Below are 144,179 nucleotides of genomic sequence, written 5' to 3'. Positions count from 1 at the left end.
GAGCCCACTGCAGGACTTGATCCCAGAACCCTGGGATCATGACCTGAGCTGATAGCAGATGCCCAACCAACATTAAAGCTTCTGGTCTAAATCTATCATTTGTTCCTATGATCTGGTGTTCATCCTGTGGTCCTGCATGTCCAGCCATGCCCCCCATTTCTAGGAGGAACTAGGAGTAACGTTCAACTTGTCTTTCAGTGGTACTGAACTCTCCATGTGGTCATTCAGTCACCTTTCTAAGATCAAGACCCAAGCACAGAACACATATCTGCCCATCAATATTTTTGCCGAAATTATCCTGTGCATAAAATTGATACTCCTATCTCTAGTTTTCAGGGTTCAATCAGGAAGCAGACCCTCTCTAAGTATTATTAAAATCAAGGATTTGATAGAAGTCTTTATCTAATTATGGAAGAAGCTGGGGAAGTAGGGGTCTGGGGAGGAATCAAGGAGCAGAGAAAACCACTAACCAATTCTCCAGAAGCACTGGCCCGGGTACCTGAATGCTGTGTGCAGGAAAATCTGGGAGGCCAGCAACATGGAGCTGCCAGAGTGGGGCCATGAAGGGGAGTGGGTGGAAAAGTGTGTGTAAAACTAAATCCTCTGCTTCACTCCCTCTTCTGCAGGTCTCCGGCCAAGCTCCTGGTGATAGGCCTGGAGAGGCGATTGGTCAGCAGACATGGGGTAAAACAAATGGATGGGGGGCGGGGGGATGTCAGGGGTGAGAACAAGCAGGAACCCTCTAGTGCCTCTACATCTATCTGCCCCCCTGTGTAGCCACAATGGCTTTCAGAGAGTAATGACTCAGTTCTGCCTTGCAAATAGCAAGCCTATTCCTTTTTTGCCCCACTCTAATCTGGAAACCAAGAAAGGAGGGGATTCTGGAAAACCATTCTTAGAATAACCAAATAGACCCAAAACCAACTTCCAAGACTCTCCACTCTCGTTATATTTACATTTACCAAACATTTGCCCCCTTACCATGATCTTTTCATGTGTCAAGCCTGTCCCTTACCAAGGGTAGACATTTTATTTATTATAAAAATAAATTATTAAAATAAAATAATAATAAATTATTATAAATAATAAAAAATTTATTTTAATAATTTATTTTTATTCCCCAAAGAAGGTTGAGTCTTTCCATAAGGATGTTAAAACCATTTGTCTCTAGTTTCAAACTTCATTTGTGCCATCTTCCTGTCGCCATTCTTTGTGCTTTGCATTTGTCATTTACATTTTCTATTTCTTTTGTTCTTCACCTTTGAGGTCTTTGCTCTTATCTTGTCCAGCACTTTTGTAGGTATGCATTTGCTTTTAATTCTTTTAATGATTGTTTTTCAAGATTTTCAAACATATTCTTAAACACACATCTATAGTCTTAATGAACTCAAGCCAAAACATGGAGGTATAATTGAAAGAGCATTAACTATAAGAGTGATCAGATCTCAGTTTAAACCAGCCCCTGTTGCTGGTAGCTATGGAAAGTCTCCACATCTTCTACTGACTTTGTGGGACTATTTCGTGGAGCAGTAGTAACACAGGAATAGGGCCTCAAATGTTAATATTGCTTCCAGTTTCCAATACCAGCTGTGTGTCAGGCCATGCATACTCGGTGTAATACCTGATTTCATTTCCTCAATATCCCTCCAAAATAGGTATTGCCATTCTTATTAGCTCAGTAAACTGAAAAGGCTCACGTAGGGTAAATGACTTTTTAAGGTTGCATTGCTAGTAAGACTCAGAATAAGATTCAAACTCAATGCTTTCTTACCTCAAATCAATCCTCTTAACCAGTAAAATAGATGTATATATGCTCTTTTGCTAAGTGTTCTAATCTCTGAGTCCTACCAATTTACAAGCCTAGTTTGGGAAAGGAACCATTTTATGTGTATAGTCGACAACTTGCAATTATTATTAGAACTGCCATCTTTTGACTCTCTCCACATGTAAAATGTTCGACATGCTTTCACTTACCTCTCTCTTCCCCTATCTTGCCTCCCACCCACACCAACCCCCACCTACGCTCCCCACCTACACCCCACTACATCCATGTTCACAGCATCCTGGTTACCTCCAACACTAACCCAGTAGAGAGGCCTTGTGTCTTACTAAAGATTTAATCGTTCTTGGGGCACATGGGTGGCTCAGATGGTTAAGCATCTGCTTTGGCTCAGGTCATCATCCCAGGGTCCTGGGGTCCTGGGATGGAGCCCCATGTCAGGCTCCCTGCTCAGTGGGGAGCCAGCTTCTCCCTGTCTCCCCTGCTCATGCTCACTCTTTCTCTAATAACTATATAGTTAAAAAAATAAAAAAAGATTTGATAATTTTGAATTGACTGGCCATGCAAGAAGGAAACGATAGTACTCCTTGCGCCAGTGGGAGCAGGTTTCCGCTGTTCTTAGCAACATGAGCAGAGCCTTAGCCTGCATGAGCAGGCCTCAGACTCTATTCTTCCATATAGACTCATGGTCTTGCAGTTGTGCACATGAGGCCCAGTTCTGAATAAAGTGTGGATGTTTGTCCTAAATGTTGATGGAGGTGTGAATTTTCATCTCCTCCTGGATCTCCAGGGGAATTTTTGAGGAAATTTTAAAGTTCCAACTGGATCAGGATCTTGAGATACTTTGGCAATTAAAAAAAAAAATGGAAAGAAATAAATAAAAATTTTAAAAATTAAAATCTTCTCAGCCAAATCCATTGCATCAAATCTAGGCTCTCTAGCCATAGAACAGAAAAGGTTAAAATTATACGGGTCAGTTTCATAGAATGCTGGTAGTATAATAGCACGAGAAAATGTATTGGCCCCAGCCATACTTAGGTTTGAAGGCCAGCTTCACCAGCTGGTGGAAGGGGTTGGGCGGGGGGAGCTTAGACTCAAGCTCTCTGTACCTCACTTAACTCATCTGTGAAAGGAGAATAGCAATGTTGACCTTGCCAAGTTTCTGAAGATCATGAAATGCTACAAGAACTTAGCAAATATTCAATACATGGTAGTTGCCACGAGGTGATTTCTGTCACTGCTCTCACATGAACTGCTTTCTGGTCGGGGTAACTGTAGTGACTGCCCAGCAAAAGCAAATTTATTTCAAGTCCCATGGCATTGGTCAGCATGAGCTCTCTTAACTGTATACATAGATTATGAACTACTTAGTTGGTTTACACATTTCTGCAGCTGAAGAAAAATATTTACTGGCCAAATTAAATTGAATTAAAACAATCAGATTAAAGGGAGCCCAGAGGCTGCCCCTCAACTCAATAAAGGACACTCTGCCTTGCTCTGAGTAGCAACTCGTGCCAGCGGCTTGACTAATTCAGCAGTAACCTGAGGAGGTGTGACGAGAGCTTCAAAATGGACTGAAACGCTGGAGAGGGAGGGTTTTCTCTTCACACCGTCCTCATGTCACAGCTCTGGAGACAGGCTCACCTCACCGATTCAGACCAACCTAGATAAGGAAGGCAAAGTCTGAAGGAGGGAACGACAGCTGAAACGTCTATGAGGTAGGAGAGTTGAGTTTTCGTTAGAGACGGTGGCATCTTCTAAGTCATTTTTCCATGAAATGATAAACTAGCCCTTTAGGACTCTTGAGCAGAGTTTCTTACAAATGTAACTTTAGATGCCATGACCAGGTGATCAGCCTCCAGGTGGTTGGCCACATGAGCATTTCCAATCCAAGAGCAAAATGTGACAAGGACCACACCCAAGCAGCCTGAAGCCAAGAAAGCAGCAGCCAGATTGTTCACTGTCTTGTTCTTCAGACAGTCCACGTAAAGCTGAATCCTCTTCAGGTGCTGGTTTTTAAACAGAACTTAATGGCCATAAAGAACATTACTAAAACAACATAGGTTGCTTCTATGGATCTTCTAGCACTTTCTAGTCTAAACTATACTGGCTACATTAGTTCATGGCACAGGAAATACTGCCTAACGCAACATTTACTGAACTGTGTTCCAAAGCTCGGTATTTCATGAGATGTTAAGAATTAAGGGTTCTAGAAAAAGAAGGGAAAATCACTTTGTAAAATAAATTTGGGAAATGCAGCATAGTTGGAGACTCACAGTGCATACTCATTTATTAAAGATTCCAAAGTAAAAAAAAAAAAAAGGTTCTAAATTCATGCTATCAGCAGTGATTTGAGAACAGTGTTCACTGAGACATTAGCTCAGGAAATCACCATCTAGTTATTTCCACCCAATAGTGTAAATGTTGTATAATATCCACAGTAGAATAACAGCCCAATGCATAATTTCAGCTACATTCAGGACCACATAATAAAAACAATATACTGCTGCTTTATCATAAGTAAGTTAAAATTTTAGACTATCATAAGTAAGTTGAAATTTTAGACTATCCTGAAAAGGTAATAATTATATCTCACATAGAATTCAGGGCATGTAAAATTTAATTTTCTGCGGGAAAGACCCATAATTCCTCTTACTTCTGTCTCTGGAGTTTTGGCCATGACTCCCAGCATAGTCTTTTCCAATGACTAGGCACCCCCAGGGAAATCTTCTCACAGAGACGTCTGGGTTCAGTGTTTGCTCACGAGTGGGGAACATTGATTTTTATTGGCACTGCAGCTGCTGACAATATTCTCAATGATATGTAGATAAATTGGCTGTTTCTAGTGTTTTCAATATTATTTTTTCCCTTCTTTTCCCAAGGAAATAATTACAATAGGACCCCCCCCCAACCCTAGTCTTATTCTGAATTATAGGTAAAATACCCTGTCCCTGTACAGGAGTATAAAAGTACATTTGAGTTAGGGTCCCAGGCTCTGAGGGAGAGGGTCCTGAGCTAAAGAGAATTCATAGTGGGCTGCTGGTGGGACACATGAGAAGTGGGAGTCCTATCCCTTCTTCTGCTGAAGTATGTATGCCGGCTGGGGAGGGCCAGGGACTTCTGGGAGGCAACTCACTGTGCAACATGGATTCCCAGCATGCACTAGTGATCTGCCTCAGAAAGGCCCAGGCCCAGGGCTCATTTGTAGTTCTGGCCAGCCTGCTGGAGACCAGCTGCTTGCTTTGGCTTATTTCATTACCTCCCCTGCCCACGAAGTTCATGCTGCTTTCTATGGCACTTGAGAACTGCCAGCACCAAAGGGTTTGGTTTCATCTATTTGAACTTGGGTGACACAAATATTTCAGTGGTGAATCAGTCCTGGAAAGGGGAGGTGGGTAAGGTAGGGAGTGTTTGTAGAAGACATTTCATCACCACTAGTCAAACATGTCTCATTGTTGGTTCAGGAGGTGCTGGTATTTTCCTCTTTGAAGGGGATGCTCAGAGAGCCAAGAGCTTCCAGCCTGGAGCTCAGCTCCAGGGAAGGGCACTGGCCATCAGCATGCAGGAAATGCACAGGACTAGTTGCTTTGGAATGCTGACAATCTTAGGGAGATGGTTTTATGTCTTTCCTGGGGGGGAGGGGTGTTGGGAGACCTGCCTAAAGAAAGCCTGAGGCTGTGTTAGGGCTGCAGAGGGGAACCTATTCTTCTGCCTGGCCTCCTTTTAAAGGGTTCCCTAGCTGTGGAACCCCAAAGATGAGGTCAAGAGAGTTGTAATTTCAGAAAACCGGTAGTGCTGATATCAATGGTAAAAACACTTGGTTGGAAGAAGAGCATATGGGATTCTTTGGCTTGGATACATCCTTCGGACCAGAAGTAAGAGTGACGTGAGCCGGACCCAGCAGTGTCCCCAATGAGCACTCGCCCTTTAGGAGAAGAGGAGGCAGCACCATGGTCCTGAGTGCCCTTCCAAGCCCCAGGATCTGGAAGGGACGGTAACAGGGCGCACTCTCCTGGGAGTGTGGTACTGTGAACGGCAAGGGGGTCGGGAGAAGACTGCCTTTAGAAAAACCATAGCTGGGCCATGCCAAGAAACACAAACCAAAAGGAAATATTTTAAGAAAATAAACAAAGCTACTGAGTCAAACATACAAAGCAGAAAAGCGGAACAAAAGATTATTTGAGGCCTGAGGTTTGAGCATTTTGAAGCCACACACATGACGGGCCAACCCAAGAACATGAGGAGCCTAACAGCTGTGTAAGCGCCGAGGCAGCCTGCTCCCATCAGGGGCTCCCGGCCTGCGAGGCTCCACGCAAGCCCGCCGAGCAAGCTGAATGCGCGGGCTTGAGCTCAGTCTTGGCTATGCACGAGAGGCCTCCACTGGTGGGCCACACAAAGAGGGCTGAGAAGATGGATCCCACCAACTGAGTTGCTCCTGTTGTATGAGTCCTCCTGTCCTAAATCTGTCATTCGGAAACCTCAGAGGTTATCAGTGGTACAACTGTGTTGAGCTTTTGTTTTTTAATAAGTTTGGCTATTGGAACTTCCAACTGAGAACCTTGTCACCTCAATATTACACTGCCTTCAGAACCCGAACATTCTGGAACTGAACATGTTGGGCTGAACACAAGGTCTCAAGAATTTACACTGTGAAATAAGATAGAAATTAGACACCCTTTTCAGATTGAAGCATACGTTCTAGCAAATGGAGCAAGGTTCCAGTGTGCAACAGCCTCTGTCAGAGAGAAGTGTCTCAGTGGTACTAATTCTGAGTCCAACTTCATCTTCGAAGTCACAAGGCTTTTCGAATCAATCCCTTCAGTCACTGCAGAATCTCACCAAGATGTGTGATGATACCATGCCTTTGGCTTTTATGACAGGCTCAATGAAGCACATGATGTATGAAAATGCCTCTGAATCTGTTATAAAGCTACTGTCAAGAATACAAATATACCTAATTGCAAATTACTGTTTGTGATTAAAGACCAGAAAATGTGTGTCTCTTGAGGAATGAGTGTATTTCCTTTGTATTTCTATTGATGAAGCTCATCATGTTTTCCTTGTTGCTGTGGCTGCCAGGAAACTTATCTCTAAAGGTCATAACCAGGGGTGGCTGGGTGGTTCAGTGGGTTAAAGCCTCTGCTTTCAGCATGTCATGATCTCAGGGTCCTGGGATAGAGCCCCATGTCAGGCTCTCTACTACACAGAGAACCTGCTTCCTCCTCTCTCTCCCTATCTGCCTCTCTGACTACTTGTGATCTTTGTTTGTCAAATAAATAAATAAAATCTTTTTAAAAAATAGAATAAAATAAAATAAAATCTTAAATGTCATAGCCATAACTCTACAACTTATCATGATCATATATGTATATTTATATAAATATATATAAATATATAAATATTTATATAAATATATTTATATATAAATATATAATTTATATAAATATATATATTTATATAAATATATTAAATATATGAATATATAATTTATATAAATATATAAACATATATTTATAAATATGAATAAATATATATAAATATATACATTACATATATATATACACACACACACATACATACATACATACACACATACACACACATACATACACACACACACACACACACTTCCCTGGAATTAGGACACCAAGATCAGGAGTGTTACTCTAGTTAGTGAAGGAAGAATTATCATAAGTATATAGTTTTGGCCATCTGCAGATACTATTCCGGAAGAAATATTTGGTACCTATTCATTTTCCAGTTTGGGAGAAATAATTTGTTTTGGTGAAGGAGGGGTAATATAATTCATATCATAAAGGGAATATCTTTGCCCTGGTCCTTGTCCCTGGAAGAAATTGGTTGGCAGAGGAGAAAAAGCATAAGTCTCACCATTGTCTAGCTGAGCACATTAATATGTTTTTGAGCAAGAACAGATAGGTCAGACCCTGAATATGTATTCGGGGCAGGGGATGCTGAGTGGGCTCTGCTTGGTAAAGTGGAGGGTATGGTGGAGAGGCTGCTGGAGTGTTGTGATGTAGAGGAAGAGGTCAGGAAAGGAGATAAAAATGTAGCAGCAAGCAGACAGTTCCGCAGAAATGAACAAGGGAATTTTTTAGAATAGGAAATTTGCTTTCCATTGAAGTTATCTAATCATCAAAGCTGTAAGGTAATCTGGTTTATCATTATTTTATTACCAAAAATGATACTTTTTGAAAAATATTGCACCTTTTAATTCATATGTCAGGGAGCGGGGGCTATTGCAGAAGGCAGAGAGGTGAAAAGATTTAGGGAATTTATCAGGGAGAAAGGACTGGAGGGGTCCCCTCTTTGGCTGACTATTAAAAGGATAAAAAAAATTTTTTTTTAAAACAAAGCCAAGCTTAGGTGTGGATAAAGAGAATTCAAAGTAAGCAAGTTTTGGCGTGACAGCTTGTGGCAGAAACCTAAGGCTTGGAAACCTGCAGGCAGGCACTGTACCCCAAGGCACATGGACTGTGGGGGGGGATCAGGGTGATAATGGCCAGGGCTCAGGGAGAGCAGGAGACACCGCTGGTCTACGTTTGTAAGTATTTTCTATTTGAAGTCTCTCAGGGAGGTATCAGTCTAAAATTTTCAAGCTTCCTTCCATCTACGTGGGATGCAGCACAGACATGTGGAAATTGTCTCATCATGCAGGAGAGGGCATGGGGCAGGTGTGCTCAGTGCCCAAGGAGACCCATCAGGTACTCAAAAGAGAGGCTTCTGTAAGCCAAAATGACTTGCACAGGCTCCATGTAGGATATAGGTTAGGGGCAGACCTCAAAGGACAACTATTCTTCTACCCTTATTTATTTACTAGGAAATGGATGAATGCATGAATAGTTAGACGAAACATAAATAGGTACTTTTTATGCATTGAAATAAAGGCTATGACACCATAAGAAATGTAATCTGAAATACTTAAAAAATTGGGCCCAAATGTAGGAACAGAGTAGCATAAATCAGAAGATATTTATGAGTTACTGTCAAGAAAACAAATTACCAGTGTGTTACTATTTTAGAAGTGGTAATATCCACATATACAGAAATCATAAGTACACATCTGATTCTGGATATAATAATCTCTAAGAATCAAAGGGGACTAATTAACTATTCTCACTTAGATTATCCTTAAAAAAGGAATTCAGTTTTAAGATGCTTTCTCACTAGAACTTTGAACTCAAGGAACAAAGACCGCTATGGTTTAGAATTTAGTTAAAACACTTAATATCTAGTGACACGTTTCTCTATTTAAGAAGAGAAATTGAAAAGTCTACATTCCATTATTCTATGTAAACATAGAATAATGTGTTTCAGTGGTATTTTTAATGATCAGTTATGTACTATTTCCAAGAAAACAATGAGGTAGTATAATTTTTTTAAATAAAAGAAGTCCTATAACAGAAAGCAACTACAATGAATGGTGTATGGAGTCTTTAAAAGATGGTGACTTGGGGGTGCTTGGGTGGATCAGTGGGTTAATAAGCCTCTGCCTTCAGCTCAGGTAATGATCTCAGGTTCCTGGGATCGAGCCCCACATCAGGCTTTCTGCTCAGTGGGGAGCCAGCATCCCTCCCTCTCTCTCTGCCTGCTTGTGATCTCTGTCAAATAAATAAATAAATCTTTTTTTTTTAAAAAGATTTTATTTACTTATTTGACAGAGAGAGAAATCACAAGTAGGCAGAGAGACTGGCAGAGAGAGAGGGGGAAGCAGACTCCCTGCTGAGCAGAGAGCCCAATGCGGGGCTCAATCCCAGGACCCTGAGATCATAACCTGAGTTGAAGGCAAGAGGCTTTAACCCACTGAGCCACCCAGGCGCCCCTAAATAAATAAATCTTAAAAAAAAAAAAAGATGGTGCCTTGAGATAATACTTAAAGAGAGAAGATAGATGCCTTTCAAACACTAAGCTCTCCTTTCCATTCAACCTGAATCCATTCAATCTGAAAGCTTTCCAGGTACTCACCCTTTGAGGTCACCTAATTGAATATTTAATGTGCTTATGACATGTTGGAATGTATTACTTTGGTTAGACCATAAATGCCTAAAAAATTTATATAGCTCTTCTCACAAATCTTTACTTACAAGTAATAATCAGGAATGTGGATATAGGGTTGTAGGTCTACATAACACATTCGTATACATTACGTTATATGTGACTCCAAACACTTAGAAACTTAACATTCATATGCCATATTCTAACACTGTGCCTACTTTTTAAAGTGTTTCTCCTGGTATTCTCATTTTACTCTAAGATGATGAAGTAGTAAAGAATCATTCATTCCCAGTTTAAAGTTGAAATGACTAATGAGTTTGATTTGGGCCTTAGAATTATCATTTTAAAAACTTATAAATCATTAATCCCATTTATAGTTGCATGAAAAATAATAAAATACCTGGAATAAGTTTCACCAAAAAGGGGGAAAACGCTTGTACTCTGAAAACTTTAAAACATTAATGAAAAAAATTGAAGATGGAAAACATGGAAAGACATGCCATGCTCATGAGTTGAAAGAACAGATATTGTTAAAATGTCTATATTACCCAAAGCAATCTACAGATTTAGTGCAATCCCTGTCAAAATACCAGCAGCACTTTTCACAGAACTAGAACAAACAATCCTAAAATTTGTATGGGACCACAAAAGACTCCAAATAGTGAAAGCAATCTTGAAAAAGAAAAACAGGTATCACAATCCCAGACTTTGAGTTATATCACAAAGCTGTAGTCATCAAAACAACATGGTACTGGCACAAAAATAGACACATAGATCAATGGAATAGGATACAGAACCCAGAAATAAGCCCATAATTCTATGGTTAATTAATATTCAACAAAGAAAGAAAGGAGATACAGTGGGGAAAAGACTGCCTCTTAAACACACAATGCTGGGAAAACTGGATAGCTATATGAAAGGAATGAAAATGGAGCACTTTCTTGCACCACACACAAAAATAAACTTAAAATGGATTAGAGACTAAATGTGAGACCCAACGCCATAAAAATCCTAGAAGAAAGCACAGGCAGTAATTTCTCTGATATTGGCCATAGTAAAATTTTTCTAGATAGGTCTCCTGAGGCAAGTAAAATAAAATCAAAAACAAACTCTTGGGACTACATCAAAATAAAAAGCATTTGCAGAGAGATGGAAACAATCAACAAAACTAAAGGGTCACCTATTGAATGGGAGAAAATATTTTCAAATGACATCTCTGATACAGAGTACCCAAAATATATAATAAACTGGTACAACTCAACACCCAAAAAACAAACTATCCAATGAAAAATGGGCAGAAGACATAAACGGGCATTTCTGCACAGAAGACATGCAGGTGGCCAACAGACACATGAAAAGATGCTCATCAGGGAAACACAAATCAAAACTACAATGAAGGATCACCTCACACCTGTCAGAATGGCTAAAATCAACAGCACAAGAAACAACAGGTGTTGGTGAGATGTGGAGAAAGGGGAAACTTCTTGTATTGTTGGCAGGATTGCAAACTGGTGTAGCCACTGAGGAAAATAGTGCAGAGTTTCCTCAAAAAGTTAAAAATAGAACTACCCTATGGCCCAGTAATCACACTACTGGGCATTTACCCCAAAATACAAAACAGCAATTCAAAGGGATATGTGTGCCCTTGGGTCTATTGCAGCATTATTTACAATAGCCAGATTATGGAAGCAGCCCAAGTGCCCATCGATAGATGAATGGATAAAGAAGATGTGGTGTAGATATATACAATGGAATATTATTCTGCCATAAAAGAATGAAATCTTGCCATTTGCAAAAACATGGATGGAGTTAGAGTATAATACTAAGTGCAATAAGTCAGTCAGAGAAAGACGAGTACTGTAGGACTCCACTCAGATGTGGAATTTAAGAAACAAAACAAATGAGCAAAGGGAAAAGAGAAAGAGACAGAGAGAGACAAACCAAGAAACAGGCTCTTTAATGCAGAGAACAAACTTAGGGTCACCTGAGGGCAGGTAGGTCAGCGATGGACAAAATAGGTGGAGAGGATTCCTAGTACCCTTATCAGGATGAGCACCTGGCGTGGCATTCCTGAAACTAATATCACACTGAATGTTAACAACACTGGAATTAAAACTGAAAATTTGGGGTGCCTGGGTGGCTCCGTCAGTTAAGCCTCTGCCTTCAGCTCTGATCATGATCCCAGGGTCCTGGGATCAAGCCCTGCATCTGGCTTCTTGCTCAGCAGGGAGCCTGCTCTCTCTTGCTGTCTCTGTCTCTCACTCTCTCAAATAAATAAAATCTTTAAAAAAAAAAAAAAAAACTAAAAATTAATTAAGAAAACATCCCTGCCTATAAATTCATTCATTTCTCCCCTTTGACTTAACAGATCTTATTTTTGCTTTTCAGAAAGTTAAGAAACAAAATAGAACACAGGAAAAGGGATGGAAAAATAAAATAAGAGGAAAATTGAAAGGAAGGCAAACCATAAGAGATGCTGAACCTGAACCCTAGGAAACAAACTGAGGGTTGCTGGAGGGGAGATGCATTGGGGGAAGGGACTATTGGGTGATAGGTATTCAGGAGGACATGTGATGTAATGAGCACTGGTCATTACACGCAACTGATGAATTACTAAACCCTACCTCTGAAACTAATAATAAAAAAAAAGGAAAATTCAGTATTAATGTTGCATTATTTTTCTCCCCTCTTAGTATAAAAAGAAAATCGTTATCAAATCTAAAAGGGGGGCTCCTGGGTGGCTCAATCATTAAGCATCTGCCTTTGGCTCAGGTTATGATCCCTGGATCCCAGGATCTGGGATCCATCCAGCACTACACCGGCCTCCCTGCTCAGCAGGAGTTCTGCTTCTCCCTCTTCCACGCACCCTGCTTATGTTTCCTCTCTAGCTGTGTCTCTATGTCAATAAATAAATAAAATCCTAAAAATAAAAAACCTAAGACGTATATTTGTCGCCCAATTCCAGCAACACAGTAGGCTGACCTAAAGCAGAACCCCATTTTCCACAAATAAAATATTGCAAACAGAAATGTTTTTAAAATATATGAGAGTTCACAAGAAAGAGAAATGCTCAGCTGTCAAATAAAAAGCAAATTGAAAGACAGAAGCTGAAATAATCACATATAAAATCTATGTGAGGCAACTGAAACAGTACTTAGAGGATGTAGACATCTGCACTCCTGTGTGTAGGTCTATGCAAATGTATATATATTTTATCTTTATGCAAATAATACAGATTTGAAACCTATATATGCTAAATGTGCAATTTAAGATAAGCTAAAACATTTGGAAAAGCAAAATAAAATACAGAAAAACAATGATGAAAACATTTAAAACACTAAGTCAAATCCATCCCAAAACTAGTTAAGATAAAAATTAAGGGAATATACCTATAGGTACAATGGAGACTTTTTCCAATCTTTACAGAATATTGTAAATACTTACATGCCATTAAATTTGAAAACTAAGATGCAATAAGTAATTTTATAGAAAAAATAGTAAATTATTGATTCTAATCAGACAAAATAGATAAACTAAATATCTATTAAAGAATTTAAGTTGAGAGTTAAAAAAATCCATCTCACCCCCCATCTTTTCACACCCTTGCCTTCCCACAAACCCAAACATGAACACCATGTGGCTCAGACAGTTTTATAGATGACTTTTACTAAACTCTCCAGCAACACAAACCCCAGTCTTACACAAACTGTTCCAGAGAATAATAAAAGAAGAAATTCTTTCAAACTTGTTTTTATAAGGCTAGGATGACCTTGATTTTCATACATGACAACCAAGAAAGATTATAGACAGGTTTCGCTTAATAACACAGATATGAACATCCTGCACGTAGAATAAATTAATTCTTCCACCCTCTTCATCTCATAATTATCAGAGACCAAGAGGAGATCCTTGAGGTAGATGTAAAACACCTTTTCCCAGTCACACTGTATCATCAGACAAGAATGTGGAACACTTGCTACTCTCCCCCCAAGGACATCAAGTGGCCCCCCTTTCCTAGCACTATGGACATCAAGGACATCAAATAGGCCCCCTTTCCTAGCACTATGACCACACCCCTCCACTCTCAGGCCTTCAACTTCCTCCTCCATGATCAGGAATCAAGAGGGGGCTTACAAGCACTGAAATAGGAATCCAAGTGGAACTAAGTCTGTGCTCCTCCAGATGTTTAGCTTCTTTTAACAGGATCAAAATAGAACTCAGAAGGTTCCATACTTAATGAACTTGGAAGTCACCACTCCACCCTAGCAAGTAAAATGCCCAACAGACTGAAAAACCAAAAATACTTCTTGAATCCACGAAAAGGGGAGGACACAGGGCAAACCACAGCCCCAAAGATTGGAGAGACAGACGGGAAAATGCAGGGAGTCATGGCTTACCAGAATGGAGACTCCTGTGCAGAAACCAGTGCCTGGGTAGGAGCTCCAGGGTATGAACAACAATTGGTGAATTGCAGGAGGCTCCATGTAGACAACTCTGAGAGTTAGGAACTCCAGGGAGAAGGGCCATAGAGGGTGTCACAATTTCACGAGATTTACCTTCAGGAGCTCAACCAGGTTTTCACAGTAAATATCAAAGAAGTCTCTCTGGCTTCCAGCAAGGGAGAGGGGAAAGGAACCATTCTGAATTACACCACATCACGCTAATATCCTGAACAAAGCCTGCGTGGAGGAGAAACGAGTTAACCAGAGCCTAACCTGCTGGGGTTTTATCAGAGCCTAATTGACTTGGGGGAAGGGAAATAGTCAACTCCAGTCAGCTCTAATCTCCCATTTAAGGGTGGGGGGAGGACAACTGAGAAACACTTGTGAAGTTTATAGCCCAGAGGCATGGGCTCACTGAAAGATTGAGATCCAATCATAGGTCTAAGGACCACTTCCCCTCCCCCAACATATTACCACCACATCATTAAAGGCCCATTAACATCAATCAGTTCCTTCTACCCAGTACATCATGTCCAACTATCAAGAAAAAAAATGCATGTCCTATCAAAGGCAAAAGCACAATTTAAAGAGAGAGAGCAAGCATCAGAAGCAGACATGGTAGAAATGTTGGAATTATCAGAACAGAAATTTAAAACAACTGTGATTAATATGTCACGGGCTCTAATGAGTAAAGTAGACAGGACACAAGAAAGCATGGGCAATGTAATGGAAATATGGAAATATGGAAATACGGAAATCCTAAGAATCAAAAAGAAATGCTAGAGATCAAGAATACTCTAAAATGTCTTTGATGGGCTGATTATTAAACTAGACAAGATTGGTGACAGAATCTCTGAACTAGAGGATGTATAAACAGAAATCTCCAACTCTGAAAAGCAAAGAAAACAAAGAATTAAAACACACATACCACGCGCACACACACACACACAAGATGTCCAAGGACTGTGGGACAACTACAAAAGGTGCCATATATACATGATGAGAATACCAGAAAAAAGAAAGAAGAAATATTTGAAACAAAAACAATTAAGAATATCCTCCAAATTATTTTCAGACACCAAACGACATATCCAGGAATCTCAGAGAATGTCAAGAAGGATAAACGCCAAAAAGGGGGGGGGGGCGCAAAACAAAAACAAAAACCCCATACCTAGGCATAACATTTTCAAACTACCAGAAAAAAAAAAAAAAAAGACAGAGGAAAAAGTGCTAGGAGAAGCCAAAGGAAAAAAATACCCTACCTTAGAGGAACAAAGAGAATAACTACACCTGACTTCTCCTCAAAACCAGGCAAGAGGCACAACTGGGTAGCTCAGTCATTTAAGCATCTGACTTTTGGTTTCAGCTCAGGTCATGATCTCAGGGTCATGAAATCAAGCCATGTGTCAGGCTTCCTGCTCAGAGGTGAGTCTATTGGAGTTCTCCCCCCCCCCTCTCCCCACCAAAAATAAATAAATCTTAAAAAATACAAGAAAGAAGAGTGAAGTGTTGAGAGGGGGAAAGAACCCACCAACCTAGAATCCTGTACCCTATGAAATTATCTTTCAGAAGTGAAGGAGAAAAAAAGACTTTCTCAGATAAAAACTGAAGGAATTTGCTGCTTCCAGTAGACTTGCCTTACAAGAAATGTTAAAAGAAGTTCTTAGAAGAAGAAAACAACATAGATAAGACACTTAAACCTACATAAAGGAAGAGAAAAGCATCAAAGAAGGAAAAAATGAAGGTATGATAAAAATTTTTATTTTTCTTTCTCTTAATCAGTCTACCAGAGACAAAAGATATTATTTGTTCCATGTAATAATAGCAACAATGTATTCACTCATATACACTTACACATATACCTTATGTATTTACATATGAACATATATCTATGTATATATATGCATCATATATATACCTCATGTATAAGATGTATATATGTATATATGAATCTTACAGTTATACGTCTCTTATACTTATAGGAATGCTTATATATGTGTGAAATGAATGACAGCCATGATAAAAGGGATAGTGGGAAGGCACTGAGATGATGTTGCTATTTTAAGACACTCACCCATGAACTGGTGAATTGGAGCAATATAGTTTTATTTGAAAGTAGAAGTAGACTTGGATTAGTTGTCAATGTATACTCAAAACTCTAGGGCAACAACTAAATAAATTTTTAAAAATAAAAAGATGTATAACTAATATGCTAAGAAAGGAGAGAAAATGGAAGTGTATAAAATGCTAAGATAAAACCACAATAGGCAAAAAAAAGAATGGAAGACAAAAATAGGAACACAAATCAAGGGCCACAAATAGAAAACAGTAATAAGTACAGTTGATACTAATCTAACTCTATCAGTAATCCCTTTGAATGTCAATGTTCTAAATGCATTAACTGAAAGTCAGAGATTGTCATGGAGGATCAAAACATAAAACCTAACTATATGTTGTCTATAAGAAACCCACTTTAATTATAAAGACATATAAAGATTAAAAGTAAATGGATGGGAGAAAAGATTTACCATGCTAACACAAATCAAGAGAAAGCAGGAGTATGTATAATAATTTCATACAGAGTCTACTTCAAAGCAAGTAAAAAATCAGGACTAAAGAAGAGCATTCATTACATAACAAGAAGGTGTCAATTCTCCAAGATGTAATAATACTTAATATGTAGTACCTAAGAAGAGAGCATAAAACTATAAGGCAAAAATTAATAGCAATGCAAGGAGAAATTACCATTTCTATTTAACATTGTTCTGGAGCTTCTAACAAATACTATGATACATTTTTAAAATACAGATTATTAAAGAAAAAATGTCAATGTTGACCTATATTATGATTGCATTTAAAAAAACCATAGGAAATTAGAACTCATAAGAGTAAATCAAGTTTACTAGTTAAAAGAAAAATATATGTGAATTGATGATAAATTTCTTATCTGTCAGAAACAATCAATTTAGAAATGCAATTAAAAATGTATAGATGTAGGGCGCCTTGGTGGCTCGGTTGGTCAAGTGTGCCACTCTTGATTTCAACTTAGGTCATTATTTCATGGGTCATGGGATCGAGTCCCAAGTCAGGCTCCACACTCAGTGGGGGTCTGCTTGAAGTTTCTCTCCCTCTCCCCTCACCCATGTGCATGCTCTCTCTCTGCCTCTTTCTTTTTTTTTTTTTAATTTTTTTTGGCTTTTTTTTTTTTTCATTTAAATTAATTTATTTATTTTCAGAAAAACAGTATTCATTATTTTTTCACCACACCCAGTGCTCCATGCAATCCATGCCTTCTATAATACCCACCACCTGGTACCCCAACCTCCCACCCCCCTGCCACTTCAAACCCCTCAGATTGTTTTTCAGACTCCATAATCTCTCATGATTCACCTCCCCTTCCAATTTACCCCAACTCCCTTCTCCTCTCTAACACCCCTTGTCCTCCATGATATTTGTTATGCTCCACAAATAAGTGAAACCATATGATAATTGACTCTCTCTGCTTGACTTATTTCACTCAAATAAATAGATATATTTTTTTAAATTATATACATACAGGAGCAACTGGGTAGCTCAGTTGGTTAAGCATCTAACACTTGATATCATCTCAGGGCTTGATCTTATGCTTGTGAGGAAAAGGGAAAAAAGAAATATTATTAATGAACATATAAAATATTAAATATGTGGGCAGATATACAATATTCATTGGTAGGAATACTCCAAACCCAAAATATGTTAATTCTGCCTGTATTAATCTATAAATTCAATGCAATTCTAAAAATAAATTCCAACACATTTTTAATGGAATTAGATAATCCATTATCTAATTACCAAGGAAAGCCAAGACAAATTTGAAGAAAAGTAAGTCAAAACTTGCCCTACTAACATTTCAAACTTTTGAACTTATTTCTTAAAAGTATAAGGTTAGTTTACCAAAGAAACAGAATAGAGAGGGAACTTTGTATATGTGAGAGGCAACAACATATCAATAAGAAAATCAGACTAGGCAATAAATGCTGCTGGGATGAATGCTTATCTGTATGGGAAAAGTATGGAATTGTATGTCTAGCTTATATTTTAACATAAATATCATGTATAGAAATATTTTAAGTGTAAATTTGAAATAACTTTAAATTTAGAAGATAATACAAATAATTTTTTCCTCAAAATAAGAAAATTTCATAAATAAGATAAAAACCTAACCATAAAGGACAAGACTGATTATTTTGTTAGCCCTAAAATTAAACTCAAAATTTCTGTATGCAACATTATCATATTCAGTAAAAATCCAATGTGAATGGTATTCTGAAACTATATATGTGAATTGCACTGTGCTAATGTACATATTGAATAAGGAAACCAAGACGAATTTTAAAAGCAAGCCACAGACCACAGGGTGGGAGAAAATATTTACAAAATACATAACTGGCAAAGAACAGAGTACTGAGAGTATATCGAAACTTTCAGTTTAGAATATAAAGACAATCCATGAGAAAAATGGGAAAATGGATAATGACTTTTCAGAATCACAGAGGAAAAAGAAAAGCATCTAAACACAGATCTTATACTTCACACAAAAAGGGACTCAGATGTGATCCTATACCTAGGTGGAAAAATGCAAAGCTATAAAACTTCTAGAAGAAAATCTTTTAGAATACTTGTGTGCCCTTGGGTTTGAAGAGATAGAACACTAAAAGCACAGTCCATGAGAGAAAGAAAATAGATGAGTCCGATTCCATTAAAATTAAGAAGTTCTGCTCTGCCAAAGACAATTGTTGAGAGACTCAAAAGCCACAAACTGGGGCACCTGCTTGGCTCAGTCAACTAAGCATCTGTCCCTTGGTTTTGGCTCAGGTTGTGATTGCATAGGACATGGGACTGAGTGCTCAGCAGGGAGTCTGCTTGAGATTCTCTCTCCCCCTCTCCCTCTACCCCTTACCCCACTGGCTCAAACTCTCTCTCTAAAATAAATTAATAAATCTTTTTTAAAAAGCCACAAACTGGAAGGAAATATTCACAAAACACATATCTGAAAAAGACTTGTTTCCAAAATATACCATGAACTCATAAAACTTAGCACTTTAAAAAAAAATCAAAACAAAACAAAACAAAACAAAAACCCTCAAACAACCCAAAGAAATTATACCTATAGCAAACAAGCACGTGAAAAGATGCCCAACATCATTTGTTTTCAGGGAAATGCAAATTAAAACAACAAAGAAATAAGTCTACACAACTATTAGGTGGCCACAATGAAAAACAAAACAAAACAAACAAACAAAAATAAAAAAAAAAAACACCTGACAACACTAGTTTCTGGGGAGCATTCAGAGCAGTAAGAGCACTCCTTCATTGCTGGGAGGAATGAACTTGGTAAGCTACTTTGAAAGACAGCTTGACAGTTTCTCACAAAGCTAAGCTTAGTCTTTCCATACAATCCAGTGGGCAAGCTACTAGGTATTTACTGGTTTAAAACTTATGTCCACACAAACATCTGCAAGTGAATATTTATAGCAGCTTTATTCATAGTCACCAAACCTGGGAATAACCAAGATATCCTCGGCACATCTGTGCAGTGGGATGCTACTCGGTGATGAAAGGGAATGAGTGACTAAGAAATGCAAAACCATAGAGGCAATGTTGCTCAGTCTGGAAAGGTGATCTACTGTATGACTCCAATTATACGAGATTTTGGAAAAGACAGAGTTATAAAGATGGATAAACACATCACTGGCTGTCAGGTGTTTGGGAAGGGGAAAACGTTGAAGAGATGAGGCACGAGGGATTTCTTCAGACAGGGAAGCCAATCTGTGACATAATGGTAATAGTGGATGCATGATATTATGCATTTGTCAAGCCCACAGAAGTTTACAGCGCAAATAGTGAGTGCGGATGCGCTTAAATGTACAACATTTAGTGGGTGATAGGGGAGTGGTACTAAGACAGAACGTAGACTGAAAAGAGATGCAACTTGACCTCACTGAATGAAGAGGGGGAAATAAATGGAAATAAATGGCATCTGTGAGACTAAAATAAAAGGAGCTGTACTCCAGCTGACCCAAGCCATGCCTTGTAGGGGGGTAGGGGTTAACAGTTCCGACGCCACCATACATCTATGCTGGAACTGAGCAATCAGGTAAGAATGATAACGGTGGCAACCAGAGTTCTCACTGTTGGAGTGTGAGGCCGAAGAAGGCTGGGATGATCCGCAGAGTAATCGGTACAGCTGGACAGATCCCTGTGAACCCATGTTTCGCTTACAACAGATGTAGGTGAGCACATACACAAACCATGCAATCTGTTTTATTTACTGCATTTGAACCTCAAAACATCTCTATGAAATAGGTAATTTCATCCCACTTTATAGAAAAAAAGAAAGAGAGAGAGAGAGAGAGAGAGAGAAAAGAGAGGAGGGGGAGGGGAAGGAGAGGGGAGGGGAGGGGAGGAGAGGGAACAAGCAAAGAAAAGAGAAGAGGAAAGAAAGAAGAAAGCAAATCGATTCGAGATTCTGTTTTGCCTGGGCCCCCACAGGTCATGTGTCAGGAACCCAGGACTGACTGCAAACCCATGTTCTCAGGCCCTTACTCTACATTGTCTCTCCTGGTTAAAGGAATCCATTAATTCTTGTGGCATAAGGCTGCTTTGCAAACTGGAAACAATTCACATTAAAGTAGACTGTGAATACTTTCCTTTATCTAATTTTCTCCCCTTCTTGGCATATCGGAGAATTAAAGTTCCTAACCCCGCTGCCTCTGGGTGGGGTCTGATGACTAGTTCTTACCAATGCATTATGGACAGAACAGGGTCATGTGCATGTAACTGTTAGTGTGGGGCCATCCAGTTCTCATCCTGCCCCAGGAGATTGTGGGAGTGTGTGTTGATATGGAAGTGCCATAAGATTCAAGTACCCTGTGTTGAGCCAACACATGGAGGACAGCTGCCTTGGAAAGTCTTGCCCTGCAAACTCTGTATGAGAGAGAAGTAAACTTTTCTGTCTTAAACCACTGAGATTTGGGGAACGTTTGTTACCACAGAAAAACCTAGTGTATCCTCAGCTATACAGCATTAGTGTTCACATTTTCATGGTGGTTGGTCTTGATGTAATTGTCCATTAGGACCATCAAACAAAGTAACCTCTCTACGGCCCTTGATGCCTTTCCCACAGACAGGCAAAATAATATTTTCACCATCAAAGCAACAAAAATGAAGATGATGTAGATGTAAAACATAACTCAATGGCATGGATGAGGAATGGATGTATTGTCTGGAGTGCTGAGCAGAGGTCTAAGCATCAGATAAACAGTCTTTTCCCTGGAGTTGATGCTGGAGGCTCTCAGTCTACTTACAAGTAATTATAAAGGCATTCTACTCATGAGCATGAATGGATTACAAACCATTCCATCACTAAGCAAGTTTAAGCAGACTTCTTGATCTCTATCAGGAAGGCCTTCCTCCCTTAACAAGTTCCACATTGCAGACGAACCTTTCTGCCATCTGCTCAAATGGAAACATGTGGCAAGATCCTGCATTTGCACACTTTGCCCTTGGTAAGGAAAGAGAACTTAGAGGATTTTTGTGGAAAACCACCTTCTTGGCACACAATTTGTGGCTAAGTTTTGCCCTTTGTCCCTTGTGTGAAATGATCTATTTTGATATATATGTCACTTTGGATGACTGTATATGAGATCATATTTATATATGCTAATCCCCAGGGTGGTTTCTAGTGGTGATGGGGATGGTGGCAGGATCCCCCTACATGCCAAAGGGCAAATATGCCACACCGAGGACTTTAATTGGGTGATGATATCAATAACTTCTGAGCCACAAAGGGAAATGAGCTTTTAAAGATCCATAGTCTTTCTCCACCAGGGTTGCCCTGCATTGTTACTATCTCCCTCCTTTTTTTTTTCTTCATCAAGCTAATGCTTACTGACCCTTTAAAATTCATCCTTTCCAAGACACTTTCTCTGGCTACCCTGCATGTGTTAGGTGAGCCTTCCCCTTCTGTGTAACCTTTGCTTACCCCTCTCCCAGTCTAACACAAAGAAACTCCAGACATGATGTGGTTGTATATAATGCTAGAGATTTTGCTGGCAAGAGGAAGTTTAATGATATTTCAAATTTGCAGCATCATGTGCATTTTTTTTTCTGTGCATGGGCATCAATTGTCAGATCCAATTTCAAGTAAGAAGTAGAACATCTTGCTATAGGTGACTTAACACCTTCTCCTCCCCTCCGACATAACATAAGTGACCCATTCAGCAGAAGCCAGCAGAAAGTATTCAAACAATTTGGAGAATTCTGAGATTAGAGGGGAGAAAAGGTAGAGCATCACAGCCATTTTACTAAGAAAGAAGGCAGCTTGCATTCTGCAGAGCATACTGGATGAAGTGGAAGACATCCATAGACATGAGTAGGCAACTGGCCGCACGCTCAGAAGCTACACTTCGATGAAGTTCATTGGCAAAAGCTGAGGATTCGGTGTGACTAGTAGTAAGTATCCCAAGATGAGGCAGGAAGAGGACATCCAACAAACACACAGTCCACTGGAACGAGAGCAAACAGCACATACCAAGGATGGTCCAGTTTGGATCATCAGAATCAGCTGAAGCTTTACAATTCAAATGCTCACCCTAGAATCTTAGTCGGGGGGAGGGTGAAGGTATTTTCAAACTCACAAAAAAACAGACACATAAAATATGTCTTGTAATCTGCTGTATATGACTCATGCTTAAAAACTCCTCTTTGGTATTCAAATATTTGTATAGATAAATGAGTAGACGAGATGTTCGCACCTGCTGCAGTCAAGTTTGGGGGGCAAATGTGTGCAAAAGTAGATTAAGCTATCCACCATACAGAATCTTCCCTTCAGGGGGTGGATTTCTGTCCAAGTGTACTACATGATGTAACAGGACTGATCACTTTCCACATAATTATCTGTTCATGGTCCTATTTCCCCAGCAGGCTGAGAGCTTCTTGAGGACAGTATCTTACACGCTTTCTATGGCTCACATGTGTAACACAGTAATTGATGTGTTAACACATTCATTATTACAATTGGCATAACATGAGAGTTATCTTTGGAGAAGGAGGAATTCTTAAAATGCTAAAGGAGCTAATAATAAAAAACTGATAAATTTGTTTATATTAAAATTAAAGTATCTCTTTGTAACAAAACACTTTTTAAAAATGCAAAAAGTTAAGTATAAATTGGAAGAATATATTGACACATGTAACTGATATTCACATAAGCACAAAAAATATAGAACTTCTACCAAAAAAAAAAAAAAATAAGACAAAAGAAATGAATAAGTATCTTACAGAAGAGGAGTCATATGGAACCAATAAATACATGAAAAGACATTTGATTTCGTTAAGGATGAGGAAAATGTACATCAAAATCACAATAAGAAAACATTTTAGAACCAACCATTCAATGACAAAAATCAAGAAGTCAGGTATTTGAGAGAATGTGACAAGGGAGTCCATTTCACATTGCTGATGGAAATATAAACTGCTACGACAAATTTGGAAGACAAGTTATCATTATCTTGTTAGACCTAACATTCAAATCCCTTACTAGCCAGCAGTTCTATTCCTGGGTGTGAGTGTGTGTATGTGTACATAAGCTACTTTTAAATATGTGCTGGAGACATATATAAGAATGTTCATTAACAGCACTGCTTATAAGATTGACAATGGGGGGGCACCTGGGTGGCTCAGTGGGTTAAGCCTCTGCCTTTGGCTCAGGTCATGATCTCAGGGTCCTGGGATCGAGCCCCGCATTGGGCTCTCTGCTCAGCAGGGAGTCTGTTTCCTCTCCCCTCCGTCTCTGTGCCTGCCTCTCTGCCTCCTTGTGACCTCTGTCTGTCAAACAAATGAATAAAATCTTTAAGAAAGAAAAAAAAAAAAGATTGACAATGGGAAGTGTTGCAGAGCTCTTTAACAGTATGATGGATAAATAAAATGTGGTATATTTACACCGCAGAATATTTTACAGCTGTTAAAAAGAATGAACTATATTTATAGGCAATAATATGGATAAATCACAGCAGTATATAACTAAGTGAAAAGTCAATCTCAAAAGTTTACATAGCCCATAAGACATATTTTTATAACTTTGCAACAACAAAAAACAGACTATATGCTTTTTGAGGATGTGTATTAAAAGAACAGGGAGCTGGGAGGTGGTGGGAACACCCAGGTGGGACAGGCAGGAGTGCAGGACCTGGAGGCCCAGCTCAGGGCCCATGGAGCTCTCTTGAGTTTGTTGGCTGCATGTGATGCATTGGATTAGCACAAGCATATGCAAAATGACCAACCTAGGACAGCCTCAAGACTGTTAATTATGAGACTGCTGCCTACGATCACCTGGAGCAAGAGCAGAGCGATGTCATCAGTGTTCCTCCCTGTGTGGACATGGTGTCTCGAATAGCTGATGAGTACATATGGCAAATTCTTGTGAGATCCTGTCTCTCAGGCTTAGCCTACAGAATGGTGATGATGAATTAGCATTGGAAAAAGGCCCCAGTTTAGAAATATGATTGTCAGGATGGAAAAGTTCCCATGAAGCTGCATGGCCGGATGCTTTCCCTGTGATGATTCAGAACTGAGTTTATTGGAGTTGAACTTAATGAAATTACCCCTTACTTAGAAGTGAGGACTGGAAAGCAGATTTTTCTCCATTTAGAAAACAAACACACCAAACCCTGAGATATTAATTTTTCAGATAGTAACATTAATCAGTGCTTAGCCATAGGTTAATCTCCTTTCTCACCTGAGCCACCTCAGGTGTCCCTCTCTATCTCACCTGGCAGGAGAATTCACTGTCACACCTGTCACTGACTCTGAACAGTCGTAGTTGATACTCAAGAGAATTCTACGGAAGATGATGAAATGTTACACCAGACTAAAAATTCCATTAAGACTCAAGAATTATTCTAAAATACCTTTGTATTATTCAGGGATCTCCGGAGAAATAGAAACAATAGGATACATATAAATAAATACATATACTTTGAATTGGTTCATAGAGGATGTGGAAGCTGAGAAGATCCTTGATCTGCTGTCTGCAAAGTAAAGAGCCAGGAAGGACAATGATGGAGTGTTCAGTTTGAGTCTAAAAGCCGAGAACCAGGGGATCCAATGGCATAAGTCCCGAACTAAGGGAATGAGAAGAGACGGATGTTCCAGCTCAAGCAATCAGACAGAGGCAAGTTCTCCTTCCCTCCACCTTTCTTTTCTGTTCCATTCAGGCCCTCAACAGATTGGATGAGGCCCACCCACACTGGGGAGGGCAATCTGCTTTATTTAGCCACTGACTCAAATACTAACCTCATCTGGAAACACTTTCACAGACACACCCAGGAATAGTATGTAGCTAAATATCTGGGCCTCTTGTGATCTACAAGTTGATACACAAAACTAACAATCTCACTCTTTTGATCAATATCTCAATTTTCTGCAGTAAGATAAGAGGATAAAAGTTACTGAAAAATATTTTCCACAAAAGATACTTAATTCTTGTTTGGTTTTGTTTTGTTTTGTTTTGCCTCCTTTCTTTTCCCCACATATGAAATGGCAATAAATTTCTTATATGGAAGATTTTATTCAGCTTGTTACATGTATGGTAAAAATGTACATATATTAAAACAGGTTTTATAACTAGAGACTGTTTTCTAAAATTTCTCCTTGATAATATATTTTTGAATTCTTTCTAATACAGTGTATCATTTTTCCTATAAAGGCAAATGCACATATTTCATATTACATGTGATAGAGCCTGACATCATTACTTCACTTCTCAGTAATTGGTGATCTGATGAAAATGAGAACACTTTAAAGAAATCAGAGCAGTTTGTAACTGGTAGATTTTTGCTTCAATCACCCAAGTAGCTCATTTTCATCAGCAACCAAAATCACTTAGGTCACAATAGCAACACAACCAGGAAGTTCCCCAAAGGTGAATATGAGAAAAAGGGGTTTTAGGAGCTGAAAATTTGACTACTGTTTATTATTTAGTAGGTCACAAAGCCTACTAGGTTTTCAACCAAGTAGATAACAAACATAGAAAACAATCGTAACATGAGCTGGTAGCAACACTTTTCATAGTGAGCACTGTGTAATGTACAGAATTGTCAAATCACTAAGTTGTACACCTGAAACTAGTATAACTTTGTATGTCAACTATACTTCCATAAAAAACAACTGTAGCCAAAAACAAACAAACAAACAAAAACAACAAACAAACAAACAAACGGTTAATAGATTTCCCAAATGCAAGCTATTTCAATCTTTACTAAGAAGTGTTTATCTACTAGTAAGGAACCGATCATTGTTTCCTGATCTGATTACTCATAATAGGCGGCTAACAAGAAGGGCCGTGTTCTGTCTCTCGAAACTGGCATGATTTCACTGTGCAGCACAAAGGGGAAGACAAGTACACATGTAACTCGTTATTAACTGTGTCCTCTTTGAGTAATGTTTGGCCAGTCACCCAAGTTCTAGATGGCAAATGACATAGTTTTCTTATTTGACTGCAAGTTCCTCATGGAAGATGTAGAACTATTTTTAGAGTGTCATAAAATGTGATTTGTGCTATTCCTTGTCAAATGTTAAACTGTAGTATTTAAATAAAAAAACTAGCATGAACACAGTATTAAGGATGACTGTTACCTTAACTAGGGAGAGAAAGTGATGTGGCAGGAGAATCACATGGTTTATTTTTGTCAACATCCTTATTCCAAGCTGGGTGGTCAACACACTGGTAGGAAAAAAAAAAAAAAAATCCAGTTTAATTCCTTAAAGGTATCTCTAAAACCAAACCAAACTCTATAGAATATGAAGTTGGAAAGTAGTAAGACCTATAAATGCTTCCTCAATCTGAAAACACTGCTTTTTATCATACAAAAAGAGCTGTGAAAAGATGTTTTTTTAATTTTCTAATATCCCTCATCATTTCAAGAGCAGAGCAAAACTACTCAAGGAGAAAAAAAAAAAAAAAGTGTTCATTATGAAGGACAAAATAAAGACAAAGCCAATCATCTGATAAGTAGTTCCTGGGGAAAAATCTCAATGGTTTGAACAATATTTCCATTTTATTACTGTAAAGTAAGATAAGCAGAGATTACTCACCAATTTAGGAATGTGTATTTTTTTTCATTGTGAGCCTCATTTTTAGTGCAACCTGTAAGAACTAGCCCACGGATTTTTAGTGTGCTTCTCCTTCCTGCCCAAAGCCTACTTGTATTCAACTATGAATGTTAACTTCACAAACTGCCTTTACCACATAGGAACCTAAAAAATACCAGTCAATGTTCTAACGCTTAATTATGAGCACTATTTGAGTGAGGTTATAGAATGTTTAATTAATAGAACATGTAAGCACATAATATAAATATTAAGTGTGTACTTGAGGTCATCACTATGGTCAAGGGCAGGACAGGCTATATTGCTTTCCTGGTCTTTTTGGTACCCTGTAGGGCCCAAGGAGGTCTCCAGAGAGGTGAGAATGAGACCTCGATTCAGGGCCAGCGACCTAGGTTCTTGGTTTTGCCTGAGAGACAATTCACAGATAGGCCAGGTAGGTGAAAGCCACAGTGTAGTGAGAGCACAAGTACATGCTCAAGACAGGAGTGTGGGCTGACTCTGGGAGGGAAGGCCCCCCCCAGGAGGTCTGCGTCTTGTCTCCTTATGGGGAGGTTAAGGTAAGGTGTGGCATATTCATGGAAGGGGTTGGGGTTTTCTTCTTCTATGAAGAGGCAGCTTTGAGGACTTTGCACGTACTTACTTCTAGTTATCTGGCTCATGCCTCCTAGCATTTTCTGTGCTTATACCCTGAATAGACACAGAATACACTAAATGACCTCTAGTGCCTTTAGTGGAGGGGTCATTCTTGGTCACCTAAGGCTCCTTCCACATGAAAGCTTGGACTTCAAAAGAGGAACCCGGCTTACTTAGTCTTTAGTTAGGTCCCTGAATTTTAGGCTGACCACAGCCTCCCTGGTGGTTAAGGGATACCATCCCATTTTGAGCTCTGTTTCCTCATCCCCATGCTAACCTGCCTATAACATTTTATCCCAAACTCTCTCTGTATGTTATATGCATCTTCCAAGTCCCATACCACTAGCTCTTCTGCCCTACAGCATCTCAGCTGGGATATGAATACCTAACATGGGCAGATAAATGTCTCACTTGTCCCATGCCGAGATCAGAGATACTTTCCCCCAAATGTTGATAAGAAAAATATTTGACCTCCACGGGAAGGAAACATACATTTCTCCTCTGGAGTTCTAGTTTGGAGCCAGAAATCATCTCATAGAAACATTGTGGCTATTTTAAGAATGTCCATGGACACCTATTTGACTCATTGTATTCTTTAAATGTCACTCTAAAATCTATCTTACTGACAGTAAACAAGATCCCTTTTTAAACTGGGGACAGCTTATGTAAATTAACTCAGAAATCAAATTATCAAGAGAATTCTTTCATCATAAAATCGACAATTCTAGGGAAACTTACTAGCAACCTGGATAGTTTGAAAAGCCACAAGTTCTTTAAAAATAAAGAACTGTTGGCAAACATTTGGAAACTATAAAAGGTCAATCAAGCCCCAGCCAAAACCACCTTAATTATCTGATAGTTTTGTTTGTTTGTAGCACATTCCCATTTTCCCTGATGTACTGACCAGGGCACTTCACCCTGTGGGATGTCACACCTGGCTGTGGGAGGGGCGGCGGTGGATGGAAACTTCCTATCTTGGTCTTACAAAAGGTGGCCTAGTAAATAACTCCCCAAGAGACCCATAAAGGTATTTTATAAATGACCTTGTGATTTTATAAATCACAAATATTAGCATTCATAGCTTTTGGGAAGTTACTTTCTTAACATCAAGAATCAAAACTATAATCTTGCTCTTATATGCCCAACTTTGAGAAGACTGGAAACCACTGTTTAACAACTTAGAACTTCAGGAACTTAGGAACTGATATCTTTAGGAAAATAAAAACAAGTCACATGTGTCCTATATGAAATTAAATGGACGCCCCCCCAAAAAAAAGTTAAACTAAGCTATTTCCTTATTCCCTTTTCTTCTCTCTTTGAATGCACAAGGCTCATCTCCAGGTAGTAAAGCAGGATTTGTCAGCAGTGGGCAGGAAAAGCCATCTCTAAGATCGGGTGGGGGGGTAGAGTTTGATGACCAGATGTAGGGATGTAATTTGAGACAGAAGAAGCTGAATTTCAGAGACTAGAATGGCCATTACAAAGAAGCAGCCTAGTGACGGGTGTTTGAGGGCGGCGTATCCAAGTTGTAATGTGCTGGAGTTGTAAATTACCAGAGAATCTTGTAAAATGCAAATCCTGATTTGTGAATTAAGGGTGAAGCCTGAGCTTCTCAGATGACACAAGGCCACTGGTCCTCAGGCCACACTTCAAATGCCAAAGTTATAGGGTATTTGGTTTTTTAATGGTGTCAACTGATATTTTGTGATAATAAATGACAATGCCTAGGAAGAATGGTCATGCCAGATGAAACCAGTGCAGGAAAGGCAGGCGGGTGGAGCTAAGCATGCAGGGGTCCACCCACAGGAGGCCATGGGAGGAACCCAGAGGCCTGGGTCTGGCCTGAGAATGCTCCTGACTTACTACACACAGTGGATAGGTATCCTCTGAGATTGGCTTTCTGAATTCACTCATCCATTCTATTCTCCTACAGCCAAAAGGACAAATAAATTATAGAGTATGATAATGTCTATAACCAGTTATGAATTTATTCAGGAATAATGTCACGTTGCCATACATCCGTTCTGGTATGGTCTGAGTAACTGTGCCCTCCTCTCCCAAATTCATATGCTGAAATCTGAATTCCCAACATGATGATATTAGTAGGTAGGGCCTTTGGGAGGTGATTTGCAGGGTAGCACCCCCACATAAGGATGTGTACTCTCTCTCTTTCTCTCTCTCTCTCTCTATATATATATATGGATTTGTACTCTTATAGATAAGAGGCCTGAGAGCGCCCCCTTGCTCCTTCTGCTATGTGAATGAAAAGAGCATTTTCTAGGAAGGAGGCCCTGACCAGGCACTGAATCTGTGGGTGCCATGATCTTGGACTTCATGGCCTCCAGAACTGTGAGCAGTTAAACGTTCCTCGTTTATAAGCCACACAGGTCATGGTATTTTGTTATAGCAGCTCAAACATACTAAGACACACGTGGGCCCTTTCTGTACTTCCGCAATCATTTTCCCCGCCGCTTCCAGAAATCGCTGAATACAGGACAGCAACTCTTGAACCAAAAATATGTAAGGCGCTTTAAATGACAGTGCAAACGTTAGGCTCCTGATGAGACCTCGTTTGTAGAACACCCATCCTTCCCACTCACACTAATCAATACCTCCTTTCATTCAGGAGGGTGTGTCTTGTTCATGCATCTCTGTTCTGCTTTCTAATATCTCTCAGTTCCCCACTGTGTACACTGAATGTCAAAGGGACTTTCATATCTAGAAATCCCATTTCTACTCCATGGTTATACCTTCTCTCTAGTTACCTTATTACAAAGCCTTGTGGTAAGTGTACCATCTGACATGCTCCCCACCAAAGGTATCAAAGTCATGGAGGCTGGACGGACCCCATCAGTCACTAACAATGCTGATGAGGAAAGCATCTGTCCTTCCTTGTTGACAGTGGCTATCCCATTGTCCCCTTGCCACCCAGACCCTTTCTCACAGAGCCCTCCAAAGTCCGTACTTCTCAGCTCTCAATGACCCCCAACAGGTACGTGGTAACAAATCACAGAGCTACTTTGAAACATAACCTCATGTGAAACATCAAATGTAAGATGGTTCACTCCAGTAACTGGTAAAGAAAATACATTAATCTGGTGGGTCACTCTATCAAATTTCCAAACTCTCCATCCATCGCACCCACCATCCTTCTATAAACACAAATGAGCTTTAGGCACAAGAGCCAGAGGGAAATACAAGGGCATGGGAGGCAGATCCTGTCCTTGAGATACTGACAGTCTCTTAATATAAAGACCATCAGCCCTGTTTTCACCGGAGCATTCATTGACTCAACAGAGCCTCAGGAAGCACCAGTTGTATGCCAAGCACTGTGCCAACTTAGAGGAATAAGGTATGAATAGGAGAGACCTGGGCTCTGCCTTTTCAAACCCCATGGCGTATTCAGCCCAGGAGAAAGCATAGCAGCTAAGGACAAAGCAGGAGACACAGACAGACACTGCCTAGAAGCCAAGAAACTTGAATACAGCTGCAGTCTTTATAAGGAATTCACATACATGGAAACTTCTGAGAGGCCAAGCAGCTCCTAGGGCCCCAAGAAACGCAAGTGGTGTATTCCCTCCCTGCAGAAACCAGGCTGGTGAACTAGGTGCCTGCTGCCTCTTTTGTCTGAAACTGAGGACTATCTACTCCTAGGAGTCCTGGGTGGGGTGCAGGGGGGTGCTTTGCCAGGAGGTAGAAGAATCCAGGGTAAAACAATGAAACATCTTCCATGGATAACATTTTGACTAAATGATGATTTAAGTGTATGAGTGTAATAGAATATAAAATTTACATGAACACTTGAGACCTCACGGGAGACTTCAAAGACATGGCTGTTTGCATCCGCCCACTTCTGCCTCGGCCGTCCCAGCATCTCCACGACGGCGCCACAACACCCTCTCTGTTCTCTGTGGGGAAAGCATATTTTTAGAGAGAGGAAGAAACCCTGCTTGCTGAGAACATGGGAAATGCATCGCGAAAGCTGGTTTGGGTCATTATACAAAAGATTGAGGACCAGACTCGGGATGTCAGGTTTCTCCGATGACAGTGGAAGAAAAGGGGCGGGACTGAGTGTTGGTGAGCCAGCAGGGACTCACGGGAACGGGCAGATGGCCAAGTTTCTGAGTCTCCCTGGTTGTGGGTGGAGATGTGGACCGTCCATGGATCCTTACCTAAAGGCCAACAGTGAACATGACAATGTAACGAAGCCAAATGGCAAGGGGACGGCCAGGATATAGGCACAGCGTGGTGTCCCTGGAGCACGTCCATTGCCAGGGATGTGCACTCCGGGTCCTGCGTGGCGGGGGTGTCCTGAAAAGAATGCCAGAGCCCAAGGAGCTGTGGGAACCAGCAGGAGCTCAGGCTCACTCCCCCTGCGGTGAGGGCACCTGTCGACATGGGTATCAGCCCTGCCTCAGGAGGACATGGCCATCCCTAGTCACGGCTTTCTCTCACTGCCAAGTCCCAGGGCAGGGTGAGGCGGGAGATTCAGCCACCTAGGTCAGACCCAGACGCAGACTGCTCATCTCTGTGTGAAGGCAGAGAAAGCAAGGACAATCAGAAATGATCTATCTTCATGATCTCTGTTAAACATGCGGGTGACAGCCAGGCCAGGTATTGCTTGGCTGGATCCTCTCAAGTAGCGGACAAAGGGACTCCTGTGGAGACCCAGACTATGCCGAGGTCACCCCGGGAATCCTGCCTGACTCCTCCACCTCGCTCCATGCGTCACACCCTAGAGTGGGGCATGATTCTGAGGATGGGGACTCTCCCCATGGGGCCAAGTTTAGATAGTTGTGGACAGAAAGCCTCTGGTGAAGCCCAAGACCAGTGCAACCCAGCAGATAAATCATGTGAGCCACGTGTGTAGTTTTAACCTTTCTAGTAGCCGCAGCAAAACTGTCAAATAAACAGGGGAAATTCAAATAAAGTAATCTGTATACAAACTATAGAGACATTTTATGTTTTCTTTTTCTAAGCCTTTTTTGTGCTCAGTTTTACACACGCAGCACATCTACATTCAGACAAGCCACACTTCTCGGGCGTCAGAGCCGCATGCGTTTAACGACTAAGGCTTTGGACTGCACACTCCCACACGTTGTGCTCTTGAGCCTCGAGCCCCAGCACCACAATAACGCCTCCTGGGCATTCCCGCAATTATGTCAAGATCCAGAGCCAAGACTGGCTCAGAAGTCTGCAAACCTACGCGACTCTTCTTTCCAACACTGTGTGTTCTCACTTCTCTCCTCACTGCCGCAGCTAAACCGTCAGTGGACTCTCCTGAGTCTCCCTTCAGAGCCTTTTACATTATTCTAACTCCCCATGCTGGCTGCCGCCACCCTCCCCAGGCCCCGACGGCCTTCCCCCTGGACTACGGCAGTAACCTCCTAGCTGACGTGCTCGCTTTCAGTCTTCCCTTCCAGCCCTTCCGGCAAAACCTGAACCCCGCACAGCTCCGATTACAATGACGATGCTGCTGAAAATAACGACCCCTTAAATTTTTTCACATTGACCTTCCTTTTTTCGAGAAGGTTCACGTTTATAGAAAAACTGAGTAGAAAGTACAAAGAGTTCTCCCAGATCCTTTCCACATGCTTCCCAGATTCCGCCAATAACATTTTGCAGTTGATGTGGTGCGCTTGTTACAGTTATGAACCAATACTGATACATTATTATTAACTAAAGTTCTCAGTTTACATCAGGGCTCACTTTGTTGTACATTTCCAAGAGTTTTGATAAATGCAAAATGCTCTATCTTGAGCGCTGGTGTTCTGTGTCTTTGTCATCATAAACCTATTCATATTATACCCTAGTTGACTTCCGAAGACCTATAGTGAGTGCCACCTTTCTCATTTCTTATATTTATATGTGGTGTCTTCTCCCTTTTTTTCTTCCTCACCAATCTGACTGGAGGTTGTTGATTTTATCATTCCTCTCAGAGAGGCAGGTTTGGTCTCACAGATTTTCCCTATTGCTTTTCTGATATTAATTATACCGACCTCTGCTCTGATCTTTACTATTTCTTTTGTTCTACTTACTTGTGTTCAGTTTCTTCTTTTTCTAGTTTCTTGGGGTAGGAACTAAGCTTAATCATTTAAGACCACTCTTCTCTTTTGATATAGATACTGAATGCTCTAAGTTCTTCCCCCAATATCACTTACAGAGCCCCTGCAAATTTTAATGTTGCATATTTTGATTCAGTTCCAAATTCTTCCTTTTCTCCTTTTGATTGCTTCTTTGGTTTACAAATTATTTATGGATTTGTTCTTTAATTTCCAAGTGTTCAAAGACTTTTACTGAGGCCTTTCCATTATTGGTTTTTAATTCTACGGTAGAATAATTTAATCTTGCTTTTTATGCCCCAATATGCCATTTCTAAGAAGCACTGTGATTTCTTACTCATGGTTTTATACCTTTTTCCACTTCTCCAGTCCTTAAACTCCTGCCATTCTTCAATGTCCAACTCAGATCCAAAGTCCTCTGTAAAATCTTTCCAAACTCTGTCAGAGGAAGCTTGTAGCTTCTCTTTTGTGCCTGAAAGGCTCTTTCCATGCACCCATCTAAGAGTTCTCATCACATGGGCTGCAATTATGAGTCCGTATTTGTCTTGCGCACTAGACTCTGACGTCCTCAAGTGCAGGACTAGAGTTCTGTGCAGGTTTGTCTCCACACAGCCTGACACAGAGCAGTTTCAGAAAGAGAGGGAGGGAGAGCAAAGAAAGAAAAAGAAAGGAAGGAGGGAGAAGAGAAGAGAGGAGGGGAGCGGAGAGGGGAGGAGGGAAGGAAGAGAGAGAAAGAACTAAAGAAAGAGAGAGAGAGGAAGGAAGGAAAGCAAGAAAGAAAAGGGAGAGAGAAAGCCAGCAAGCTGGGAGGGAGGGAAGCACTCAGTGACAGAGCCACTTAATTTAGGGTCATCCTCCGCTCATCCCTCCCAGGATGACTCAGCTATGAAAACAAAGAAACATGAATATTAAGACAGAAGGGGAATGTGTACATCGGTTTCCTTGTGTGAAAGAACCGGGGACATGAAGCAGGCCCTCTCGGGTACGGCAGGATGCCTGCTTTGTGTCCAGGTCTCCTCGGGGCCTGCAGGGGCTGCCGCTGGTGGTTCCCGGCCAGGCCTGGGCCTTGCCTCCGCAGATGGTTACCAGGCCTGCCTGCGCCAGTGCGGCCGACACAAAGCAGAACCACGCAGGTGGCGCTCCCCACTCCAGCTGTGGGAAACCTCGGGGCTGAACACTGGGAGAGGAGTCTGCACCCTGCTTGGGTGCGAGGGTGCACAGCAGTGTGTGCGGACACGTGGGTGTGGAGGAGACAGGAGGAGGGGCAGGAGGAGACGAATGATCACCAAATCTCCATACACTCCGCAGGAAAGAAGAACCAGTGGCTTCCTTATTCTCATCCCTGCTGCACCCACATCCTACACTTGCTCAGTGACTTGATCGGAAAACATCTCGCCTGCCCTGGACTCACGCTGCGCCTATGAGTCACTAATACGCTCACAGAAATTTGCACTTTGATAGCATTCCACAGCAGAAAAGGAGGCTCCCTCTGTAAAACTACATGCCTTTTAGGAAATTCACTTTCTAAAAAGATCAGGTTACCAGGCTTCCCTGGGAAATGCTGGACACCAGCCAGCACATAGGGCAGGTATATAACTGACTTCCCGGGTCACCTAGTTCACCCCAGACATGCTTCCGGATACCTTAAAAATTACCGAAATCAACAGTTTCTATCATTTGGTATCATGTGCATGTATTATTATTCTAAGTACAGAAGCAGGGGGGATATCTTCTGGCAATCTGAGATTCATCACTCAAAGGCACACCCAGGACAGCCCAGGACTGCAGGGCGATGAACGGCTTGACTGGGAGGGCGGCGGAGGCAGGGGGCAGGGGTGGGCAGTTAGATCTTTGCATGCCTGTCTCTGCAGCCCTGTCCACAGTTTCCATACAAGCCTCCTACCCCCCCCCCCAAACACCTGACCTCTTAGCAATCTGAAGTAAAAACAAAACCCAGGCTCTGCATACTCCCACGTCTTTGACAGCATGTCAGGCATTCAGAGAGCATCTTGCAAAAAGGGCTGCCTGCTTGGTTTTTTCCTCCAGTAAACGGATGGACTCCATTCAGTTCATAACCGGAAAAGCTTTCCACCTTTGAATTCAAAGCTTAGTGGAGAATACAGGTATCCTCTGCTTTTCAAAATGTTGTGATCATGCCACATCACTTTTACAAAAAGACCTACCTTAGCACCTGGTTTTGCTACCTAAAAGAAATCTGAAAAGGATCTGCTTTTATGAAAAAAGGTGAAAAGGGAAAATCTCATTCAGCATTTGCTCTGCGGTGAGGAGAAGGAGAGGCAACGCACACGGAGAAAAGCAGCAGGAAGGCCCCCCAAGCTCCATTCCCAGGAACCCCATGCAGCGTCTCAGCAGCAAGCCACCCTGGCTTCAGACGGCGTCTGTGACCATCTGCCTTTCATCTGGGTTTATTCTGTGCCTTCTTTAGCAATACATATCCTGTGGTATCAAAAACCTTAGAGTGGTTATTTTGGAGGTCTGGAAACACTCAATTTTTTTTTCCATATAAATGAATAGGAATTGCTTCTTTGCTTCACACCATTTCAGCTTATGAACATTTTCAGAGAAACGGTCTACTTTTGGATAGCTGGGGAAACCTATAATTGGATCCATTGTCCTGTGAGAACCTAATAGTTTACCCTGGGTCCTTATTGCTGACAGCAGGTGAAGCACACACTCCAGACTGACCTCAGTACCTAGTGGTCCCTCTCGAAGGAGCTGGTGAGAACCGTTAACTAGTGTGGCTGAAGGCCCGGGTGTGTGCAAATCCTCTTGGGGAGTTCCACAGAGCCAGCCTGAAGCTGTCTGCTCTTTGCTCTGAGCTCAGCATTTACAAACAGAGCATACCTACTGATTGCATGGGGTGTAGCTTTTCTCCAACATACTCTGCAAAGTGACAGCTGTATTTCTGAAGAAGCAACCAGAGACCATATCCGTCACCTGGTATTCTCAGAAGGAATGAAACCTAGGTTTGGAGCAGCTATAACTCAGCCAGCTGGTAGCTGACTTAAACCCCGAGAGGGGGCTGTCAGTAGGCACTGAAACAGCTTACTCTAGGCTCTGAAACACAAGAGAGGTGAGGCTTTCTGAGCTTGACCTTGGCAGACTGACCACCTCAGGTTCCTAACCATGCTCTCAATCTTCTGTCAAATTGTCTGTTCCCAAAGAGAACCTTTTGTTTCCTTCTGCTGATGCTTTTAGTTCTTGACTGTTTTACCAAGAAAATTGATTTGTCATCTAAATCTAAAAATAAATTTAGGGGCACCTGAGTGGCTCAGTTGGCTAAGCGTCTGCCTTTCAGCTCAGGTCATGATTCCAGGGTCTTGGGATCTAGCCAGACAGAAGTCCCTGCTCCACAGGGAGCTGGCTCTCCCTCACCCCATGCGCCTCCCCGAGCTCATGCTCATGTGCATGTGCTCTCTCTCTCTCTCTCTCTTTCTCGCTCTTAAATAAATAAAAATCTTTTTAAAAATAAAAACAATAAAAATAAATTTAAATCCTATTATGTGACATGATTTTCCCTACTGGGGCAGAGATTACCAGCAAGCAGCAATCAGGGCTCTTTGACGAAAAACCCCTTACCAAATGTTTGTGTCATTTACTTACTGGTTCGTTCATCACACATCTCCTGTGTTCCTTCTTTGCACCAGATACCACGCTAGGCAGTGGGGATACAGAGAGGGGAGGAGTCCTGTCTCCAAGGAGTTCATAGTCCAGCAGGGTGAGACGCCTCAGCAAGGAAGCACAGAATCTTGCGGTACGAGGAATGCTGGTCATCCGCAGAGGGTGTCATGGGTTCTAGAAGGGTGGGAGAGCACAGGAAAGATGGTGAAGAGCAGGCGCAGTCACCAACTAAGCTGGACTCATAAGCCCAGCCCTGCCCATCACTAGCTGGGGAGGCATTGGGAAAACAACTTAACCTCTTTGAGCTTTGGCTTTATTATCTGTGAAATCAAAATAAGTACAAGGGACTTTTACAGAAGATGAAATGAGATTCATGTGTATAAACCACTGGGCACGGGTGCCTTGGTGGCTCAGTCAGTTAAGCATCTGCCTTCAGCTCAGGTCACAATCCCAGGGTCCTGGAATCCAGTTCCACATCAGGCTCCCTGCTCAGTGGGGAGCCTGCTTCTCCCTCTGCCTGCTGCTCCCACTGCTTGAGCACGCGTGCTCTCTCTCTCTCTCTTGCTCTCTTTAATAAGTAAATAAAATCGTTATAAAGCACTGGGCACAGTTGCTGGCACCTGGTATGCGTTCAATAACTGTGACCTATCTGTTAATTTTATCATTATTATATTCTGTGGGTCAGCTTCTGACACACTAGCACAAGATCCGTGCCCAAGACAAGACACGGGGAGGCAGACGGCGACTTCCTATCCAGGTTACAAAGAAGACCTATGTTCTGTTTACTGGGAGCTGTCAGCCTGTCTCGATTTGCTATAAAACCCACTTCTTCTCCAGTTGCTGGCTGGGAAATTCTACCCCAAGTTATCAGTTTACGAGGTGTATGGCAGAGGCAAGACTGGGAATGGTCCCGCCACCTTATCTGGTTCTCTGCCTGGGCAGTGCCCCCCTCCCCCACTTCCCTGCTCATTATGCACACTCAGAGTTTAAAGCGGAGAAGACTCCGTTTCCTCTTGTCACTGGCATGACTGTGTCTGTCTCCTGGACAAGCGCCAGTTGTAAATGGCTCCTACTCTCCTCCCATTACTACCGTGGCTGCATATGCCTAGCTAAGACTTTGTTTAAGTATTAAGAAGGACTGTGTCCAGACAGTAAACGCACAGAATGCAGACACATTGCCAAGGAAAAGAGTGTGGCTGATATAAAATACAGTGGTGACTAAATACTCACAGAACTTGTGAAGATTCATTCCATCTTTTTCACCCGCAGATTTATGCAATATAATTAGGTGGGGAGGGAGGTGTGCAATGTTCAGACACAGAACTCGTGAGAGTTTGTATTTATGATGTGTTTATAAACTAACTCAGTATGCAAATTTGCCACCAGCCCTTTCCTTTCGCATATCCTGGCAAGGACAGAGAGAGGGAGAAGGAAGGTTTCCTCGGGCATCTGTGGCGGGCCACCTGGGCTGCTAGCCGTCACTTGCAGGAAGGGTTCTATGAAGCACCCTCCATCATCCCTAGATCCTGAGCCAAAGTACCAGGGCTACAGGGGACAATAATGCCCACTCAAGCACTCATTGAGCCGGCATTAATGCCATCCCCCCTTGCTTGCAAAACCCTGCGTAACATTCCAGGAGAAACACAAAAATGAATAAAATCAATTCTTGTTTCCAGGGAGTTCATGGTCTAAAAGAGGATGCAGGGGTGCCTGAGTGGCTCAGTAAGTTAAGCGTCCGCCTTTAGCTCAGATCATGCTGTCAGGGTTCTGGGATCAAGCCCCATATCGGGCTCCCTGCTCTGCGGGGAGTCTGCTTCTCCCTCTACCCTTCTCCCCATTCATGCTCTCTCTCTCACTCTTTCTCCCAAATAAATAAATAAAATCTTAAAAAAAAAAAAAAAAGAAAGGATGCATATTACTCTAACACCAGACACACACCAGACACAAAAGGAAGAAGAAAGCAGGAGCAAAGATGAGTCAGAGTTATTAAAAGAGCTGAAAGTTTACCATGTAATCTATATTAAATGCACTATCAATGGTTCATTTTCTTAAAGAGCAGATAGAGTATTTATTACATAACCCTGACAATTAGAAACAAATGACAATTTGAATGAAAAGCCGAAGCCAGATATTTTGCCTACAATAAACAAAATGCTTCCTGTGTCAGCTTCTGTCTACATTGCAAGCGTTAAACACACAGTCCTATCCATTAACATGTACATTTAGATTTGGAGATGTATTGAGATATAAGGCCACAATAACTTCCAAATTATTCAGCTATTGGGGTGTCAGAAAACCCACTGCTGTAAAAATCAAACCTCAAAATGTTTCTCTTTTCCTCAGGCTAAGGGCACAACGTGTCTGTAGCACAGCTTAGTTAAAGAAGGGCCTAATATATGAGGAAAATACAGATTTCTAACATACACACACACACACACACACATATGTGTAGACTACCAAAATCCTCAAGTATATCACCAGCTTATCCACACATCAGATCTGATCCTGAAAACTGAAGGACCATCCTGTTGGCAGCCAGAGTCAACAGGAAAAAGGGCTTCGAATGATCCAGAAGTACCGTATTTACTCAAAGCACATACAGCTTACACATCATTCTTCTTCATTCCATTAAACTCAGAGACTTCTGTTAGCAGACATCTGATGCCACACCTTGAAGAAAAAGGAGGAATAGGGTTTAGGGTGGTCACAAAATGACATCTCCTTCCTATATGGACTGTATTTCTGACAGAATTTTTCCTAGTTAGTTGGGATTTTTGAGGTTTGACATTGATGAAGCAGATATAAGACAAATCCACATTGTCTTGTAAGCTAAATCACCATGATGCTTTCTGTGGAACAGAAGTGGCTTTTAAAAGAATATCAAGGAAGGGCACCTGGGTGGCTCAGTGGGTTAAGCGTCTGCCTTCAGCTCAGGTCATGATCTCAGGGTCCTGGGATCGAGCCCCGCATGAGGCTCTCTGCTCAGCGGGGAGCCTGCTTCCTCCTCTTTCTCTGCCTGCCTCTCTGCCTACTTGTGATCTCTCTCTCTCAAATAAATAAATTAAAATCTTAAAAAAAAAAAAAAAAGACTATCAAGGAGAACTGTGAAGGGTACACACTCTTCCTGAAATGAACCTTGTAACCTTGATGTTCCAATTTACTGAAGATGTGACATATTGAAAATATTTGGTATAAAATCAGTGGAGCAGAAAGAAAGTCAAAACACGTTGGTAAATCTAAATTGGCATTAACTGTTAAAAATACCACCAATAAAAATAATGTATTTGGGAGAGTTTAAATGCAAAGCAGATTAAATTTTGAAATGCCCACAAGAAAGAGGTTCAGAAGGAAGGTAAGGATATTGATTAACCTTGGACTCTGTTAACTGAAGTATGAATGGTAAGGAATTTTAGAGTAGCACCAAAAGAACAGCAACAGAATGTATGAAGGGGAATGTCTAAAATATCTAGGGGGAAGAAATAGAAAAAAGAAAATAATCTAGCCAATAAAAGCAAGGAAGGAGGAAAAAGAGAAAAGAAAATACCCTGGAAGTTTGAGAACACAATATTGCTGAAAAATATCATAATAGAAATTTAAATATTTAGAACTGAATTACAAAGAAAGCAATATATACCTACAAATAGCTTCCATAAGAGTTGTTGTAGTCATGGTCATATAACTATTTCTATGGGGCATCTGGCATCTCAAAAGTTCTCAGAAGAAAATGTGAAGTCTTACATATTTATTTTTTTTAGTGTGTTTTTTATTTAAACTTTATTTTTTCAGTGTTCCAAGATTCATGGTTTATGCTTCACACCCAGTGCTCCATGATTGCATGGATTGCAATCCATGCCCTCCTTAACACCCACCACCAGGGTCACCCGACCCCCTATCCCTCTCCCCTTCAAAACCCTCAGTTTGTTTCTCAGAGTCCACAGTCTCTCATTTATGTAGTAGAAAAAAATAAAGATCAAAACTAATTATAAGGGCACCTGGGTGGCTCAGAAGGTTAAACCCTCTGCCTTCAGCTCAGGTCATGATCCCAGGGTCCTAGAATCGAGCCCCGCATGAGGCTCTCTGCTCAGCGGGGAGCCTGCTTCCTCCTCTCTCTCTGCCTGCCTCTCTGCCTACTTGTGATCTCTGTCTGTCAAATAAATAAATAAAATCTAAAAAAAAAAAAAACCTAATTATAACCTTTAGCTTAAAAGGAAAGAAGTAAATCCAGAGATGGTGTTGAAAAGTCAAAAGTAGAGGTAAGAAGAAAACTTATAAAATAAAAAAAAATATTGAGATGATTGATAACTGAAAGAGAACTGAAATAACAGGAAGCAGGAAAGGGATGAAGACGGACAGAAGGAATGATGAGAGAACTTCTGGTAAAGTTAATCTGGGAAAACGAGTAAAAGAAAAGAAGCAGATAGATACAAACAATATGACAAATGTAAATTATGTCATAACCAAACATAAAACTTAAATGACATCATAAAAGTACATTCAGCATAATATTACATCAATAATTTGAAAATATAGTAAAACATTGACTCAAAATACATCAAATCCCAAATTCATGTGTAACTATTAAACAAATGGCATAAACAGTCAAAAACATACAAACCAGGATGCCATATCAAGAAGTTTTATCAAACCTTCAAAAAACAGGTAATTCTTATTTTACTCAAAATTGACAAGAATAAAGAAAACATATGTATCTTATTTCATTTGGCTAGTGTAAACTTAATTTGAAAACAGGATCATTAAAAAAGGTATAGGCAATCTCACTTATGAATATAGATGTGACTCTCCTAAACAAAATACTAACATATCAAAAATAGCAGTACATATTTTTTTAAATACATCATAACTGTAGAATTTATTCTAGACATGCAAGGGTATTTTTTCACATACACACACACACAAACATAATAATGGAATTAACTACACTCACACAGTGAGAAATATGTTTAATAGGGGTATGAAAATGTATGTTGAAATATAACAATCTGCTCATGATCTTTTTCAACAACAGGAAACCCTTACTAGGATCAGAAAGTAGCCAACTTAACTTACTAAAAAAAAAAAAAAATCCATACTAAAGCATGCAGCCTACTTACTGGTAAAATTTTAGAAGTGATCTCATTCAAATCAGGAACAAGACAAACCAATTCACTGTCGTAATCTTTAGTAGCTCACATTACACTGGAGGACCTAGACAGTGAAATAGACAAGAAAAAGTTTAAGGATCAATAGAGAAAAATATTTGAACACGTCACATCTCTATCTGGAAAATACGAGAGGACTGACAAACTATAAAAACTAACTGAAGTCAGCAACATGTGAGTTATCTTCCACTTGTGCTTTCACACCCATCCACACCCTTCCCCACTCTCTCTGTGCTCCGTGGCACTAACTTCTACAAGCTTCAGACAGATCTGGCCAGTGGTGAGAGGGAGAGCAGAGGCAAGGCAGGAGATCTATCGGAGGAAAGTAAAGCCAGGCTACTGTTTCCCCAACCCTGTGTAGCTGCTGCTGGCCAGTGGATCCCCTCCACCAATGTCCTTATTCGTCAGGCAGACCCCCTTTGGGGACCTCCCTATGTCCTGTTCCAGGCATTCTTCCCTCATCTAGCCTTCAGGTAGAGGGCTGAGGATTGAGCCTTACTATTACTAGCCCCAGACTGCTGTATTTAATCCATGGTGATTATCCGTGGTGATGCCCAGCCCACACCCCTGTAAACAGGCCCTTCACTAAACTCTTCTCAAATCAGCCTCTCTGAGTGTTTCATCTGTTTCTAGTTGAGATATTGATTTATACAAGCAAGTGTGTTGAACAGAAGATCAGCAAATGTAAATTAATATTTTTTCCATCTGCTGACAGGAACCAATCAAAATATGATCATTAAAGATTCTAGAAATCAGTCTGGCAAAGAAAATGTGTGAAATATTTACAAAGAAAAAATTTAAAATTCCCTTGAAGGACCTTAAGCCAATCAGGATAAAATGTATGAAAATACAATGTTCATTTTTGGAAAATGCAATCTTGTAAAAATACCAATTATCCACCAAATTAACCTGCATATGAGAGGGGTTCATATTAAAATTACAAGATTTTTATGAGATGGAATCTTTCAAATAACTTCTAAAATACAGAAGGGAATAGGAATATCTAAGAAGAGTCAAACATCTTTGGAGGAGAAAGGAAGACAAGGAGGCAGGTCAAGAGAAGGAGAGGGAAGAATTTCTCCCAACAGAAATCAAGACAAACCTTAGAGCTAGAGAAATTAAAAAAAAAAAAAAAAAAGTGACATATTTGCATAAAAGAAAAGTAACAAGTGAACAAAAGAGAGAGCCCTGAAGCAAACTTGCACATTAACGGTGATTTGCATTAGAGCAAAAATCACATTATAAGTCACTAGGGAAAGACAGTCTCTTTTATGAAAGGTATTAGTATTAGAGGCTATCCGTAAAGGGACAAAAAAAATGACATTGTTTAAATCACACCAAAAAAGAAACCCCCCCCAAAAAAGCAAAAACTTTAAACTGCTAACAAAGTAGACCATTTTCATCATCCATACATAGAAAGACATTTTCAAATACACCAAAAGCAAAACTTGTAAATCAGATCACCTCATTCTACCTTCATGTTAACTCTATAAGCTAAGAGAAATGGTATTATTGTATTTTTTTTTTAACTCCTAAGGAAGTCCTATGTGACTTGCTCTAGGTGACACAGATGAGATTTTACTCCAGGTCTAAATCTCCAGTGCTTTGGGAAAATTATCACTGTTTTCCTTTTTCCTTGTTTTTTTAAGGCCCTGTTAGTTGCTGAACTTTTAAAGTTCACTGATCATTTGTTTGGCTGTTTGATATTGACCTACAGTAGATGGAGACGTGCTTGAAGCAAGACCCATACTTATGTTCCAGTAAGAGTGTCCCAGAAAGGTTGGAGGCAGAAAGGAAGGCAGGATCCTGTGTCTCAGGCAGAGCTGATACAGGTCAAACCTGAATTTTCCTGCCACATCAGAGAAAAGACACATGCCACCAGGACCACCATCCTTCCAGCTTGGATTCTTTCTCTAATTAGGACATCAAGAGGTCCATTGGTAGAGACCTGGATTAAGGGGAGATACCAGAACATAACAGCTTCTTTTCTGTTCTTTTTTTTTTTTTTTTTTTTTTTCTTTCTGAGTTATTATCTCTGAACTGACTCAAAACTCTTCTGGATCCATTGTTACACCATCAACACTTCCAAATTTACTTCCCATCATGTAAGGTAGTACCACCTTGTCTGCCCTAAAACTCTTTAACCTGTTAAGTGTCAGGCTTTCAAGCTCTGGGATGTGGAAATTAGGTTGAACACAGAGCCCGCAGAGGATTAAACCTCCTGATATTTGGGGTGTTAGGAGAAGGGAGTTGGGGTAAATTGGTAGGGGAGGTGAATCATGAGAGACTATGGACTCTGAAAAACAATCTGAGGGGTTTGAAGTGGCAGGGGGTGGGAAGTTGGGGTACCAGTTGGTGGGTATTATAGAGGGCACGGATTGCATGGAGCACTGGGTGTGGTGAAAAAATAATGAATACTGTTTTTCTGAAAATAATTAATTTTAAAAAAAATCCCTCCTGATATTTGACCCTTTCTTCCCACCTGCAGGCCTGGTCTCTTAAGTTCTAGCATGTTCTATACCTAAGAATCCCCCTATCATTCCCTGTACCTTCCTGACTGGGTGGCCTGTTGCCATCTAGAGTTAAACAGGTTAAGCACCTGTTTATGAGGGCTGGGGCAAAACAGGAGTCTCACTCTGCAATTCGGATAGAGCTGGGACTCGTCCCACAGTTACTTTAGCTGGAAAAACTTCATGAAGGAGGGAAGGGTTGGTGGAGATCTTGAACCACGCCGGGCTGAAAGCCCACATTTCAGGCTTTCTGGCAGGTGTGTTTGATTGCTTTGTGCCTACAACCAGGAACTGTGAAACGTGGCTACCAATTGGTTTTCATCCTTTGTTTGGCTGTGTCTAATAATGTCAAAACAGCCTGTCAGTTGAACACAAAGATATTAGCTGGTTCATTGGAGATACTCACTTACCGTTTGACAGGCAGAGCCAGAGGACCTGGGAGTGGGGCCCTCTCGCCTCCCTGGCCTCCCTCCAGCCTCCTGGAGTGTATTTGCTATTGTATGTTATGTGATTGCAAGGTGTGAGAGAGGGAGCTCAATGTGAGCCCCGGTGAGTGAGGAGAGCGGCTTTGCGGCGCTCCGTTATTTGATCAGCACTGTTACTCACAATGAGCCCGACCGCTGCTGAGGGACGCACAATACTTCATGAAATTCAATGTTCTCGAATATGTCTATTGTTGCATGAGGATAATTATTACAGTAATTATTAGATCATTTGCAAGAATAGGAATGTGCCCAATTGTCTTCACCTTTATCTTCAAAGCATTAGACAAACACTGCCGTGATCCCTTAAACACTCCCCCCTTGGCCAGCTCACATCGGTCCATTGCTGCACACGGTAATCTTAGGACATAGCAAGGGAAATAACCCCTTCCTGGCGCTGGGCTCAGGAATGACAATCTTCTGAGATTTGTGGCTGCCCTTTATCTGCAGCAACCTTCCTTCCGGCACTCGGTCGGCAGAATGCCCACTCATACCACTACTGGGTGGTGAGAGGTGCGTGGAACTTGAATCGTCTCCCAGTACATGTTTTGCAAGGAAAAGCAGCTTGCTGAGTGTGTCAGGTTCTGTCTGGAACTCTGAATTATAGAAATGAGGGAGAAAGGAGCCTTCTGGACATGGAACCAGCAGGGAGCTGCAGGAGTAAGAGGTCTCGGGGCATCACGGCAGCCCCACCGGAATGTGAGGAGAACCTTGAGTCATTTTCAACCTCAAGTGCATTTGCTAGGCCAGAGAGACCAGAAGTATATTTCTAGCTAACTTTTAAAGTAATGAAAAGGAGGAAAAAATACCTAACTTCTAGTTTGAATTTTAAAATCTTGATTTCAGTTGGGAATTTTCTCGATAGCTTTCTCTTTACAGACTTTGGAGTTGTAAAATAATTTCATCAGACAGCCCGTAATCACACAGCCCCAGAATATTATGAGGAATGGGTGTCCAATTAGCAGCCAGGTTTTACTTTGTTTTGTCCTGCACATACCACATACCACACGGAAGGCCTTCTTTGTTCAGCTGAGTGACACTTTTCAACTGATAATTGTATTATGTTTGTGCAGAACCCAATTAAATATTTTCCCATTTTGAATTGAAAATCAATAGCTTCCCTTTATATCTCTTCTTTATAAGGAAGCCACATTGCCTCCAAAGGGAAAACACCATTTCTAGGGCTTCCAGTCGTTGTGCTGAATGTGAAGGTCATCGGCTGTGTGTGGCATCACACACCGTGGTGTGCTTCCCTCGGACTGTGATAGCTTGCTGAAAGAAAAGGGTTTTAGCCAGACAAGAATTTGGGGGTGATGAAATCTGGTAAACACATTCTCCACCTTCTCAGGAGACATCAGGGGATTCTCCCCAGCCTCCTAGCCTTTCCCGCAAGACAGCAGGAAGCAGCTCGGCACTGAGTCTTGCCCTTCAGCGCAGTTTCTGAGTCCCTGCAGACAGTGAAAAGGTCCTGGGGCTTGGAGGTGGGAGACCAGAGGACCCGCTCATACTCTGGGACAAGCCCATTCTAGGGCCTTGGACCAGACAGCTCCCTCTTCTGAGTCTCAGATCTCTACTTATAAAAAGACAAGAAGACTTCTGATAGAGATGACATTAAGTGTATGTCTAGTACCCTCTGTCAGCTTTAAAGACACAGCAGTGATAAATTAAGTACAAAAAGAGAAATCCGAAAAGAGAAGAGTTAGGCTCAAAAACTTAAACATCACTATAGATTGAAATAGAACTTAAATGCAAAGCAATGAGGAGAGCTGAAGCCACAGGACTTCTGGGTTGTGATCCAAACCAAAGCAGTGGTGGCCAGTAATCCATGGGGCAAAACAGATTAAAGGTGCTCCACACGAACTGGGAGATTAAAGCTCGGGTCTGCACCTGCAGTAAAGTGCCTTAAGGGCAGCTCTCACCAGGACAAGAGGCCAAAAGAAGCTGTGATTGATTCTGCCTGGAGCTCAGGTTCATAGGACAAGGGGTATAGGAGAGCACAAATACTAGAAATGGAACCGAGCTATCTGCTGGCTGAGTGAGAGCATTTGTCATGTCCACAAAAGTGCCACTAGAATGGAATGTGGAGGTGCCTCAGACACGGAGCTTATGTGTGGTCTCAGTAGAGCTATGAGGCGGCATGGAAACTTCAAACTTTATAGGATAAGAAGGACACATCTAGAGGGCAGAGTAAGCTTTCAAGTTAATCTAAGATGAAAATGTTAAAGGCACAAATTTATCTTATGGTAAGAAAAACAGCCAAATACTAGCAGATTGAAAAGCTGTTCTCTTTATATGAAATTAATTTTATAGAACAGCTTAAGAAAAATTAAAAAATAAAGTTGTGTAGGAATATCAAAGATATAAAGGAACAATTTCTATGGAAACAAACAGGAAAATATGAAACAGAAGTGGGCAGAAACTGAACGAGAACAGGAGGTGGAAAATAGAGTCACTTAGATGAGAAAGACTATACAGACTTGATACAGCAAAAGGAATTGGAAAATAGTGCAAAGGAATTTAACTAGGATATCAGTTAAGAAATATAAAAGCTAACAGAGTTTTTAAATTTTCAAATGTGTATCTTAAATAAAGAGAATAGAAGAGTAAGAAAACAGAAAGACAAAATTTTATAGAACTGGAAGAACACATAAATTTGTCAACTAACATTTTACCTCAATAACTAAAAAAATAAAACATAGTCACATGCAAGTATTATAAAGATTAAGAATAAAGAGAAAAATGATAAAAGCAACCAGAGAAAAAAGACAGACTATCACATTTCAACAGTAGGACCTAGAGCAGACTTAACAACAGAGTGACAGGAGGCAGAAAGTGGTAGGTAAAAGTATTCAAAATGCGCAAGAAGATAGCCAAATATGGAATTTTATATACAAAAGTATATTTTGGAATGGGAACAGAAAGACATGCACATTTACACAAAATAAAAAATAGTTTAACAGTTATAGGCCTTCACTATAAGAATTTTTGAGGCACTACTTCAGCAAGGATTTAGAAAGAAAAAAATACACTCAAACTCAAGTATGACAACTATTACAAAAGACAACTATTAGATTACACACACACACACACAGCAAAAACTGATGAAATTTTGGTATCAGAAAAGCAAAGCAATGAAAACTATCAATGACATAAAATCTGGTTTATTCAAATAATCAGTAAAATTCAAAAATCTCTAGCCAGATTTAACAAGAAAAAAAGATTGCTAATTTCAATAATAAAAGAGAGACATGGCTAGAGAGCTTATGGATTAAAAGGATAATACTATATCAACTATATATGTATATAAACTCTATACATTATATAAAATAGGCAAATTCCTTAAGAAATATCTACTATTAAACTCAGCAAAGAAAAAGTAGCTAACCTAAATATTCCTATATTTATTAAATAAATTAAGTTGTAGTTAAGAAACCTTCCCCGCAACCACCCCCCCACACACACACCAACACACACACATGCAAATACCATAGACCCAGTTGGTTTCAATGGTGAATTCTATCAAATGTTTAAGGGTGAAATGCCAGTATTACACAAACTGTTCAAGAAAATCTAAAATGAGTGATGCCTGCATGGCTATCAGCTAAGCAACTCAACTCAGGTCATGATCTCAGGTTTCTGGGTTGGAGCTCTAGGTGAGGCTCCCTGTTCATTAGGGAGTCCACTTTTCCCTCTTCCCTACTCCTTCCCCAACTCATGCTGTCTCTGTCTCTCTCTCTCAAAAAATAAATGAAATCTTTTTTAAAAAATAAAAAATGAGAGAACATTTCTCAATTCATTTTATGACCCTAGGATAGTTATTTTCATTTACCAAAGAAATGGTGAAAAATAAGCATATAAAAAGTTGCTCAGCATTCATATGCCATTAGAGCAAATAAAAGCTCTGAAAAACCTACAACAACAATGGTTATATATTTTTTTTCCTGACAATATCAAGTACTGCTAAGATTTTACAGTAACCAGAACTCTAATTCTTTACTAGTGGGAATGTAAAAGTCGTACAACCACTTTGGAAACAATTTTAGTTTCTTACAAATTTGACTATCATACATACCATATGACTCAGCCATCCCATTCCTAGATATTTACTCAAGAGAAATTACAACTTGTGTTTACATAAAAACTCTGTGTGAATGTTTACAGAGACTTTATTCAAAACTGCCAAGAACTGGCAACATCTCAAACGTTCATCATCTGGTATGAATAAACAAACTTGTGGTATACCATGTGATTGAATACTATTCTGCAATAAAAATGAATGGACAAACTGATATGTGCAATAATGTAGTTAACTTCAAATCTGTTCTGCTAAGTGAAAGGAGACTATATATTGTACGATTCCATAAAAATTACTACATGAAAAAGGAGGAATCCAGACTACATAAAGCAAAGAAAGGATCAGTGAATTTGAAGACAGGTCACCTGATACTATATGAAGAAGGAAGAAGAGGAAGAAAAGAAGGAAGAGAAAAAGAAATAATTTTTTTAAAGTTGAGCAGAACATCCAAAATCTAGAGGACAAATATCAAATAATCTGATATCCTTGAAACTAGAGTCCCAGGAAAAAAGAAAGAGGAAATAAGGAAGGTAAATGTTTGAGGTTATATTGGCTGAGAATTTTTCAAATGGGTAAAAGAAATTAATCCACAGATAAAAAGAGTACAACTAATTCCAAGTAAAATAAAAAACAACAAAAAAATCACTTAGGAATGTCATATTCAAATTTATAAAATTAAATATAAAGGAGAAATATTAGAAATATCCACAGGAGAAAAAAAAACACAATACAAATATGGAGAAGTAATAAGAGTAATAACAAGACAGAAACATGGAAGTCAGATGATAAAGTGAAAATATATTAAGAGTGCTGAAATGTTTTTAAAAATTCTTCAATCAACATATATACAACAAAAATATCATTTCAAAAATAAGATAAGATGTTTGCTGCCAGTATAATTTACTAGCTTCTACTAGACTGGTCCCTCATGGTACTAAACCTATAAATTCTGGGCAACACACACAACAGCAACTAAAACAACCACCTACAATTACTGGAGCAGAACAAAAGTAGCAATATTCTGGAGGCAGATTAGCATTTGCAAAAAGGAATGACACTGTGTGCATTCCCTGTTATCACAACTTTTAGCCAGAGGGTAAACCCTAGTGAATGTTTCAAGTCTTTCTGGCCTGAAACTAGAGGAACTAGAGGAAAAAATGTGAGCAACAAGAGAGTTGAGAAGTGAAGGGGAATTTCCAAAAAGAAGAGGACTAAAGAGAAGTAGTTACAAATTTGGTGTTTGTGTTCTGAATAAGTCTCCGGCCAATCCCTAATTCATGTATATGCATGTGTATGTCTGAGCTAAAAAGGGAAGGAACTGAGATTTAAACTTGTCTGCCAAATGATAAGAGATTGCAGTTTCCTTCAAACCAAGTTCCTTCTCCAACAAAACAAAAAATCGAGACTTTTTGGAAGAATATTTAAAAACCAATAATCTCCGCAACATAACATTCACAATACTCAGGATGTGATCCAAAATTATGTGACATGAGGAATGAAGAAAATGTGGTTCAACTTCAAGATAGAAAACCATCAATGAAAATGAGCCCTGAGATGACAAGGGTGGTATAATAACCCTGTAGGGATTCTAAACCCATAACTATAATAATGCCTCATATTTTTAAATGCTTACAATGAATGAAAAGATGGAAAATATCATCGAAGAAATAGTAACTATATAAAGAACAAAACAGAAACTTCTATGTTTAACAACTACAATATCTAATATAAAAATTTCACTAGCCAGACACAACAGCAGTGTGATAGTTACTATTATGTGTTAACATGGTTGGATTACAGTGCCCAGATATTTGGTCAAAACATTATTCTAGATGTTTCTGTGAGGGTGTCTTTAGGATGAAAGTAACATAAATCAGTGACCTTGTGTAAAGCTGATTACCCTCCATAATGTGAACAGGACTTATCCAATTAGCTGAAGGTCTTAATAAAACAAATATGGAAATCCCCCCAACAAGGATGGCTTGCTTGACAGTCTTGCTTGATGATCTTCAATCTTGAACTGTGACATTGGCTGTTACCTGGGTGTCTAGGCCTGCCAGCCCATTCAGCCACTTAGGAGATCTCGTACCTGCCAGCCTAAAAGGCTGAGACCAATTCCTTAAAATAAATAAATAAATAAATAAATAGATTATCTATCTATTTACCCATCTACATATACACACAAACCACACACACACAGACACACACACACACACTCTCTCTCTCTCTCTATTGGTTCTGTTTCTGTAGAGAACCCTATCTAATAAAAGTGGAATGGAGATGAAAAAGGAAAGAGTCAATGAAACTGAATATGGATTAATAGAATTATCCAATTTAAAGAACTAAAATAAAAGTTAGGGAAGGACAGTTTCTAGGACATGGAGTAATGTTAAAAGGCCTAATATATGAGTAATTGGAGTCTCAGAAGATGAAGAAAGAGAATATGAAGCAGAAGAAAATATTTGAGGAAACAACTCATTTTTTACAAATTTGGTAAAAGACATAAATTTATATAATAATGAAATACAGAAAAATTCAAGCACAGTAAATATTAAGAAAACCATACCTAAGTAAATCATAGTAAAATTGCTGAAAACTAATGAGGTAATTTCAAAAGAATATAAAGACAAAAAGTCACATTTGATATAGGGGAAGTTAGTGACTAGATTCAAATATATTGAGACCAGAAGACAAAGGAACAGCATTTTATGGTTCTAGAGGTGGGTGGGAAACTGCCAACTAATAATTCTACACTCAGTGAAGATATCCTTTAAGAATGAAAGGTAAATAAAGGCAGTTTTAGGAAAACAAAATAAAATAAAATAAAATAAACCCAAGAGAATATAGAGGAAGTATGTTAGATAGAAGGGAAATGAAAGTAGGTAGAAACTCAGATATTCATGATGAAATGACTACCATTGGAAATGGTGAATATCTTGGCTTTCAAAAAATACAGTTTTTCTTTTAGTTATTTAAGAAATGCAGAACAGGTTAAAATAAAATTATAACACCGTAGGAGAATTACAGACCAATATCCTTGATGAACACAGATGCAAAAATTCTCACCAAAATACTAGCCAATAGGATCCAGCAGTACATTAAAAGGATTATTCACTACAACCAAGTGAGATTTTTTTCCTGGGCTGCAAGGTTGGCTCAACATCCGCAAATCAAGTAATGTGATAAAATACATTAATAAAAGAAAGAACAATAACCATATGGTACTCTCAATAGATGATGAAAAAGCATTTGACAAATTACAGCATCCTTTCCTGATCGAAACTCTTCAAAGTGTAGGGATAGAGGGTACATATCTCTCTTTTTTTTTAATTTTTATTTATTTATTTGACAGAGAGAGAGATCACAAGTAGGCAGAGAGGCAGGCAGAGAGAGAGGAGGAAGCAGGCTCCCTGCTGAGCAGAGAGCCCAATGTGGGGCTCGATCCCAGGACCCTGAGATCATGACCTGAGCCGAAGGCAGAGGCTTTAACCCACTAAGCCACCCAGGTGCCGCTATAGGGTACATATCTCAATATAATAAAAGCCACCTATGAAAAACACACAGCAAATATCAGTCTCAATGGTGGAAAACTGGGAGCTTTTCCCCTAAGATCAGGAACATGGCAGGGATGTCCAATATCACCACTGCTATTCAACATAGTACCAGAAGTCCTAGCCTCATCAATAAGACAACAAAAAGAAATTAAAGGCATCCAAATTGGCAAAGAAGTCATCAAACTCTCACTCTTTGCAGATGATATGATACTTTATGTGGAAAACCCAAAAGACTCCACTCCAAAACTGCCAGGATTCATACAGGAATTCAGTAAAGCGTCAGGATATAAAAATCAATGCACAGAAATCAATTGCATTTCTATACACCAACAGCAAGACAGAAGAAAGAGAAATTAAGGAATCGATCCCATTTACAATTGCACCGAAAACCACAGGATACCTAGGAATAAACCTAACCAAAGAGGCAAAGAATGTGTACTCATACATAAAGTACTCACGAAAGAAATTGAGGAATACACAAAGAAATGGAAAAATGTTCCATGCTCATGGATTGGAAGAACAAATATTGTGAAAATGTCTATGCTACCTAAAGCAATCTATACGTTTAACACAATCCCTATCAAAATACCAACATTTTTTTTCAAAGAAATGGAACAAATAATCCTAAAATTTATATGGAACCAGAAAAGACCCCAAATAGCCAGAGGAATGTTGAAAAAGAAATCCAAATTTGGTGGCATCACAATTCTAGACTTCAGCTCTATTACAAAGCTTTAAGCATCAAGACAGTATGGTTCTGGCACAAAAACAGACACATAGATCAATGGAACAGAATAGAGAGCCCAGAAGTAGACCCTCAACTCTATGGTCAACTAATATTCAACAAAGCAGGAAAGAATGCCCAATGGAAAAAAGTCTCTTCAACAGAGACTTTGGGAAAATTGGACAACCACATGCAGAATAATGAAACTGGACCATTTCCTTACACCACACATAAAAATGCACTCAAAATGGATGAAAGACCTCAGTGTGAGAAAGGAATCCATCCAAATCCTTAAGGACAACACAGGCAGCAACCACTTTGACCTCAGCCACAGCAACTTCTTCCCAGAAACATCACCAAAGGCAAGGGAAGCAAGAGCAAAAATGAACTATTGGGACTTTATCAGGGCCAAAAGCTTTTGCACAGCAAAGGAAACAGTCAACAAAACCAAAAGACAACTGACAGAATGGGATAAGATATTTGCAAATGACATATCAGATAAAGGGCTAGTATCCAAAAATCTACAAAGAACTTATCAAACTCAACACCCAAAGAATAAATAATCCAATCAAGAAATGGGCAGAAGACATGAACAGACATTTCTGCAAAGACATCCAGATGGCCAACAGGCACATGAAAAAGTGCTCCCCATTACTCGGCATTAGAGAAATACAAATCAAAACCACAATGAGATACCACCTCACACCAGTCGGAATGACTAAAATTAACAAGTCAGAAAACGATGGATGTTGGTGAGGATGCAGAGAAAGAGAAACCCCTCTTACATGTTGGTGGGAATGCAAGCTGGTGCAGCCACTCTGGAAAACAGTATGGAGATTCCTCAAAAAGTTAAAAATAGAGCTATGCTACAACCCAGCAATTGCACTACTGGGTATTTACCCTAAAGATACAAATGTAATGATCCAAAAGGGCACGTGCACCCAAATGTTCATAGCAGCAATGTCCACAACAGCCAAACTATGGAAATAACCTAGATGTACATCAACAGATGAATTGATAAAGAAGATGTGGTATATATATATATACAATGGAATACTATGCAGCCATCAAAAGAAACGAAATCTTGACATTTGCAACAACATGGATGGAACTAGAGGGTATCATGCTGAGCAAAATAAGTTAATAAGAGAAAGATAATTATCATATGATCTCTCTGATATGAGGAATTTGAGATGCAGAGTGGGAGGTTGTCAGGGGTAGGGAAGGAAAAAATGAATCAAGATGGGATTGGGAGGGAAACAAACCATAGGAGACTTTTAACCTCACTAAATAAACTGAGGATTGCTGGGGGATAGGGGTGGTAGGGATAGGGTGACTGGGTGATGAACACTGGGGAGGATATGTGCTATGGTAAGTGCTGTAAAATGTGTAAGCCTGGTGATTCACAGACCTGTACTCCTGGGGCAAATAATATATGCAAATTTAAAAAATTATAACATTGTCATGTGGCATTTATAATATATGAAGATGTGATACATATAAAATATATCAAAAATAGTCTAATTAGACTGTGAAAAGCTAATGGTGTATATTTTAAATCCCAGAGCCCTTAATAAGCCACTAATAAATAGGCAAAAAATAAGGCTAAAAAGGCAATGTATAGACTAAGATGAAATTTTTAAAAACCCATAATCAAATCATTCAAAAAAAAAAAGGCAAGACGAAGTAAAAGAATTAAAAAAGAAAAAAAAAAACATTGAAATAAGGAGAAGGTTAATAATACAATGGTAGATTTACACATGTTGATGAATAAAACACTCTAAGCAGAAGGCAGAAAACTGTTAGAATGGGTTAAAAAAAATGATGAAAATTTTACACATGAAAGCAAAATATAAGACTCACATCAAATATACAGCGAGATAGCTTGAGGGATACCTGGGTGGGTCAGTTAGTTAAGCATCTGACTCTTAATTCCAGCTCAGGTCAAGATCACTGAGTGGTGAGATCAAGCCCATGTCAGGCTGCACACTGGCTGTGGAATCCATTCGCCACTCTCTCCCTCTTCCTCTGCCCTACTCCAACTTCTCTCTCTCTCTTTCTCAAAAAATAATAAGAAGATAAATAAATAATAAAAAAATATAAAGAGAGTTTGAAAGTGGAGGAATGGGAAAATATATACTTAGAATACAGTATGCATAAGAAGACAAAGATGTCTGTACTATTATCAAATAAAATGGATTTCGAAAATGGATTATGTAAATACTTTTTTTCGTATTTTGAAATTACGAAATTACTTTTTCGAATTTCATATTTCGAAATTACAAAATTACTTTTATTTCGTATTATGAAAAAGAATATTACGAAAAGAGAAAAAGTAACACTAGATAAAGTCAATTCTTCAGGTATTCACAATCACTACAAACCTCTATGTGGCTAATAAAACAACTTCAAAACACGTAAAGCAAAAAACTGGCATAATTAAAAAGAGAAATAGGAGAAAATCCAAGGAATCTATAGGAAAGGACTCCACAACTCATCAGTGAGTTTGGCAAGTTCATAGGATATGATAACCAAGATATGATTCAGGATTTGGATACAGGATATGATTCAAAATCAGTTGTACTTCTACGTATGAGCAATGAACACATGGAAACTTAAATTTTAAATATCATTTATTTTCACTACAGCTATTGAATACTTAGATATAAATCTAACAAAATACACGCAACATTTGTATGCTGAAACCACACATTATTATTTAAAACAAACCAAAGAAGGGGCACCTGGATGGCTCAGTCCGTGAAGTGTCTCCCATTGCTCAGGTCATGACCTGAGGACCCTGGGATTGAACTCTACATCAGGCTCCCTGCTCATTGGAGAGCCTGCTTCTCCCCGCCCCTTTGCCCCTTTCTCTCACTCTCTCACTCACTCTCACTCTATCTCAAATAAATATTAAAAAAAAGAAACCAAAGAAGATCTAAATAAATGGAGAGATATATTTGAAAAAGAGAAATAGACAATTTCATAATCACAGTTTAATAGCTAAATAATATATAACTATTAAATACTGTAGAAATATTTATTTACATAGCTTATATATTACATTTATGTATATAATTTATATTATATTCTAATTATAATATATAATATATTATATAAATATATAAATACCATACATTATACATATTATTAAAATAATAACTAGATAAAAGTAATCATATCATTGGTGTAATTATTATTTGTAGATTATTACCACTGACAACAGGAGAACACATGTTCATTTCAAATGTATCTAAGATGTTCACCAAGATAGATCATATACTGGGTCCCAAAACAAGACCCTACATAATTCAAAAGGTTTGAAATCCTACCGAGTATGTTCTCTGACCATAATAAAATTAAATTAGAAATCATTATGAATAAAACATCTTTAAAGAGTCCCAACTACTTGGAAAGTAAACAGCACATATTTAAATAATGTTAGTCAAAAAAGATAGGACAATGAAGTAACAAAATATTTTAAACTCAATGATAATAAAAATGCAACATTTTAAAACTGGCATTCAGCTAAATCAATGTTTAGAGGAAAACATACAGCTTTAATGTTTACAGATAGATTTAAAGAAAGATATAAAAATCAATGACTTAAGGTTCTACTCTAAGAAGTTAGAAACCCACGGGGTGACTCAGTGGGTTAAACCTCTGCCCTCTACTCAAGTCATGATCTCAGGGTCCTGGGATTGAGCCCCATGTCGGGCTCTCACTCAGTCTGTCAAATAAATAAGTAAAATATTAAAAAAAAAAAAAAAAAAAAGAACTTAGAAACAAAAGCAAAGTAAGTCCAGGTAAAAGGAAGATACAAATATATGGATAAAAGCAACAAATCAATTAACTTTAAAATAGAAGAAAAAATGCCAAACTACGAAACCCCAAGTTTAATTACTTGAAGGAAAAAAATTCAATAAAATTGAGAAATACTTTTATCATATTGAGAAAAGAATAAAGAGTACAAATTAACAATATTGTGAGTGAAATATGTTATATCTGTGGACCCTACAGATATGAAATGGATAATAAAATAATATGATGACCAAATTTATACCATCAAATTAAACATTTTTGGTGAAATGGAAGCATTTTAAAAATATATATAACTTACCAAAATGGCACAAAATAAAATAATCTGAATAACACTTTATAAAGAAATTGGGTTTTTTAAATCAAAAATCTTTACATAAAAAATTTCAAATAATTTTAGTGGTGAATTCTATCAAACATTTAAGGAAGAAATAACACACATTTTTACAAACTTTTAAAGAAGAAATACATGGAGACAAATACTTTCCAAATCACTTTACACTGCCAGCATGATTCTAAGCCCAAAACCCACAAAGACATTACAAATAAAATCACACGTCAGTATCTCTCAAGAACATTAATGGAAAATGCTTGACTAAACACTAAGTACATTAACTGTAGCAATTGTGTCCAGTTTCCAACCCTGACACCTCTGCAAGAACCGGCTGGGAGCATCAACAATCTGAGATACCCCAACTCTTACTGCACCGACACTCATGTTAGAATGTGAACTTCCTAAGGGAAAAAGAAATTAGCCTAGTCCCTTTCTGGGGTCTTCAAAAACCTCTTTCTTCTTCATCCCTGTTCTCCCTCCCACAGGATCTGTTTTATCCTGAGGCTGGTTCTCTTTGCTAGCATAGATGCCTACCATCTACAGCAATCCTTCCTCCTTTTTGCTAAAGGAAGAGAACATCTCTTCCTGGGGTCTTTTGCGTGTTTTTGGTGATGGAGGTAGTGGTGGTTTTTGTTTTTTGTTTTTGGGGGGTTTTTTGATCAAGGAAAATTTTACCAAAAGCCCTTGGAAAATGTCCTCTTACATCTCATTACTTCCAAGTATGTTTCCTGCCCACTTAGGAACAAATCTTGCTAACGGGGAACACCAGACGGTGATTAGCTTAGGCCTGAGTCCTCACATCCTTCTTTGTCAAAAGGCTGGCAATGATTAGGATTGACTGAATGTATTCAAGGGCCCAGATCCAGAGCCAGGCAGCTCCAGGACAGGGAAGGACCAGAAGGACAGCTGGAGACCAGTGGTACTGATACACAGGAAATGCCACCAAGCATTTGTGGTCTGGCCAGCCTTGTGGTGTATCTGTCGCACTTTACATTTTGGGCCCCCTTGGTCTCCTGCAAGGATTACTTAGTCAACAGGACTAATCAAACTGCACTATTCTGCCCTCCAGGGGAGGATACTGTGGCAGGAACACAGCAGGAACATGGCATTGGGAGGGTGAATAGATGATGTCCACCGGTTCAGAATCCGGTGGAATGCCAAATCATGATCATCTAAGGGCATCAAGATGCCTCAGAATCTGTCTGTTTCTCTGAGGGGTTGCGAAAGGTCGTTGGGGCTTCGTGCACCCTTGCTGCTCTTGGCTGAGATTGGGAGGACCGAGATGTTTCGACAGTTAGGAAGGGAGATTCTGCGGCAGTGACTGACTCGCCCAAGTGACTTCTAAGAAAATGTACTCAGCTTTCTACTCTATAGGCTACAGAGCACTTTAAAAACTCTTGCCTCTGTGGCCCGATTAGATTGGGAAATACATTTTTGTTCCACATATTTATTTAAAGGTTTCATTTTCACTTAATAAATCTGTAATCGTGGCATACAGGGAAGGTTTCCCCAAGTGGTAATTTATGCTTATTGTAGAATTACTTTTGAAAGTGCATGGGCTGCCTGTCACTGAGGGAAATTGTGGCCACTCAGTTTTTAGACTTATTGGCTGTTACAGATTTGGGAGTTGATATATATTTGAAATGTTTATGCCTTCTCTTTCTTGTTAATTATCGATCTAAACCCTTATGGATTCCAAGACATTTGTGAACAAGGCTTTCATTAATCCCCAAGGCTGCTGAGGGGTCTGGGCAGTGGAATTCCCAATTTACAGATATGCAAAAAACTTGGGAGACGCAGAGGCTAACTCCCAGGGTCACACAGTGGGTCAGCGATGGCCCAGCTTGCAGAGTTTATGACGGGAGCATGAGACACCTGACTTGCTCACCGAAGATGACCCCTTAGCTGTGCATAGAACGCATAGTGGAGGTTGACACAAATGCGTTGTGGACACAGCCCCTCCTCATGGGCCTCCGTCTACACCAGGGATACCTACCCTGTGTCCTATTTCAGCCCCTGTGTATAATCTACCTCTGGAGGGTAGAGCCCCTTATTCTGAGACAGGTATAGAAGACTTCTGGACCACAAAACCCGTTCTCTCATCTTACATCGCTCCTCTTCCTTCTCCTCCTCTATCTCCAACCTACCTGCTGCTCCAAGCCAATGGAGGATCTCAAAAGAGAAATACCGGCCAGAATCTCTCATCACTTAGTCACCAGAGCACGAGAGCACGGGGAGTCCAAGGCGAGGTGGTTTGTTGATTGTCCTCCTTGGTAGGAACCGGTGCAGGCCTCAGCACTGGCCATGAGCCCTGCCACACCAGGACCCTTATCCCTCAGGCCCGCGGAAGGGAGGAGGAACGGGGGAAGACACTGTGTTTTCCCATTTCCTGTTCTTAAGGGACTTTTAAGGAGCCTCCAGCTCCTTAAAATAACTTCCTCGAGGATGACTTGCTAAAAAGAAAAACTAGAAAGAAAAATTAGAACTGCTTTTCTCTCTCTGTAGAAGGCCACTGTACCTGTCCAGCCTTCCAGAGGTACTCTAGTCACTCTGCGTTCTGGCTTTGAGGCCTCCCTGGCACTCTTCTTATCTCCTTGCTTCCTTGGAGGTCATGACCTTGAAAGAACCGACTACAGTTGGACGGGAATCATGGGAAAGCAGGTATCCGGTCCTGGAGGCCTTGGGTGCAGTGAATGCTACCTGATGGGCAGGAGGGAGCCTTTCCAAAGTGCGTCCTCGCCCTTCAGGAGACCGGAGAGGACCCAGCCTCCTTCCTCATGGGCGGACACTGGAGAGTTCTACAGCGCTCCCCGCCCTGCGTGAGAACCAGCTCGCTCTCGGGGTTCGCCTGGCCAGCCTCTCCCTGCTACACACAGGAAAGCAGCCCCAGGAAGGCGCTGATACTTGCTTGCCTGCGCGCCTCCTGGGGAAGAAATGAGGACCCTGAGGCCCGCCGAGGAGAAGTCAAGTCTTCCATCCTTCAGTCACCTGCTCCTGATGACCAAGTCAAGACCGAGGGGGTCCTCGCGAGGTGCTGCTTCCAGGAGGCCTGTGGCTTTCTGTGTGTGAGCGCGCACACATGGTTTCGGGAGGCCTTCCCCCGGCCCCCACTTCCAGGCCCGCCGCTGCCACCCCATCTTTACTCATTGCTAACAGATGCCACCGCCAGGCTGGCGCGCTGCTGAGAAGGGGGAGGACTGATGAGCTGCCGCGGCGCAGCGCATATGAGGGCCTTGGCTTTGAATTTCAAGGCCCCCTTCCCCCACCCCAAGCCAGGCCTTCCGACAATCTCTGTTCAGTGTCCTCTCACAGGTGGGAGCGGCCGGATGAAAGGCCTGCGCGCGCTGCTGCTGCTGCTGCTGCTGCTGCTGCTGCTGCTGCTGCTGCGGAGCTGGGGTCCGCCCCCCACAGCCTCGCCCAGGCCCAGGAGCGGGCGCTGGCGCGGGAACGCCTCCTAAGGGGCTGAAGAGAGCGCGGCTCCTGCCAGCAGCCGGCGAGGAGCAGTTCCTGTCACGCTCGCTCGTGGCCACCTTCCCTGATGCGGCAAACGTGCCCTGTCTGGGGCCTAGGGCACCCCGAGCGAGAGACGGAGCCGGGAAGGTTAAGGACGGGCACTGATGGGACTCACGTGAGATCCTAGCGTCTCCTTCTGGAACTTCTCTGCGTCTGCCTGAACGTGGTAACGTGCTCACGTCGTGCAGCGTCACGGTTGCCCCGTGGTACTGCGCATGCCTCAAACCCTGCCGGGTAGTAACCTCTCCCCTAATCTCCACCTAGTGCCTGACCATCCTCACAGCCTGGGTTAAGGGATACCTCTCCGTTGAAGCCTACCGTGAGGCCCAGTCTAGGGGGTCCCTGCTGCCTCTGAGCGCCACAGCCAGACTAGCATGCATGGGTCTCCCTGCCTGAGGGACTTGTGTCTGCTTCACCGTCCCCCTGGGGGACCCTCCCTCTCTCACCCCAGGCCAGGATGCACAGCACAGGAGTTGCTCAACAAAGGTGAGCTGGGTCAGTGACACGCTAGAAACCTCCTCACAGTTGGTATCAGAGACCCGAACTGGAATACGGGCTCTGCTGTGCCCACCAACCCTCTCGCCCTCACTCTGCCGCACAGCCACAGAAGACTTGGGATCCTCACCTGGAAGATGGAAACGCTGGTCTCATCCCTGCCATATATACCATCATTCTGGTGAAGTCACATGGGAACTGGACGTTAAAGGGCTATCCCGATTTTTCAACGCAGTACGCAAATAAACTGGCCCTAAAATTGCAATGCTTTTGCTACACCCATTATTACTCCTTTGTTTATGACGATTAATAATGGAAACTGGAAGGAGGGCCCTTCTGAATAACCCCTTTCAATTCCTCACTAATCTCCTCCGGGAGGAAATGGCTTCATTTACTCTCTCCTTGCACCCAGTTTCAGCAGCGAGTCGAGTGGGGAGAGGAGATCGCTCAGCTGTGAAATGGAGATTGAGCCAACCTCTGCCCACCCATTCACCCTCAGGTTCTCACTCATGGGTCTGATCAAGGTGTTCTCATGACCTCAGGTGTCCCCGATGTCTTGAAGTGGACAGAGACCAGCTTCCTGGGATCTAACGTCATATGTATGAAACGTTTAAAAACTGAATGTGCCATGAGAAAACATTAAAAAGAAACTTAAATGCATATTGTCTAAGTGAAAGAAGCCAGTCTGAAGGGGCTCCATACTGTATGATTCCGATCAGATGACCTTCTGGAAAAGACCTATAGAGACAGTAAGCAGTTGCCAGGGATTGTGGGGGAGGGATGACTAGGCAGAGCCCAGAGGATTTTCAGGGCAATGGAAACATTCTGTATGATACTAACATGGTGGGTGCACGTCATTATACATTTGTCCGAATTCATGGATCATATAACACAAAGAGCGAACCGTAATGTGGACTCTGCGCTTTGGGTGGTTATGACGTGTCCATGTAGGGTCAACGGGTATGACAAATGGACCATTGTACTGTGGGATGATGACCACAGCAGGGGGCACGGGGAGGAGGGGGTGCCTGTGTAGAGACTATGCCCAGGTGGCTGTGGGAAATCTCTGTACCCTTCTCTCAATTTTGCTGTACCCTAAAACTGCTCTAAAAATACGAAGTCTTTTTAAAAAGTGAACATGTGCTCATAAAAGAAACTAATATTTGCTTCTTCAGGAATCCTGGAAGCTGAGCTAGCGGTTTGACATTTTATGAAATTTGGGGCCCCTTTCAGGGCTTCCTAGGGGAGAACAAGATGGGACAGGAAATGAGCAGGGTTGTTAAGGACTGGAGAAAAACACGGTAAGAAGAAACGGCCAGGGGAAAATCCAACACAGGGCATGCCCGGGTCCCAGCTCAGCCCCAGGCTGAGATGGAGGCATAAGGCTTCTCAGTCAGGGTTCTTAAAAAGGTTTCTGGAATGACGAGGAAGATTTCCTGCTCTGTGGTCAAAGGCATTAGTGAAGAAGCCAACACTGGTATTGCAGAGCATTATTTTCTACACCAGAAACCAGACATGGAGGGCCATGGACTTTCTAGAACTTTGATTATCACTTGCTACCCAGTTCATCACAAACGCTTTTGTCCTCATCACCATGCTGTTCCGTCCCTCCATGGGTTAAAGTGGCAACACAGGGACATTAGGGAGGTGGACAGTCTTGGGGTTCTTTCCCTTCCGAGTCTTCCTGTGAGCATTGTCTGTATATTTATGGGTGTGCTCCCTGGTCCCTGCACTGGCCAGGCTTTCTTCAAGGTCACCCTGGGGACCCAGCTGTGTGGGGTGCCCTACAGGGGAGGCCTACAGCAAAAAACCTGAGGAGAACCTGGGGTATAGACGCAAGAGCTCAGAAAGTGCTGCTCTGGGGTCAAGGGGAGGAAGGGGGTCCTGTTTATTCCTAGGAAATGAAACCCCCAGAATTCCCAGCCTGCTGTGCTGCCTTTCAAGCATAGTCTGATGGCAGAATTTAGACTTTTGGGTCACTAGTTACAGCCCATTGATGTTTCAAGGACACAAGTGTAAGTCATACTTTTAAGGTCTTGAGAATGGAGAAACATTTGTCCTTCAGTGTGCAGTTGCCTGAGCTGTCCTTCCCGGAACTGTCCCCGGTTACCCCTTCCACCACCCCCACAGCAGGGTACAGGTCCCTCCCTACTCTGGGTTCCCGCTTCACCCCATGGTGACCTCTGCCTCTGCATTTATTACATCATATTGAAATGATGTGTTTGCTTTTCTGGTTTCCTCAACCAATTATAAGCTTTTAGAGGTCAGGGATCCTGCTCGTATGACCAGTTTTGGTGATCCCATCTGTCCTTGTGACCTACGGGCTTAGCAAAGCATCTGGCAGGTGTTCAGTCAATGTTTGTGGAATGAATTAAGGCATATCCAAACTCTAGGGAGCCAAGAAGCCATGACAGAGGTAAAGAGGGTCCACTGGACCTGCAGAATCCAAGAAGCTTCAAGCCAAGAAGATACAAAGATAGATCATAATAACAGCTTTGCAGGAAATCTGTGAGTCCCTATACAGGCATTAAGCATTCCTTAGACGGTGTTTCACCCAATTCCCCTATAACCCTATGAGGTTGATAGTATAACCCAACTGCTTCCATGTAGGAATACAGCCCTAAGAAGATCTTCATCAGAGACACTCTCTACAGATCTCCTGCTCCTGCCTGGAGTGATACCTGAGGCTTGACGGGTTTCTGTTTCTGAGCATTTTCAGAAAGAGGGGGAGGATAAAGGAACACTGCTGTTCATTGCATGCCCACCTTGGATCGGGGTCTGGGCTGGGTGCACACCACACACCCATTTTCATTTATGCTTTTAGGAATCCTGAGGGCACTCTATTGTCATCCATAAGAATTTAACAAATGAAGAAACCACGATTTAGGAGATGAGAAAAAGTGGCAATGAGCTCAGGCCACAGGCAGGTCCACAGAACCTGATATATAGCTGGCACTTGGTAAATACGTATTGAATTAAACGGCCTGGAATTAAACTGAATATTCCCTACCCACGACATCAAATTCTATTTTAGGGTGCTTTGTTTCGGCAGGCCTGGCAGAGTAGCGCCCTCAATCTGTCTTTAAAAGGCTGCAATGAGCCCCAGGAGCCATTTGGAGAAGTGGGAGCAAGAAGTGGTACCTCCCACATGAATGACTGTGTGCGGTGGTCATGGATTTGGGTTGGGGCTGTGGCCCGTAGGCCGCAAAATATCATCAGCCTTGTAAAGGGAGATGTATTTATGCAAAAGTCTTGCCAGTTGGACTGCACAGGGCTCTTTTCTCCCAGAACACCTTAGCAAGGCAGTTCTGGTGGTAGCAAGGGTGGCTGTGAGCCAGCTTCGAGCTATGTGCAGCCCCCCGCCCCGAACATAATTGGAATGTTATTTATTATATTTGACATAGCAGCCTATGGCACTTGGATGCCTGGGTCTCCAGCAGTGGTCCAGAGAGGAACGGGGTAATCATGTTAAATAACTGAAGATAATTTGCTTTTTTTAAAAAAATGTGCATATTGGTTGTCTCTTGCCTAGAAATATCTCTCAGTGAGGGAATGATAATTTTGGATTTCTGTAGCTAGCTTGGAAACTAGTCCTTATAACATTTGCAGTTGGTGGCAGCAAAAGTCTGTGTAGTTTAATATCACCAGATTTAATATTTTAATTGGAACATGAGCTAGACATTCCAGTGCATGAATCTCCCTGAGAACCTTGCCATCCCCTTATTCACTCAAGTAATCCAGTCATGGAGTTGTTTTATAGTCAACAAGAAAGTCAACTGGAGGTCCCACCCTTTGGACTATTTTTCTCTTCTCTTGAGTATGTCAAAATGTTATAAATGTCAGTTATTCCCATTCTCATGGCTCCAGCGGACTCAGTAATCAGTAACTTCCCCAGCTGCATAACAAATGCAAGAGAGAGGAGAGCTTAAGAACTTGAAAGCAGTTACAGCCAGAACAGTTCACCCCTTTTGTTTCTGCACGTCTTGTGCAAAAGTCCTTCCCTGCTACTGTTCCCTGGGCGCCAGAGTCTACTTCCCCCTTAGAAGCAAGCAACAGCTTGCAGCAAGCTTTTGTTGACACAAATTCCATGTTGCCTGGTGCTTTTGTTTGTTTCACACATAATTCACATTTTTCTATCTTACATGCATTTTTCATGGCCGGTCCTGAAGCAATGTCCTGGCTTCCATCTGAGACTCCCCGTCTGGGGTCAAAGCCCTTGCAGATAACTGGGTTAAGGGTGTTGATGGAACACTCAGCAGGATGGAGCTGACATATTAGAAACTATTATCCTGCAACACAGAGATTAAGAATCACCTTAGATCAGACTCTAATCCAAACAAAAAAAAAAAAAAAAAATGAGCAATTGCTCAGGTAGCCCAATCCTAAGGACACAACAGAGAGTAAATTTGCTGCTTTTCTATTCTTTTCTAAAAGAGTTTTTAGAAAACTCAAAGTGGGAAACAGAGGGAAAGTGTCAGTTTTGATTGAGTCTTGGATGGGACTCCAAAGGAAGAAGGAGAAAGGGAGGACAGAGAACAGGAGTAGAGGACACACTGGGTATCATCAATGGCACAAATGGCATTTGTAAGACTTGCCAAAACTTCTTCAACCATTAAGGAAATGCCCTGAAATTGAAGACCACTTTTCTATCTCCCAGCTCAAGGATGCTTGAAGAGAACTTCTAAATATAGCTTTTTTACTTACAGCACTGACTTCAAAGAAGTTAAGAATGCCAAGACTAAAAGAATCCTTAGAAAGACTTATTCCAACTTTCTTCATAATGCAGGGCTCTATTCTGCAGCATCTCCAACAACACAGACACTCCATTAATAGTGGAGTGTCTATGTAAACTCACTGTTTCACAAGGTTGTTCATTTCCTTATTCAACACTCCTTTGTGACCAAGTTCCTCCTTCCACTTAGACAAAGCACAAGATTCTGTTTCCCATCAATGAGTGTATATTCTGCCTTAAAGTCACAAGGAACAAATCCCTTCCTTTGAACGTGGCTAGATTGCATGATGGTTATCAGAGTAGGTTTTGCACTCATTCTGTCCTGAGTTCAAACCCCATCTCTGCCACTTATGTAACTTTGAACAAGTTATGTCAGTTCTCCAATTTTTAATTCATCTGAAATATGAGCACAATAGCTGGATCTGCCCCTTTAGTCAGGCTTGCCTATGAGAGGGATGATGGTAGCAGGACCACATGGCAGAAAAGAAGTACCAAAGCATGAATCAGGAGATCTGTGTTTTGCCCTAAGTGGTCTGTGTGACCCACGCAAAGCTTCCTACAACTCAATCCTCCCTTTTCTAAAATGTCACTCATAACACTTGCCCTGCCTATTAGCATCTGGGTGCTATTGTTGAGACTGAATGCAAGCATGTGACTTGGACATCCGTGACCTGTAGACCTATGGTACAGCAACAGTGCAGGAAAACATTCGGTACCCAATGACAAAACTGTGCCTGTGTTATCTGAATGAAAGATTAGGAATTGTGGGTTGAAGAGGCTTTCTAGATGATGTTTACAATTCGGTAGGCTATCTGGAAGAACAAAGTCCATAGAAGCAGCAGGCCTGTGCTGGAGCTCCTGGAGAAGGAGCTGAGGTGTAGGGAAGGATTTAGGTGTTACCTGTTATTAAAAAAAAAAAAAAAAAAAAAAAAACTAGAAAGGCAAGAGTGATGGGAAGAGCACATCACTGGGCTCCAGAAAGTGTATAGTGCTTGTCTCTGGGATGCTGATCAAAGGAACTTCAAGCAGAGGTGAGCAAAGAAGGCCCTGGTATTCTGAGAGACAGGGCTGCTTCTCAGTCAGCTTCCTTCACCTTGCTCTGATTGCCCAAGATTCACTTGTTCTTCAAGACCACACCCTACGTGAATCTTCCCCTAGAAAGTCTTCCCTCAAGTCTGGAACAATGAGGACTCTACCTCTTTTCTAAAACTTAAGCCATAAGAAACTTAAGTGTAGAAAACAAACAGAGTTGATGGAGGGATGTGGGTGGGGGCTGGGCTAGACGGATGATGGGGATTAAGGAGGGCACTTGTGGTAATCAGCATGGGCTGTTGTATGGAAGTGATGAATCACTGAATTCTACTCCTGAAGCCAATTTTACCATGTATGTTAACTAACTAGAATTAAAATTTTAAAAATTGAAATAAACAAATAAATTTCTAGAAGAATTTTAGTCTGTATGAGTCATCTAGTAATTATGAGTCTAAAAAATAACTTCTGGACAATGTACCTATTTCCATCTTAAAACAAGGTTAGCTAACATTTTACAGGTAGAATATATTAGGTTCTGCTACTCAGCCACCTATCATCCCCCGGGAGCATACATCAAATGTTACATAAAAGGGGGTTCCTGCTCATCTCCTTCCTGTTTCAAGCTCCTCACCCCGACTTCTAGTCTTGCTTAAATGTCTGAAATAGTGGCCAGCATCCTTTGCCTACTTTCTTGTTCTTCCCCCCACTTCTCCTTGGCAGCTCCTCTGCCAGTACACTGCCTCATGGAAAGATTTTCTACCAAGCTGGCTCAGGAAGACCCCAAAAATTTGGAAAGAAACCATGGGGTCCGTTCTGTGCCTCTCCTTTATCTTCTCCCATGCTCATAGCAGAGCAGTCCTCAAGCTTGTCACTTCATAAAAACTGATAAGTTTAATTCACCTTTAAAGAAAATGGCAAAATGGTCAGTGGAAGGAGCACTGTATATGAGAATGGGTTGAAGAAATGATCCACCAATGGCTTTCCCTCAGTTACAAGAATGGGTCTCACACATGGCAGGTCTCAATAAATATCTGTTGGATAAACTCTGGAGAACCAAAGCAAAATGAGGAAGTATTGAACCCCCCCAAATGGAAAAGTGTGTAGGGCAAAACTAGGAGAAGAAGCACTTGCTGACAACGGAAAAATATTTCGTTAGACAGAACCTCTGCTGTTAAATTCCAGCTTGAGCTCACAATGCAACGTATGGCGGTTGTAACTCTCCTCCAACCTCCTGAATCTCAGTTCTCCATGACAAAGACCCTCCTCACACCGAGCTGTCCACAGCACATCAGGAAGGTTGCCAGTGGAGGTCAATAGAAGTTACCGTGGCTGACCATCACTTCTGTACCACCATCCACCCTCCCTTAGCCTAGGTCCAGATATTTCCCCAGGAACGCTTTCAGAACAGCAGACTCTGACCCAGTCAAAAGTCAATTTGCTTGACCTCAGTTATGAGTTGGCATTGGAAAACTCCTGTCCAGAGAGGTAGGGGTTTATCATAATGGGAACTGGGATGGATGAACAGCTCAAAGGACAAGACGACACATAGGGCAGTGGATAATCTCTACCCTCAAAAGCTACAGTCATTCTGAGAAGCCCAGCACCCTATTTACCCTTAGTCATCATTGTGCCTACATTCCCAGCCCTGATATGCCTCTTTCAGATCTGTTCTTTTCTCATTTGTGTGTACCTATCACACACGGACCTCCTACACAAATGCCAAGCTCATGTTTTTGTTTCTTCTTATAACAATTATTTAAGAAGTGCCTTCTATGTGCGTGGCATAGCACTAAGTACTTCTCATATTTTGTATCAGTCATTGCATCAGTGACGGTAAGATGACTATTGTTATCTCCATTGCACTACTAAGGAAACTTAAACACAGAGGAGCTAAGTCACTTGGCCAAGGTCACACAGATCATATAAAATTAGATTAAAATCTACATTTTCTGAAGTTAAGACCGGTGTTCTTTTCTTTGTATCATACTTACCTTTAGCAAGTGTATAATAATACTTAAGAATTTTAGATAATAGTTCTTAATTATGAATAATTATGAGTGATAAATCCTATAGTAGGGAAGATATACGATTTATATATTATATCCAACTCATTAATATATCATTAATATAAATCATTAATATATCTTAATATATTTTGGTCCTGAGGCTAAATATGAAATTTGTTTCCATTTTGTATCTTGCCAATTATTCATTTGTCCTAGCAACATTTCTGACATTGTTTCTTTCCAAACATCTGCTGAAAGATACCTTTAATGCTTTCCATCTATTTCTAACCCCCCTCCCCAAGCCGGTACAACATTACTCTTTCCTTCTCCCAGTTGTAGCCCACGGGACATGTACGCAGCCTCAGTGGTGGTAATCCATACATATTAGGGGTTCTGTGAGTTTTTTCTTAAGTTCTAAATAGCACAAATTTGGACTTAGTGAAAATAGAACCCGTAGTTATAACCAACACATACCATCTTGGGAAAGAGCAGAGTTTCCGGGGAGTTAAGATGAGATCATGCAGGTGGAATATTTGGATCTCTACTTCAATCAGTTTTGACATGAGTCTGGGAATAAGTGGCTATTCTCTGGCCCGATCATCTGGCCTACAACCTAGTGGGTTTCGGATATGTGCAATTTGGGCTGAAACAATCCAATGTGTCCAATAAAAACAAGAGCTTAAAATGGGAGACACTGACATCAAGTAGTGTGAAAACATGCTCTGTTCCAATAAAGACAGCTGAAAAATTCCCCCTTTTGTAACACTGAGCACAAGTGATGACATATTTGGTCTCACACTGAATTCATGAAAACAGAGATTTTTTTTGCAGAGGATGAAACATCACTCGGTGTCCTCTTCCAGCAACAAATACTAGCATTTCACAACAGGTGAACTTTGGAAACCTAAGAGGTCAGTGGAACAGGACAATTTTTCTAAGAACTGAGTTTTGGGGTCCTTCTCAGTGTTCACCCCAGAGCCTTCTGAAGGCCAGTTTATTCTTCTCTATTGTTTCTGCCTGTTGCAGATTAAGTTTGAAATCCCTTCTCCTGACATGTGGCATTTCACCTTGGTGCTCTTTCCCCATGGAAAAGTCTTGCCCATCTGTTTTGAGGCAAATGGGCATCAGAATCTGATTCCTCTTGGAAACTTTAGGACAGGACTGGTCATCAAGGCACATTAATCTCAACTAAACCTGCAACTGGACGCATGTGTCATGTCCCTCACTGCCTGGTATGCAAGTGTTCTCCCCATGCATGCTGCAGTCCTCTGGTTTGCTCCCCCTTCCCTGCACCCCCCAAACCCCCCATCTTGCTGCCGGGCAAGAGCCCTTAGCTTGTTTGCATATTTAAGTCTACATGGGTTCCTTTTTAGCATTTGTTTTTCTTGGCATTTCAAGGCATGATGTCCATTTTTGTTATGCCCTTGACAGATCGAATCCTAGTGCCAACAGGTCACAGTGAAATGAACACTTTACATTTATAGAAGAAATTCGCAATATATTTTCTGCAAAGCCTAGAAATTTCGTCACCTGGTGAAATACTGCAGGCAGGACAGTGGGCTTCCACTGTACTTGTGTGACCCTCAGAACTGGCCCTGATCTTTGACTCTCTCTCTTTCTCTCCCTCCCCAACCTGCACATACACAAAAAACACACAGCTAATTAAACTCTGTTAAAAATGCCTGTTTAACCTCCATAACTCAGCCACAAGCCTAGACCCTGAGTTTTGAGCACTGAAGACTCGCAGTTATCTTTAAACAGTTCTAAAAGCCTCAGAGCCCCAATCATTTCAACTCTGCCTATATAAAACATAGCCTAGGTTAGCTACACTCAGTTCTTTCGTTACAGATAGACAAATTTTCCCTAAAGATGAAAGGTTTGGGGGGATTTGGGGCTCAGCAATACATGTATTTTCTCACCAAAATATCTTACCTCCTGACAATTCTGAGACATGAAAGACTGCTCCCATACCCAGTTGTCAAATAACCATGAGTGAATATAACATGGCACCCATGAGACACCATGAGATGCCACCCTGCCTGTGCTCGAAAGCTACAAGTCCCCACAAGGAACATGAGACGAACCCCTTGCTCTTAGGAGACTATATCTAGTTGAGAAGGGAAATCCTAATACACCTAAAACAATCAGTGTACATTCTGTGTTCCACTTATATTCATGACCATGTTTGGTTACTTTCTCCAAATTTCTTTGGTTATGGAATATATTATAAAAACTCACAGAGGATAGTTCTGATCAGGTGGGGCCACATGGGGATTTCAGAGATGCCAGTATTGTGCTCTTTTGTAATCTAGGTGGGCACAACTTGTGTACTTGCTCTCTATCAGTTGGTTAAAATGTACATATACCTGCTCCAAAGTCCTCAAAATCATCTACAATGGTCTGAGAGTTGAGATATAACTGGCTCTGTGTCACCCAACACTGTCAGATTTATCTCCCCCAAATGCAGTTTTTTTCCTACTACAGCCTGTGGAAGGGCTGAGATGGGCTCTCTCTTGCTCAGGATATTACCAAGTTCCAGCTTCTCTGAAAGACACCTTGTAGGCATGACTTCACATCTGTAATAGTTAATTTTATTTGTCAACTTAGAGGGTGTTTTTGAATGAAATTACTTGAATAAGTAAACTTCGAGCTAGCAGATTTTTCTCTGTCATATGGATGGGCCTCATCAAATCACTGGATGGTATGACCAGAACAAACAGAAATCAGCCTCCCCAAGCAAGAGGGAATCTTCCAGCAAACTGCCTTTGGACATCAATGGTTCTCTTGGGTCTCCTCCAGCTGGTCCACAGTGAAGATGGACTATCAGTCTCCATAACCTCACAAGCCAATTCTTTATGATATCTCTCCATCTCCCCCTTCCCCTCTCTTTTGTTCCCTCTTTCTCCATGAAAATATATACATGTGTGTGTGTGTCCTCTATTTGGTTTCTCTGGAGAACCCTGACTGATAGAACATTCATTGCTACATACTAAATTATACCAAAACTCAGAGGCTTAAACTACAATTACTGTCACACAGCTACTGTGGGTCAGAAGTCTGGGCACAGTGTCTTCAGGGTCCCCTGCTTCAGAGTTTCTCACAGATTACAATCATGGTCTCTGCCAAGACTGCAGTCTCATCTGAACGCCTGCCTGGGGAGGGACCTGCTTCCCAGCTCCTTTGCATGGTTATCGGCAGAATTTAGTTGCTTGTCCCTACTGCAATGAGGGACTCAAGTTATTTGTTGGCTGTTGGCCAGAAGTTGCCCTCACTTCCTTGTCATACGGTCCTTTCCACAGGATGGGTCATGACATGGCAGCCTGTTTGATCAGATCAAGATTACAAGAGAAGCCAGAGAGAGAGGGCTAGCAAGAAGCACATCACAGTCTTTATAACTCAGTCATGAATATGACATCCCACCACTTTTGCCACATTCTATTTGTTAAAAGCAAGTCACCAGGTCCAGCCTAGTTTTAAGGAGAGGGCATGAATTCCAGGAGTCAGGAATCACCAGGAGCCATGCCAGAAGCCCTCTACTGCATCCATCTGAACCCCTCTTTCTCTATTTTTTTGCATGAACACTCAATGCAGCCTTGAGAACTCTCAACTGGCACTCAACACAACCTTTGCCTCTGTCAGCCTATTATTCTACCTACAAAGCTCTTCTTTGTTTCTTCCTAGCAAATTGTACCCACAGCTCTGGATATGTATTTCAAAAGTTGTCAGTTATCTCATACATGTAAACACTTTGACTTTAAAACATATACCTGTACCTTTCTAGAATTGTGCTTCAAACTTCAGAAGATGTGCAGGTTCAGTCTAACAAGCCGTCATTAATTTCGTCAGAGGAAATGTCACTGGTTCTAACTTGATTAGACCATCGCTGCCAGGCAATGTGGGCAGTTTGCTGGGGAAGCATCTGGAACCAGAGAAATAGCCATCCTTATCAAATTTCCATTGCTAAAACCATAATGGAAGAAACACAAGTCTGATTTCATTTGAAGGGAAACATTTTCAACCCTCAAGAGAATGGCGGGTTTTAGATTCTGGGTTCCGCTTCAGGGCGGCAGTTGTGTTTTCTTATTGCCTCCCTTCCAGTCCATGGAGGTCGGGTCCTTTTCAAAGAGAACAGTATTTAAGGCTGGTTTGCTGTATGGCCAGGGATTTGCTCGCCACCTCATCACAAAGGTATTTATCCTTCTGAGTAAAGTGAAAAAATGAAATGGTACCAAATTATGCTTGCCAAAGAAAGCTTAAAAATCCAAATGATGGGTCAGACATATATGATTGCTATAATCCACAGGTTTCTCTCAATCCAATAAGAGAAAGAGAGGAAGGGAGAGAGGAAGAGAGAGAGAGAGACACCGAGTGGTAAATATTCAAGCTCTTAGTGTCAGGCTTTTAAAATAAAGTTCAGGGAACTAACAGTTTAATGTAGGGAAGTTAATTTTATTGCTGTTATTCACAACATCTTCCTTCCCTTTGTTTTTCTCGGGTTTATCAACTGGTCTACTTCTATGTCATCTTTCCAGATGAATAGAGGGTACAGAAATCACATGAGCCATCACTTTGAATAACAAGCTTGGACACCAGACCTCAAAAGAAAATGAGAATTCGGGGACACACATGCGCACAGACGCTCGCACAGCATTTTTCAACACGAAGGTATAAAGGTATGTATGGAGGAGTGAGAAGGATTCATGAACACTGACAGAATGAAGCAAGCAGCTGAGGCAATTTCTTTGGCTCAAGCAAAGTTTGAGATTATTTTTTTGGCAAGAATTACATCTTTAGGGATGCCTTAAAAAAAAAAAAAAAAGAGAGCTACAGAAAGAATTAACTCTTCAGTTGCTTCAGAAACCTTCTCTGAGTTGTGGACCCATTTGGCACGTCATAGGGTTAAGATGGGGGTGGGGTGGTGGGTGGGGACTGCAGAAGTGAGGAAACCAATCCTACCACTGTGGAGAAAGGTACCATGTTTATCACCAGTGTAAATAAAGCCCAATGACGACCAAGTACAGATAAGTACTGACATTCATTATTTTCTCTCTACCTAAAATGGAAACCACTCAGATGTAGACTGGGGAAGCCAACTGGATAGGAAGAGCAGTGGGGAAAAAAGGTTGGTGACAGGCTATGATGTAAATAGACTTGTTGAAAAATCGTTTTGTCTTAGTCTTAAAGCCTGATTAGTTCTAGCATATTGAAATTTTTATAACTCCAGTGTGCAACCAAGAAGTAGTTCTGCATGTAATCTCGTCTTAATAATAGCGGCTAAGGGACTGTTAGATGAAAATTATGAGTGAAAAAGGTATAGATTCAGAAACAGCTGGTAGGAGGGACTACACAAAACCGTTCCTGCCCCTTCCCTTCAACGATGGCTTCACACAAACCTAGGTCACCACATTTTTCTGGTGTTTTTTCATCTCTTTTCCTGAGAGAATTATAAAAGTAAGATCAGCATATTAAAATGGGTAAATAGGAGTCTTTTCTTCGAGATGTTATAAGTGGTTCTTTGCATATTGGTTATTAGAGTAGTTAGTCGTTGCAAAAGAAAGGCTAGTAAATCACTTCCTGCAAAACTTCCTAGGGTATCAGACAAGCCCTGAGAAAATATTTATCCCAAGATAAAACACGCAGGATTGGGAAGTGCTATGCACAGAATGAGGATGAAATTCTGGAGGTGCTGATACTAGTTAAGTATCTGTGAGAAAGGTATGCCATTATAGCTATTCATTTACATTTTTATGAAATGTGGCTGCAATTTCATATCTATTATATTCTTGTGCTTTTGTATTAAATCCAATGAGAATTAAAAACAAAAAGAAATCGGTGGCATTTCCTACTTGACCCAGCGATTGAGAAGGGGTGTAGGTAAAAATCAATAACATTTTTAAAAAACCAAATCAATCATCCAATAATCAACTGTCTTATGTTGAACAGTTATTATGAGCCTCGCAGAGGGTGTAGCAATTGAAATACAAATACTATTTCATTTAATACTCACAAAAAGACATGAAAAACTTGTTGTGTCTGTCTCATTTTACAGATGAGAAAACTCGGCTTTGGCCAAGTCAATGGTTTCATCAAGGATTCCCAGCTGCTGACTGCAGTACCGAGGTAGGAACCAAACTCTCTTGAGGGCCAATTCCTCCTAGCAGCCATCCAGGGAAGACTAAAGCCAGGGTGCGTAGCCTCAACGTGATGCTCCTAGAAGTAGAGATTCATGAAGTCCTTGATATTATATATATAATGGGGATAGATGATGACTGGCATTTGGTTTTACGTGTTCTTACTTATTACAACCAAAATTTCCCTATTTTTTTAGTATTTACATGGATTCCTTATACTGTTTTGTTCTGTTTTGCTCTGTTACTGGTTCATGAAATCTAAAATTCTTAGCACTGCTGATTCAAAGAGACATAGTGTTTTCTAAATAATAAGAATTAGGCACAATGGTAGGCTACATCCTCCATTCTTCTCTGTATCCACATCAGTTTGTCTTTATGGTGTGACTTTGTAATTCCTCTCAATGAAGGCTAGAGGTTATCTCCCCTCCCCCATGGATCCGCTGGGTCTGATTTGGCCACACGTGCTGTGGAAATAATTGGTGTGCCAGTTCCCAGTTCAGGTCTCAAGAGACTGTGGTTACTTCTACTTTGTCTCTTAGAAACTGCAACCACCATATGAACAAGCTCAAGCCTACAGGAGAAGAGAAACCAAGTGCCCACATGCCTCCACCACCCCAACCACCAGCGATCAGTTATCCCCCAGAAATGGAACCATCCTGACTACATGTGAGTGAGCCCAGCCCAAATCACCAGCCCACAGGATCAGCAGGTGAGTAAATGGGTGTTGCTTTAAGCCTCTAAGTTTTGGGCTGGTTTGTTCCATTGGAAGGTCTAACTGATACAAGCACATTTAGATAGCATTAGATAGAAATTGGAACAGATACAAGATAATCTTGTCATTCATCAGAACTCTGAAGCCAATCTTCGATTAATTCCTTAACATATACATAAAAGGTCATTTTTCAATCATCTTTTCTGATCTTATTTAAATGTTGAAGAGATTTAGATACACATTGTTTTGAGAATTATACAAGCTCACACATCTAATTATTGGTGGAAATAAGTCTAGAAATCTCAAACAATAGAACTATTGCTCCACATGCCCTCAGTGCACTAACAGTGTCTATCAGTCTTTAAGTGACATTCATCTGACACTGTATGTGGAACCATCAATTACTTCTATAATAAATGAGGAATAAATGAGGCTCCAGGAGATGTGTTTTGATGATCTGATGAAAGGAACAGAAACTCCACTCCTCATGGGCCAACCTACCCCCATTTTAATTTAGAAATATTTTAGATTGTCAGTCTACCAGAGTAGCTAGGAGCTGGCAGACCCCAGTCTGGTGAACATGGGTTCCTAGTCCTCTCTGTGCTTGTTATGGCCCTGGAACAAGTCCCTTTCCCACTCAGCAGTTCAGATTCCTCATCTGTGAGGTAAGGCGGCTGGACGCTGAACTTTATGGCCCTCCCCATTCCAGCAGCATCTCAGGCCTTTAATCTGGTCACTCAAGGCTTGGAAATGAAGCCCCAAAGATAAATGCATTAAAACTCTCTGGAGACAGAAAACCTGGTATCAACTTTAGTAAAGTTTAGCCTGCTGCTTTTCTGAAATCCAAACAAAAGAAAATTTGGTTTACAGGTGTTATTGTTATGGGTTACTGTAGGTTATTCTTCTAGAAATAAGATTTCTACATCTTTTTTCACTAAGGTTGCCTTTGTGCACACTAGGATCGTGGTTTTCCATGGTCAGTCATTAAACGGATTCTGCGACTTGAGTTAAAGTGTATTCAATGATCCACATGGAAATAAAACCAGGCACATTGCAACCTCTATTGTGATATTTATCACTGATGGCGCTCACGTGACTGCAGAGCGCCATAAAACTCTGGAGGGGTCGCCTTCGCTTAATGGCGTCCTTCCCTTTCACTCACCAGCCACTTCTTATTGCAAACAGCTGCTTGGAAACGAAAAAACATTTTCTATTTCCAAGGGACATTGTTGGCTCTCAAAGTACTTTACTCATTTTATTTAACAAATGTTTAAGTTTAATCAAATTTCTAATTCCAAAAATGAGCCGATCTTGCATTTTGAATCACTAGCTCATGAGACCTGTACATTTCAAACAGTATAAAAGGAATCAAATTCAAGAGCCAAAAAAAGAGAAGGAAAGAAAAAAAAGTGAAGTCTGTGGCTTCTACGGTGTTAGCTCACTCCTGTGATGTTTCTGCCACCCCCTTGACCAGCTGGCTTCTGCCCAGGCACCGATTCTGAGGGGACCAAAGACCCGGCTTATAATGAAGGCTTCCCTGAGATCTGATAGAAAGTTCATTTCAAATAACCTAGGGAAGCTGCATCAGCACCAAAGTAAGGGAGGAAAATAAGCATCATATAAACTTTATTAGCACTCTTTATAATGAAATAAACTAGGCTTACACTTCTTTTGGAGGGGAAAATGATGAACCCAAAAAACGTACCGTAGTTTTACTTACTAACGTGCACTTGTAAAATGCATGGCCTGCTGCTTTACAGGCAGTAGCATATAAAATACTTTTTCCAGATGTGGATTCATAATTCTCCAAAGACTATAATAGTTATCATAAGATTTATGGAGGATAATTATTAATCACATTTTTTTCTCTTTTAGAGATCTGTTTAGTAAGATGAAAGAGAACTTTAAAACGTCATTTAAACCAAATGTAGATGGCATAATATCAAGTTACTCCTTTTGTTCAAATTATTTTTAATGACTTTATTTGTTTTACGGCCTCCGCAAGTCCGTACCAACTTGGTGGTAATGATCTATTCAGGAAATCTCTTAAGATTTTAAAAGTAAAAGAGCATGGAGCTATTTTAAAAATTAAATGAACTGAACTGTGTGAGTTGATTAGTGTTCATTTATTTGAGGGACATGGGAGCTACTAAAGCTCATTTTTTATAAGATCTGGAGGAGACAAATCTTGTGAAAACCCTAGCACACCAAACATTCGGGCAGCTTCTTCAACAGAACCTCAGAAACCCACGTGTGCCTGAAGTGCTACAAGTAACACATTGTTAAATAAAACACACATTTCAAACATGGATCCCTTTAATCTGGCTTAGATTATTAAAAACACAGCTGTTCTAAATCCATATTGACTACCTGAGTCACATGATGAGTACAAAAGTCCAAGCGACCCTCCTTTTGTCATCAGTTTATTTGAACCAGGTTCTGTCTAAAGCTTAACACTGCCAAAGGAGAGAGGGAAAAAAAAAAAGTTAGTCGTGAACTTGAAGGGAGCTCATCAGTCCTAAAATAACTCCTCTCATATACCATCCCCCGATCTCCAACCCAGTGCTCCCCTGGCAGAGGTGCTTACACGACAACGGGTGAAGGCCACAACTGAATGAATAGTCAGCATATAGACTCGCCTCTCTTCTTCCATCCAGACACTAACAACAGCCCCCAGACTTTCCTCACCTCTAACAGAAGTATAGTAACACTTACTTCGCAAGTTATCATACGTGCTAAAATAAAAGGATGCGTGTGATTCATCTATATCCTGGCATGTAGTCAGTACTCAACAAAGAGGAGCTACTCTAATGATCACGTGTGTAAGTGTGTGAGAAATTTGTCTTCATTTTGGAAGAGCAATACGTATTGCTCACGTAGTATTTATGGACAGGTGGGAAAATAAAAGGCAGAAAATTAACAGAAACCTTTGAGTCATTACCATGTATACTCCAGTATTCTAGGCTTTATAAGGGGCAACCAAATACATGGTGAGGTGGGGGGAGTTTATGTGCCAATGTGTTGAAAATGTCAGCAACATTTTAAAGTGCCAGCAATATGAGACCCTGAGACCAAAGGCAGACCTGGGTCTAAGTGCAATTGCCACGTGAAGGGGACTGGCAGCATCTCTTGAAATTCAGAAAAAGGGTTGAGAATGGATGGGCAAGCTATGAAGACTTCACCCAAGATGAACCTGAGCATAAGAAGGTAGGGTGTCTAGCAGAAAGGAACTCAGGAGCTTCTGATATTATCTAAGTGAAGCAGGTGCAGCTGAGAAACTTGAGCAGCGAGCTGGTGAGGCCGGGAGAAATGGCTCTGAGAACCAGGCTCAGCTTCTGTGTGGAGACACCAGATCTCTCTGAAACTCCCTGCAAGTGTGAGGAAGGCTGTGGCTAACATCGGTATCAGTCCCCAGAGGAGGAAATGTTCTACATCTGATGAAGATCAGGGTTCCTAAGGGAACTTGCTTTTCCATGAGAAAGGAGCTCCCCTCTCCTGCATGGAGCAGCCGGTCAAGAAAGCAGCCCACCCACCACGTCTCATGTATCCCTCAACTGCAACAGTCTCGGTGCTCTTGGCAATTCTCTCTCCATGAATCTGTCGGCCACACAGAACTGTGAGCTCCCTGAGGACAGGAGCTATTTTCTCTCTGTTTCCCCAAGATCGTGGATGGAGTTGTAACCTGGGAATGTCTGTTGAATGGTCTCATTCTTGGCTGGAAGTCCAGTGGTAATGGTGATTGTCCAAAGAAGGTGTTTACATACAAGGTTCTCATCCATGCAGAAAGTGGCACATGGAAAGAGGAAAAGAAGGTGGGAAGAACTGGAGTCCTGAAGTCTACTTGGGAGACAGATTAAAGCATTCTCTCATACCTCCTTAATTAGTCTAAGAGGGCAACCTGGAAGTGCTCACTCCCGGGACTACTCTTAACCCACAGCCAACTGACCAAGGTGGCCTACTCAGTATCAAACCAGACTCCATCTGGATCATTTATCCTCCAGAGGAGGGACCAGACAGAACCAGATCATGAATGAGAGGCAAGGCATCTTGAGCACATGGCCCAAGAGCCCTGTGCCCTGAGAGTGCACATGGGCCTGACCTCTGCCTGAACCTTATAGTCCACAAAGAAGCATCCTTGGACCATGAGGAAATATGCTCTCCTACTGGGTCAGCTGTCACTGATCTGGAAAGCAAATGAGTGCTCTGTCTGCAGGAGATAACAGACCCTCCCTTGCTAGAGGGAGCAGGGCTGGAAGATGATCTGGGTGTCACCTGGGCAGTACACATGTAGTCACTGATCTACCAACCTGGAGGACCCTGTCCCAAGTATGAGGGAGAAGCTTCCAAATAAACTCAACATCTCTTCCAAGCCATAGCTCCTCCTTTCTTTACAAATGCTTCTTAGCTGAGACATGAATGAAAGCCAGAGGTTGACAGATGTGTAAAACAGTGAAGAAGCCATGTGGGTAGCAGTAAAGGAAGCTTCATGGGATAAGCAAAAAAATACACCAGCTTTATATAGGCAATGCAATACTGGGCCAGACTGCATGGCTCAGAATACATGCATTATAGACTTTCGGAGATGACAGACAGAGCAAGGATTGGGTGGATCCTCTCTAAGGAGGTGGCATGCCATCCTTTCCAGAACAAAATAGCCAAGGAAGAAAACCACTGGACACATCACTATCTCCCTTTTCTAAGCTGGGGCCAGATCATGGCTCTCAGAGGAGTTCACTCTAGTTAACGGGTAGAGAGTTCTGAATGAACGGTCAGCACATGGACTCACCTTCCTTTTACCAGCCTCCTCCATGTCTGGCTCCTCAGGGAAACAATAGTTCACACAAATATGTGACATTTTGTCTCAGGCAGTATTCTTACCCCTTTGCATGAAATAATTCAATTGGGGGTGCCTGGGTGGCTCAGTCAGTTAACTGTCTGCCTTCAGCTCAGGTCATGATCCCAGGGTCCTGGGATCAAGCCCCACATTAGGCTCCTTACTCATTAGGGAGCCTGCTTCTCCCTCTGCCACTCCCCCAGCCTATGCTCATGCTCTCTTCCTCTCTCAAATAAATCAATAACATCTTTAAAAAAAAAATAGAACTAAATTAGCTCACAAGTACCCTGTGAGTTTACACTATTTTTATCCCCACCCCAGAGTCCAAGTACTATGACGGTTGACAGACACCCTAGTAGGGAAGATGGAGTATCCAACTGTGTTTACCTTCTATTGGCAAAGGACCCCCGTCTATCTTCCAGGACCCCCAGAGTCTATTTTAAAAATTTTGTAAAGCTAAGTCTTAGCTCATCTCTGTTGAAATCCAGATAGTCTGTAAAGTTTGAGAGAATAAGTGGCATTTAACTCATTAGTCTGCACCTAAGACCACTGTATACTCTCTTCAGAGGCTTAAAGAACAGAAGTGAGACCAAAGGTGGGAGCTCAGGGCATAAATTTACCATCTGCAGTGAAATGAAATCTGATCCAAGGAGTTTCTACTTTGAAGTCTTCCTGAATCTGTGTGGGTTACAGGTCTGAACATATCACCAGCTTTGACAGGTGGCTTTATTTTTCATTTCAAAGAGGGGAAAAGAAAGGCAAGGAGACCAAGGGAACACATGCACAGTGGAGCTTTGAACATTGCCCTCTGAGCACTCACAGACGCACTCGACTAAGTTTGGGTCACACATTCAGAAGGGCAGAAGCAGTTGGGCTTTGGTCCATTCCAGACTTTTCCTTCCCCCGTCACAGCACTGTGAAAGCAGCTGCTTCCCAGGTTCTTCCTGCTCTGAGTGCCCACCCTTCTCCTCAGTTCCTACTTGGGCTGCAAACTCGGCCCCCAGTTGAGCCTGTGCTCCTGGGGCTGGGCATCTTCTCTGTGACAGCAGCAGGCAAGAGAGAGCCCAACCGGAGGCGTAGCACTCGTTTCATAGCAAATGACAGCATTTCTAAAGATGAAAACTCAGCTGCCCTTCAAAAGCATCCATTCAGCCTATAGCCTGCTGGTTACAACCCTGAGCCTGTCCAACCAATTACCTTCAATATCCTGAGCCAGGCAGGACGTAGAGGCATGCAGATGGCCAATAGCTCACTCTGGGTCTATGGCCGTTTACATGTGATTTAAATCCTACCTCCTTCAAAAAGGATTACCTGTTCTTTACTCATGAAAATGCAGCAAAGCAGAGCCTGGGTGTTACCCAGTGCAAATTCAGGCAAACCCAAGCATGCCCTGGCCTCCACAAGCCTCCTCAGCAGGAGGTCCTCAGGAACCCCCTGGAAAAGCTGGTGCTGACCATCACCACATCCTGCATCGTGAGAATCCTTCAGGCAGGGGGGAACAAGAGAGCCTACTCCATGAGGCAGCACACTGGGTGGGAGAAGGAATTTCTTTGGGAAGACTGGATCTGGGAAATGAAATCAGACCAGGTGCATGGACCTATAGGGAAGGTGACACTCATATTATCTTCTAGCCCAGCTCCCTCTGGGCCAGTCCTGAGTCCTCAAGAGGACAGAGAGGGGGGTCTCTTCAACAATTGTGTGGCCAGAGCTCCGGTATGAGACGGAGGGCATCAAGGAACATAATTCATGGGTGTCCTCAGCTGAGTGCTGAAGGGCAGGATTTGGCTTTGTATCTTTAATAAATGGCATTTATTTGACATTTTTTTCTGATTACAAAAATAATGCATGCTCATTACAGGAAAATTGGAGAACATGGAGAAGCATGAAGGAAAATAAAAATCAACCAAAATCTCACAACTCTGGACATTGTGTTTTATTTACCCAAATCTTTCTTTTATACTGTTAATATACTTTTCAGAATAAAAATACTGTTTTGTAACCTATCTTTTCCTTTAGGAACATTGCAAGAAACGTTTCCCCTGTCAGTCTATATTCTTCTACAACAGGGACTAAGACCCATTCTGTGTACCTGTCATAATTAACTCAGACTTCTTGTTGACCATCAGTTTAGTTCTACTTTTTTATATTATTAATAACACTGAAATGAACATCTTGTATGTACAACTTGTGTATATCCCTGATTATAGCCTTAGAATAAAATTTTAAAATACAACCATGAGAAAAAAGCATTTGCATTTCTTATTTTCAAGGTTTTTTTACTTGTTCTAATTTTAAATTGACTGGCAAATCCACTTGGGATTTCTCAGTTAATGCCCTTGGCTTCCTGGAGACTAGAGGTGACTCTGTGTCCTGGGTTCTGATGGCAGCACCTCAGGGTACTCTAGGAGTCCAGCTGCTGCCAAGAAGAAGCGGTGTTAAATTAATGTGCTATGTCATCACCCAGGGTGGCCCCTTATCTCATCACTGACCCTCTTGAATGTTCTTCTCCAGTTGGTAGTACTGCAAAGTGTTTCAGAGCATGGATTTGGGAAGGCCTGGGTTTGGATCTCTGCTTCTCTTATAATTTTGTGACCTTGGGTTCATGACTGCATCTCTTTTCAGTTTCCTCTTAGATTTGTTAGCGCTGTGACTCCCTGCTGAGCACCACCATCCAGACCCTGCCCGTTTGCAGTTTATGACGGATTGACTTATTTTATGATTGTGATCAAAGCTGATGACTTTGCGTTCTATGCTCTCCACACAGGAGAAAATTTTACTGTATCAGAATTTGCTTGGTGTCGAGAAGTGAAACAGTGATGCGGAATCAGAGAAAGTTAGAGAACACACCTTAGGAATCTACTAGTGCGGCTAGTTGAAGTGCAGCTTTGCAACAGGAGAAGCCAAGCCAGAGAGAGGTCAGGATCAGCCCTATTTGTAAATTTCCATCAACAGTCCTTACACTCTGGCTGTTTTCTAGTGGCCTCCTTCACCAGTATTATATAGCTCTCTAAAGCAACAGAGGGAAATGGGAAAAGTAAATGGCACTTCCCATAGAACTTGAAGCATGGAAGGATGTGATGTTTGACCTGCCAAAGGTCTTATGGGAAACAGTGGGAAGTGTGAACAATCCCCAGGGCAAGAGGGACGCGGTCTGTGGGCCATCATTGGCTAGACCTGGCTTTTTATGGGTCCCATCCTGGCATCATCAGGAGCTGAGGTAGGTTTAGCACAATTGAGCTCTCAGTTTTAAGCACACTGAATGCTAAAAACAAAATGGAAGCTTGTTTGTTTAACAGTAGTTTTTTGGGTTTTTTTTTTTTTAAGATTTTATTTATTTGACAGAGAGAGATCACAAGTAGGCAGAGAGGCAGGCAGAGAGAGAGAGGAGGAAGCAGGCTTCCTGCAGAGCAGAGCGCCCGATGCGGGGCTCGATCCCAGGACCCTGAGATCATGACCCGAGCCAAAGGCAGAGGCTTTAAGCCACTGAGCCACCCAGGCGCCCCAACAGTAGTTTTTAACTACAAATCCAAAGCATTTAAATCCATCTTTAGAGACACTTTTATTTCTAAACCTAAATTCAAGGGAAAAATTATCACATGGATCTTGACAGCATACATCCCAGTCTTCACCTCTGATCTCTTTTGAGCACAGAAATGCATTCAGTGAAACTGAGAGAACATCCCTCCAATGATCCTATCAATGACTTTTCAAGAATAACTGGAGATTCACAGTGCCCACAATCCTTTCTCCCTGGTGAAGAAGAATCCTGTGGCTCATCCTCATTAAAAACCCCTTTCCTGAAAATAAAATAGGATGAAATCAAAGAGGGAGACAAACCGTAAGAGACTCTTAATGATAGGGAGCAAACAGGGTTGCTGGAGGGCAAGTGGGTGGGGAGATGACTGGGTGATGGGGATTAAGGAGGACACGTGATATAATGAGCACTGGGCGTCGGATATAACTGATGAATCACTACACTCTGCCTCTGTAACGTAGAATAATATACTATATGTTAATTAAATTGAATTTAAATAAATAATTTAAACAATTTAAAAAAATAGATTCATATAAATTAGGCCCTATTTAATATGAATATGTGAGAAAAATCAATCATGAAATTTGAAGAATCATTCATTGACTGAATCCAACCAGACAACTGTAAAATTAATGATATGAAAAAAAAAATTCCCTTTCCTAGGAAATCAGGGCTAAGACATGCCTCAAGGGCCCACATACTCATTATTCATCCATTCACAACTTTTTCCTAAGGGCTATTCTAAGCCAGAAGCTGGATTAAGGCACTGGCCAACAGAACTGATAAATTACAGATGAAAGAATAAGATAGGAAGACAAGAAAAAAGCAAACTGATAAGCTGTAACCATTTTCACCTGTGAATCTCCATATGCAGGAGTTGTAGAAGCACAAGGTCCTTTATCCTCTGTGCAACACTGTTGCCTTCACACCAGGGGGGAGCTACTTAGGCTAAAGGTCTCGGTTGTATCTATGTTACCTATAGTTTTGATGGTGCCACTGAGTGTTCAGTAAGTACTTGCTGAACAGTAAGTACATCCTCTCTGAGCCATGAGGTCTTTCCCTAAACCTATGGATGTATTGTCTGACCCCTTCTGGAGCCTGGATCACAGCCTTCCCTTAGTCCAAACCACCTCCTTCTGGGGCTAAGACAGCATTTCTTTTTCAAGCCTGACTCCCAGAGCCCCATGTGTCTCTCTGTGTCGCCAGCCCAGTTCATGCCTCTAGCTTTCAGCGAGAAGCAGGAGAAAAGCAGCAAAGTGTGTCTTTCTTTTTCACTTTCAGCTTCACAATAGAGTTTTAAAATCAATACTGAAATAGGAGCACCTCAGTGGCCCAGTTAGTTAAGTGTCAGACTCTTGATTTTAGCTCAGGTCATGATCTCAGGGTTGTGGGAACAAGTCCCTCAGTGGGCTCCACACTTGGCGTAGGCCCACTTAAGATTATCCTTCACCCTCTGCCCCATAACTCTCTAAAATAAATAAATAAATAAATAGATAAGCAATAAATATTGAAATTACCGATTGAAAGTAATATTTAAGGTAAATACTGAACTCACTAAATTAACAGGATAAAAACCTGATTCTGTTAATGTAGTTCCTCATTCCTCTCTCTTTTTTTTTTTTTTTTATATTTTATTTATTTATCTGAGAGAGAGAGAGAGAGCTCACAAGCAGGGGTAATGGTAAGCAGAGGGAGAGGGAGACAGATTCCAGCTGAGCACGGAGCCTGATGTGAGATTTGATCCCAGAACCCTGGGATCATGACCTGAGTCAAAGGCAGACATTTAACAAATTGAGCCACCCAGGCACCCCCTCACTCCTATTTTTAAGGAATAAGTTCAAGCCTTTCATTCTGGGCACTCATACCACAGCTAGAATTCTGGAAAAACTTAGGAAAGGCACAATACATAGTATAATTATTCCTAAAACCAAGCCCATAGGAAGAACATCCTTGTGACACAGAGTAGTGTAAGATGAGCTCATCCAAAGGAAATGGAAAAAATGAGGTACATCAGGAGCCATTCTGGCCTAGCACAAACTGGCTTGGCTGCCACCAGCATGGAACAGTGGCTCCCATCTACGGGGAGCCCTCCGAGGCCCTGAAACTTGAGTGCTACACACATAGTCTCAGAGAGTCCTCAGTAGCAAACCTATGGGTCATTATTATTCCCTTCCCACAAATGAGGAAACGGGAGATCTGAGATGCTAGCTTCCATATTTGTAGGTGACAGAGCTGGGATTAAAACCCAAGTCTGGAGGCGCCTGGGTGGCTCAGTCCGTTAAATGACTAACTCTTGGTTTTGGCTCATATCATGATCTCGGGGTCATGAGATCAAGTTCCACTCTCAGCAGGGAGTCTGCTTCAGATTTTGTCTCTCTGTTTCTCTCTCTCTCTCTCTCTGTCTCCCTGAGACCATCGCTCAAGATCTTACTATATTTAACTACTATATTATATTTAACTATATTTAACTACTGCTTTTTTTAATGCATAGGACCAGATCCTTTGATTTCTATAGTCCATTCCCAATACAATGGGTTGCATCTACTACAAAGCATGCTTTGGTTGTAGTTATTAATGATGCCATTGCACTTCATGAAAATGGTTAAAAACAATCATTACTTTTGATTAAAATGACATGTTTATGTCATTTTGTAAATATTATATTATTAATTGCTTCAGCACCTCTATGAGGTAGGCGTGTCCTTGCTTTACAGATGGGCAACCAAAGTTCAGAGAGTTTAATGACTTGTACATCTGTACACCCACCAGTGTTAGGTGGACCCAGCAGGACCCTGAGAGTGAGCCCTGCACAAATGCTGTGCCCTAGGCCTCTCGCTGGCCATACCCTAGGCCCTGCCCTAAGGCCCAGCCCCTACTAAATTCAGCTCTCCTGGTTATGCAGGTTATACTGCTTTCCATCCTCCTGTCAGATACCGGTGTTCCCCATCCACTGGGAAAGGCTGGCACAGTAAATTAACGAGAGCAAGGAACCCTGAACACAAATACAGCCATAACTCCAAGCCTTGGTGAGAGGCAGCTTCTTCGTGGGCTCTTAGGCTGGAAGCTTCTTGGAGACAGCAGCTGCGAATCAGTTATCGCCATACCTCCAACCTTGGCCTTGGCTTGATGCACAGTAGATACATGATACTTCTTGAATGACAAATGAACAAATAATCAATAAACACTTGTGAGTCTGGAGTTCATGATCTTCTTACCTAGTGGTTCCTCTTTCAACTTGTTCTCGGCATTTGGAGAAGAGAGAAAGAACCCCAGGGAGCCTTGCTGAGCCCCAGATCAGGCAGAAGGTAAGAGGGCTATATGCTGCCAGCTCCCCTTCCCAGCCTCCCCCCCGCCCCGACTCTCTGGTCTCCCTGCTTCTTGTTGACTCAGATCCCTGACCCCAGAGATTGCCCTCTGTCCCCCGGGAGGTGACTGGGGAGGTCTTTTACAGTTCCAGGAAACCATTCACCTCCACTTCCCAGTCCCAGATTATTCACTGGGAAAACTGGGCCCTTTTCATCTGGGATCCAGGGGTTGCCACATCCCCTGGAGAATGTTAAGATCCAATTTTATATAAAGAAGGGCTTCTTGTATTTCTTCTTTCTATTTTAGGGAGAAAGAGAAGGAATATTAATCCCAGTTTTCAACATGGATTGAAAATGGAGTTTTGCCAATTTTCTACATTTTCCCCTGTAGTTCTCTGCCAGCCAAGGTAGGAGGGAAACAAGCAGCCTGTGTTCCTGGAGCATTTTTCGGAGAACAGGAAAATGTCAGTGATTTGGATAATTGAATGTCTGGATTAAAATTTACCTATGCCACATCTTTGAATAAAAAGGATTTTGATTAACCAATAACAGCAAAGCAAACAGGATGATAAAGTAGAATTTCTGTCTGATTTAATGAAAAAACTATATTGATTGTATACGTAAGTAATGTTAATTGTGATCCAATTTAATCTCCTTATTGAAACATATCCCATAAGACCCTCTACTAATCAGGAAACATTTATTACTCTAGTTTGGGTTTGTAACTGGCCTTCTTGGGTTTTGTTACTTTTGACAATTCTGAGTTCAGTTTTCCTCTTGTCAGAGATTGCTGGCATCTATGAGGTTTCACCATGGTTTTACCTGAGGAAAGTTCTCCTGGGAAGGGCCTGCCAGGGAGTTATTTGTCAGGACCAGCCTTGGACTGAGGAACGTGATGAAGCTGCCTGGCTCTCTGGGTGTTGGGGTGGGCGTGCTGTGGGCATGCTGGGGGCGTGCTGTGGGCATGCTGGGGACATGCTGGGGGCTGTGGAAGGGGCTGGAATGTGAATGGAAAGGTCTTTGGACAGAATTCCAAGAGCAGATGAATCTCCACTTTCGTTTTGCAATCTTCAGTAGCATGGAGATCTTTCAGCATGCTGCTTTACCTGATAAAATTTTTAGAAGAGGTGAAGAAATTGGCTTGTGATGCAATAATTCCATCCGTGCCCAAATATCTTGTAAACAAGGAGAGCTTTCGCGTGCAGAGTGACGTTGCTTTCACGGCCTTCCAGGGGCAAGGCGGTGCTGAAGGAAAATGGTGACAAGGAGCTGAGGGAGTCTGACGAGGGCCCTTTCCTCTCATGGACCAGGAAACCCTGCCAGTCATTTGTGGGCACCTGACTCTCTTTCCCAGTCAAGTCTGGCCTCAGAGCTGGAAAGCTCTCCAGATGTTACCTGGGCAACACCATTACAGTTGGCTAAAATAGAAACATCTGCCTGGTAAGACACCCCAGTTCCCTGAAGAGACCAGCAGAAAGTCAGTCACACCAGAAGGTGAGAATTTAAGCCTTCTACCACCTCAGCTGAAGGGATTGTGTCACACCACTCTGCTGCCTCCGTCCTGGCCCCACATATTTACAGAGAAAACATCCGAACATAGCAGCAAGATCAATCATGCATCTTCAAGCATCACGGACAGAAGTCCCACCATGGTGTTCCAAGTCACTAGCCTCTGAGTCCCTTGTGAACTCTCTCTTCTCTGCTACTCCCACCCCCTACACACATGCACACATGCATGCACGCACAGATTTGTATCGCCCCAGCTCCTCTTCAAAACCTTCCTGGACCATGCCCACCACAGTAGTCTCTCCATCAGCTGAATTCCCAGGAACTCATTATTCTCTCTGCCAGAGAGTCTTCTCAGAAGAGTGGAAAGCTCTTAAGCAAGCACTTCACTGTCTTTCACAATGCCTTCCACTGAACTGGCACTTAGTTCTGGCTTTCTGGTTGACTGAATCATTTTGGTATAGTAAGTATGCACAGAGAAGCTCCTCCTCCTTCCCAGTTGTTTCCATATGGATCCCCCTCCCCTAGGCCTTCTAGAGCCCAGGCATCCCTGCCCTGTTGGTCAGTTGTATGGCTGGGCATTAAAGTCATTTCCTCTGTTTCCTCAGTGGAAGCTAATGGGGTTGGGTGTCTAGTCCGTAAGAAACTTTTCCAGTGTTACCTGATAGGTTTATGTGATGCATGACTTTTCAAAGAGTCATTTAGTTAGTTCCTCAGGTGGTAGCTTCATGATTTCATTTTCAAACTTTGAAAGAAGAAAAGTAAGCTTTTTTGGTCTCATTAGTCTTTGTGGCTTGTCTTTATCTTGATTAGCCAAGCTCCTTTCTGCCCCAGGAAAAATGTAAAGCACTGTCCTCAGCATTGTCCTGGGATCTACCAAGGATTGCTCACCCCTGCCCCAGCCCCTTCTTCGGGGACTCATGCAGACGCCCTTCCTACTTGGCGCGGTAGGTAGAACTGCCTCCACCCACGCTAGGCCTCTGCCCCCCCATCCTCCCCTGACCTTCTCTAGCACAGCTCCCCTGCCCTGTTGGCCACACTGACATCTGAGTGATGAAGGTTCTGAGCACTTTGCCTTCCGAACAGACCCAACTGTCTGATCCCCTCGACCCCCTCAGAACTGCTGCCTTTCATTTGAAAGTTTTATTGTTTTGCTATTTGTTTCTGTTCATTTCCTATACACAGACCTCTCTTCTCCTTCCCTCTCCATGACCTTCATGCTGAGATGACCACAGGGGCTTTCCAGACCTTTGCTTTCTCCACACCTACAATCCAAACAACCAGATGTGACTTGTGTCTACATCTTCCCTCCCCCCCAAAATTTTTCAAAATGAGAGCCGGAAAGTCAGCTAGACTGTCAGCTAGAACCCCATCAGCCTACCCAAGAGGACTGCTAGTCTCCAGGGAGGGGAGGAGTAGGGAGGGGGAGGCACAACATCTGTCCATTCACACCTCCCTAGACAGATCTGCCCTGCTCCTACCCCAGGCCATTGAAATGCTCCCAAGAGTGCTCATAGCTCTATGTGCTGCCAAAGCCAGTGGGATGAGTACCTACCATGCTTCCTAGACCAGAGCGCTCAGAAAGCCGAAAATATATCGCCGACATGTTGAAGTACCCATGCACTGGGGACATTCCAGGCACATAGCTGTGAGCAGCAAATTTTGTTGAACGAATGAATGAATGAGTAGCCATTTGGGCCAGGCTCCTTCCTCCACACACAGAGTTCTCATTTCCTTTACCCTTCAAACTCATGCCTGCATGTCATGACCGGCTTCTCCTCCTCTCCCTCCTGTCCTACCCTCGCCGTCTCCTGTAATAATATTTGTGAACAGGTTACCCCTCTGGGATTTAAACTAAGCAATACCAAGTCTTTTGCCTTTCTTTACAGAACTTGCCTTTTGACCATTATCTTCCTTCTATTTGGACTCTCTCCAAATGGTCCACCTCCCTTCTGAGTTGTAAAGCTGAGAAAGAGGTTAGGTCCATGAAGCCAAACCATTAGGTTTTATCTACTCAGATTGGGAGCCTCGGAGAGTTTGGTTTCTAGCTCTCAGACGGCATAATAAGTTTCAATTAGCCAGAATGACAAAATTATCCCAAAAGCAGCGACTCCTTCCACGCACCGGCCATAGCTGCAGTGAGGTGAGACCCCTGCTCATTGTGTTGTGAGCGGATCGGAGGAGGCCTGTGACACTGTGAGACTGTCTTCATGACCAAGGTGGGAATTAATCGGCGAGAGCGTGATGATCCAGGATACCACTGTGGTCTCGGCACTTCCACTGGGAGGCTTATCGTCCTCTTCTGTTTACCAGGGTCTTTTAAAAATTATTATTATTATTAAACACCTAGGATTGTGGGGTTCATGAGCTGCATGATAGGACGGCTTAAGCTCAAGTTGTCTAAGTTGCTTTTGGAAGAGGATCAAAACCCAAGCTGAAGCTCCTTCCCGCCTGACTCACAAGGCCATTGTTATTATATTTAGCTTTGGATAAACTTTCCTAGGGAAGGTGATTGCTCACAGCAGTTCATTTGAAACGTACAGGCTTAGATCTGGCTTCATGTGTGAGCGCAGGCCTGTCATCGTGCATTCCAGGTCACTCTCCGAAATGAATTTGTCTTTCCTCAACGTTTCTCGGAGCCGGGGAGCAGACATTCCTCCGGCTCTGCATTAATCCAATTACCAAACACCTGCAGACGCGCAATAACAGTGTGGGTGCCAAGAGCCTCAGCAATGGTTTTATAGCCGAAAGTAATCTGCTGTCCTGCTATCAGGAGTCAGGTTACACACCTGCCAAGATCCAAGCCAAAAACATAACATTCACGGCTCTTACTCCAGGCAGGAATGTTCAGCGCACAGTAGAGAGACAGAGTGACAGGCATTTTAACTGGACTGCCACAGAGCCCATTAAACATCTTGAACTTCTTAGTAATTATATTCAAAGTCATTTTAGTACCAAAATATTTATAAGAAATGTATGACAAAACAGGATTTTTCTTCCAGGGACAGTTACAGCAGAACCTTCCCTCGCCAAATAGAATTCAATGAGCTTGATGACTCAGGCCTACCCCTTGTGCTACAGAGGAGGTCAGAGGCGGCTTCTTACCGATCATCTCCAGCGTGCCTGTGGCCGCGAGGATGCCCGGAAATGAGAAAATAATTCCATCCCACATACACAGTCTACCATATATGCTTCCAAATAATGCCGATGTTCAGAGACCAAAGAGCCCTGTGTTCCCAGAGATCCTGAGCTCAAGCCTAAAACCAGGGACTCGAGAAACACACCGATGCTTTTCTCCAAACACAGCCACCTCCGAAGGAGCGAGAAGACCTTGCGGAGCTCTTTTCGAGGGTCTGTCAGAAACAACTCAACACAGGCCTTGAGGGAGAAGTAGCTGCTCATTTTCACTTCTGAGCCGGTTTTGAGGAAGTTCTATCCCTGCTTATGGCAAGGGTGGAATAAATCTTTCACAGAAAGCCCTCAGCTCCATGTTTCTCACCAGAAACAAATTTCTGTACAAGCTGAGTAACCATATTATCTGTCACCAACCTGAGCTCTTAAAGGATAAGGACAGTGTCACTCCGTGTCTGTGTCCTCAGGACCTCGTGGCGACTGGGTCTGAAATGCAGTGTGCCTTCGGGAGATGTCCACTGGATGAATTTCTGGGTCAAGGGGCCCTTCCCATGATTCACCTTTCCTCCCACCCCCCCACCCCACCCCCCCCCACCAAACACAAAAACACTGGAAACATGAGGGGCCAGGACATGAGAGAGTAGTAAGTTTCCTGGGGAAGGAGGCAAAAAACGGATGTGTCCTTCACACATGGCCTCCCTTGAGTTACCTACCCTCGCCTTGGAGCAAACCTCCCCTTGAACCAAGGTTTCCAAAGCCCCTCAGACAGCCTGCCACTGTCCACAGCAGAGCAGTCACAAGAGCCCAGGCCCCTCGGCTGGCACTTCGGCAGCAATAAAACATGACACGGGATTGACCTCTGTGCATGTGTGAGTCTGTCCTTCCAACTGGACACAAGCTGCCCACAGGCAGGAAGCGGCATCACGTTTCTCACCCATGTGGCACCCCAGGTCCAGGCACTCAGCAAGTAGAGAGAGTTCCTTAGCATTTACTCTCCTTGGATTTTCTTTAAACACACACACACGCGCGCGCACACACACACACACACACACACACACACACAGAGCTTAGAGGCCACAGCTAACTTGGTTTCCAGCTGTATTCCAAGTCTCTGCTAGCCAAAGAGTGGCCCAGGGACCAGCAGCCTCGGCATCACCTGTGACCTTGTTAAAACTACGGAATCCAAAGACCTGTTACTAAACCCAAGGGCAAAGCACCTGCATTTTAGCAGATCCGCAGGAGATTCAAATGCGCGGAAGACTGGGGAGCCGAGTTAAGGTACAACGGCCTCTTCTAGGAACACACCCTGCAGAGCTTTGAGAAGTCCCTATCTCTGACAGAGTGAGTTGCACACGCTGTGCACTTCTCGGTCTAGCTCCCCATCCTGGAGAGATACGCTGATGATCCGAGAGGTCTGAACGGAAGATTAGAGAAGGCAAACAGCAGCAGTGCCCTGTGCCTGAGGGGATGATTCTCAGTGTCCAGAGCAAGCGAGCATGGAGCTGGAAGCCAGGCGGCCAGAAGCTGGCTCCGGAGCAGCATTCCCGGGGCTGGGGCTCCATCTGCCAGCCCCTCCCGCGGAGCCCTGCGTTCCCAGCCCACATGTAACCTTCAGCCCCTGCCCAGAGCAGTCAGCGTGACAGTAATAATAGTAGTCACAAGAAAATGCAACCTCGATCATGCTAACAACTTCTGAAAAGTAAAATGCTCGGGATATGATTTCAATTAAAACTCACATTGTCTGACTTGTCTCCCTGCAGAGCAGAAGTTCACCTCCTCTTGCCCTCTTCCCTCCTTGTTTCAGAACTAAGGCAGACAGGAGGAGCTGTGGCAATGCCCACTCTCACCTTGAGGTGCAGGGCTCTGTGTGCCCCGCATCACTTCCCCCCTGCCCTGGTCTGCTGGTCTGCTGGTCTGCTGATCCACTACCAAAAAACACAAACACAAACACAAACACCAACAAAAGCCCTTCATGCTAACCTCATCCGAAGGATTGTGGCAGAGCCCAAGTTCCTCTTCCTCTCTTCTCCCCCGTTCCCTCTTTCCCGCCCTCTCTCTTCTTCTTCCTCGGTCTTTCTCTCTCACACTCAGTTAATTCATAAAGCATTCTGAACTTAAAAGGAAACTGCTCTCCCACAAATGGGAAGAGCCTAAATTCTTTGCCAGAGCTCTTCTCAGGCAGACAGGGCAATGACTCACCTCATCTGTGCTGAAGGTCATTCTTCGAAATCAGTTCTGATCACCTAGCAGGGGAGTGCCAGCCGGCCAGGTGGGGACGGGGTAACACTGACCTCCTCAGAATCCTGGTGCATAATTTCCCCAAGGAAACAGAAGTGCTGTCATCCTCCAGATATCTAATGCCTCCTTTCAATGAGCTGCTGGGCAGAATACAACCAATAAGGCCAGGGTCAAAGCCATTTGGGTATGTGTGAACAACCAAACTTAATGCTTCCTAAGAAATCTCTGAAGGAATGTAGGAAGTATCTGTTGAGTGACCCTCCTTCTGAAGCTTCTTCCCACCTTTTCTTATTCAAGTAATGCCTGTTCACAATGCTTTACAATTAGCTCAGATGTTATCTACACCTAAACTTTTCCAAATCTCTCCACATTTCCCAAACGCTCTCTCCCGTACTGCTTGGGGCAACTGTCTGCCTTTGATGGGTGTTTTCAGGAAAAACAAAATTAGCAATTATTGCTCAGATGGTATCTGTCTATTACTTTGGGAGGAATTAACTGTGACTTTGAAATTCAAATAAAGTGATTTCTGTAATAATGCCACATATATGTTCCTGATAAACCTCACATTTTGTAGAACCACACATTAAAAGCACCAGGGCTTAGGGGAAAAATGGTTAAGGGGAGACCGCTCAAAACATCTGAAATTTTAACCAGAACACTAACAAAAATAGTAACAAATAGTCATCATACAAATAAGAGAACAGTGAAATCACCACTGACATTTGCTCCCAGCACCAAAGCCACTCCATCCCTTGCATCTTTAATTCCTTTAATTTAATTTTAATTGAATTCCCTTAACTTCTGCCTTTGAGACATAGGTCCTGGAAGGTATTTATATCTATGAGAAATCATCATCAAAATGCAATATATGACCCAAGGTGTAAAACCCTCCTCATCCATTGATTTTTTTTTTTTTTTTAACACTAGGGGAAATGTATTTGTAACTTCTTCACATGCATAGAGATCTTCCCCCAAACAGTTTAAAACAGAAGAAAGGGTACTGGTACTAAGTGTACTGGTTATCATATCAGTCACTTCTTGCTCTAAGGTAAAGCAGTGTGCAGAATTTTCGACTTCTTTCTTAAGGTCTTTATATGCCACAAAGGCATTCTCTTTACCTGACAACAAGCTTGCTTTCCTTTGCTCAAACATTAAAACATTTTGTTACAAGTCACCATTAGACTGATGCCGCCTTGCCTATTGACAGAAACACACTGTAGCAGAATAGACTGTATGAGATATTCACAACTAATACTAGATGAGTGTTTCAAGTATGAGTTCCATGGTGGATAGAATAATGTCCCTTAAGCAGCAAAAGGAGTGGACTTGGCAGACCTGATTAGAAATATTATGATGGAGGGAAGAGAGTGGGAGATGGGTTAAATGGGTAATGGTGATAAGGGGGCACTCGCAAAGAGTGCTGGATGTTGTATGTAAGTGGTAAATCCCTGAATTCTACTCTGGAAACCAATATTGCACTGTATGCTCACAAATGAGAATTTTAAAAAAAATTTGGAAAAAAATGCGACAATTATTTTTGCTGATCTAGCTGGGTTTAACATGGACACAAGAGTCCTTACAAGAGAGAGACAGGCAGAGTGCCGGAGTCAGAGTCAGATGTGATGACAGCAGCTGTTGCTGGAGTGACATGGGGCCACCGACCAAGGGACGCAGGCAGCTCTACCAGCCGGAAAAGTCCAAGGAGTGGATTCTTCTCCAGGGCTGCCAAAGGAACATAGCCCTGCTGACCCATGTGAGGCTTCTGACCTCCAGAGCCATAAGAGAATACATTTGTGTTGGTTTAAGCCACTATGGTAATGGTAATCTGTCACAGCAGCGATATGAAACTAGTACAAATGGTAAAACCAGCACGGTGAGGTCAACAGGTGTCATTATTACTTCATTTGTCTTCTTTACCATGACCACCTCCCCCAATTTCCAAACTGGGGAACCGTTATACAACTTTTTTTTTTTTTTTTTTTTTTTTTTTACTGTGGGCCTACCACATCAACAGTTTTGCCAATATTGTTTCATACCAGATGTTCATTTACCCAAAGATTGAGATAAAAAAGTGATGAATAAAAAGCAAAAAGGTCTTTTTTAAATATTTAACAGACACTGAATAAACCCTCCAGGTAAAATAGCCTCATCCCTCCAAATCCTCAAGTTAAATAATCCTTCCAGGTACTATCCAGAGTAACATTTAGACCAAAGAGCTCACCCACTATTGACTTCAAGGGCTTGGAATCAATTCTGTATATAATAGGTGCATTGGGGCCTGAACTCTGATCCAATCTGGGAGAACTACTTCTAATCCTTGCAAAAGTGCATTGCTCCTGCCAAGAAGACTGCAAAGCAGGCCCATGGAGGCTCATCCCCAGACTGGGTAAGCAGGAGGAAGCCATGCCTAGGGCTGTAAGCAGGGTCAGGGCCCCCACCTCACCTCCCTATACCAAGCCAAGCCTTCTCTTGCATAAGTATGTAAAATGCAACACACACCACAACATATCATCCTCAAACCAACCCCATCAACTTTCTATTGAACTCCATTGTAATGAACAAAGAGGAAAGAGAAATGGCCAGAGGCCTTCAGCACCTCCTCAAGGGATTCTGTCTGATCTGAGAAGGAAGGACATTCGTGGATGGACAGATGGGACCAGTATTTTTGCATGGGATTTCCTCTAATATCACTACCACTCTTTCTGCTAAAGCACCAGGCTCAAGTCATCACCTTTCAGTATGGGACAGAGAAGCCACCGTGCTTCACTTTTCCTGTGCTCATTCCACACATTTCCAGATCAAAAATAGACTTCATGGGGTGATATAATAATCATTCAACAAACATAAAAGCAGCCCTAGGGATTTACACAAAGTCCAAACAGAAACATGGCTTTGACTGATTTGATAGATCTGCGTTGTGATTGGCAGAGCTCAAAATACGTATCCTGTTCCCAACTCTCCCCAATTTTTTACCACCATGGCTCCCCCCCTCACTTTCTAATATTTTCAGATTAGTCTAAGAGGGAACTTCAATTCTTTCTGCCAAAGATAGAAAAGTGAGTTCTTCTCTCCCGGGACTCAGGAGCTCCCAGCCACATCACCAATGCACTAGGTCATGTTCCAGGAGCAACTACAGATCTCTGAAGAACACGGAAGTTGGTGGACTGTCCGCAAAGATGGGGCCAAACATCCCTGCCCCCCAGTCCTGCAAGCTCACAGACGTTCCCCCACTGAAAAGGGTGGTCTTCTTCCTCTCCTCTAAACACCAGGCAGCCCTGTGACTTGCTTTGGCCCATCCCATAGGAGGCCAGGTGGTGTCCACCTTGTGTCTCTCAGAGGCCAGCCTCCATGTGAAGAGGCTCAGGCTAACAGGTGAATGGTGAGAGACCACATGGAGGGGAAAAGGGCCACCTGGAGGAAAACCAAGGTTCCCAGCCCCAAACATCTGCTACAGAAAAAGATAACTCCACCAACCCCACCCATACCAAAGAATCATGAGCAAATAAATGATGGTGGTTCATTAGCCATTCCATTCCGGGGTGACTGTTATGTAGCAAAAGAAAAATGAAACAGGAAGTCTGGCATGAGCGATGGCTAACAATCCCTTTTTGTCCTAAAATCCTTTGCTTTTCATTTCAAAACAAAATCCTCCTCTGCAAGTGCCAAAACTAAGATGTGATTAGTTGAGAGGGCATTATTTCAAGAGAAAAAGAATTCCCCTCACCTCCAGCTGAGCGGGGCTCTGCAATTCTCACACCTAGCCATGATGGAGTTCAAAGGCTAAGCCACTTTCCACCCAGCTTTGGCCCCTGGCATCTTAGCAAGAAAAGGGGATCAGGAGATGAGTATTCCAAGCCTCGATGCCCAGAGCCCCTGACAGGGAAAGGAAGGGAGAAATAAAACTGTTACAGGAAAATTGGGTGGATAACTGAACAAGGATTATGCTATAATAACAATGAGGATTGGATTTCATAAAATCCTCAGTTCATAAGTTCATGGCTGGAAACAAGGTCCCCTCTGGAGCACTGAGTTCAGCAGTCTTGAAAAAGCTAGCCCAATGTTTACATCTCTGCTTTCTCCGCTCTGTGAGGAAGACCTGGTTTGTAACCACAGCCCAGGCAGACAACTGAGAAAACACAAAACATGGCCTGGTGATGTAGACAAGCAGCTGCCTGCCGGGCATGATTTAGAAATGCCATCCAAAGAGAGGGGGCGGACGGTGCGAGCCGTCCTGGGTACCTGGAATAGAGGAAAGAAAGGGGGAGACAGTCAGATCTGGGGGAAAAATACAAATAAAATGAGCCTTGACATAAAGAGGTCATAAAGGCATTCCAGAAAACAGCCCCCAGCACACGTGTGTGTTTCATTGATTCCAGCATTTGATGATGTAGAGGTTGTATCACAAGTTACCTGGCAGGCGTGGAGAGCCTGCGGTTTGGGGAGTAACAGCCACCATGCTCAGCTTCCCCTCACAAAACAGGCAGAGCCCAGCTGCCAAGGGGTCCCCCAGAAGCAGCCTCTGCTCTAAGAGGCAAATGAGCACTCCACAGTCATTGGGACCTGCACCTGTGCCCAGGATCTCAGCATGTGTAGGAGGTCCCAGTTCTTGCTCTGAGATAAACCTGCAGAGCAGGACAAAGGCACAGAACTGAGAACCCACCAGAAGACTCTGGCACCAGCTAGATTTTGTTTGCTTTATGAAGTGGGGAAAAAGCCTTTCCCCTCTCTGGTCTTCACTCCCTCTTCTGTAAGATAAGAGTGTGGGACAGAATGATGTCTTAAGAACCTTCCTAATGCCATACTTCTTTTTAAAATCATTTCCTATATTTCTCTTTCTAGAAACTAACACGAAGTTGTCGGCTATAACTTCCTATTCAATCCCTGTTGGGGTGTATCATTTCATGTTGTTCCCCTTGAGAAAATTCTTACAGCCCAGAGTACAAAATACCTGTCCTCAAAGACAAGGCTGTGAAGCTCGGAGCAGAGAGGCCGTGTTCTCAGAGGGCTTCATCTAACGATGGATGCTGTATCTGTTATTTTTTTATTAAAGCTTTTTGGTCAGACACAGTGGTCAGAATACTTTCTGTTTGGGGTCCCGGGGGTGTTTTTTATTGAGATGTCCTTTGTAGCAGGGAAAAGGAATAATGCAATGTTATAAGCGTCCTAAGAACATTTGAAAAGAAGGAACCTTATCTGTAAGGATATAAAGTAGACTGATAATGTAGAAATTCAACCTTGCTATTTCCCCCAGACCTCTTTGTTCGTTCTTATGGTGTTTATATCTGTCAGGCTTTCTGTTGCCTACTTAAACTATTACACACTCACTGCTACGCTGGCATCTAGCAGGATGGGATTATTGCTTTTCCCTCAGATTTCTAAGCTTTAGCAGAACCTAGGTGGATGCTATGGATTTGTAACAAAAACCTTCATTACGAATTGCTCTTTGACCAATAGAGTATGACTTTCCGGGCCTCCCAAATGCTTTTTGTCTTTAGCTGATACCAGTGTTACCTAACTGATTTCTTTTGGTTTCCCTCACACATGATTGCTCATAATTTTCTTTTTTAATCCTTTTCTGTTATTTTCCTTGACTGATCTCTCCTGAACAGGCAATTTAACTTAAACCAACCTGATTGGGTTTTTTTTTTTTTCCCCTTGCTATATAAATCTGTTCTGTTTGCTCTTGGTTCTGTCATCTTGTTTTATCGACCCCCCCCCACCCCCGCCATTCTTCTGGCTGTCTCTGTCAACCAGGGAGGTTCTGCCATTATTTATTCATTTTCATCCTTGTGACATCTTTAATGTTTTCTCTTTCAGGAATTCTTACTGTGCATAGTTTGATCTCCAAGATCCAAAATTTCTTCAGCGATCTCTCATTTCCTTCTTAATTTTTCCTTAGTGCTCTAAAGGACTTTTTCAAGCTCTTGTCTCTTCACTGTTTTCTATAGTATCAAGCCAGCCATTCGCTGTTGCAAAAATAATTTTAATATTTTTTTCATAAAGTACTTCATCCAGATGAGGTCACATTCTCACCTTGATTTTCTCCCTTTTAGGGATATTCTGCATGTCCCCTGCTCCCTATTGAATCTAAGAATACTCGTCAAATACTTTCTCAAATGTTCTTATTTTCTTATGGTGACATTCTTTTCTTGCAAGCAGTTGTGCTTTGTCAGGGTCTGTGGCAGCTGCCTCCTGACATGCAGAAAGTTCTCAAATGTCCACAGCGCTGCCCTGTCCGGTCATCGCAGAGACCCTGTCCGGTCATCGCACAGAAGGAAATCTCCCGTTTCCCCTTGAAGCGAGTGCTCCCTTCCCCACCTCAAGTATTCACAGAGGCCTTCCGGGGTCTCCTCCTCACTACTCCTTGGTCAGGATTTCTTGGTTGAAAGTGGAAAGTGGCCAAAGAATCAGGGTCAAATGAGGATGAGAAGGGTCATGAGGAAGGCAGAAGAGTAATAAGGCTAGAAGGGAAGTTTCGGTGGTTAACTAAACTCTAAGACCTTAGGGTTCTCTCAGGACCATGTCTAGTTCCTGACTCATAGTGTAGCAACACAGTCAAGAGTCAGAGTGCGTGGGTTCAGACTGTCTCCCTACTTGTGAGCACCATGACTTTTCACCTCAGTTTCTCCATCTATGAAATAGAAAGCCAGTACCAACCTCATAAAATCATTGCACGTATTAAGTGAAGCAATGTAAGCATATTATAGAACCTAGTCCATAATAAGTGTCATAATGTCACCTACCATTGGCTCATATTCAGGTAGAGCTGAAGTGGGGATTTGTAAGAATCTGGTCTGTACCTTCCTGGTAGAAAATTTAACAGGAGAAACTCTACACAGATTAAAGAAACCAAAATGCAGGGAAAAAACTCAACTCAATGATCAGTTAAGATTACCGATTCACAGAACTAATATCCTAGGCAGATGGAGTCAGAAAGCAGTTAAGAGTCACTCCTGAGTGACAACCGGGAACTTCAGCTCAGCACAGATGGGGAGAAGACAGGATCCCCTGATCAGATCTCTGGTAGGTGTGACCACTTCCACTGGGAACTAAGGGTGTTCAATGCCTCTTTTGTTAACAGGGAACTAACACTCCCCTTTTCAAGGAGGGCTTCACTGCCAGTGCCCTCACGCACCCTGAAGTATTTACTGGGTTCAGCCAGGATGGGTTTTCACTTATTTCCTGTCAAGACTCTCTGGTTGGAAGTAACTAATCAAAACCACAGTCTATCTAGCCCACAGAGCATGGGCTAGACTGGGAATTTCATCAACAACTAGACCTGGGGCCTCAACATCCTAAGAACTTCTGTAGAATCTCTACCTCCACTTCCCCTTGTGGAAATTTTTTTCCCTCTTAGACAAGCTCCCCCATGTGGCAGAGGCATAGCTGTGGCGAGTTCCAAGATTCTCTACTCTGTAATCTAAGAGGCAGCTCCCATTCAAAACAAATTATCTGAGTGACCTGGGTTGAGTTAGCTATTCATCCCTGAACGGATCACTGTAGCCAGCATAATGGTAGCTGTTTGTCCTCCTCCATCAGAACTGCAAGTTTGATATAGGTAAGAGGTCCCTCGCAAAGAAGGGGCTACTGTTTTGAGAATATTAACATTAAATGACAATAATACCTCCCTCACACACCATCTCAGCTGACAAATCAACAGTCCTGACATTTAAACCATCTAATAAGCATATACAGCTTGGGAAATCATGATGGCCACTGAAGCCAAATTCTAGAGATGTCCCCATTGTGCCAAGCATTATCCTGTTATTTGCTGGACTGTGGGGAAGGACTAGCAGAGGAGGGAACCACCCAATGACAAGGACAGCATGAGAGCACTCAATAGGCTCCAGGAAGTAGACATCTACCAATAAGTAAAAATGCACTTCAACATTTCCACAACTGTTCGGTCGTTCTGTTGCATACTGGTTGCATTTGGTTCCGTGGACCCTGATTCTAACAAAGTTTCCCAAGCGTTGTAGGCATGTGGATGACACCCTTCACTGTTCACTCAGGTCAATAAAGATTTCTTTTCCCTTTTTGGCATATTGTGTTGATTGTTTTGAGGTGAACTTGAGAGAGAATAGTTCAGCATCAGTTCTCATGTTAACAGCTTGCCTAGAAATCTCCGGAATTTTTAAGATAACTTTTCCACTAAAAACCAAACCACATGGATGCCTGGAAACTCAAGAAACAGGTCTGGTCCCTGCAGCTGAATGTGTTTCTACTCCCAGAATGCCCAGGGACACCAGGAAGAAGTCAGAAATCAACACAGTATCAACAGAAATCAACAGCAAGTATTCTTTGCATCATAGTCCAGACCAGCAAGTCCCAAGTATCTGATGTTGCTGGCTCTAAAAGCTAGTGAAAACACAGATATGGGTCTTCTAAGGTTTTGTTGTGTTTATTTTGTCATTGTTATTTCATTATTTTGTTGAATATTCACCAAAACTAAAAACCAGAACTGAATATTCTTCACAACCCACTAATTGTTCTACAGAAAACCTTTCTGTTCCTTCCTAATCTCAATTGGACTCAGCCCAATTGGATGAAAGCAGGGAGCTTTTATCAAGCTGATTACACCCTCCCGCCACACACATGCGTTCCCTCCTCATTCCCCAAATGACCACATACTTTAAAGAAAAAAAGACCACAACTGATATCGCTAAGATATTTCAACTTGTTTAAAAAATATAATATGCTCTCCTGAGGTCATTATTTTTCTGTTTCTCTGCCTCTTTCAGAGCTATCAGAATTCTCTGAATTTTTTCCCCATAAAGATACGTACCGCTCTTTCACTATTATAGACTGCATAGTCATTTTTTTAAATAATAAAAGGTATTCTTTGTTAACAAAACACTGAGGGGCTTGTAAATTATTTCAGAGATAATTGGAATTTGTCCAATTCCAATAAGTGGAATTGCTGTTTAAAAATAGGGAAAGCCTGGATAATTTAGGAAGCATTTGGACTGAAGTGGAAAAGAATACCACATCTTCTGAGAAAACATCACCCACCTCTTCCTATGTCCGTGATGTATTTATTGGACCCTCCTTTGTTAAAGATGTCTGCTAGGCCCTCACCAAATCCATCTTCCCTGGAGCTATCAAATGACCAGGTTCAAGGTTTCTCCTTCATAAACCCCATGTGAAAGTTTTGCTACAGACTATGTAACTCCAGAGAGCATTTTCCAGGGAACTGGAGGACAGATACATACACCAAGAGCCTAATGGGGGCAGCTTCCCACAAAAGTATCCAGAGAGCTCTAGGCGAGCCTCATGTAGTTTTGTAGATTATCTCAAGCTCTTGGATGGTCTGGCCCTGATTCCTCTTTAATCTTATCTCATACTACAACACCCCATGTACCCTAGACTTTGAACACACCAATGACTATTCTACACACACCAACACACAACATATTTCTTCTCATGCTCTTTTGTCATCTGAAATCCTCCCCTTCTGCTTTACCTATCAAGACCCTAACATTGAATCTGTTCAGCAAATACTACAGAGCTGGTAAATCATGGGTACTCAATGACTGGAAACTGCTATCTTCCCCTCCTTCCTCCTGCTCCTCTTCTTCTTTTCTTCCTTTCTTCTTTGTTTCTCTTCTTCTCTTTCTCCCCCACTTCTTCTTTCTCATCACCATCATCTTCATCATCACAACTACTCACCATCATGCTCACAATTATTCTCAAATATGTAGTTTTAAAACAACCACTTCTGAGAAAACTTTCCTAATCCTCTAGTTAGAATTGGACCACTTCCTCATACTCCATGCTTCTTCATCTCAGCTCATCATGGATTAATTTTACTTTGCATTAAAGTCAGTTTATTGCTATCATTGCTACTGTTGCTATTATTATTTTTATATATAAGCTCATGCATTGGTGCCTACAAACATGAAAATAGAAATCATGTCTGAATTTTTATAGAATACTCATCCCCATCCTGGTCATGCTTTATGCTTTCCATTAATAGGCACTTGGTAAACATTAGTCAAATTGGACTGGCTGCTGGTAAAGTTTTCTTATTTTGTTGATGTTTTAATACCAGATCTGGGTTTTAGTTTTGCTGTACTGCATCTCATATTCTGTAACTTCTTCTGCAAAGTTAAACATGCTTATCTTTTCAAATATTTATTTCAGAAATCAATTTTGAGATGGGTACATTAATGTTCTCAACAGCACAACTTGGCTCCTCTGGAATGAGCTTCATGCTGTTCAAATGTGTTTCCCTTTTGGATCCACATAGAAGTAAAAGACTAGGTTGCTCTTGATATTTTCACAGGATATCCTCTGACCCCTAAATTAATTTAAGTGTACTGAAGGAAGGCAGTGAAACATTTGTTTGGGTTTCAAATCCGAAAACCTGACCTCCTAACTCTCAGCCCCAAACTGCACAGGAAATTTCTAACAGTAAATCAAGAGCCAAAAGTGCATTTATGACAGAGTCAAAGAAAAGGAAAGAAAGACTGCGAATGACCAATAGGACCTTTCTATTGTAATTTAAAGATAGTCTGCCAGCATGGCAGAAATCTAGTCTTTGGCTGCATGGTGTAATGATGTCTTTCTTTCTTTCTTTTTAAAGATTTTATTTATTTATTTGACAGAGATAGAGAGCATAAGCAGGCAGAGGAGCAGGCAGAGGGAGAGGGAGAAGCAGACTCCCCATGGAGCAGGGAGCCTGATGTGGGGCTTGATCCCAGGACCCTGGGATCATGACATGAGCCGAAGGCAGTTGCCCAACGGACTAAGCCACCCAGGGGCCCCTAGTGATGTCATTCTTAATAAGAAAACTCAGTTGTCCCATCTTTACACTCAGTCATTTCAGTAGGGGCTTATTCTCCCTGGAGTGGGAGGCACAGAAGGCACAGACCACATGAGCCACTTCCTAACCACAGGATTCCTTACCCAAGTTCCAGACCCAATTTCTTCCCTTCTATCCACTCTTTCTCTATCCCGTCCCCACACTCTGATCTTACTCGATGCAGCTGGCTCTCAAGCTCAAGACCCTATTCCAGTTCCACATCTTCACTACATAATCCACCGGGACTCACAATCAAATGCCCAGAACCAATATTCAAACTTCAGCTTCTAACCAGTCCTTCCCCACGAGACCGACCCTCTTAACGTCAGGCTCCATGTCCCAGGCTTGAAGTCTCCGATAACCCTTTGGACGCCTTGATTCTTCACATCCAATGAACTACCATAGTTTGTCATTCTCGGAGCACACTCCTCACTCAAAGTACACGGCAGTTTTGGAACCCCTGAATTACCACATGGGGCTGCTCTTAAAACATAGCTCTGGTCATGTTATTCCCCAGCTCAAAAACATTCTATGGCTCCTCACTATCCCCCTAGTCTAGCATCCAAGGCTGGCCCAATCATCCTCATCTCCCATGGCTCTTGTGCGCACTAACCACAGAGGTCTTATATACATTCCCCAGGAAGGCACAGCCTCTGTTTGCTTCATTTCTAACCTACCCGCCCCCCACATAGCCTTTCACTGTGCTTAGCCTATAGTAGGTATCATTAAATATTTATAAATTGAATCTCATATGCCTATCTTGATTCCAGAGTCCTAGATCTGGACCCACTCACATGAAACCCTCCTTTCTTCATGTACCATGTTGTACCCAATCCAAATTCCCCTAATTGGAATTTTTGATAATTTGGGCAGAAGCCAGGCTAGATTTTATCATTCCACTAGCTACTTGAAAAGTAAATTAATACTGTAAAGCAGCTAGCGTGGCATATTTTTTTACCTACTTAAAATTTTTAAGGCATTAAGAATGACTTTTTTACACTTAATTACCATGCTTTAGGTATCTATATAAATATATAGATGCTTTTCTTACACATATCTAACCCTGAATGCATCTTAACTTTATCAAAATACATTTCTCATTAAATATTTTATAATCAAACCAATCCCACCCACTGATTCCAATCAGTTTGAGGCCCCAATGTATATAGCAATTACTCAATTCTTCTTTCTCCTTTGACCCCCTACTCCTCAGCGATCAACCCACAGTGAGCCTCCTCCACATGACGTCAAAATCAACTACCATTTTCTACGTTAAGTTCTTCTCAAACTCTCACTGCAAGTCAGGGATGTCTTCCTAGAAGAGAGAGCTACAGCTTCAGAATCTTGAGTCACAATGCTCTGGAACACTGGAGGGACCCCGCGCTGCCTGTGGGCTCCTTGTCTACCGAAAGGATAATGATGATTGGTGCTCTTGTGCCTGAGTTCCAGAACTGCCTGGTCCTATGAACTTCAAAGCATTTCCCTTTGCCCAAGCCATGAGGACTTGCAAAGGGTAAATTCTGACTCCCTGGTTATTGCGGGTAGACATAACTGGCTCTGGAACCATCCTGGGATCAGATTTTACCTTTTTACCCCAATCTGCTGTCCACACCTCCTCAGCTGACTGATGAGGTTCCTATTATCCCAATTGCCCCCAGCAAATAATGCTCAATCACTGCTGAATCTAGCACAACATGGGAGTAATTTGGAGAATTCTAGGCTACAATGCCTACAGACATCATCAAACTGGGGGAGAATGCTGTGGTTGGATGCGTCATGTGGCATTAATTAAAAACAACCTGCATTTGTACAAATGCAGCTGAATGCCCACTTCTACTCCTCTACGGTTTCTAGTTAGCAACCACAAAAAGCAGTCTCCGTCCCTTTAACTTCACAGAAACCACCACCGTAATTCACTCCAAGGCACAAAATTCCAAAGGATTGGTTCTTAATTAATCTGTGCAGGGGAGACATTTTCCCATGCAAGTTACCCTGTGAGTGATAACCCAGTGTTGCAATATCCCACTCAATTTGCCTTAATATTCACACAAGCAAGGAATCTGAGACCCAGGGAAACCAGCAACTCCTTGGAAGACTGCCATCTACTATCAAGTTACTTTAGCCTAGAGGCTGCCCTTCAGGATAGACCACATTAGGAAGGACTTCCTTGAGAAAGGGGTGCTTCAGGACAAATTATTCAGTGTGGGATCATGCCTACACACACAGATATTCAGACGAGACCCTGCTGTGTTAATGTAACCCTCTTGGCCTCTGTTTTCTCATCTGTTCAATAGGGATAAAAATCTCTACTCCCTTTACAAAAGTGTTGTGGAATAAATGGAAAACAACAACTCAATCTGCAAAGCAAGGAAAGCCAAGTCCAATGCCTTCTTTGCAAAAACGGGCACCCCACTTGTCATATCTACTCCCAGCCCACAGTTCCCCATTCTCCTTTCCTCAGGCACAAGAATGACATAAAGTGACAGGCAAATGCCACTAAGATATTGCCATTAAGAGAAGAGAAAGGATAATTAAAGGTGATCATTAATGCATGTACCCAATATGTTTGGCATACTTTGAGAGAGGGGGAGAAGTGGACCAGTCCCTGGATTGCAAGCATATTGCTCTGTCTAAATCAAACCATCAAGGTGGAAATGATGATACAATTGGAAAAAAAAAAAATGCAATTCAACACTGCCCAGAAAAAGAGATGTAGAGATAGTAGGACACACATACACAAACATGCACACACAATGGTAAATTGTTACTAGTAGGTCAAAATCAATTACAGTGCTTACCAAGGACAACCTTTACCTTGGAAGGTACATCATCAGAAAACGGCAGTCTGGAGGCCAGGTATGGGTGAGAAAGGAGTAGCTCAACCTTTATGGAGTGTAATGGGAGTTAGAGTTTATAGGATTCTTGCAGAGATAAGAGTTTCTGTTATTCTTAGTACCTTAATTATAGGGCCACCCCTTTTTCTCACCATCAGAAGTCCTGCCCAGAATCCTGACTGTCACTCTTGGTGGCTTTGGCATTAGTGGTTTCATGGTTAAAATGATCCTTCACTGGTAGAAATTAGCAAAAAGAACAGGACCAACAAAGTTAGGTCTTGGGTGTGGTTGGGGGATTAACAGAGTAACAGTAACAGTACTGTTTGAAGACAGAAAAGAAAGAATTACAAAGGTTCTCACTCAACATGTGGTACAAACCCTTCAATGGAGGCATTAAAGCTCAAAAAAAGGAAGAGACCCTCCCAAGTCCAAACCAAGTAAAGGAGAGGCTGTAGGAGTCCACGAAGTAAGTCTCGCCTCATATCACAGGTGAGCAGAAGGAATTACTGCGGTTTTCCCAAGGACTGATGCTCAGAAGGTCTAATGTCTTTGTTACTCCACTGAGTAACTCTAATTTAATTGAAAACAAGTATTTCATTAGGAAATTTGGAGGAAAACGAAAATGTGATCACTCGTTTTCCCTTTTTGGAAATTTTGATGAATTGTGGGCAATTTCTCAAAATTTCAGCTTTTTAAGTCAGTATTATATATTTTATGGACTTCCTGGTTTGGGGTGATGAGATCTGTCCTACTTTTTTCCTTTCATTTTCCAAGTATTTTCTAAGTTTTCCTATTTTTCTCTTGTTCCTCTTGCCTAGCTTCCCTCTCAAAATGAATCATCTGAAACAAATTTGTCAAAAAGGAATGTCTGCCATCGCCACGTTCTTTAAACCTGTGTACAGTCAAGATTAACATGCCAGTTTTGTCGTAAACTTCTGGCGGTTCTATTCATTCCCTAAGTAATTTGGTCTTTTTCCTAAATTTAAAGTAACTTCTATCAACAGTGGCTACTTCGTATCTCTAGCTATTTTACAACCTTTTCAACTACACATGGTTTTTATGCTTTAGAAATTCTTGTGTGACTCTTCTGCATCTTTATATTGCAATCATTATGCGGCAAACAAAACGAGTCTTTTGTCTTTTCTAAAACTTGAGGCCATGGGGAGAAGCATGAAAAACTTCAGTAAAGATTTAGGGACAAGCTATGCCTAAGGTTTTCAACCAGCTGTTGGCATTAAGGACATAAACAAATGCGGAAGAGTGAGATGTGACTGGCAAGGTGCCCTCTGCGTGAAGGACAGGCCAACAGCTAGAAATCCTGAGATCGCGTTGCTGCCAGCCTGGGTACAGAAACCTACGCTGGATGTTTGTGAGTCAGGAGTTGAAAACTGAGTATAAGTCCTGATACATATTGAACACCCTGAGATTACAGAGGTAAATGCAGCTTTATTCATGATTTCTACTTACAGCGGCTTTATTTCCTTATATGCATCAATTCATTTAAACCTCAAAAGAGCCCTGGAAGGTAAGCACTAGTGTGACCTGCATTTCACTGAGGCTAAAATGCAGAACAGCTTAGTGACTTTCACAAAGTCACATGACCTTGCTTTCATATGCGGAATCAGGCTCCAGATTTGCTTCTTCCATTGTCTGCAAGGCTCTCACATCTGAAAAGCAGTCATACTCTGAAAGGGAAGGAGGGAATAATTCAAGGCCTGGGCTGTGAAGAGTGTTTTCTGAGCAAAGACAGGAGACCTCCCAGCTGTAGCTGCACTTTGGCCCTAGCAGAGGGACCCCGACCCGTCACCCCACCTCAGCGTGGCTATGCAGGAGCCATGAGCAAGCATGCAGTCTGGGAGACTCGGCCATGCTGCCCGTGGCGAGCTCTGGGACGGGTGTGCAGGTCCTCACCCCGACAGAAGGACCTGATTGAAGAGGTGGCGTGCAGGGGAAGCTCATGGGGACTTCACAGCCATGTCTTCCGATTTGGGCAAAGGGCACCGATGTTTGTTTTCAAGAGAACGGAGCTGGAGGAGCAGAAGGTGTTTCCAATGAAGGCCCACCTGTATCATGTTAAGGAACACACGGAAACCATGGCTTTGAACTTCAGCACTGATGACTGTTTCTCATGCAAGTAATAAAAAAGCAGCCTGTGAGTGTCTATAGGGTCTATCATGGGCTGAGGATCACTGCTGACCCCTGGCCCAGTAGATATACCCCCCATGCTGGCTCTAGGCTGACCTTGCTGGGGCCACAGTCCACCACTTAGCACAGGAGGTGCACTATTTCTCAAATCAAGAGCCCCAAGATTGCTTCCCCCAAAGTAACCACACATCAACACAGACCGACTTCCTTTTCTCCCAGAACATGCCCGGGTTGGATGCTCTCTCCTGCCTGCCTGATAAACCCCTTTGCCTTCCCAGGAAGGTCAACAGGAAGGAAGCCCTCAGCATGCTTTGCTTCCTTCCCGGACGGCCTCAGAAATGTGGAGGCGGTTTCTAAGGGATGCCCTGAGGAGCTATTGTCCAAGATCACATGGAACTCATAGTCTCCGGGCCAGGAGCACAAGGATCTGGAGGCGATGTGAGGACCTGTGTGTCCTCCCCAGCAGCCCCTGGACTACCTCCTCCCAATGTGCCCACTGGTTTCACATAGGAGCACCAAAATTTTCCTAAAACAAACAAAACAAATTTATTTCACCTTAGGGCTCCTTCCCAAGTCACTGGTAACTCAAATAATTGATAACCTGAGCAACTGACATTGCAGTGATGTTACTTGGTGGCTTCAGTCTTACGTCTTCCTCTCCTACAGACATCTCTGGTTTAAACAGAAGACAGATAGGCAATGTTTAGCCCAATAGATGGCTTTGCTAACAGTGCAATTTCTGGTACTATGATCCCAGGCTGGAGTTTGCTGACACGGCAGTTCCTTCCAGACCATTCTGAAGTCCTAGGGGATGCCCTTCATCACCCACATTTGTGACTGCCCGCTCAGACTGCAGTGAAGGCTAGCTCCCCTGGGACCATGGGCTGACCTGCTGTTTCAGGAGCCCTGTGCTGAATTGGGGCCACGAGAGTTGCCTCATTCCCAGGTCACGCCTGTGTAAATTAGCGAAGTCAGAGCCTGAGTCCTGGGTCTTCCCAGGGACAGCTCTGCTCTCTTGGGGAATAAAAAAACCCAAGCTTCAGTTATGTCTGTGCTAATGCAAAACTAGGACGCTAACAAGGATGTCTGCCCCCGGTTCATCGTGAAGATCCAGTGAAAAACGGGGCAATGTTTTGTGAACTATAAACACTGCACAAATGGAGGCATTTCTGTTACTAGATGCCAGGATGTTAAAACATGATTTAAAAGTTCATTGGAGGGATGCCTGGGTGGCTCAGTGAGTTAAAGCCTCTGCCTTCGGCTCAGGTCATGATCCCAGGGCACTGGGATCGAGTCCCGCATCGGTATCTCTGCTCGGTGGGGAGCCTGCTTCCTCCTCTCTCTCTCTCTCTCTCTCTCTGCCTCTCTGCCTACTTGTGATTTCTGTCTGTCAAATGAATAAATAAAATCTTTAAAAAAGAAAAAGTTCATTGGAGATGTAGCTTCACGTGTAAATGCTCAGTCACAATTTTATTTTGGTTCTTTCGGTCACCAGCACTGCATTGAAATTAATGCCGCTGGGACCCGCCTTGTGCTGTGTGCACAGGGAATGTGAGTTCTGCCCTCCACGCATCTTCAGTGTGGTTGGAAGGCCAGGTCACACATGGGCAATAACTATATGAGCAATGCAGGACACCCGTCCTTGCTGCTGGTGCCTCACACACAAAAACAGACTCGTGGACAATTCACACTCAGCAGGGTTGCCCATCTGACTTCTTCCAACATCCCAACATCGCAGTTGTCTAGGACCCCGGGGGGAGCCCCCCCACCCCCGCAGCAGAGCCCCACACCTTCTGCCTCCATGCCAAAGCTCCTCCCCACCCCAAGCCTTTTGAATCATCCCAAAATTTGACGAGGAACATGTTCTTTCAGAGAACCAGTGAGCCCTGTGGTATTAACCAGGTCTGCTCCCTGCAGCCTGGTCTAGATGCCCCTCATCTGGGCTCCTGGGAGGCTTCTCTCTCATTACACTAAGCACACACCCTTCTAACCCCCTGAGATCGGAGTCTGTATCCAATTCATCTTGGTACCCACAACCCCTAGCACAGGACCTGACACAAAGTTACCCAGAACAGATTATTAGTGGGAAAAACAAATGAGGAAGCAACAATACCCTGGGCTAAGTGTGTTTGGGGAGGCTAGCCTGAGAACCAATGCTCCCCTGGGAATGCTTGCTAAAAATGACACCAAAAAAAGTGAAAAGAGACATGTGCATTTGGCGTTTGTGTTTGCACATAAATACAAGAGCGTGTGGAAACGCGGGAGAGAAAACACTCTGGGTTGTTAACAGAGGGGGGGGGGGGGCGGCCAAGGGGGAGGGGCGGAGAGAAGAGAGAGCCAGAACTACAGATGAAGAGAGAGAATTGAAAGGGCCAGAACTCCAGGATTTATAGCAGAAGCACCTGCACGTATCTGAGTAAAATTAGGAAAGGGGAACGATAATTCTCTGGGACAAACCAAGTAAGGAATGAGGAAAAACACAGGGAGGAGGTGAGGTGAATGTCCCCGGGCGCGCGCGGGCGGATGAATGAGCCCCACGGGCAGGAACCAAGGGGCACCTCTACGGCAGCAATGGCAGGGCCCAGGTGCTCCCTAAAAGTTCTGAAGCCCCAGACTGCTGGCTCTGGAGGCTCCAGGCTTTCCCACTAGCATGTCCGGCTCCAGCCTTGAGGACAGGTCCAAGTAAAATGGTTCACACAGCTACGCCTGCATCACATGAGCTGAACTAATATCAACAATTACATCAGGAAAAATGTGTTTACCTTGGTTTCCCGCCACAGAAAATGGGTCCAAAGTGATGTTGAACATACGCCTTTCATTCCTGCTTCTATTAGAAGGACAAATAATTTAACAGGTGGGACTCAGAATTCCACGGTTCTTTTTTTTCTTTCTTTCTTTCTTTTTTTTTTTTTTTTTTTTAACTGTGGAGTATTAAACATTCCACTTTTGGTCAACGGAATCTGGAACCCTTCTTAACAGACCTCAGCGAGCTCTATTTATTTTGCAAAAGCCCTCCTAATGCTCACATGAGCAGTGAGTTGGAAAGGCCTGGGGAGCCCAATCAGACTGCAGTTTCACGTGTTATCAGTACAATATGTTGCTTCAACTGAGAAAGCAAATTTTCTGACTAACTCCTCCAAGAATTGATCCAGACAGCTAAAAGAGAGGAAATCCATTCGACTTTAACAAGGCAATTGGTCCAGACTTCATACAATATCATTTCAGTCTAGAATTTTCATCGTCACTGCCAAAAACATCAAACAGAAACATTACAGGACTTTCGCTCACTTTTCACTCTCCAAAGAATAGCCAGCTTGTTCCAGGCCTGAGCAGCAAGAAAGGAATTAAGCGGAGATGGGGCGCAGGGCAGTCACATGGGGCATTTAACTGTTTCTCACCGTCTGATTTCTGAGCTTCTCAACAATTATTTCTAAAAAGCCAAGGTTTTGAAATGAAGGACAATCAGAAGTTTCCCCATATGCTAAATGCTCTGCCTCTCAAAGACTCATCCATCAGGTTATCATTATTCACCTTTTTTCTTTTATTCATCTGTCCTATGTCATCATTCAATAGATTACTCAGGGAGGTGTAATGTTTATGCCAGATATTGGTTAAAAAGTATCGCAATGATCTATGCATATTAGAGCACATGAGTTAAGGTAACTCTAACTCCTAAAATGAACAAGCCCAAAAATATATAATGCATCAAATTCGATAAGCATAAGTAACATGTTCCCATGAGGTCCCAAAGAGGTGGTACAGATTGGTGGCAGGCTGATTTCACATAAGAGTCGGGGACCCAAGATCTTTCCTTTATATTCTCAGTTCTCTGCTATGGAGACCTCTGTGTTCTGCCAGCAGACGGGGGATCGGAGACTGTAAGAGTGCAATCCACTTCTTAAAAACCTCAGGCCAGAATGACACACATGACTCCCACTCACAACCCATCCATCACCTAACTGCAGAGAAAGTGGAGGCATATCGTCTCGCTGTGTGTTCCAGAAGAGGAAACCTATTTAACAAAAAGCTAGCCACTGTCTGCCACAGCCGGCCAACTGGAATCATCCATACGCTAATGAGCCATACTTTAGAGTAACTGATTTTGCTATTACCATGGTGATTTAGGAATCACATTTTGGTTCAGGGTGTGTCTGTGTCTGCGTGCTATGCAGATAACTGCACTGTAATGACCTAGCTCCAGAGTCATGCACGGAGTTTAACACCTGATACTCGCTGCAGATAAATACCCAGGGAATCCTGAGGCGGTTCCGTACTATAAAATTGAAGTCCAAAGTGATTCTGATATTCTTAGGACAATCCAAACTCTGAGGCAGAGAGTTTGTCTAAATAAGAATCTAGGGATGGATACAAAAATCTGGCAAGCACTTTGCCTTCACTGGAGACGTTGGCCAGACTGGTTGCTCCTGGGCTCCAGGCACAGTTCATACTCCTGGGGGCTTTGCATGGGCAGGGACAATATCCACTGCGTTCCAGCTTGCTACAGGTCACAGAGCATACCAGTATTTGTCCTTTGATGTTCAACAAAACTTTGTAAAATTAAGAAGAAATTACTGTCTTATTTTTAAAAATTCTCAAGGTGGAAACAGAAAGCCTAGAGATCTAAAAGTAAGTAGAAGTGGGACAAAATTCAAAATTCACACAGCACCCACTCGCTCCCTAGTAGAAAGACTAGGACTGCTGTCATTTCAACAGCTACAGTTAGCTGCTTCTTTCCACACAGATTACTTTTTCCAGATCATTCCTAATGATCTTTTAACAAAAGAAACATCTACCACACGTTGTCCCTGAAGTATGATGGAATTCTGCCAGATAAAACTCATAAACCCTAAGACTTTGTTGCCCAGAGAATTGTTTGTGAGCCCATAGCATTGGAAGCCCCTGGCAGATTGTTAGAAATGCATGTTCTCAGGCCCATTCCCTGACCCACTGAATCAGATTCTCTGTTTAAACGAAATACCCAAGTGATATGAAAGCACATTCGGGTTTGAGCAGCATTAACCTGAATGCATAGTAGGGGAAATGCTGACCTAATAGAAAACGAGTTCCTACAAATCGGTAAGAAAAACCGATGGGGCGCCTGGCTGGCTCAGTCAGCAGAGCGTACAACTCTTGAACTTGGGATTGTGGGTTTGAGACCCATGTTGGGTGTAGAGGTTATATGAAAATAAAATCTTAAAAACAAAAAGAAAGAAAAATAGAAATTGACAAAATACAAGAAGTTTATTCATAGAAGAAATGTAAATAGAAAATAACATAAACCTAAAATTTTCGTCCTCTCCTGCAGTTTGGCATATACAAACTAAAGCAACAACATGCTACCACTTTTTGCCTTATCAGTCTGAGAAATCTTGTAAAATCTAATAATTGCAAACAGAAAATACTTTAGGAGAAGGGCATTTTCTTATGAGTGGAGCTTACATTGCTATAATCTCTCTTTTTTTTTTTTTAATTTTAAAACTTTTGACCAAAAAATTCCACCTCTAGGACTCCAGTCTATAGAAATATCTGTTAAAACATCAAAGATAAGTAGAAAAGGATACCCATTACTGGATTTGAATTGTGAATATAGGGATTCTGCACAGCCATCTATAAGGAAATAGTTCAGTACATTACTGGTGTCCATACCAAGGAACTACACAATAATTTAAAAAGAGGTCTGTGCCATGAAAAAAAAAAAAAATGCCCATGACATTACTGAATGCCTAAACCCATTGCAGGATATTACATACAGCGTGACCTCATTCCTATATTTTAAAACTTGATAGGATGTAAGCATATATTTGTTAAAATTCATGAGATGCTAAATTCAAAATTGGTGCATTCTATTTTATGGAAATTATACCTCAATAAAGTTTATCAAAAGGAAATATGTACGTATGTTAGTGGATGCTACATACATATTTGGGGGCCTACGAAATGGCCTGTAAGGAAATAAAACAAGCTTTTAAAAGTGACAGAAGCCTAAGAGAGGAGGGACTGGGAACTTTCTACAGTGTTAGTATTTTTCCAAAAAGCATGCACAATTCTTGTATTTTTAAGTCAGGAATCTAAATGAAATAATCAGAGTCATCTGCAGTGAGCCTGAATCCACGTGGAAACCCAGCTCCAGCTTGACCTCATTCATTGCTTCCACTGGCTGAGTTTAGTCATTTGGTGTTTGGTGTGAAGCTTTGCATTCAGAAGGGCGTCAACATCACACATACCATCGCCAGACTGGCTCTATATAAACTCCTGTTTATTACTTCACACATAACTACACACATAACATCCTTAAACATCAAGCTACAAATTTTATGGAAATTTTATGGGAACAATACATGTGAGAAGGCATAGTTCCAGCCCCAGCCTTATCACTCTTCCCCTTCCTTATCATTCCCATCATCTTGTGCAACATCAAGTACATAGGAATAATGAACTGACAACTATCAATGACATATACTATTAATATATAGCATCAACATATCACTGTATCAATGATATCTACAATTATCAATGATGTATTTCTTTATAATTGTTTAAATGTTGGACGGAGAGAAAATGAATGAGAAGTAAGTCCTTTTCCAAAGCCTGATGCGGTAGGTATTTCCCCCCATTCCATAGACAGATTGACTGAGGCTTAGTGAGATTGGATGATTTGGTTGGGCTTATACAGCTCATAAATAATAGAACCAGCCTTCAAATCTATTGGGGAATGCCTCTAAAGCCCATGTCTTTGCTCTCCTTCACACTGCCTTTCTAACTCGTCACTTAGGTGATCTCACTGAATTCCCACACTGCTGTCTCAAGAAATACTTGTTGATTGATTGATGACACATTCAGTAGCAATGTGGTCCAGTTCAAGGGTTTCCCAGAGCTGAATTTGATGAAAAGCCCCTGCTGTGCTCTGAGAGATTTAACCTGCTTCAAACTCTGGCTTTCCCTCAATATCATGAGTCTCAATTCTCGGGACCTGTGCAATACATAGCACGAATTTTATATATTCACAGAGCTTAAACGTGGTGTGAGAGGACAGAGTTTAAGCTCAAGGCAGGACACCTGGGGCAAAGGTTCCATGCCAGGATGTCTACCAACATGCAGCTTCCCAAGGTTCTCTCTGGTGGGCACTGGGCCATGTATGGGTCAGACTGTTTCAGACCAGCTGCTTTGACTTCACCTCCTGAGAAGTGGTCTAAGGACATATCAATGGAAAACACCCACCCTTGGAATGCAGGGACACAGCGAAGGCACAAGGCAGCCCCGGACACTCTAGAGTCAACGAACCGGATTCCAGGTACTGTTCCCCATCAACCAGCAGCGAGCTTTAGGGAACATTTTCAACATATCTGAGCCTGTTCCCTCAGATATACTATGGGGATAATAGTCCTTCTCCTGCCTACTTTCGGGAGGTTATTCGGGAGATGTTATATACGGAAAGACTATAGAACCACAAATCCTTGCCTGTACACTGTGTGAATCGTCACTGTTGTGACAGGAGGTGGCATGCTGCCATGGACAAAACACTGGGAAAAATCAGAAGGCCTGGACTGAGGTGCCAAATCTCTTCATGTCATAATAGCCAAGATGTTCTAGACTCATAGATCCTGTGGGTCAGAAAGACAGATTTCCAAGATGGCTTCACTCCAAAATAGCATATTCTTACTAGAAGAACATTCCACAAGAGAAGCTGAAGAGCCTGAGATGTATGTGGCTCAGCCATGATCGCTCCAGCTAATTCGCCTGCAGTGGGCGGGGTTTCTGAGACTCCAGATGCAACACCAGCCATCAGTGACTCATTCGGCCTTGGTGCCTGAAGCATCGCTTTTGCATTATGTTTTATCATTTTCGATTCTGTTGTTACTTTTAACCATCTTGACTTAAGTGCGTTCTGATCCGATAAGCCACCTCAAATCCTTTTTTGAACCATCCCATCTATAAAACACTTCAATTAACAAGCAGCTTGCTTTGATCTTGTTAAGTCATAGAACTGCAGAACTGGAAAGGAGCTCAGAAATCAAACTGAGCCTCATATGTTGTAAATGGTAAGACAGAGACCCAGAGAGAGAGAGAGAGAGAGAGAGTGAGAGCGAGAGCCAGAGAGAGAGAGAGAAGGTATACCTAGAGTCATACATCTAGTTGGAGGAAGAGACAGAAAACCACCTCAGGGTTCCCAGTCATTTGCTGTTCATATTATTCTATCATGAGCCTGGGTCTCAGTTTCTCCAGCAATAAAATGAAAATAATACTACTGTGCTCTTGCAACACTGTACAAGGAAGAACTTGTATAATTAATATATATGGTTTTCAAAACTTTAATAATAAATAATGTTCTTTCTTGTATAAACATTGTATAAAAAGAAACTTGGTATCATCACTGCATACGGTTTTCAAAACTTTAATTATGACTCAATAATTTTCTTCCTAAAAACTCATGGAAAGGTTCTTGGAAACCTAAGAACATAGAGTAGGCTTGGTTTGTGCCACTCACCAGAACACCTGGCACCGGGCTGTTCGGACTTACAGTTTGCACACTGCGTTACGCTGTCCATTTAAGGGGCCAATGAAAGCCCGTATAGGCCAGCTGAAGACTGGCTTTGAAGCCACAGCCTTTCAGGAGCAGCCTACAGCGGCACAGAGAAGCCCAGTCAGATAACTCAAAACTTTATCCCTGAGGGTTTCTGAAGCAGGCAGAAAAATTGGTGGCTGAGCACTGGAGGGTCCTCAGAAGACAAAAGAGAGAAACACTGTGGCTCCCTGATCAAGAACATGAGCAGGGCCATCAAGAGGTGTGGATTCTAATGTGGCTACTTACTAACTCTGTGGTCATCGTCAGGTCACATGACCTCTGAGCTCAGGTTCCTTGTCTCTAACTTGGAGTAAAAATAGTCTGTCCCTCATGGGTTGTTCCTGAAAACTAAGTTAGTTAATAATGTCAGTTGCTTGAAACAAGGACTAATGCATGGTAAATACCCATGAATTATGAGTTCCTATTCTGTGACTGCAGGTGAAGAATGCTGGGGCTGGTGGCCAGCTTTATACATCCTGCAGCGGCCAGACTCATAAGACATGAATCTCAGGCTCTCCTGTCGCAATTTCTGCACATCGCTGACAGTTTCAGAGTTTTAAAATGTTCCATTTCCCCAACAGCAGTTTTAAACTGTACAACAGAAACTTCCTGTTCTTCTTGAGCATTCACAGAGAAGGGTACAGGCAGAGGAAAGCCTCCATGCTTATGAGGACAGCAAAAGAACCACCTTGGGACCCTCGCCTTGCTGCTCAGGCCTGATGGCTCCCACAGTTACTGGTCCCTGGGTGGCCAGTCCCTGTCAGTTCCCTTTTCCTTGCCCCTGCTCTGACTGTAACTTCTTCATTAAACTCTCTGCTGGGGCACCTGGGTGGCTCAATCGGTTAAACATCTGCCTTTGACTCAGGTCATGATGTTGGGGTCCTGGGATAGAGTCCTTCGTGGGGCTCCATGCTCAGCAGGGAGTCTGCTTGTCCTCCCTCTGCCCCTCCCCCTGCTCATGCACTCTCTCTCTCTCTCTCTCCCTCAAAAAAAGAAATAAAATCTTTTAAATATTTGTTATTTATTTTTTGAGGGAGAGAGAGAGAGTGAGAGAGGGAACACTAGCAGGGGGAGTGGGAGAGGGAGAAGCAGGGAGCAGGATGCAGGGCTCAATCCCAGGACTTTGGGATCATGACCTGAGCAGAAGGCAGCTACCCAACAACTTAGCCACAGAGATATCCTACAAATTAAATCTTTTGAGAATAAAATAAAAAATAAACTCCCTGCTGGGACTGATCTATAAGCCATCAGCTGAGGTGGAGTCAATATTGGGCTCTACCTGCTGCCTCTAAGAATCATTAGCACCATGGAAAGGCTGGCTTTACAGGAAAATGGTTGTTACAAAAGGCAGAGAGTCTGACTCCGGTGCTCTCAGCAAGAGGATGTGCAACCAGCTTTCCAAGGGTAGCTGAGATGCCCAATGCTTCCTCTCCTAGCCCATTACTACCTGAGAATTTAGGAAGAGTCAGAGAACATAAATGAACCTGTGAGTTCTTCAAGAAATCTTTTCTCAAACAAAACGTCAAAGGGACAGTAGCAGCTGCTGTGAATGATTATGAAAATGAGTGTGATTATGATTCATTTTAGGAAGCCACATTATTTCCACACATCGTGGTATTTCACTTGTGGCAGAGTAACTGAGGGGTGTTCAAACCGTGGAACATACCAGGGGCTCCAAGCAGACATCTCTCCTACTACCAAGATCACAAAGACTTCCGAGTCCATGGCGGAAAAGGAGAGGTGACACACCCCTTCTTTCTACTCTTGAGGTTCCTGGAGTTGACCACTACCTCCTTCTCCCTCCCTTCTTTGCAGAAACCAGAAGAGGCGCAGATATTCATTCCCTCGTTTCCAAATACACGGGAAACATGTTCGCTTCCCCAGCCTCAGAGGACTTCAGCACACCGAAGGTGAACACTTCCTTTCTCTTCCCCCCCAGACTCAGGGGTGTTGTGACCACATGTCCTGGGGCATCTCTTAGTCTCTGAAACGGGCCGATAATCTGGTCTTCATCTGAGTACAATCATGTGCCATTCACCCAGCCACTGAACAAATACTGATCGTGTCTACGTTATGCCAACTACATGCCCAAACAACGAGGAGACAGTAGTTAAGACACTTAACTTACATTCAAAGTTAAACCTTAAGGCAGACGAATAATTTCGGCGAGGCAGAGCGGCTCCGAGGGAAAGCGAGCAGAGGAGCTGCTGTGACTGAGGGCAGGAGAGCAGCGCTGCCTCTCAGGAAAGCAGGTCAGGAGAGAAGCCACGGGAACAAACCCGTCACCTGCACCACGTCGTGCCTGTCCCCACAATGACAGTTTTGCCAGCGCTTTGCGCTGTCACCCAGCCCCTGCCCCGGGCACAGGGCACGCAGGTCACCAGCAGTCACGCAGCTCCGGGAGCCTGTGGTTGCCTCCACACTTCACCTTCATTCAGAGCCGGTGGCTAGACCGCCCTTCACATGCCCGCTGTGACTCCCGGGCCCAGGGCCGCTCACCGCCCATCTTTTGGCACAAGCTCCTCAGAGGCACACCTGGGACTCATTGCACCTTCCTCCCGGCAAGGCCGAGCTCCGCCCACGAGCACACCTATGCGGTCCCTTCTGGCGCTTCTCTCATCGTATCTGAATGACTGCTCTGATCACTGGACTTCGGCTGAGGCCGCAAGGCCCACTTCCTCTCACTGCTCTGGGCCTGAAAGCCACGGCACCAAAACAAATAATCCTCCCCAGGCCATGTGAGTTTGGAAAGGTTATTTATCCTGACTTTACAAAGGAGGAAGCAAAGGCTCAGAGATGTGAACTCACTTACCTAATGTCACACAGCTAGGAACGGGCTGAAGCTGGAATTTACAACTAGGTGTTCGGAAGCCAAATCCTGCGAGCAGGGGAGGGGCGTCCAGCTAATGGGGGTACAAAAGGGGAAGCGGGGCCTGAAACGCCAGACTCGCCGGCGGCCCCACACAGGTGTCACGTTGAGCCTCCACAGAGCTCTGCCTGAGCCCCTTTCGCTGCTGGCCAGAAACTGGAGCTTATCTGTGGTATTTAAAGGTCCGAGAAATTGGGCAAAGTTTCCTGATGGGGATGGAAAATGTCTGCTTGTCAGATTTCAAAATCTTGCAGTAATTGTCTTATTTTTAAAAAGGTCCTTCATTCTAAAAATATTCTCCCCATGACCCCTGCAAGAAATTCCCCCTTGTCATTTAAACGGTCAAAGAAAACTCTGAAGACCTCAAAAAGCGGCAGTACCGGGTAAGCAGACCAGAGAGGCCTCTCTGAGATGTCTGGCATTCTTGAAGCCCGTGGAGGCAGAGCGCGGGCGGCGGCAGCTGACCTTTATTTTAAAAGTCATTCTCCCACTGCTGGGCAGACCGCCTTCAGGTGAACACGCTCCCTGAAAAGTCTGGGCGCCTGTCTGTGGGGATTCAGGTGAGCATCCCAGCACCCCCAGGGCCCCTATCACTGCTTGCCTACGTAAGAAGTCACCACCCACCTCTCTTTTTCTGTAACTTTATCACCCTCAGCCCCAGTTTTTCCCTGAAATCTGCAGCTGTGGTCCCCACTGATTCAGCCCATCCTTTCCAGGTGTGTTGCGGTCTCCCTTGTCTCTCTTCCAGAATGATCCACCCCACCAGAAGCCAGGCCCATGCCCCGTACCTGTGCACTCCCCACAGTGTTTCCTACACTGCTCTGTGTACAGGAGGGACTTAATAACTGAGGGCAATGGACTGGTCCTCCACACCTACACATCCAGAGCTCTGAGTGGTCCGCACATGACACAAGTGGCCTCAATCCTGAGATCGACGGTCCAGGTAGAGATCTTTCTTCATCTAAGGAGGTACCGCTTGGAAGTGGGGAAGCACTTTCACAAAACTCCTGAGTCAAGAGTCAAGAGTGAGGAAGGGCCCGGTTATTGGAACACGAGTCCCCAAACTCTCCGTGTACGTGGGTGATAACGCTGACACAAGCCACAGCCTTCCCTCTCGCCCCCCTTCCATCCAGGGCATACCACAGACCCAGCGTTGTGATGGCTAAGTCTGGGTTGGACCCCAAGAAAACAGGCCCCTTTCTTTCCCCACAGCTGCCTGGGTAGAAGATAGGGAATGGGGTACTTTTCCTAAGTCCAGCTTTGTTCAAGTAAGAAATTGCCCTATAATGTGGCAGTCCCCTTCCTGATGCTTCCTGAATACTGCCTGTATTTCGGGCAGTGTCTGTTCAAAAGTGAAGGAGCAATTGAACAGTGAATAAGTCAACACACTCTGAGAGGTGTTCCCTGATATATATGCACAAAGATTCTTTCCAAAAATGAAGTGTAAACTGTACGCTGGGCCTCTGGCAGTCTCTAGTGGGTCTTAATCATGCCAACAGTGATAGCAAAACCAGAATGAAGAGATCCCTGGGCTGCAGTTAAACTAGTAAGCCAAACTTTCTGCTTCACCCTCCTGAGTCTTCCCAGGTAATGTGCCCAAGAAGATCACAGGCAGGTCCGGACAGAAGGGGAAGAGTGGTCTAGGATCCACTGGTCCCTTCTCATTCTCCCAGCTGGAGTAACAAAGGACCATGGACATGAAAGTCAAGAATCCCAGGCCTCCTGATAGCAAGAAAACCTATCCTTCCCATTGTCTTTGCACTCAGAGCCGTATCTCCTGGGCAATGATGTGTCACTCTGGTTCAGCCATGGTTTTTCAGAGATTTCCTGCCCAGCTCGGACAGTCTCACCTGAGGAGCTAAGTGGCCCATTGGACCCCACCGAACATAGCTATACTAGGGAGACAGACTCATGGGCACTTAATAGCTCAAGGCAAAATCGGCCCTCAAGGAGACAAGTAACTTTCAGACTTTGTTGTCAGGGCACCTAGAGATGGATGCCCCAAGAGTACAGCCTGACAACATTATGCATGAGTATACACAGAGATGCTCAGGAGACAAACTGGGCTTGCCTTGCCTGTGAGGCCACAGCCTTCTAGACAATGCATTGTCTCCACTTCCTCATAAAATTCTTTCCTTCTGTGACCTCTGCTAAGTCACATGGTAAGCTACACACACACTCACACTCACACTCATACAGACACTAAGAGAGAGAGAGAGCAAGAGTAGAAACAAAGAAACATCTAGCATAGGCAAATCCTGAGAGCTTCCATCCTAAAGTGTGTGATTTATGGGTCTGTCAGTGGGACAGATGGGAAAGAGAAGGCAGTGAATTCATAGCAGTGGCACTTGTGATACCATGAGGTCTGATCAGAAAGAACAGACCTAAGGCCTCAGGAGATGCCCCCAAAGGAATCAGCACGCCGTTGTGAGCTTTTGCTGCTTCTGAGAAATTATATTCTAGAGTCAGAGACACCACTTGGCGTTCTCTTCTGTCTTCTGTGTGGAGATTTGAGGTAATGGGTCCCCCTATTAGTGAGGGACCTACCAGGTAACAAGTGGAATTCTGAGGCCATGCCATTGTGGAGGTGGCCTGCACCCTTGGGTCCAGCCCAGGCTGGAGGATAGTAGAGGATACCCCTGGATGCAGCCTGTCTCCGAAGGATGGGGGCATGATTGCTAGTTTTGGAAGATGATAAAAACTGATGCTCAGTCACAGAGGAATGACTGCAAAGTAATACATACTGGAAAGGTCTGAGCTAGGGATCTTTACTCTGTCTTCAGGGCACAGCATATGGTTTAGTTTGGGAAGATGAGGAAAGGTTTAATTATATATATAATATACATATATATGGGGGAGATATATATAGATCTATCTCTATCTATCTATCTATACTATCTATCCATATATATATATATATATATATATATATATATATAGTCCACTGCCATGAACCACTCTCCAGTCTCTTTCTCCAGGGCACCCAACCCTGGACTGTAGAACTGTACTGACTGGAAACACATGCCACAGCAACTTCTCATCTGTCTCCTATTCTTGTCTCCAGGGCCAACTACCTGCATCCTTTGCAAATCTCTAATATCTAGATCTATTCACTCTTTCCATCTATCTCCATTCAGGGAAGCCATTAGACCACCACCCTCTTGTCTCCTATCTTCCTGGAAAAATTGAAACTTCAGTGACTACTCCATCAACACAAGAGACCAAATAAACATGTTTCATCTTTAAAATCCGGCTTTATTGTGCATTTTATGGAAGATGTTGGCAAGAAACTGGTTGTGGCTGAGTAATGTCGCTTTCTCAACCCAAGATAACTGCAAAAACTGTGAGGTCTTGAGAAAAATGATGCCTGAGGACATGTCTACAAGCCTGGGTAATGTTTGGAAAAGCAGACATAAGAGGTCTTAGAGGTCTGCTTCCTAGGCAAATTTCCACTCTGTCCTCCATACGTAGAGGTCTAATTCACCCAGGATACATAGGATGAGAGAATCAAGCACTAACCAGCACCCTATCCTACTGAAGAATGAACTAGTTCTGACAGTAGGAACCCTGGGCCTCCCTTATCTCAGCAAAAGTCAAGGCAGAATTAGGTCCTGGGACCAAACTTGCTCACCTTTGTTAATGGAAGTTGCAGTGGACTTGGGCTCCATGTTGGTAGGTATTACTCTGCAATGCTTCACAAAACCTTTTTTTTTTTTTTAAAGATTTTATTTATTTATTTGACAGAGAGATCACAAGTAGGCAGAGGCAGGCAGAGAGACAGAGGAGGAAGCAGGTTCTCCGCTGAGCACAAAGCCTGATGCAGGGCTCGATCCCAGGACCCTGAGATCATGATCTGAGCCGAAGGCAGAGGCTTTAACCCACTGAGCCACCCAGGCATCCCATTCACAAAACCTTTGGCAACTCAACTGACAAAGTCATTGCATATGTATATGTTTAATTATTCCCTTGGGAGAAGTGACTGGAAAAACCAAGTCTTCACACCCTCTCTATCCGTGTCTTCTGACGACCATATGATTTAGCTATGGCAGCCAGCATTATATGGCAACCAGAGGCAAAGAAGAATTTCCTTTTCTTCCATGTGAAAGTGATTGATGTCTAGTTGGGAATCAGACCTGTAACTCAGTTTCATTAGCCCTAGACTCCCACCAACTAGTTAATCTACCCCAGATCCATAGACAACCCAACTGCAAAATGAAGTAGAACCAGACTTAGTCTATCTTGCCAAAAGAATGGTAGGATAAGTTCTGTTGCCAATGGCACAATCTGCAATACCATAGTAAAATAAAAATCAATACCTCTTGGTCCTAGACATAACCACAATACTTTTATAGATCCACATTCTGAGAACTATGATAGTGAATATCTTATTAGTGTTGATTTTGGCAATTTCCAAAGATGTTGTGTATATCTTCCTGCCACCCTCTAAATCTCCCACCCTTGCCACTTCATCAGTGACTCCACACTTATAAAGAAAATCTGCATAAGAAAAATTCCCACTCCTCATAAAACTAAAATCTCTACACATAGGAATGTTTTATTGGAAAAAAAAGTACTTTTAAATGAAAGTTCTCAAAAAAAAATACTTATGCAAGGATTGTCTCATTGTTTAGGTACCAAGTAAAGAATAAATGTGTATCATAGTGAATAATTTTCAAGCTCTGTGCTCCATTTACAACAGTTAAAGAGATCCAACTCTAATGTAAGCACCTTGAGGGACCAGGGTTTAATTAACTGAATAGACCCCAAAACTATGAAGTTTTGGAACATGGGAGACTATAAATATTTGTTGAAAGACTAAATGTCAGACTTAACCACATTGGGGGACACATAATAAAACCTGTGTGCTAGCTTTGAGCATAATCAACCCCCAAGCCCCATTCTCTCCCCTCCTCTCAAAACATGCACCCATACACATATACTTACACACAAACATGATCACCTAGTTTAGGCCGTTATGTGCAAAGAAAACAAAATAAAAGGTACGGCATTGTATCTGGAAATTATGATTTAGAAAAGTCAGGAAAAACCCAACATTCTCAATCTGGTATCCACACATCATAAGGGATTACATATCTGAAGTAGGTAAAAGTGACAGTACACACTGCTATGAAGCTACCTTTGGTTAGAATTTAAAACTTCAAATAAACTTTAAAAATTGGGAATTAGAAACATACATGTAAATTCTCTGTTTGTATTCTACCTATTTTGGGTTTGTTTACTTGTTATTGTTGTCTACTGTATTAAAACATAAGACAAACCTGTTTAATCTCTCCTGATTTTTCCATACAGAACAGCAAGATGAGTTCAGGAGAAATCCCACTTACCAACAGACACTACACACTCTCAAACCCAAAGCCCTAGTTGCTCATATTTATTTCGCAAACTGATTAGCAAACACTGGCTTGTTGAAGTCTAGACCCAGGGATCATTTTCATATACATGGCTCATTGGTTTTATGAGTTCTTGGTGACTATAAAGATCTTGAATTCCTTTGCAAACAGCAAAAACAGATTTCCTCTTTGTAGGGTACCACAGTTTACACCAAAGGCTTTGGTGAGATGTTATTAGTCTGTGCCTATGGGTAACTAAAGGCCACCACTCCACTGACACGAAGAGAATCAGGCATTTATAAAAGTAGAAAGAAAATTAGAAAGAGAATATTTTAAAGAAAAGGACACATGATTTGAACCTGGTCAATCTTGGAAATGACTGTTTGATAATGAATTGTCTGACTGATAAAGATACAACACTAATGAAACAGCAAATATATTTTAAAGGATAGAAATATGTTTTATTTCTATATGCATATTTTCTGACTTACATTAAAAAGGATATTGTTAAGAATAACGTACAACAATTCTATAGGACGTCAGAGTTTAAGAAGCCTCTTTTCTTCCAAGACCCCTTTTGAAATCTACCTCTATCCTGCAAGGCACACAAGGCAGGCTCCGGTGTGATTTGCCTGCAAATCAAATAGAAGGGTAATCAGAGTTAAAATGGGATCCTTCCGAAATAACACATTATAAAATGAGCTGATAGCCCACTGATGCAGGATTTGCAAAGGAAATGTTTCAGAAATATATCTGCAATGCTTAGTCCAACGTCCCCTCTGAAAAACTCTGAGGTTGAAGCAACCCTGGAAGAAAGGATGTCTTTGCCTGGAAAGCTAAGCATTACCACCCCCCCTACACACACTTCATGAAGGAAGGAATGGAGATGGATCCCTTTACCTGTGGGGGGCTTCAGAATGACAGCTCAGAGAGCTCGATCTTCTGTCTAAAGGCCGGACTGGGACTGGCTCCAAGCCTTGAGAAAGCCACCAGAGAGGCGGTGAAGGGCCAGTGACCCAGAGAGTAGAAGCAGGAGACATGGCTGTGTGGGAAATGCCTGGTTTTCAGGTTTCCCTTGGGTTCCATATGGACCCTGTAGAAAGTTACCAGAATATATCATGATAAGCAAAGCTCTGCCCAGGAAGTCCTCGTGGGAACCGCACAGCAAGACAACCCCATGAAAGGCTGAACATTGATATCTGGAGTTGTAAGCAGCTGATTTGAAGGGGCAGCAACTGTATTAAGAGAACAGTAGTTGATACTCAGTATGAGTAACAAGCGTCCACCAAACCCAGAGGAAAATACCGGATCATGACCCATCAAGCGGTACCTTCCTCACTCCCTAACTCTCCCCCATAAACCCCTAGATGCTCTAGAGCAGACTAAGGGCAGGGATTGGGGAAGGACAAACAGCACAGATGGGAACCAGAGAAGACCACCACAGCCCCCACCTTCAGCTGCTTGAGGTACTATTAGGCGGGGGCAAGGGGAACGCTGCAGTAGAAAATGAAATTCAAAGTATCAAAAATTCGAAATAATAGCTCCCCCATAAAAGCTCGACTGCCCAACAACTGGAGATTACATTTCACGACATACCCGGTGATACCAGAATCTGGGACTCTTGGGCTGGGACAGGGCAACCCCGCAAGTCCATCATGGAGAATCAAATCTGGGATGAAAGGAAGAGCGATCAACAGAAGCGGTTCCAGCTTTGCTCTTCAGAGCCTCCCCCCGCAACTATGGAAAAAGACATACAAAGCACTTAACAAATCTCCTGAGCTAGCCCTTTGCCTAAAGGCCAGTCCTTCCTCAGAGGCTTCCCTGCTCTCAGTCAGGCTCCCTTCTCTCCAGTGGGGGACGAGGGCATGGGTCTGCCCAGAAGTGACCAGGTGAGCAGCTACTCCAAGGTCTACCCACTGAGAGTCCCCAAAGTTCACCTCATATGTAAGTTTACAATATGGAGAGAAGAAACTTGAAGAATGTACTTCCGTTATGGGACGGAGCGTGTAAGAACCTGGAAAGTCAGTAGATTTTAAATCAAGTCAAGAAAGTCGGGATGGCCCACAATTGCCTTCTTTTGATACCTTCACGTGATTCCCCTTGAATTTCATTGTTTTACAATACCTAAAGCTGTTTCTTTTGAACCCATCCCTCACTGGCTAGGTGCCTTCTCTATAAAGACACTGGTTTTTTTGTTGTTATTATTATTATTATTAGTTTTTTTTAAAGCATCTAGGGTGCCTGGATGGCTCAGTCAGTTAAGCATCTGCCTTTGGCTCAGGTCATGATCCCAGAGTCCTGGGATCGAGCCCTATATCAGGTTCCCTGCTCTGCGGGGAGTCTGTTTCTCCCTCTGCCCCTCCCTCTGCTTGTGCTCAGGTACTCCCTCTCTCTCTCTCAAATAAATGAAATCTTTTTAAAAAAATAAATAAATGTAAAAAGCATCTAAAGGGAGTCATAGCTCCTAGCTCCAGCTTCAACCCTGGCACCACTATGCCACATTACTTTGTGAGCAACTTCCTCTGTCCGCGGCTCTCTCTCAGTTTTCTGTCCATAAAATCAGAGCACTGAATGAGATGACCTCTAAGACTGTCTTGCTCTGACATCGTATAGCACAGACGGAGTCTGGAAGGATTTAAATATTGCTAAAATATATAGAATCAAGCAACCCTTGAATTTTAGAGCGTCTTGTCACCTTTGCAAAATTCGTTCACAGCCATTAGTTGGTTTGTATCTGCACTTCTGATGACAAGGCATTGGTGTCATTAGCTAATAAGCTAATAAGCTAATGACGCCAATGCCTTAAGGAAGAATCAGACTCAGGGAAGGTAAATGAACTATCTGGGGTCACAGACATAGCAAGAGGGCTTGGACCGGGAGCTAGGCATCTTGATTCCCAGCCTGGTCCTCATTCCTTGCCCTACAAGTTCTGGCATTTTCAGCTAATAACAACACAGACAGTTCCTGGGAACCAGTCAGGGCTCCTTCTCACTAATGTCAGGTAACAACATTACGCTGGTCTTTCTCAAAGTTCCAGTGGCTGGTCTAAGTGGGCTCTTCCCAGAGGGTCTTGTGAACCTCAAGTAACCTTTCCAAGTTTCTTTCAGTAACTCTGACCATTTGGAGAGAAAACAAATCCATACACAGAGGAATTTGAAGTGTTATTTTAACTTTGTATACCACACATAAAAAGTTACCCTTTAACTTGAATTTTTGAATGTAAGTTGGGGAAAAGAAAAGATTTGGGCACATGTTCTCCAGGTGAATGCGCTAGGGCCTGAAGTTTAACTCCAGAACCCGAAACCGAACTCCAGAACCACCCTTTCCCTAACCCCTCCCCCCTGTCCACACAGCCCAGCCCCCACTCCCCACCCCTTCACTGTAGCTCACCAGACACCTGGAAGGTTCCAGACCTTCTCTAGGCAGGTATGAGCTTAAAGCAAGGAATTTGTCCCAAACACTCGGAATTTCCTCCCAACTTATTCTTTATCCTGTTCACTAAAAGAAAGAATTGTTATTGCATTGTTAAAAGGGAATAAAAATCAAGGATATACTGTCATTACAAGAGCATAGAAGAGTCTCATGACCCAAAGTAGACATGTAGACACACACACACACACACACACACACACACCACACACACACACACACACAAATGGTAATGAACATAAATTACTCAAGAGTTATTTGGAATGTCAGAATGTTAATTTGTATTCAATATCTGCTGATGAATAAGTATAAGTTTTAAAGATTCCTATCAAAATCAGTTCTTTGAGAAATAATCAATATATGGTGAAAAGTCACTTATGGAAAAGAGTTCACTCCTTGACAATGTGTATGTCCTTACATTTCTTTCCTTACATACACAGATTCAACTCTGATTTTTATTCATTAAACTTTTACATCAAACATAAAATAACTGGCTAAAACCACATAAAAAGAGAGGGGAATTATACAGAAGCATTAATAAGACCATGTTTCCTAAACTTTGATTAATAAAAACTTACCTGAGGATTCCAAAACACGTCATCACAACCAGGTCCATGAGCTCCCTGCTCAGAATTCACATCTACTTTGCCTCATCCTAGAACCCTGACTTCTAGGGGGAGGGGAGGGAAGAAAAGTCAGCTGAAAAAAAGAAAAACCTAGAAATAAATGCAGGTCTTCCAAGAGCTCTGACAACCCCCCCCCCCCACCTGCACCAAGTAACCCTTGGATGGTCTGAAAATGGCACTGATAACATTAGATAATTCTATCAGTACTCAGTTCCCAAAATTTGCCACTGCAACAAGAGGGAGTGTTATTGGCAAGTGAACAGTACCCTGCAGGGCTGAGGGTGTACCCTGCTCAATGTCAGACTTTTCAGCTGAGTGGACAATCTAGTGTAACAGTGGGATGCTGGGAGCAGGGACACTGGACGCCAAAGCTCTCCTGGTCCTGTTGGTAACTTCATTTCCCAAACGTTCATAATTAAACAGCTTTTATTGAAGTAATCAGCATGAGCTCCTTAGCTTTGTTTTTGCAACCGGTATCGTGTTTATGGAGCCAAATATTGGAGACTTTGATACTGAATACCTCCTCGGATGTGTTAACGTTGGCAAGCTCTCTAGATTCTGAAGATGCCGGGCTGCCTCAGCACAGCCTTCCCTCCACCCTCTAGCTCATCAGCCCCCCCAGACCACAGAGCTGCAGCTCCCCTGTAAGACTCCCTTTCAATATTTCTCCTGAAAGTCCCAGGGAATGGTGAGCAATTGAAACAGGGTGAAACCTGATCTCAAAGTGTCTGTCGGACCAGAAGTTTTCAAAGAAAACATTTCTTAAATCTTGTGTTCACTGCTATTTCAGCAGGCCAATTAGATTGGATGGGACTTGGGGGGAGCTGTCGCCAGTCACTGCAGCAGGAATAGCAAACAAGACTTAAAGCAAATAAACGAGCCCAAAGCTGGCATCCCAGGGGCCCCTGGCCAATGACCTCCTTCATTCCCCAGTTGGATGGCCAGCCCACCCTCTGGGACCAAGAGCCAAACTACAGGTTAATCAGATGAGACATTAGTTAACAGCCTCGATTACTAGAAAGTAATTAATCAGGGAAAGTCTCCAAACAGGAGGAGAATAAATAAACAGGCAGGCACATGCAGTCCCATTTTGGCCCTAGATAAGGCTGCCATCCAGGTGTCCTGCTGGGGTAGAGCCCATCTGTCTTGTTCAGTTCCTCTCTGGAAATGTGGTGACATTTCTCACATCTGCCTAGAAAATGCAAAGCCAAGAGGCCCCAAATGGGAAGATGATGAAGGACTTTGGAAAAACTATTTGAGGAAAGGCTCCCAAGGGGGTTTTATGGTAAGCCCTACCCCACCCTGAACATCCTTTTGTGTTGTATTTAAACGGCCTCATTTCAAAAATCTCAAAAAGAAGTCTCTGCACAAGTCTGCAAACTCCTAACCATTTGGAGAAAACCAAGGTTCCAGGTGGTATTTTGGGGTCTGTGCTAAGAAGCCCATTGGTTTATTAGCCCCTCAAGACTATATCCAACCTCCGAGATTCTCAGTATAAGTTACAAAGGATTCAGAGCATCAGAAATCACTGGTTCCATCTTCAACCTTGATTTGGGGGTGAGGAAGACTGGAAAGATGGGAAGAAAGCGTAGCTAATGCCAGTACCCCCCACTGGTCCAACTCAACCTGACGTATCACATCAAATAGGGTCATTCATCTGTGCTGTGTCTTTTCCTTCTGGAGGAACAAAAAATGTCAGCAACTAGAGAATGCTCATAATGTAAATATGGCTGTGTTAGCTCAGTGTCAGAGAAAACACACCCAAACGTAAGTCAGCACAAGACATCCTCGGCTCAGAGGACCGGCGCAATGATTTTAACCTAATGACCCCCTCTTAACCAGCTCTACAGCAAATCACAATTAAATAAATACCACTTAATAGCAGAGATTTGTTTTGCAGCCAGACTATTCGTGGAGAGAGAAAGAGAAGGTTGGATGTGTCATTTCATTTTTAATTATAAAATTAAAGTAGTTTCCAAATATTAGTATGAATTCAACCCCAAGCTAAATTTACAAAATGCTGCAAAGATGAGTTATAGACATTCTGGAACAGAACAGAGAAGCAGGAGATGGGAGGGTGTGGAGGGATACCCAAAACTGAGGGGGCTTGGTCTTGTTGTCTTAATCTAGAGTGGAGTGCAGTGGCTTTCCTTCAGCCCAATGATTAGGAATGTTTGACCAGAGCTGGATAAAATCATGACGTAAGCACCAGCGAATGAGTGAAAAATGCAGCCACCTATGTTGCTATGGAAAACTGCATGACTAGGTATCAGGAGCACCAAATTCAAGGCCTAGCTCTGTCACTGTCTGGGGCACTGGGAAGGAATTTGCTGGAGTGGAGGAGGGAGAGTTATCAAAGCTTATGCCGGACGCTGAGAGATCACGAAAGCTCTTACGAACCCAGTGACGGGTCAGCCTTCCCTAGAGAAGGCATGCAGGCAGAACCTACACCTGCCTTCCCTCAACAGCCCATCTCCCCCCTCCCTCCTTCCCTGCCTCCCTTCCCTTCCCTTCCCTTCCGTGGAAAGTCTCCCCCTCCTTGTTCTTTCCTGTCTGGTTATTTAGCTCTGATATTTTGGATGTAATAGATTTTTTTTCATATAGGTTCCAACATACAGGTGACTTGATGGAGGCTTTGTGACCACCAAGAGAATACAATGACACATTTATCTTGCCCTCCACAGACCTTTACCACCTCAAAAACTTGATTATGTCCCTGGGAATATTGGGGTTCAGTTGAAAGCCAAGTCCTGCAAAAGCTTTTCCTCTTAGAGCCTCAAATGATCCCTAAAAATTGAGAGTTTCTGGAAATAGCTACAAGTTCATCTTCTTTGGTTGTGTGCCATTACTGAGATCAAAAAAGGTATTTGAGGATGTAGAGAAAGGGGAACCCTCTTGCCCTGCTGGTGGGAATGAAAACAGGTACAGCCACTCTGGAGAAGAGTATAGAGCTTCCTCAAATTCAAAAAAAAAAAAAAAAAAAGAACTACTTACCATCCAGCAATTGCACTACTAGGTATTCACCCAAAAGACACAAACACATAGATTCAAGGAGGTACATGCACCCCAGTGTCTACAGCAGCATTATCAATAAAAGCCAAACTATGGAGAGAGTCCAAATGTCCATCCACTGAAGATGTGATATTTTATATAATATATATATGTATATGTGTATACACACACACCACACACACACACACACACACACACACACACACATATACACAATGGAATATTACTCAGCCATCAAAAAGAATGAAATCTTGACATTTGCAATGACACAGGTGGAGCTAGAGTGTATTATGTTAAGTGAAATAAGTCAGAGAAAGACAAATACCATGTGATTTCACTCACATGTAGAATTTAAGAAATAAAACACATAGGTAAAAAAGAAAAAAGACAGATGCACATATGGAAGAGGGAAGAGAGAGAAGGAAACACTAAAAGAGACTCGTCATGATAGAGAACAAACTGAGGGTTGATGGAGGGAGGTCAGTGGGGATGGGCTAGATGGGCCATGGGCGTTAAGGAGGCACTTGCCGTGTTGCGCACTGAGTGTTGTATGTGGACCTGATGAATCACTGAATTCTAGTCCTGAAACCAATATGGCGCTGTATGTTAACTAGCTAGAATTTAAATAACATTTTAAAGAAAAAAAGTAAATAAAAGCAGAATACCAAGCTAAAAGTTAAAAAAAAAAAAAAAAAAAGAAGAAGAAGAAGCAGCACTCCTGCTGCTGGTAAGCCCACAGCCTTTCACTGGGGCACTGCAAAGCCCAAGAGATGGTAACCATCACTTGGGAGCACAGCCTCCCCCAAAATCAACTCCTCAAAATTCACTGCTTAGTCATTCATTGATTATATCATGAGAGATCCTTGTCCAAGTCTTTGTGAGAGAAGGTGCCACATTCTCTGCATCACAATACCCAGAATGAGACAGGAACATAGCAGTTGTCATTTCTTTCACATTTGCCAAGTAGCTGCCAGGGCCCAGAGAGACACTCTGCTTGCAGAAGATGCACACAAATGAAACTTAGCCCCTCTTACAAAGAAGCTAATAAAGGAGAGAAATACACAAGGGATGATTAGAATCCTGAATGGCACATCTAAGGCTAGATGTAGCTGAATTCATGTCATGTGTAGCCAAAGGGTGTGTATTTCTCTCCCTTAATCCGAGTCAAATGATCTCCAAGTCTTGTTGGTCTCTAGAAAATCACTCACTAAAGCAAAACTTCAGCCAAAGGCTCTTGCTGCTGGCTGCATTAACAGGAGTTTGAAGTCCAGACTGGGGAAGACAGCCGTAAATCACTCCCATGGAGTCCGTTTGCAGAGGGACCCTGACAGATATGCACATATTCGGGGTGGAAAGAACAAGATGGCGAGGAACCTCAAGGCCATGACTGCGAGGACCTGGTCGAAAGAGAGCTCAGGAGGCTCGGCTAGGCCGCGAAGCCACAGAAGACTCCTGAGGAATCGGGGAGGGCCTCAGGGAGGAGAATACGTAGTGTTCATGCAGGCGGCCCACAGGCCTGCACCTGTGGTCTGTGTGAGCAGAGCCTCGTGGAGCAGGGCAGGACACAGCCGTGAAGTCGCACCAGCCGTCCTGCGCTCATCTCCCCGGCCCTGTGCCCAGAAGAGCAGCTTCTTGAGAAGTGTTTGATGAATAAGACATCCTACGATCTACAAATGGGTGAAAACCCGCCTGTGAGAAAGACGGAGCCGGTCTGCATCATTTCAGTTGTTGCCCAAGATGGCAGGAAAAGGCCAATGGACGCAAGAGCGAGAGGGAGGCAAAATGTTTTTCAAGCTTTGAAGAACTTTCTGGGAAGCAGACTACTCTAACATGAAAGAGATGGCGGGGGAGTGGGGGGCCGCTGGGAGCGCCCTCTCACAGGCCTTCAGGGTTTGGGGTGAATATTCCATTCTTAGAAGAGGAAGTGGAGGGCGGCCTGCCTTTGGGTCACGATAAAGAGCAAACCATGTGAGCAGACCACTGGGAGCTCTAAAGCGGGGCAGGAGGCAGCCCAAACAGGACTGAGGAGTGACATTTCTATTCGGCTCCAGAAATTTTAAAAAATTATTTCTTGTCAAATCAAAATGTTTCTAAGCAACTCAGGTCAGAGAAGGCCACGCTTATCACATGGATTTGCTCGGCAAGCAGAAGGGCCTACAATGCTGTCCGACTGCATTCTGCACATAGAGGAAGAACTACCCCGTCCACGCCTCCTAATCTGATGAATCCTTGTCATAAATTCTGCCCAGGCAGTCAGCGGGGCGGCTGCTGGCACTGGGCTGAGGGGAGGGGCGCCTTTACGAGGGCTAGAGGAGACAGCAGGCCGCCAAGCCCTCTGTGAGAAGCTAGTAAATCAGCAGTCAGGGGGAGCTCTGGGAAGAAGCAGCAGAGGCCAGGGGCCCAGAGCCCAGGTGACATGGACAGGAGCAGAGAACGTTCTGGTCTACTTGTAGCAGTGGGACCCTGGGGACACGGTGGGGAGGGCACAGTAAAGCGTGACTCCACAACCCCTGAGCTTCCGGCACACCCTGCTTCCAGTCAGTAAGCCCCATGCCGGAGGCTGGGAATCCAGGGCCAGCGACAGAAGGACCCCTGCCAACGAGTAGCTCACATTCCAGAAAGGACACCCAGTCAGGGAGGAAAGAGCTTCCGTTTGTCTGCTTGAGCGGCCCTGACAGAATACCATGTACTGGGTGGCAGAAACAACAGGTCTGAAGGCAGGACGTCTCAGATCAAGATGCCACAAAGTCCGTTTCTGATAAGGTTCTTGGGGAGCGGGGAGCTAAGCTACTCAATGCAGTTGCCGCCACAGCACCCAGTCTGTGTGGCTAACATGGACACCAACATGGACACCATGTGACCCACATGGACACCAACCCCTCGTGCAATAGTGTGCCCTGAGATGCAGCAGCCCAGTCACCTGCAAATGTGAGCTCCCGCTAGGCTGTCCCTAATGGCCCTTGTGAGCAACAGTCCCCCTGCCCCCCAGGGTCTGCCTTCTGTGCCCCATAAAGAGGAGTCCTGTACCCTGTTCTTCTGCTTTGAACTGACCAGTCCAGCCCTAGCCTGGAACAACGCGTTCCAGCCACACACCCACTCTCTATCTCTCTCTCTCTGTCTGCACTCTGCCTTGACCTCCCCATGTGGCCCCTCAAGGCATGCCAGTTTCTTCCTTCAGGACCTGGAAGTAACAACTCCTCTTTCTCAGTCTCTCTTGTGATCCACTGCTGAGCTGAGGGCCACCATCCAGCACCCTGGGCTCCACTTAACAAATGTTCATTTAATGCGGTCCTAACAGCTCACTTCTGGCTTGTAGACGCCTGCTTATTTACTGTGCCCTCATGTGGCAGAGAGGGAGTAAGCTCTCTAGTCTCTTCTGATGAGGACACTAACTCATTGGATCAGAATCCTGACCTTATGATCCCATTTAACCTTATCTCCATAAAGGCCCTATCTCCAAACACAATCATACCGAGGGCTGGAGCTTCAACATATGAATTTGGGAGAGACGCAAGCATACGATCCATAACAGAGCTCTAGGAAACAAACCCTGAGAGAAGAGGGGAGAAATGCTGTTGGAGAATTGAGCAGAACACTGTGGAGTGACTCATCTGACAGAGGGACTTGGGGGTGATGGAGAAATCAATGAAAGTGACATAGAAGAGGCATCTGATGTGGCCCATGCAGATTAAGAAAGAACCCACCCGGTGAGAAAATCAAGGAGGGAGCCCACACAGCAGGGTGCTGAGGAGTACAAGTCTGGGACTCAAGCTGTCTGGGTTGCAATCCTGCCCCTGATCCTACTAGTTCTGTGACCCTGGAAAAGCATTTTAACCTCTCTGAACCTCAGTTTACTCATCTGTTAAATCGAAATATAAGAGTCTGACAGATTGTTGTCCCTGTGAAGGGACGTAGCCAACAACACTAGTGGGTAAAGCCTGACATTCCAGGCACCACATGGGGAAAGCCCGTCAATCACATGAAGTCTTGACAATAGATGCCCTGTCGAGGTACAGGCAAGTGTTCAATGTGGCAGCTTCGGAAACATCAAGGAGGGAACAAGGACATGGGATCAGTCCAGATTGGAAGGTTATTTAATACTGCACTCAAGAGTCTGAACTCTCTGAGAGCTCTAGGGAGCTGTTGGGAAACTTGAAGCAAAAGAGTGACATGAAGAAGCCTAGTTTTGAGGAAGACCCCTCAGATGTCCATGTGAAGCAGGGGAGGGAGAGCAAAGCCAAGAGCGAGACTGAAGTACCTAAGATGGCAGCCAAGCCAATGTCCTGGTAACCGTTCTGTCTGGCAGTGAAATCCCTTTCCCTTCAGAAAGTACCTGTTGAACTTCCGCAGCACGAAAGACCCAGTGCCAATGGCTGGCACTGAGACTCCAGGCCCAACCTCCATCTACTCAGTACTCGGGACCCTCCACAGTCTTCTCCAACCCACCTTCCAGTCTCTCCTACAACACTCCCCAGGAGGCACACTGGGCTCCAGTCAAATGGACTGAGGGGACTTTCCCAGTGGAATGAGCTCAAACTATATCTTCTTTTCATGTCCTTATTCTTGTTGTGGGAACCTTAGTGCCCGGGTTTGAAACTCTCCTTTCCTACTTATTAGTACTGTGAGTCCTGAGACTCATGTAACCTTTCTGAGCATCCATTCTTCCAGAGGTGTCATTTAAACAGTGGGAGTACTTACCTCAGTGGCATATTGTAAAAAATAAAATAACGGACCTATTTAGCACAAAATCTGGCATATTTGCTGCCATTTGCCTACAAGACTCCCAAAGCCAGGATCTCTTTTCAGAAGCCAGTTCCTGACACACAGGACTTCAGGGCCCACCACTGACCACTAGAGCCTGCCCCCTTGCTCTGCTCTCAGAAACTAATACACATTGTAGTCTCTGGGCACTTTGTTTTCTCCACCCCCAAACCACTCCCTGATGGAGACGTCTCACAAGGACCATATATTTCTCATCTCTGTGTCCTCTCTACACTGAGCGCAAGAGAATGTGCTTAGATCTGAACTGGACTGATGTCTAGATATTGTTAGGCTATGAGGGGTTCGTAGAACAACACCAAGACCCCCCCTACCCAACATGCCATGTCCACACTCCCTTCTATGCATGGGGGGGTTTTTTGCTCCTGCCAACTGTCTCTAATGACTGGACCAGAAGAGGGCATAGACCCAATGGAAGCATGATAACAAAATAGCCAGTCACACACGAGCTAAGACAACCAGATTCTCTGTTAAGAACATTGTTGGAAATGAGAATAAATTCAGGCAAAGATGGAGGTACAAATGAACGGAGTCTGAAAGCCCTGATGTCAAGATAGAGATGTTGAGTGGAATTCAGAGTTGGAGCCACAGGAGATGACAGCATGTGAAAGTTATGGGAAGCCAGAAATGATCAATAATAATAGAAATCACAGGTATTAAAGATCTTCTGTGTGCCACCCACTAAGCTAAGTAAAACATGGATTATCTTATTTCTTTTACAAAAACCCAACAAGTGGACACTTATATTAGTCCCATTAGGAGAATCAGCTGTGTCACAGAATGGTTAAATACCATAAGCTCCCCATTACCTTCTATTAACCCCTCAATTCCTAATAAACTCTCATGCTGTTCCCTATGCCCACTGCCCAGTGCTTAAAGTAACCTGAGTAAATCTCTTCTCCTTGTAAGTAACAGGAATAGAGAGTACTATGGAAACAAGGTCTATGCATAAGACATGAAAAAATGTGCAAAAAGCTGAGGACACAAAGAAGCACCCCCATCAGACTCGGCCAAGACCAGCTATACTGTCCAGAGTGGCTTCCCAGCCCCCAAGCTTGGAAAACTCACTCATTCCCCTGGGCCCTGATGGTCTGTGCCACGCATGACTATATGCTGTCCACTACCTGTAATGATCTCAAACTGCTGTGCCTTTTCCTCCAAGCCAACTTCTGAGCTTCTTGAAAACAGAGGGATCATGCTTTCTCGTGTTGTTTGTCCTTTGGCAAATGAGGGTGCCCTGAACATTTCCCGAAATCATCCCCTTGGCTCTGTTCAAAGTGCCAATGATCCCACCCCTGTACACAGAATCCTTCAGGGCTCTCTGAAGGCATCAGAGCCCTTAGGTGTAATCTGAGAATCACCAGCAGAATAAATAAATCCCTGCCCTGGTGGCAAATACTTCCTTTTACTTCTTCCCCTATAAAAGCAAACTTCTCCAACCCAATCCCACAAGTGCTCTCTAATGGGTTCTTTGTTTTGTTTATGCCACTTAGTTGAAGCCAGAAGCAAACAAGAGAAAATGCACCAGGAACCACCTAGCACAGCGCATGGCATAGAGTCAGGAACCCTGTGTTTCCTCTAATACTGCCTTATTTGAAGAGTGCAAACTTTCGTGTTTTAAATGGCCCAAAAAATGGTTGGGCAAGGAGTGGTGGAAGCCGTTGCCAGAAAGCCTGCTCCTCAGCACTTGTGCAGACTTGCCCCACGAGAGCAGGAACAATATAAACCAAGGCACCCACCTTTGGGGCTTCCAGATGGTCCAGATGCCCCTCTCAGCAATCCACAGAGAGTTAGAGGAATGCACACCTCCCAAGAGGGCATCCAGCTCAGGATTCATTTGCAGGATCAGCCTCAGAAGAAGCTATTTCTGCAAGGCTGGGCTGGAGAAGTCAGTCCTATCCTCAGAAAGTGGTAGGTTCAAAATAGTGAGAAGAGAACTGAGGGGATTCCCCACTTGCTGGGGTCAAAGTCAAGCAGTGAAGATGGGAGCACAAGCAAGCAGGCAGGGGGTCTCCAAGGGCGGGACAGTGAGAGTGAGGCAGAAGTGCAGGCTTCGGGAGAGACGGTCAATGCAGTGTTTCTCAACCATCTTTAGTAGATGAACTCTTTATAAATGAAAGATATGCAACCCTAACACAAAAACTGATTTTTAATCAGTTACTAGTAAAACAGAACATTTGCTAATTATAAAGACAACTGATAAGAACAGGAATTTAATTTTATTAAGATAAAAATTCAAAGTGGAGGATGACCATTGCAATTTTCTATCACCCTCAGTGACGAATTTAGTTCAGTATTTTGTCTTGGTTTTACAGTTTCAAAAGAAAAAAAAAAAAAATCCGGTCACAGGGACAAATTGCTGCAAATGACAACAGCTATTTTTAACTAATTGTTTTGCAATGAAGGTACTGTTCAATTAGCCAGCAATGGTAGGAAAAGCTTTATTAGGGGGGTGCGGGGGGGGGGGGAGAGTAAACACAATGAAAAACAAACCTTCATAATCACTAAATGAGAGAATCCTTTAGTTTAAAAATCCCCAGCCAAGAACCCCCACTACCTTTTGCCACTGGATCTCACAGACTGGCATGGGCTGGAAGCTTGGGTCAGTTGGCCTGTCTTAAAAGTTTCTTTCTGTGTGGAGTGGACACAAGAGCTGAAGAGGCCTCTGGTGGGGAACTGATGAACAACCCAAGAATTCAAGCTAAGAAAAAAGAAACAACCTAATCCATACCAGAAAGAAGCAAAAAAAAAAAAAAAAAAAACAAATGTAGAGTCTGACAGGTTCAAAACAGAATCTCGGCTATACCATTTATTGTACCTTGGGCAAATTATTTACAATTTCTGAGCCTAAGTATTCTTATCCATAAAATTGGGATACTAAAGTTCTTTCACTGGATTGTTAGAAATATTAAATGAGATGCAACACGTACTGGCTTGGTCATTTAGTCCAATAACTAAGAACAAGGATGGAGTGACCCCAACCTGAGTGAGGGGACACAGATGTCCATTGGTCTTCTCTGGGGGACCTGATCCAGACCTAGGCAGGTTTCATCAGGTGGAGAGGAGAAGGAGTTGAAGGTGGAGCTCCCTTCGTTCTTCCTGCCTCCATTGGGATTGATATAGGGGACAGACAAAGCCCAAATGAAAGCTGGAGAAGGTAGAGGCTGAGGGCCACAAGACCAGAACATGTTGGCAACAAACACAGGCAGGTCCAAGGAGGACTCTTGTGCCCCAGTGATCACTCTCCTGTGAATTTCTCTGCTTGCAGATTTTGACAGAGAGACATACCCTACCCAAAGTCTGCAGAGGAGAAGAAATTGTAGTACCCATGCCAGACTCTTCGGCAGATGAGGTAGCAAGGGGCCACAGGAGAGCATGCAGCCTGGAGGTGTCACCCCAAACCTTGCACCCTGAACTCGTACACCATGAGATCACCGCTTCATCAGTGGAAGTCCTGTGTACCTCTCCCTGTTCAAAAATCAACTTTCTGTGTTCTCCTCTCTCTTCCCAAATTAAAATAGCTGCTTACAGCCTTGCACACATATGCTTCCTGGAGAAATTCCTTTCTGTATTTAATCCCTTTGGAATCTTTTCTTTAGGCGGGACCCTCATTTCTCCTTTGCCCTAAGATATTTACCATCACAATAGCTGGCTGATTTACTTAGTCCACCTCCACCTGGGCCAGGTCTATCCAACCCCCACTGGAGATGGATGGAGATGAGATGACAGGAGAGATTCTTCAAGGAGAGGAAGAAAACAAAGCCCCAAACACAGCAGCCTTCCCTACAATGTGCAGGAAGGAAACATCCTTCCCGCATCAGGCACCTTCTCTCAGGCAGGATTTGTTGGGTCCCCGAGGTGCTCTTTCATCCCATACTGCCAATCTGTGACTCAAAGCTTCAAGTCCCATAAGTGCAGGGCCTCCTAAGCATGTGGCTTCTTGTTGAAACGATATACCAAAGGAGAGAGAGTCCATCCCCCGCCTTCTAATGGATCTCTTAACAAGCTTATGTAAAGATCACGGATTCTCAGAGATCATTGTCCTAGTGACAGGGAGCTGTAATTGATTATTGTGACTTGGATGCCTAAAGAGTGATTCAGTAGGGCCCCTTCATCGCTGTCATTTTTTAATGGGAAGGGTTGGGTGGTATGTAAACAGGATTATGACAGGCAAGGAGAGAACAAACAGGCCAGAGAGAGAGAGAGAGAGAGAGAGAG

General features: G+C 42.7%; 5 long non-coding RNA genes across 7 annotated transcripts; 2 read left to right on the top strand and 3 right to left on the bottom strand.

The window, feature by feature from the left end:
- Positions 1–26,760: 26,760 nt before the first annotated feature.
- LOC131807341 (uncharacterized) lies at positions 26,761–62,807 on the bottom strand. Its single transcript, XR_009344410.1, has 6 exons — positions 62,517–62,807; positions 51,987–52,065; positions 42,833–42,926; positions 37,704–37,895; positions 31,811–31,925; positions 26,761–26,998 (listed from the first exon to the last, which is right to left on the bottom strand). It is a non-coding gene; the product is annotated as an uncharacterized LOC131807341 (long non-coding RNA).
- Positions 61,567–63,046, top strand: LOC131807340 (uncharacterized). Of its 2 annotated transcripts, none has more exons than XR_009344408.1 (2): positions 61,567–62,377; positions 62,799–63,046. It is a non-coding gene; the product is annotated as an uncharacterized LOC131807340 (long non-coding RNA). The 2 variants fall into 2 exon arrangements; XR_009344409.1 differs by having other exon boundaries at positions 62,493–63,046.
- A 1,613-nt stretch (positions 63,047–64,659) lies between these two features.
- Positions 64,660–88,667, top strand: LOC131807338 (uncharacterized). Of its 2 annotated transcripts, none has more exons than XR_009344406.1 (5): positions 64,660–64,894; positions 74,689–74,829; positions 76,206–76,276; positions 76,827–76,996; positions 88,271–88,667. It is a non-coding gene; the product is annotated as an uncharacterized LOC131807338 (long non-coding RNA). The 2 variants fall into 2 exon arrangements; XR_009344405.1 differs by lacking the exon at positions 88,271–88,667 and adding an exon at positions 83,692–83,747.
- On the bottom strand, positions 66,036–79,445 carry LOC131807339 (uncharacterized). Its single transcript, XR_009344407.1, has 4 exons — positions 79,370–79,445; positions 76,164–76,366; positions 73,930–74,075; positions 66,036–66,675 (listed from the first exon to the last, which is right to left on the bottom strand). It is a non-coding gene; the product is annotated as an uncharacterized LOC131807339 (long non-coding RNA).
- Positions 88,668–129,016: 40,349 nt separating the features above from the next.
- LOC131808233 (uncharacterized) lies at positions 129,017–132,316 on the bottom strand. Its single transcript, XR_009344738.1, has 4 exons — positions 132,123–132,316; positions 131,506–131,613; positions 129,712–129,852; positions 129,017–129,350 (listed from the first exon to the last, which is right to left on the bottom strand). It is a non-coding gene; the product is annotated as an uncharacterized LOC131808233 (long non-coding RNA).
- Positions 132,317–144,179: the final 11,863 nt, after the last annotated feature.

This window comes from Mustela lutreola, chromosome 9, assembly GCF_030435805.1.
Source record: "Mustela lutreola isolate mMusLut2 chromosome 9, mMusLut2.pri, whole genome shotgun sequence".
Taxonomy (NCBI): Eukaryota; Metazoa; Chordata; class Mammalia; order Carnivora; family Mustelidae; genus Mustela; species Mustela lutreola.
The sequence above is the reverse complement of the archived record's forward strand: the minus strand, read 5'-3'. Positions and strand labels throughout refer to the sequence as shown.